The sequence below is a fragment of the Dreissena polymorpha genome, chromosome 9, assembly GCF_020536995.1.
Source record: "Dreissena polymorpha isolate Duluth1 chromosome 9, UMN_Dpol_1.0, whole genome shotgun sequence".
NCBI lineage: Eukaryota > Metazoa > Mollusca > Bivalvia > Myida > Dreissenidae > Dreissena > Dreissena polymorpha.
In genome coordinates, this window is record NC_068363.1 from 56514967 (window position 1) to 56659145 (window position 144179).

At 34.7% G+C, this 144179-nt stretch overlaps 4 protein-coding genes, 1 long non-coding RNA gene and 1 other non-coding gene across 8 annotated transcripts; 3 read left to right on the forward strand and 3 right to left on the reverse strand.

The window, feature by feature from the left end:
• Positions 1-1653: 1653 nt before the first annotated feature.
• LOC127846066 (uncharacterized) lies at positions 1654-10158 on the forward strand. Its single transcript, XM_052377244.1, has 7 exons — positions 1654-1663; positions 4849-4960; positions 5053-5236; positions 7457-7553; positions 8827-9113; positions 9241-9432; positions 9748-10158. The coding sequence occupies exons 1-7, from the start codon at positions 1654-1656 to the stop codon at positions 10156-10158; spliced, it is 1293 nt and encodes a 430-aa protein (XP_052233204.1).
• Positions 10159-13562: 3404 nt separating this feature from the next.
• Trnag-ucc (transfer RNA glycine (anticodon UCC)) lies at positions 13563-13634 on the reverse strand. The gene has a single exon. It is a non-coding gene; the product is annotated as a tRNA-Gly (tRNA).
• Positions 13635-13707: 73 nt separating this feature from the next.
• On the forward strand, positions 13708-22310 carry LOC127845301 (ADP-ribosylation factor-like protein 2-binding protein). Of its 2 annotated transcripts, none has more exons than XM_052376128.1 (7): positions 13708-13888; positions 15313-15373; positions 16733-16794; positions 17805-17911; positions 19856-19941; positions 20192-20288; positions 20559-22310. In XM_052376128.1, the coding sequence occupies exons 1-7, from the start codon at positions 13843-13845 to the stop codon at positions 20682-20684; spliced, it is 585 nt and encodes a 194-aa protein (XP_052232088.1). In that variant the 5' UTR covers positions 13708-13842; the 3' UTR covers positions 20685-22310. The 2 variants fall into 2 exon arrangements, with proteins under 2 accessions (XP_052232088.1, XP_052232089.1); XM_052376129.1 differs by lacking the exon at positions 13708-13888 and adding an exon at positions 14119-14383.
• Positions 22311-25222: 2912 nt separating this feature from the next.
• LOC127844672 (RNA cytosine-C(5)-methyltransferase NSUN2-like) lies at positions 25223-77913 on the forward strand. Its single transcript, XM_052375084.1, has 22 exons — positions 25223-25304; positions 29016-29099; positions 29426-29562; positions 33756-33860; positions 34590-34695; positions 35424-35495; positions 36126-36207; positions 38242-38372; positions 39262-39317; positions 40033-40107; positions 42728-42858; positions 43521-43594; positions 56596-56717; positions 57954-58045; positions 60846-61068; positions 62704-62799; positions 65499-65631; positions 67896-67973; positions 68948-69089; positions 69443-69485; positions 74914-75041; positions 77037-77913. Exons 1-22 carry the CDS (start codon positions 25281-25283, stop codon positions 77069-77071), a joined length of 2169 nt encoding a protein of 722 aa, XP_052231044.1. The 5' UTR covers positions 25223-25280; the 3' UTR covers positions 77072-77913.
• An 11426-nt stretch (positions 77914-89339) lies between these two features.
• On the reverse strand, positions 89340-108765 carry LOC127845303 (B-box type zinc finger protein ncl-1-like). 2 transcript variants are annotated; one of them, XM_052376133.1, is made up of 4 exons: positions 108689-108765; positions 96476-97417; positions 95319-95628; positions 89340-92515 (listed from the first exon to the last, which is right to left on the reverse strand). In XM_052376133.1, the coding sequence occupies exons 2-4, from the start codon at positions 97382-97384 to the stop codon at positions 92190-92192; spliced, it is 1545 nt and encodes a 514-aa protein (XP_052232093.1). In that variant the 5' UTR covers positions 97385-97417; positions 108689-108765; the 3' UTR covers positions 89340-92189. The 2 variants fall into 2 exon arrangements, with proteins under 2 accessions (XP_052232093.1, XP_052232092.1); XM_052376132.1 differs by lacking the exon at positions 108689-108765 and adding an exon at positions 107593-107943.
• A 23001-nt stretch (positions 108766-131766) lies between these two features.
• Positions 131767-135409, reverse strand: LOC127844652 (uncharacterized). Its single transcript, XR_008032854.1, has 3 exons — positions 135290-135409; positions 133959-134078; positions 131767-131965 (listed from the first exon to the last, which is right to left on the reverse strand). It is a non-coding gene; the product is annotated as an uncharacterized LOC127844652 (long non-coding RNA).
• Between the last annotated feature and the right edge of the window lie 8770 nt (positions 135410-144179).

The window sequence follows — 144179 nt, forward strand, 5'->3', positions numbered from 1 at the left end:
TACAGGACAGCCTGCCGTCAGACGTTTTTGCTGAAATAGGTCATCCTAAGTTTAAAGTGAACTTTTTATTATACGGCAAATACTTCAATCATTAAAGCAGATCAATGTACGAGTCTTCGTTAAATTTATATCCTTAAAACAAGATTTCGCGTACGTATTCAAGAGATGGGTATTTACTACAATTCACAATATCCGGTCGAAGTTAAAATGGTTTATATCTTGTTGCTCGAAAACATTTTCAAAATGAATTTATAACATTGAGCTCTGACATTTACGGACAGCATGCGGGTGTAGTTTTTTTCCTGCTGAATGTGCATATGAAAGTAAGCGAATATTTTTATTTTATTTTTTAACACAATCTGATAGGAAAAAAGATAATACATGTTCGTCCAAATATTTGATAAAAAGAATGCAAGTGAAATTAGACGACTGCATGCTTGTCAGTCGTTAAAGTTGTCATGCATTTGAACACTGGCTTGTACCGAATGTAATTATACAGGGGTCACATCACTTAGACGAAAACTCTGAAATCAAGCGAAATCAATCTAGTCTAACTCTGGAAAAACTGGGCTGGATATATGTGCGTTAAGTTTCGTCCCAGATTAGCTTGTGCAGTCCGCACATGCTAATCAGGAACGACACTTTATGCTTTATTGAATTTTTTCGTTTAAATACCGGTAAGTTCTATTTTTATCGATAATCCAATTGGGCGGTGGAAACATGAAATGTTTGTGACGATTTGTACATATGTGAAAAAAAGGGCCTGCGAAGATGGATAACTTGAAGAAACTTGATCGAGTCCCGTTTGGGAATATATGAAAATTCAGCATTCATCCGATCATGTGGGTTAACGACGAGATAAACGTGTCAATCTGTCATAAAATCAATTAGTTCACAAGCACGATAGTGAGCAGCAAAGAAACGAAACTGTTCAAGTTCAAAGATGATAAAGAATTAACTGATTTTCACTGAAAGTTGGTATTTTAAAATGCCATGTCTTACTTAATTTTAGAGCGATATTATTCATTTATTGATAATTCACTGAATAAGGGATCAATTGGAACAACATGTCTAGGTCTACTGTTAGTATTCTATATAATCAAATTTAACTCATACCTGGTATATGTATTTTATCGGACGACACCAAAATGAAACTTGTTATTTACCACAACAACAACGTGCTTGTGATACACATTTTTTACGTGAAACCACGCCTCAGAACGCCAACCTTACGCTAAAAATCAAAAGTGTTCAATCGTTTATTTAAGGGCAATTTCAAATATTAATTGATCATAATGATTTATTTTTTTAAATATGGTTAAACTTTTGCTTGTTCCTTTTGCTTGTTGAAGCACAAATAAATGAAGGACTCGAATATCTATCTTAACTTCCAAAACAATTACCGTTAGCACATCAAAAGGGTATTTATTTTGCATTGAATACAAGTCACTTACGTGCGTTCGATTATTGTTAAAGCGTTAATTTGCGTTTAAAATGAAGATGCTCGTTTGCAAGAGAAATTAAGTCATCACTTAAAGGGTCAAACATTCACGAACGTTGGCAGTGATACGTTACCTGCGTATTAGTAAATAAAGTAACGTTATCCGACGTCGTTATGTAACAAGCTCCATGACGGTCAAGCGTTTAACTAAAATGGCAAAAAGTACATATTAAAATAAATTGAAAGTTAACGGTTACTATATTTTAACGCACGCCAGCCAATTTTTGTAGCTTCAATCTTGGACAGTTACGGAAATCCCCACAGCTGTTTATTTCATTTTGTATGAAACCTTCTCAATAATAATTATTTTATTGCAATATAAAATTTAATTGCCCACTTAATAGCGGCACTTTCGTTAAAATATTGACAGGCGCGTTTCGCTTGCCGTAGGGTCATCCCAACGATTCGAAAACTACTCAAAGCGCATGCGTACAACAGTATGTATAAAATTGAGACCGCGCCCGGAAAATCAGTGAGGAGACCGGCGATCATACAACAACAGGTAACTGAGTTTGTTCGTATTCATGTTATTGACTGTTGACGCTCATCTGACATCAGGGGCCTTTGTTTTAAAAAACTGGTCGCTAGTTTGTTTGTTTGTTTGGTTTTCAATGCTGCGGTAACACTAATATTTACTTGTTATGATGACTTCATAATTCATTTTCGTAATAAGTGACGATGGTTTCAAAATCCTTATAAAGTCAGAAAAGTTTGGACAACTTAATTATCTCTTTAGCTATTAAGATTTATATACGGTCAATGTATGATTCTGAAGTAAAAACTGAAAACGTTTGTTGTATGTGTATTTACAATATATTTTTTAACTCGTTTATCAATGTTTATAGTGTAAAATAAACCCTCGACGAATAAAAAAGAGGGAGTATAATCATTTTCTTTTTGATTGTTCAACTTACTTCAAATGTGATATTTTACTTCTCTGAAAGAAAGGATCGTGGAAGTTTGGTTCAGATACAATAAAACAACATTTAGTGTCACGCGTGCGGCAATAATATTTTATTTTGAATATCGGAAAAAAGTTAGTGGCATGGAGTCAAAAACTAATGATTAAATCTACATTATAGTTAAACAAGCGAACTAAAACTTGTAACTATAACACATATTTAAATGTTGTTTTGGGATAATCAACGCTCGAAATACATAATATGCATCGTGTTCTGAGAAAACTGGGCTAAATGCATGTGCGTAAAGTGTCATCCCAGATCAGCTTGTGCAGTCCGCACAGGCTAATCAGGGACGACACTTTCCGCGAAAATTGGAATTTTGCTCAGAAGAGACTTCATAATCTGGGACGACACTTTACGCACATGCATTATGCCCAGTTTTCTCAGAACGCGACTCATATATATATATATTAATATAATAAATTGTTAATTCCTCAGCTTGAATGGGCTGTGGTAGCGCGTAACATTTTGCTTCTAAAGGCCTCGGGTCCGAATCCCAATGAAACCATATGTTTTTCAAACAGTTCTTGTATTTATCTTAGATTATTCAAGACGTTACAGTTTTTTGTAGTAATACATTTTATCTTTTTTTTCGATTCCGTAATCAGTGAACAATCTCATTGAAATACCACAATTTGTCATCATTGACATTAGTTGCAATATTACGTTTGTCAATCGTATTTAAAGCGCTGACTTTATTTTATTTTATTCTACTTTGGGGTTCTTTTAAATGATATGTTAACAAATCACGTTAATGTTATTAGCGGATGGTTCTATATGCGACAAGTATGCGTTCCCATAATAATTTGATTGTTTCTTTATTTTGTATTCCGGGTTGATTGTTCGATCATCTCGAGGAATCATATTCATAAACATTAATGCTAGCATACCAAAATAATGCTGCATAGAAATTCGGAAGAGTCCTGCCATGAATTAGATTATTAACGTGGGAGATGGATAAAAGTTGGACAAAAAGTATGGCTGACCTACCAACCATATTTTAGAGATATTAGTAGAAAATCAACAACTTTTTGCACAGGTGTCCGCGAAATTGATGTCGATTTACAATGTGCGTTTTTTTTTTTGTTAACGAACAAATTGTTTTAATTTCTCGCGTTTGATTTAAACCTAGAGGTTGTTATTCAGAGGCGCTTGACGGAAATCACATAATTTATTTATTGATTTGAGTAAATAGTTTTCAATTTAGGGTCATTTATCGGTCAATAAACAACAAGTAAGAAATATGACGGGGAAAATGTAAAGACAGTTTTTCAACGCACTGAAACAACTAAGTTTTTTATTTCCGAAAAAACAAGTTAGTTGAGCCGCGCTCTGTGAAAACCTTCCTTTATGCATGTGCGTTTAGTATCGTCCAGTTTAGCTTGTGCTAATCAAAGACGACATTTTCCGCTTTTAAGGAATGATTCGTTTCAAGGTAGTCTCTTCTAATCGGAAACCCAGTTTAGGCGGAAAGTGTCGCTCTTTATCAGCCTGCGCTGACTGTCTAGGCTAATCTTGGACGATACTAAACGCACATGCATTGAGGAAGAGTAACCCAGAGACACGGCATTTCGATTCCATTGTGACTAGGTTATATAACTTTATTGTGCTTTTTGTGGCCATGTCTTATGAAAAAATACACGACAACTTGAAAATACGATCTCAAAACAATCGACATTTATATTATACGTTTTTCCCTAAAATGAAAGGCATGCACATAATTGGCCGTAAACGATTATAAATTCTTAATTTTCTAGTCATAGATGTATGTCATAGAAAGTCTACGTCTTCATATTAAATTGTTAATTAAATTTGTCGTTTGCTGTTGAAGAAAAGGGATCCCATGTTCGGGACTGCAGTTTTTGAGTCAGAGTAGTTTAACAACAGTAATTGTTTTCATTTTTATTCTAACATATTAGCGAGTATCATATTAGATAGCATAAATGGCATACAGTATCTTAAAAGTTTTTAGGATATGTGGCCGTATTTCCTAAATAAGTTTCAAAGCCAACGATATGAATTTAAAAGTTGTGATTACAAACGATTGTAACATATTGATTAGTCTTTTCCTGCACAGCTATGCTAAGCTCTGGTCATATATATTATTATTTAACTTTTATTTAGCGTAATGTTTAACCCATTATGCCTAGTGGACTCTCCCATCCTTTTAAATTGGATCAATTTATTTCCAAAATTAGGTATGTCTAGTATATTTATTTTTATATTTAGAATATTTCTTACAGAACTTGCTTCAAGCAAACAGCGTAGACCCGGATGAGACGCCGCATCATGCAGCGTCTCATCTCTGGGTCTACGCTGTTGCAAAGGCCTTTTTTTCTAGACGCTAGGCATAATTGGGTTAAAATTATGTTCACGTGTTTCCAGCGATGAAGACACTAGTGCTTTCCCTTCTCTGCCTCGCTCTGGTGAGCGTGACCGTTAGGGGAACCGGTTACGGTTCCGGCCTTGGATTCGGCAGCACGGGAGGTTTCGGATTGTATGGTTCCGGTCTTGAGTTCGGGGGCGGTTCCGGTCTTGGTTACGGCGGCTTGGAAGCTATGGATCTTTCGGTTCCGGTCTTGGGTTCAGCGGCTTTGGAGGCTTTGGATCGTACGGTTCCGGTCTTGGTTACGGCGGCTTGGGAGGCTTTGGGTCGTATGGTTCCGGTCTTGGCTTCGGTGGCGGTTCCGGTCTTGGATTTGGCGGCGGTTATGGATCGTTTGGCGGCGGAAAGGGCTACGGCAAGGGAATCGGCAAAATTCCTTTCCTACCGGTAAATACACAATAACAATGAGGTATTATGAGCCGCGCCGTGCGAACATGAGGTTTATGCGGCCAACTTAACTCCAGACCAGCGTGAACTGGGCTTAATGCATTTACGTAAAGTGTCGTCCCAGATTAGCCTGTGCAGTCCGCACAAGCTAATCAGGGACGACACTTTCCGCTTTTATGGTATTTTTGGTTTCAAGGAAGTCCCTCCTTACCGAAATCAAGTTTAGGCGGAAAGTGTCGTCCCTGATTAGCCTGTGCGGGCTGCACAGGCTAATCTGGGACGACACTTTACGCACATGCATTAAGCCCAGTTTTATCAGAACGCGACTCATATGTGTCTATTTTATATACGAAGAGTTTAATATATTCAATATGTATTATTTTAGGGAGCAGTGTTTGCAGATTATAATATGTGCATTACATAGTGTTCCGTTCATTAATGATTTCAAAAGGACAATGCTATGTGCAAGATTGATTCCTTGTGTATGCATGAACTAACTAATGTTATCGTAAAACAGACGAAATCAACGCCAGTTGTGTTTCTGTTTCATTATTATTTTGCACATGGATGGATTTTTTTCCCTCAAATATTGCTGTCATTAAAAGTCACATCCGGTTAGTCAAATCCGCTCAAGACGCGCTTACATTGACCAGTAGATGACAACTGAAATGTACATGCATGGCCATAGGGCGTTTGCCATTGGCTCATCCTTACGAAGTCCTGAAGCTATACAAGTTCTGACATTTGTGGCTGACGGTGAACTTTGAACACCGGAAATGGACGTTTTCTTCACAGAGTTTATACATTTTAGTTAATTAATCATGCCGTTTTGTGAATTAAATTATTAACAAAACGCCCACTATGACTATGACACTAAATTGGACTTTTGCTAAGAAGAGACTTCATTTAAACGAAATGTCTTAAACGCGGAAAGCGTCGTCCCTGATTGGCATGTACGGATTGCACAGGCTAATCTGGGACGACACTTTACGCACATGCATTTAGCCCAGTTTTATCAGAACACAACTAATGTGTGATCTATTTGAGCCTCGAACTGGTAAAACGGGGCTTTATGCATGTGCGTAGAGTGTCGTCCCAGATTAGACTGTGTATCCATCACAGGCTAACCAGGAACGATACTTTCCGCTTGTGTGGTATTTTTCGTTTTAAGAAAAATCTCTTCTTAACGAAAGTTGACTTAAAGCGGAAAGTTAGCGAACACTTTACGCACAAGCTCCGTTTTCCCAGAGACATGCTAATAGTATTCGCCCTTTAACGTCATCACCATGTTTGATATTGGCCCATAAACATAACATGTCGTGTGAAAAGGCATTAATAAACAGATTCGTTTGTTCACATTTGTTTCACAACTTGTGACATGATTACGGTTTCGTGGAGAATGACGCCGGCGGTGATGTGATCAAGGTCAATCCTGTTAAATCTCTGCTGGTAGGAGGTTACACGACGACATGCTGTGCGAATCAATCTCTCGCAAACCGGATACGTTCGTTTTACGGTATTCTCTGTCTGAAGGTTTCTTGGAAATAGTACTAACTTTATGGCATCGTCACCTGATCATAACCTTCAAACGCATCGCACAATACCTTCCAGACTGTCCAAATGGCACATGGTTTTTACATTAGTCACAAACAAATGCCATCTACGTTTAAGAACATGAAAATAGTATAAAAGGAATCAAAATTATTCTGTTAACCGATAATTAATGATAATTAACAAAACAAACTTTTTTGTTTGAAGTCCTTAAAAAAGACCATTTAAATGTGGTTTTTACCGATTTACCTTATGTACAACAGTCCGGGCCTGCAGTCCTCGTCCACTGCATATGTGTTCGGTGCGAGCAACTCTGCTACATTTTTAGTTACTATGCTTTTAGGTCACAATTTACTAAACATTTTCCTTATATAATTCAATGTAAAAGCGACCACTTTCAGCAAAAATAAATGCAGCATTTTGCACATTGAAACCCCCATGATGATGCCTTTTCTTAAAGGGCATTCAAAACAGAATCGGTGCCAGCAATGCAAAGTTATGACATGCACAACGATAGGAAAACCGCGACACTAATCAAAATGGTTGTTTTAGCACCTTGTTTTTTCGGCAGTTTTCTAGAGGAATGTACCCGTTTTCTAGTGGGGTGTAACCTGTTTCATTGCGCTGTTCGGTACAATGTAACCTTAATATCTCGACTCTACGTTCCAGGTACCGCGATACCCGATCCCCATTCCCGTGGTCCCGGTCGTTAAAGTGCCTAGGCCGATTCCCGTGGAAATCCTGACAGTTGCCAAGGTTCCAGTTGGTACGTAACCACGGTAACAGTTAAAGTAACGACTTGATTTATGGAAGCAAAGAGCGAGGAAATTTGTTTTACTGAGCTTCAACTGTGGCGCCCCAGGAAACCCGATACCTTGCGGGTCGTGTAATACCATAGGGGACAGTGCTGTGCATTTTGGCATGAACTTACATAGGGTAAGTAAATGGGAAAAATTAAATTTTCAAAGTCCAATTTGAAACAACTGTGTATTAACATTGATAACAAAGGTATTGGCCTACATGTAGAAAAAATTCTGACAAATTTTCTTAAAAAATGGTATTACACGACCCGCAAGGTATCGGGTTTCCTGGGGTGATTGTGGGAGCAGCTTTTTATTACAATACGTTTACGTGTTCTTTTAACAAAATATTATATTTGTAATTATAAACAATATTTGGGCCGCACTCTTGGAAAACTGGGCTTCAAGGGACCTTTTTACAGATTTTGGCATGTATTGTAGTCTGTCATAATTGCTTTAAAATTTATATTGATTAATATTAACATTTAAACTAAAGAGCTTAAGGAAAAAAGAATACATTCAAAGAAAAAAGAGAGAAATTCTCAATTTGGCTTAAACCACTGATCCTTTGGAGTAAAGGCATTCGTGATCATACAGGGTTATGCGTATTTTATACTTTATATAAGCAGTCATTGTAGTGGCGCAAAATATAATGATCACAACAGAACTTTCAAAATTATTCAATCTTACAATTTATCATTTTCAGGTTTTTAAATCGTCAAAAGGTGCATATAAAGGATATTTTGAGCATGGTAAATGTTCAGTAGTATTGTTTCCTCGCAAGTACAATACCTGCAACGACATTTGTGAATCTGAAACACTTTATTCTATTTTGTCAATTTCCCAAAACGTGAAAAGTTGCACGTTCGTAACACGTAGTCTCAGATTAGCCTGTGCAGTAAGCAGGGATGATTGTGAACGTTTAAGTAAGTCTGTTCTGGACGAAAATTTAGTCAAGGCGCAAATTGTCGTCCCTGATTAGACTGTGAGCGCTGAACAGGCTAATCAGGGACAATACTGTACGCACATGCATGAATCCCAGTTTTCCCAGAGACTTGCTCATTTGTAATACATGTATATGTTTTGCTCATAAACAATATTTCGATTATGTGTTTTGTTTAGCTCTCGTTTTATAAGCGTGAATACTTAACTGAAACGATAGTAAAGTTAAGCTTGCCTTCATCGTTAAACAAAAGGTTTTGACTCGATTTTACCAACTGAATACATCGTATTTTCCAGCAAAAGGAAAGGGTGGATACGGAAAGGGCCTGTCGGGTGGATTTGGAAGTGGATTTGGTAGTGGATTTGGTAGTGGATTTGGTAGTGGATTTGGTAGTGGATTAGGTGGTGGATTTGGTGGATATGGAAGCGGCCTGTTAGGTGGAATCGGTAGTGGATATGGAGGTGGATTTGGCGGATATGGAAGCGGCCTGTCAGGTGTATTCGGTAGTGGATTTGGCGGATATGAAGCGGTCTATCAGGAGGAGTCGGTGGTGGATTTGGTGGATATGGAAGCGGCCTTTCAGGTGGGTTAAGCAGTGGAGTTGGCGGATATGGAAGCGGCCTGTCCAGTGGAATCGGTAGTGGATGGGTGAGTGGAGTTGGCGGTGGATTGGGTGGATACGGAAGCGGCTTGTCAAGTGGATTTGACAGCGGGTTGTGGGTGGATTTGACGGATTTGGAAGCGGCCTGACTGGTGCATTTGACGGATACGGTAGCGGATTGTCGGGTGGATTTGGCGGATTTGGTAGCGTTTTGTCAGGCGGATATGGTGGATTCAGTAGCGGGCTCGACGGTCTGGGTGGTAATATCGGTGGATACGGTCTTGGGCCTGTTGGATTGGGCGTCGGTGGTTTGGGTAACGGTATCTGGGCCGGAGGACTGACAGGTACATGATATTAAGTATTGATCAGCGTTGATAAAATTAATTAAGAATACGTTGATGCAATCTATATAAATACAAACGAGTACTGATGTCAACACTTGTGTTATTAACATCATAAGTCGTCTGTAGAATCTGTTGGAATTCAATAAACATGTATGGCTATAATACTTTTTTTTCTCACCACCGTTCTCGTCAATATGTTTCAATCATATTCAAAACACTCGCCAACGGTGCCAATTCCAAAACACGTTTTTCACGTTCAACATATAAATAAGCAGGCGGCTGGGGAGGTAGCAACGTTGGCGCAGGATGGGGGACCGGAAACCTCGGATCCAGTGGCTGGGGAAACGGAAATCTCGGATCCAGTAGTTGGGGAACCGGAACCGGCTGGGGGACCGGAAACCTCGGATCCAGTGGCTGGGGAAACGGAAACCTCGGATCCAGTAGTTGGGGAACCGGAACCGGCTGGGGGACCGGAAACGTCGGATCCAACGGCTGGGGAACCGGAACCAGCGGCTTTGGAACTGGAACTGGCTGGGGGACCGGCTGGGGGAACGGAAACATCGGAACCAGTGGCTGGGGGACCGGAACCGGATCGGGGATCGGTAACATCGGAACCAGTGGATGGACGGCCGGAAACATCGGATCCGCCTCTTGGGGGCAAAGGTGAGCATGCCAATGGTTAACAACAATTTTGACAATTTAACCAAGTCGTTTATGAAGCATTGATGCATAGCTGAATAAAATAAAACCGGATATTTTTAAATCATTATAAAATCATTAGGCTATTCAATTATAATTTTTATAATATACGAAGTAACAAAATTCCTAACATTTGCTGAGACTTAAATAAATTTCAATGTAGCATACAATGAAACTCCCAAAAGCAAATAACCTTTCATCTGCATATGCGGCCTTGCATTATAAAACTGTATTGTAAACCCATTTATTCCTAGTGGACTCTCCCATCCTTCAAAATAGGATCAATTTATTTCCAAAATTAGGTATGTGTAGTATATTTATTTCTATATTTAGAATATTTCTTACAGCAATTCCTTTAAGCAAACAGCGTAGACCCAGATGAGACGCCGCATCATGCGGCGTCTCATCTGGGTCTACGCTGTTTTGCCAATGCCTTTTTTTCTAGACGCTAGGCATAAATGGGTTAAATGCATTTTACATTATACAGTGGTGTAACCGGAAGATTCCCAACTATACATTTAACAAAAAGGTAAGATAGACGATAGCTTTTGAATACGAAATGGTCAAGTTACAATTGTGATGATGCTGTCGAAGACGACGACGATAATGATGGTGGTGGTTGTGGTGATGATAGTGATTGATGATGAAGATTATGATGGCGGTTGTGGTGGTGATGATGATGATTATGATGATGATGATGATGATGATGATGATGATGATGATGATGATGATGATGATGATGATGATGATGATAATGATGATGATGATGATGATTATGATAAAAATAATAGTTATAATTTAAGGATTAATAATTGTGAGGATTGCTATGGTTATTATGATGACGAGATAAAGAATGACGTTGGTTTGTATTGTTAATGGTAGTTGTTCATAGTAACAGTGATGATAATGATTGTTGCTGCTGCTGATTGTGATGAGGGCGGGGGGACTAAGAATATACATGTAATGAATTGAAAAGTTTTAAAGTAATCATTGAAAAAATTACTGTTTTAGAGTGGTTATTTATATAAATTATTATTATATTGTTATTATTTGACTACGTGTGATGATAGATGTTAGTAATCAGTATTTCTCACTACAGGCCTCACTTAACCCAGTTATGCCTAGTGGACTCTCCCATCCTTCTAAATTGGATCAATTTATTTCCAAAATAAGGGATGTCTAGTATATTTATTTCTATATTTAGAATATTTCTGACAAATAATTTCTTTAAGCAAACAGCGCAGACCCAGATGAGACGCCGCATCATGCGGGCGTCTCATCTGGGTCTACTCTGTTGCAAAGGCATTTTTTTCAAGACGCTAGGCATAAATGGGTTAAATTAATTAATTTCAGATGAATCCTAGTGGATGTTGGGCCTTGTTACGCCGCGATGCTGCTGTGCTGTACATTCCTGTAGATATCATCCTCATTGCTGTACCACAACTACCCTTTTAGTGAACACCTTTTTGTTTCCTCTATGATATGAACATATTTCTGGTCGCTGTTGAAGTGTATTTTCATGATTAAACGATTGTTAAAAAACGTGTTGCGTAAATGGTACTTTATGATACAATATCATTTTGTAGCGAAGGAGTAAAAAGCATAAACATAAGTCTCGCAATAAACGACCATACAGTATACAAGACTGTCATGTACAATAAGATGAATGCAGTCGTTTCAGTTCAATATTTAAAGGGGCCATTTCACGTTTGGAAGATTTACACATTAAAGAAAAGTTGTTTCCTAAGGAAAAGGAAACAGCCGTCTGCCAGTGTTACTGGATAGTTACATATCGAAAAAGTAGGAAATATTTGAACAAAATAATTGTTATAACAGCTACTGTTTGTGTTATTCCTTTTTTTAAACTGTGCATTAAATTACCTGTAATATGATTACAAATAAGGGTGTTTAAAAAGGGCATATTGACGTTATTTGCCCCTATATGTGTAAGCTTGAAAAACAGTGTAAGTTTCTTCTTTTCAAGCAGATATTTATATATTAACAATGTTATGAAGATAAAATCATTTATAAAACGTATACACGGGTGCGTGTCTTAATTCGTCATCTGTTTTGGATGGGAATTCAACTAAAAATCCAAACTATAACTGAATTGTCTTTTTTATTAAAGACAATGACAAGCCTTTGATCGGAACATAACATTGACCTAAAAGAATTGGCTTTATGAAGCCATTAGATTAGGAAGTAAGTAACAAAAATACGTGACGCACCCATAGGACCCCTAAAAATCGTGGGGCACATAGGCAGTTGCCTACTGTGTCTAATGGGAAATCCGGTACTGGAAGTCGCCCGCAGATACATTTCTTTTAGACTTTTCCTTCATTGAGTACAGTTTACCCTCGTCTCGACTGTTTTCCCACGCTGTGTTCATGGACCAAGAAGATTTTATGCACGTCACTATATGTTCGAAGCTAGCCCTGCGGATATACTATCGGCGGAAGATGGTCGGGAGGAGCGTGTGGTTCAGAAGTGCTGGCGTGCCAATGCGGGCCATGCAGCAATGCAGACAGGGGCATTAAAGGGTGGCCATGTGAATGTCATGAATGTATTCTCGGACGCCAGTCCTAATTTCGCTCTTCATAACTGTACGAACTATCCGAAGTCGGGGGGGGGGGGGGAGCAGCATAGGCTGGGCAGCGCGCATAGAGCGGGAAGATATAAGGTTTTCTTCATAATTATCATTCGCAGAAGGAGCCCATCACTATGCCAGGCTTCCTTTTCGTGCGCATTATTGGTCTACCTGTCTCATAGGTCAACGTGCACTGATTTATTTGAATCTACTATAACTTAAGTTAAATCTCGGAAAACCGGAATACATTTGATATATTTTTCGCTCACAATAAATCTTTATCATCTCTCATGTCACTGGAATCACATCAATTAGCAGCCTCATGATCAGGTGAAGAAAGATCGTAAACAGCGGAACACTACGTCCACCACTGTGTATAGGCTTAAAGTCTGGTCAGGGTAGACCTTAGTTACACAAAATAAGTAATAACATAGCATGTTTTAACAATATTGGCAATGTAATGATATAATCTGATGTTACTTTGAACCAGTTGCTTATTATTTTAAGCAGATTAAAAATCCATAATCTCTGCCCAAGCCTGCGCGCATTGTTACTCTATTCCTCATGGATACAGATCTAGTTTTTATCGTCATACAATTGTTTGTGCTTTCTGTTTGTATTCTAAGGGGCGAAATTTGAAATCGTATGTGATACTTTAAGTGTTTGTGCTTTCTGTTTGTATTCTAAGGGGCGAAATTTTGAAATCGTATGTGATACTTTAAGTGTTTGTTTGACTTAAATGAAAACGTAACAAAGACATGCGGGTGGAATAGAAATAAACATAGTCAGTAATAAAAGACATGCGTCGGCCGGGAATCGAACCCGGATCGACTGCTTGGAAGGCAACCATGCTAACCTTTACACCACCGACGCCGCCATTTATGTGGAGGATTATTTAATATTTATATACACATATGATTTCTTTGCAAACAGTTCTGAATTTCAATATACTCGTCGACATTATTACAACCACTATTTCACATATCCTAAAGCTAGTGATATTTTGCGTGGTTTCATTTTTTTAATACAGTGTTTATTTTCGTTTTACGATGTAACTGAGGAAAGCACTTCCTGTTTAAATATGGCGTCGAATGTCGGCGAAGGCGATTCGAACGCGAACAAAAACGGTGAGTTGCAAATAATTATTCCCATTTATATTAATTGTTTAAGCCGTATCAAAAGATTTTTTCGTATGACACCAAGAAAGAAAATAATAAAACATTTTTACATTGTAAAACTGGCTCGTTAATCTATTTTATGAATTTCGGATGTAAACAATCCAGTTACCTCCCTTGCCGAATTCAATTCTTGATGCCGTTTTAGTAACTGATTAAGGATATCAAAATTAATGATTGAAATAGTGTGTATATTTTAAGACTGTGAACACATATCATCTCGTTTTGATTGCAGTTTCCTTTATTATTGTTTAACACAATAGAATGTATATTACACCTTTCATTTGGATTATGTCGGTCTGTATCTATCATGAACGACAACTCTGTTCTATGGACTTGTTGCAACTTGAGTGTGCATATTTATACTTGAGCTTCAAAGTCAATTCCATCTACTTGTGTAGTTGTTAAAATTGGAAGTTAAAGACATGGCTGCAGTTTGTTTTCAATGTAAGTAACGTTTTTTTTACTTTAAAAATATAAATAATTTATTGTTAAAAAATCATGACATAAGTAATAGATTTGTCAACAGTTTAAAACACATTGATGATTTAGTCTGTCATTACTATTGAATTAAAGAATTTGAAATTTTATTTGAATCAGATGGAATTTAAAATAAAGCTGCTACATGTAATGATGTGTAAAGGACTTTCTCACAGATACTCAATTTTTATTAACACAGTTTCAAAATAATAAAGAACACTGTATAAATTATGGAACAAATATCACAGATAATGTAAAATCATTCTTATGTACTAGAACAGATTTGTTTATGAATTATATAATTCAAAATTGATAATTATTAAGTGTTATCAGTGTGTGTAACTGTTTTTTTCATACAAACTCGGGGCCAGTTTTTGGCTCCATTCCTAATGCCAATGGAAAAAAGTATTTATGTTTCCTAAATGGGACCTAAGAATTCCCAATTGAAGGTTTAAACAAATAAATTTAGATCTCAACCTTTAGTTCATCTCCCATCCAGCTCTACAAGTTACACCTTAGAATAGTAAATAATATTTATAATAGTAAAAAAAACAACACTAAATTTGTAATTTCCCAATTTTGGTCAAAATGCCGTGATTTTTCCCAATCCCAAGGGACCTGACCCCAAAATGGTGAAAAACCCCCACTAGTTAAATACTTTAAACAATTGAATTATATGGACTTATTCTGTTGTTTTTGTTAAATTGTGTTGCGTGTCAATCAACCATATTAAGTAAAATGACTCTAAATATAAACCAGATCGGATGGCCAAGTGGCATTGACACTTAGCCTTTTGATGAGGATCTCAGAACGACTTTCCAACACTCCACTAACTGAGCTAGCCTGACTCGATGTCACTTAAAAATTGGTTTTCAAAATTATAATATTTTTTGTAGATGCTATGGACACAGAGGACCTTGGACTATTTGGGGATGAGGAAGACCTTGCCATGTCAAAGTAAGAATTGTTAAAGAGTTATGTTACTAGTTCTACCCTGGAATCAAAACCAATAACTTTTCAATAACTTTTCAATACAAATAAGGCTTTCGATTCAATTGTGATAAAATAAAAAAGTATTAAGCTAAGGGCTGTGTCAGAATTTTTTCTACCATGGTTGTCATCTAAACTGATACAATTATCATTTAAAACATAATTTTGTGATGCACAAATTGATTTTGAAAGAGTTAGGTTTGAGTGGACCCTTGAATACAATATGTCGTATGCAATAAGTATGCAACCTTTTTGCTTTCTTTAAGGTCTATAAAATGTCACAGTAGACACTAAGTCTGTGCTTATTCTTGATATGGATAATATTGAATGTAGATGTTCACAAACAAGCAGATCTTACATCATACATGTTCATGATGTGAATTAAAATCGTGCAAACATTGTCATTTAGGACAGGCAGTGATTTTTTTGCTTTAATTTGTTACAGCCTGTGCCATTTGAATTGGGAAAATTAGCGCGATAAACCGTGAAATTGGGAAAAATAGCGCGATAAACCATGAAATTGGGAAATATTAAGCATTATAAATAGGATTATAAGTAACAGAAGTGATATTGTTTTAAGTGCATGTTGAGGGAGTTTTCTAGAAAAGGAGTCTGGTCAAATCGGTGTTTTTTTTTAATCAATAAAAGTGGCAAGTTTGGGAATGATTTATGGACAAAAATGACTAAATTCAAGTTATATATTATGTAAGATGTTTAAAAAATAAAGTTGAGACCTAGATTTAAGAAATCATAATTAAGTTATATGAGACTTTTTTTTTTTTTTTGAAGTTGGGCTTTTTTTGGGAAATTTTGGTCAGAATTTTGGGAAAAAACGTGCATTTTTGCGATTGGGAAGCAGCCGAAATTCGGCTGTAAATTAGAGCAAAAAAAATCACTACCAGGCTAAATTGTATTTCTGTGTCATTACATTACACAAGGTCATCCTTGCCTTATGGACACAGGTCTACTTTTAAATAGTTTAGAAATTTTTCAAGCACAAAGAGCTCTCTCCAAATCACTTAGATTATTTGATATTGAGTTATTAATTTGCTTACAAGCTGTGATTGGTAAAATTTCTCTAAAGAAAATTATCAGCTTAATACTATAAATAAGGATTCATTTTAGGAATAACATCAACACAAAAATTGTACATTTTCAGATTTTTTTTATTTTAACCAAATACGTCAAATGTGTAGCCTGCACCGACAGCTTTGATCATTGTTGCTTGATGTAAGCAGTGCTTGACATTTGTTAGGGATATTGTAATGCACATTTTAATTCAACAATAAATGTTATTGTTACATAATGTCTGTTTGTTTATTTCAGTTCTAGCATCACAGATACCAAATTTGACTTAGTAATAGGCAACATTGAGGATATTGTTATGGGTAAGTACAATTTTAAGTATCCATACGCACAATTAACAGAATTTAACACAGTGTTAAGCATTTGTCAATTTTATTTTTTTTGCGCTAAATGTTACGTTAGTGTAAATAAAAGAGCACACAACTACAATAATACAAAATCTTAAGGCAACTTTAACTCCATAATTGCACAATTTCTTTCAATTGCATTATCTCTGGGTGCATAATTTATAAATAGCAATAAATAAAGTCAATACTGGTAGCTGTTCAATATTGAACCATAATCTTTTCATTGTAATGACCTGTGTTTGCCCTTTCCCACTCTGAATCAAAGTGGGAATAACTATATGCATTCAGCATACAAGCAGAGCAGCCTGCAAGGTATTCAGGTTTTAATGCTGTTTGCTGCTCATCAGTATCTTAGGGCTGCAAATGCAGCCGCTAAATCTTAAATTTATGAAGAAAGTTCTTTAATTAAATTTGATTTTCTCAGGGACTTCAAATGGGTCAAAATGCTTATGTGAGCAGTAAAGAGTTAACTACCAAGATTAAGATTCATAATCCTATTCAAAGAGTTTTAATACTAATCTCTATGACCTAAAAATACAGTACCAAATGAATATATCCTGAACTGAACTTATCTTGAAATATAATTAAGGCAATTATGACTTTTACACCATCACAATTGTACACTTGCACAATCATTTTGGCAATTTTAGCATTGTGTATGTAAAGGCTCAAGAAATGCTAAAAAAATCAAATGTTAACATGGTCACCATGCTTAAGAATTTAGAGCCATTTTTGTAACATTTGTTTATATTATGTTAATAATCAATTCAAGTTGTTTTCACTATATGTAATATGTTTTTTGGAAGTTTGTATTTGTACACATTTCTGGTAGATAAAGTAATGATACCTCATTTAATTTATAATGTGCATAATTCAGCATATACATGTACTGTTAGTTTAGGAAATTTGTAAACATTAATTTATAGTTAAATATTCAGTTCTCAATGTTTTTTTTTGTTTTTCAGAAGAAGAATTTCAAACAATGCAGCACAATTTCTTAGAAAAATATTATAATGAATTTGATGACACAGAAGAAAATAAATTTATATACACAGATATTCATAGAGAATATGTAAGTAATCCTGTTGACATATTTATAAACAGATTTCTAGACTTTACAATAATCTGAGATTAAAAGTGATAAGGAATTATCCAATTGTTATTAGTAATTGTTTATGATTCTTTACAATTTATTTAATGCTATCTTCTACCCATTGAATTTCACAATAAAAAGGGGAATGTTGCCGTTTAAAGTAATATTATATATTTTGGTAGCCAAAGTAAATAAAACTAACTTTATAAGGAATGTTGTACGGCTATGTGAAATAATAGTTTTAAGTCATACATGTTGTGTTTTAAAGTATTTGCATTTATATTAGCACTTAACATCATACAATTTTGTTTACTGCATTATAAAGGTAAAGTTTACACTTAGAAAAAGAAATTGCAATTATTTTCAATTGGTAGGTGTTCACATGGAAATAAAGCCTACCAATATTTTTACTTTGCCGTAAACAAATATGAAAACATTAAAACTGAATAACTGGTTCTAAACTGATACTTTTTTATCTCATTATATTTTAATTGGACTTTTCTGTTAGTAGTGCATCAAACCCTTTCCTACCCTTTCAAATAGAACTAAAAATAAAAGGTTTACCTTTTTATGCCCCCCTTCGAAGAAGAGGGGGTATATTGCTTTGCTCATGTCGGTCGGTCGGTCGGTCCGTCCACCAGGTGGTTGTCGTATGATAACTCAAGAACGCTTGGGGCTAGGATCATGAAACTTCATAGGTACATTGATCATGACTCGCAGATGACCCCTATTGATTTTGAGGTTACTAGGTCAAAGGTCAAGGTCACGGTGACCCGAAATAGTAAAATGGTTTCCGGATGATAACTCAAGAACGCATACGCTTAGGATCATGAAACTTCATGGGTAGATTGATCATGACTCGCAGATGACCCCTATTGATTTTGAGGTCACTAGGTCAAAGGTCAAGGTCACGGTGACCCGAAATAGTAAAATGGTTTCCGGATGATAACTCAAGAACGCATACGCCTAGGATCATGAAACTTCATGGGTAGATTGATCATGACTCGCAGATGACCCCTATCAATTTTGAGGTCACTAGGTCAAAGGTCAAGGTCACGGTGACCCGAAATAGTAAAATGGTTTCCGGATGATAACTCAAGAACGCATACGCCTACTAGCATCATGAAACTTCATGGGTAGATTGATCATGACTTGCAGATGACCCCTATTGTTTTTGAGGTCACTAGGTCAAAGGTCAAGGTCACGGTGACCTGAAATAGTAAAATGGTTTTCGGATGATAACGCAAGAACGCATACGCCTAGGATCATGAAACTTCATAGGTAGATTGATCATGACTCGCAGATGACCCCTATTGATTTTGAGGTCACAAGGTCAAAGGTCAAGGTCACAGTGACCCGAAAAAGTAAAATGATTTTCGGATGATAACTCAAGAACGCTTTTGCCTAGGATCATGACACTTCATAGGTACATTGATCGTGACTCGCAGATGACCCCTATTGATTTTCAGGTCACTAGGTCAAAGGTCAAGGTCACAGTGACAAAAATCGTACTCACACAATGGCTGCCACTACAATGGACAGCCCATATGGGGGGCATGCATGTTTTACAAACAGCCCTTGTTATTAAATCGTTTTTTATTAAAACCAACTCAACAGCCTTGGTTTTATTTCTAAATCTAGGGATATCGACCCTGAAGTTAAGGGTTTTAGTGTAAGCTTAAGGAAGTTAAGCCCCATAAGTTTTTATGCTCAAACCTTTAAATTTGGGGTTTATTGTAAGCTCAAACTCCAAAATGAGTGGCTTTTGAGAAAGCTAAGTCCACACATTTAGAGTATTTAGTGTTACTACAAGCTCAAACCCATAAATGAGTTTTTTTTTAGTGTAACCTCAATCCTGAAATAAGGTTCTTTATTACTGTAAGCTTGTTATTTATATTGATGAGGGAAATGATTCGATTTCAGGTGAGTTTAATAGAGCATTACTTAGAAGAGGAATTGAGTCAGCGGCTCCCAGGCTTCAGTATGGCTGAGTTCATCCAAGAGGTCATGTAAGTATGCGCTACCTATCCAAATGAATTATGCTCTGGGCAAACCGGTCTTAATGTATGTGTGTTAAATATCTTCTCAGATTAGAGTGTGCAGTGTCAGTTTTTGTTTACAGTCGAGACATGCTTCTGGTTTCTGTCAGGCGCACTTCTTCAAGTAAAACATGTATTATGGATTTAGGATGATAAGTGTAAAATATAATATATTAAAATATTTGCAGTAAATAACAATTGGTTGTTTTGTTTGTTTTAGGGGGAGAAAGGATGAGTTAGAGGGCGAGATTTTTGAAATGCTTCATACCTTCAACGATTTTATGTCTTTCAAAGAAATGTTCCTAGATTTCAAAGCAGTAAGTATGGCAACTATATGCTGTGGTCACTTTAAGGTTTATTGACTAAAGAGAATGTTTATTTGTTGGGATATTTTATTCATTTATATTCCCTTTGTCAAGACCTAAAAATAAGTGAAACATAAAATGTTTATTTTAAAATCAAAACAAGCTTTTTTTAAATTATATCCAATATAACATTGTTTAAATTAAAAGGGAGTCATTGCTTACATTGTAATGATGAGCCAGAGCCTGTTCAATGTAATAATTATCTCCCCATGTCTGTTTCAGGAGAAAGAAGGCAGAGTTGTGGATCTTAGTGTAGGTATCACTGTGACCCACTTGGGTTCAGACTTTTGCCTGGATGGGTCAGCGTTTTCATTGTCTGGACACTCTTATGGACCGAGTAAGCATTGACCACTGACCAAGCATTGACCATTGACCCCAGCCTTGACCTCTCACCAGAGCCACTCTGGATATTATTGACGTTCTAATGTTGTGCTTCAGACCTTCACTCTGTTTGGAGGCTGTTGAAATATTTATTCTTATGTATTCTTACTTGAATTGAAAAGTTGTGAATGTGTATTCAATAGTTTATTAATACATTGATATAACATAATATAATTCATCTTTGCAAATGGTTTCATGTGAAGGGAATAAATGTAATTAATATCTTAATGTGACTTTATAATTTTATAAAATATCTTATATTCACAGACTAGCAAATCTGAAGAGATGTTATTTGTTAAGCTTGAATATGTTTCAGGCACATTACTTTGTAAAGTGACTATGTTAAAATGTTGAAAACCTGTTATAGTTAAGTCTATTTCCATCAATGTTTATAATTGATGTTAAATTATCTCATGAAAATAACACTCTTTTTCTATTAAAATATGAGTTGTCAGATAAATAGAAAGCATATTGTTTAAGTTTTAAATATGTGCAAGTTCCATTAATGCATAGTAAAGTATTACAATATAAACATATTTTGCACCTGTTATTAAATATATAGCCAGTGAATGTTATTTACAAATACTCTTATACCTCATATCCGTCCCAAAACAGAGGTCTCTTAGTTTTAAAATAATTAACCTTCAGTTTTATTTTAATTATAATTAAATATGCATATTGTAACTATATATTCATTTTTCCAACCACTGCTAGTTGCATTGTATAGTGCTGTAGGATAGAGTGAAGACTTACGATTATTTTCCGAATATTATGTGTTCACGTCTATATTTATTTTAAGTGTATAAAAACCTCATTTACATTTTCAATATTTTTAGCTTGACTATTATATATGAAATATATGTAGTGGAGCTATCCAACTCACCCCGGTGTCGGCGTTGGTGTTTGGGTTAGGGTTAGCGTGCAAATGTTAAAGTTTTCGTACTACCCCAAATATTGTCCCTTGACATATTGCTTTCATATTTTGCATACTTGTTTACCAACATGACCCCAACCTATAAACAAGAGCAGACAACTCTATCAAGCATTTTGTCATAATTATGGCCACTTTTCCACTTAGAATATGCAGCAAATGTTAAAGTTTTCGTACTACCCCATTTATTTTTATTGTCCCTTGACATATTGCTTTCATATTTTGCATACTTGTTTACCAACATCACCCCAACCTATAAACAAGAGCAGACAACTCTATCAAGCATTTTGTCATAATTATTGCCCCTTTTATACTTAGAATATGCATATTATTGATAAATCTATGTTAAAGTTTGCGTTCTACCCCAAATATTTCCTATATCCTTTGACATATTGCTTTTATATGTTGCATACTTTTTTACCAACATGACCCCTACCTATAAACAAGAGCAGACCACTGTATGAAGCATTTTGACATTATTATGGCCCCTTTTACACGTAGATAATTGAACATTTTGCTTAAATTGCCATACCTTCTTTATTTATAATCACATTTTATTATTAGTTTGACAAAACAACACTTACCTGAATACCACAATGGATTCCACCCAAACAATACCCCATGCCCCTACCCAGAATCCCCCTCAAACCCCCCCCCCCCCCCCCATTTTTTTTTAAACATCATCTAATAAATTACACACCCCACATTATAACCCCCTCTCCCCCCCCAGCCCCCTCCCCCCCCATTTTTTTTAAACATTATCTTATAAATTACCACACCCCACATTATACCCCCATCTCACCCCCCTTACCCCCCCCCCCCAATTTTTTATTTTTTTTCTATTTTTTTATTTTTGAAAGATCATCTAATAAATGACCACACCCCATATTATACCCCTCTCACCCCCCCCTCCCCCCAATTATCTGAAAATAATTGTCTTTTGTAAAGAAAAACATGTGAGTGTAAGGAAATGTTTCACATTAGATTAGTTTTCCCAACAACCTGGGTATATTTATTTTACGTTTTTACATGATCTTTGGCTGTATTAAGTAAAAGTATATCATGGTTGTTAAAAAGACTATATGTGGTTTTTATTTGAATTCTGTAACGTCCTTCTTTAAAACATTCCGAAATATCAAGCTGTTATTTATCTTGTTGACGTTTTCATGTTCATTGTGTACGATCTTTTGCATGTTATGTTCCTGCCATGGCAGAGAAAAGACAATAAAATCTTGATGAAAACTTTAATGCGTACGGTTTATGGTATGTTAAGAACATCATCATTTGTGATTCAACACTGATGTTAATTATGGATTATTTTTTAACAACGAATTTACTGCACAAGACATGTATTTAAATTGTCAAGAAACAAATCTGACGACGCAGGACTTCGTCTGAGAAGGAAATCCAGCAATATGTGGGAACATAAATTGCAACCAACTTAATAAAGTGTACAAATAATAAGGATTCATCAGATATATTAATCAACTGAAATAAAATTTATCCTTTGTTTGAATATAGATATCATTTTTTTACATCTTCCGAACTTGACTGAATTAGCTTTTCATGTGGTCTCCATTTTTAGCTCGGCTGTTTTCCGAGAAAACCTGAGGTATTGTCATAGCCAGCTCGTTGTCCGCTGTCTGCCATGCTAAATCCTTAACATTGGCTCTAAAATCAAAGTGCTTCCACTGACAACATTGAAACTTCACATGTAGATGCACCATGATGAGTTCTACACGCCACACCCATTTTTGGGTCGCTAGGTCAAAGGTCAAGGTCACTGTGACCTCTAAAAAAATTCTTTAAAGCTTTCATTTATTCAAAACTGCTACCCCAGCCGAGCGTTGGCAACCGTTATGTGACCTCTTGTCTGATTATACAAACGGTAAGAACACAACTGCAAGATGAAGCTCATTGCTTGCACCGAAGAAATAGCAGACGACTTAGGATCAATATCAACAAAAGTGATTAAGGTGTTCTATCAGATCAACCTTCACAAACTCGCACAATAACTCACTTATTTGAGTGCATAGAAACATAACTACTTTGAAACAGTTACAGAAAATAGTGTCTCCACCAGCATGTTTGCTCTCAATGCTTGTAGTATCAAGCATCCCCATGCATCGGCCCAAAAGTCGAAGTTCGTTCCAGGGTATTACATCATAAGAAATATGACTGGGTTCTGTAGTATACTTAGTATGTAGCATCCCCATCGATCGGTCCTTAGTCCATTCCTCATCTTTATAGCAATGCACTGTCTGGATGTGTCAAGAGTCATATTCATCTGTTTGCAGACGACACTTCTCTAACTAACATAAAACTCGATCAGACGACACTTATCTTCCTCACATAAAACTCGATCAGATGACACTTCTCTACCTCACATAAAACTCGATCAGACGACACTTCTCTACCTCACATAAAACTCGATCAGACGACACTTCTCTACCTCACATAAAACTCGATCAGACGACACTTCTCTACCTCACATAAAACTCGATCAGACGACACTTCTCTACCTCACATAAAACTCGATCAGACGACACTTCTCTACCTCACATAAAACTCGATCAGACGACACTTCTCTACCTCACATAAAACTCGATCAGACGACACTTCTCTACCTCACATAAAACTCGATCAGACGACACTTCTCTACCTCACATAAAACTCGATCAGACGACACTTCTCTACCTCACATAAAACTCGATCAGACGACACTTCTCTACCTCACATAAAACTCAATCAGATGACACTTCTCTACCTCACATAAAACTCGATCAGACGACACTTCTCTACCTCACATAAAACTCGATCAGACGACACTTCTCTACCTCACATAAAACTCGATCAGACGACACTTCTCTACCTCACATAAAACTCGATCAGACGACACTTCTCTACCTCACATAAAACTCGATCAGACGACACTTCTCTACCTCACATAAAACTCGATCAGACGACACTTCTCTACCTCACATAAAACTCGATCAGACGACACTTCTCTACCTCACATAAAACTCGATCAGACGACACTTCTCTACCTCACATAAAACTCGATCAGACGACACTTCTCTACCTCACATAAAACTCGATCAGACGACACTTCTCTACCTCACATAAAACTCGATCAGACTTTTCATAATTCAGTATGCATTTACCGATTTTGATAAACTTTGGATATTGTAAGGTTCTTAAATATATCGCTTCCATTTTAGGAATGTTTGGTAATGATCAATTACACTCAGGCTGAAAACTCCACTCATAAATATAAGTTTGGATAGATATTTCGTTCGGCATTTTTTTAATGTATGAAGCGTACTTGAAGACCTTGATTGGTGTTCCTTTTGGTCAGATATCTATCTATCTCTGTTTACTGCAACCGCTATTTCGAGTGTTATAGGCAGGATTATGGTCAAAGTGGTTAAAAAGAAAAGAAACACACAAAACATGGTTTTTAAGGAAAGATACATATTAAGTAAATCACATAAAAAAAAACGATGTGGGGCCGTTGTGGTCCGGGCCGTCATTAAGTACGACCGTCTTGTTTTCGACCGCTCTGATCCGACTCCAGCCGGTTCGGACAACAACAACAACAACACACCTTTTGTTTCGAAAACTTCGCAATCATGCCTCTTAAACCTAAACGAAAGGTAAATTAACAGGTCGTATTTTTAACTTGAAGTGCAAATTTGAAGTTTTGAATGCTGCAATAAGGCCTCATCATCTTTTTGGTGAAAGGAACTAGTACATTGTTAAACATCTATAGATAGTAGTTATCGGACGGTCTTATATCCGGAAGTTTTAATAATCGTTTTAATAATGTTTTGAATAGCCCCTTAACACCAAATACCACTGTATTAAAAAAGTGAGTAACGTAATTGTCGAACAAATGAAAACAATAAACAAAAAAGATCTGCCTTCAAATAATGATTTAATTCCAGAGAAATCCATGTAAAATTTGTTTCTTTACATGTTTAACTTAAACCACTTAAAGCTGATATTTCCATACACACTGAAAAAGCATTCACAACTTGCATGTTTGACCTATTTCCGGTGGAGGTACACCAAAAGGAAAGTATTCCACTTCATTTATAATTAGTATAAATACACTTTCTAGGTTCAAAACCAAAATATGACCAATATTGGCGCTAATGTGTTTGCGAACTTTATAAACACAAACGTCCGTTGTGTTCTATAAAATGTATAATAAATGGACATGATGAAATATACTGGCAATGAAATGTAATTATTACCACTTAAAATGTTCAACGGATATTATTTTCTCAATTTTCTCGCCATAAGTAATTAATTGCTCACCATTTGCATTTAACTTCTCATAAGAAACAACTGTTTACAGGAATTGTTGACAGTAAAGAAGTGTGATTATGATGCCCCATACCATCTTCAATGAACTGTTTAATTACTGTTGGATATAATGTCATTTTTAAAACTGTTATTTATTGTGACTCAATCTTCGATAAACGCGTACCTCATGACTGACTTAAAAAAGATAAATAATGGTTGCCAGAGAACCCTTCCCTCATACGCATTCTCGTTACACATTGGATGTGAACATCACAGCTTGGCTACTGGAGAGTTACCTGAGAATTTCTCAGTGTGCATCTGTGTCAGCATACATGGCTGTGTAATAAGACTTAATTATTTGATACTCTGATATCTCTTGTAATTGGATGATCTTTTATTATGTGGCTTTTATGGCAATTACAGTTAGGCCAGAATTTTTTAATAAAATGATTTTCGGACCCGCCGACTCCAATTTTTGACGAAACAAAAAAAAAAATTTTTAAATCTTTTTTTTTCGGATGCCAAAAGGTGGATTTTAAACATGAAACGCTTGCCGGGTTTTAGAAAAAGTTCAAATGAGTTATAAATCATCATAATAAACCCAGTTTTAATTACCCACATTAATACACGAACCTTCTTCATTGTGTACATGTGCTGGAATTTACCAACAGCTACGCCATCATTGTTTGTGCAAGAAGTTGATGAACGCTACAACGCTTTCATCAGCAAAGTCTGCTAATTTCCCAATAATTATGCAACCGTCAAATAAAATCCTGAATGGAATCGATTTGTAAGTAAATATTTTATTATTTCTTTACAATTTTATAAAATTGATAGTATTAAAATGACTAAAAAATATTATGAAAGCAATAAGAAAAGAACGATTTTAATTTAACAGGTGCTCGAAATGCGAAACCCATTTACGCCTATCAACTTTAAACATTCCATATTTTACGCACAAATACGGTCATATTTTAGAGAATAAAATTTTATGTGTTGTTTAATGTAGTTGTAGTGACGAATTTGTGCATATAATATGTGTTTTTTCGTTATTTTCAATGGGTACGAAACTTTGGTTTTGTTCCGAACTGGTTCGTACCAAAAGTTCAAAATTCGCAAAATCAACAGTTTCTAAAACGATTTCAAACCATGAATGTCAAAATAAAATAGTCAAGTTTATGGGGGTTATTATCGGATTAACAGCTCCTTTATGACATTGAACTATCAATTCTGTTATCCTGGGATAAACTGTCACGAAGATCAATAATTATAATGATTATTAGGGACGCTATTTCTTTAATCAATACCATGACAAAAACACATGTTAACTTGTTTCAACAGGCATTTGTGTTTAATAGTTCCATTATTAAAATGTTCTGGGAACGATTTATTTTAATTAAGATACCAACTATTTCTGAAATCAAAATTAGGTCCTTCACTCAATGTACTATATTTCGGATATGTTAAAATCCGGACATATATAAAGATAGACATTTATGTGTTGATTTGTTGTATATAGTTTGTACAAATATGTTTTGTGTTATTTCAGACAACAAGAATGGATGGTGGCAATTATCCTGGGTCTTTCTGTCAAGAAAAAGATGTGAAAAAATATTCATTTAATTGAACCTGGAAATCAACCACCACAACTAACAGAAAACCTTTTAACAAAAGGTGTTGTTTTAGAATTTGTGAAATTTGATAATAAACAGAAGTTGATGTATATCATGTCCAAATGACCAAATGTATAAACTGTTTAACAATTTTAATTGAGATGCTTTATTTTCTGATGTTTGATTTATTTTTCCTTTCAGATGATATATATTTGTGTGATTCTAGGTTTTAATAAATAATTCTGAAACATTTATGCAGCATACTGTTACATTATTGTTAACGTTATTATATTATGTTGGTTATCTGGTTTATCAAGTGGATGTTAGTTATGTAAAAATAAAGCTTTTAATATTAAGACTTATGAAGGTACTTATTGTTATTTATGTATTAACATACTTCTCAGAGTAATAAAAATATAGTAAATGCCATTATTCATTAATGTAGTAAGGTTCCTTAAATGATTTTCCTTATTGATTAAGTTTGAATTACGGGCGGTTTTCACACCATGATAAAGTGGCGACAACTTTTTTTGGGCCAGTGAAAACCCTGAAAAGCGTTATGCTATTTGTATTTGTCTGCGGTATTGATTTTTACTGGACAATAAACTATAAATGTTTCTTTTAAACCTCAATAGCTTATTGGTTGTTTGTGGAGATAAAGTATTTTTAATGCAACATATGGATTCCTTGTGAAAAAAACCATCAAAAATCAAAAAGTTTATTATAGACAAGTGAAAAGATTGCATAACTTTTGAACTTATATATATATATATATATAGTTAAGATATTTTTAAAATTCAAACTAATTTAAAAACTGCACATCAAGACCTACAGTCTGATAATGATCATTTTGCACATCAACATGTTTGAAAAAAATCACTGTGGTTGCTTAGTAAAAAAAAACTTCATACCATAACATTTTTAAAATGAGTGCATATTTGGTCACCCATCTTTTTTTTTTCCGTCCTTCTACCCGACATTTTTAGAAAAAAAATCTGAAAATCATTTTAATAAAAAATGTTGGCCTTAATGCCTAAATGGAGTGAATTACTGTTTGCGATTAGTATGTCCCAAGTATTAGAAAACAGTATACATGCTGATTATTTGACATCCTAGTGACTTCCACCATTTGTAAAACGGACGTTCAACTGCTAATTTTGGGCGTTATTTACGCCTAGATGTCCATTAACGGAGGCGCTGTTTGTGCATATTTTTTGTGCACCTGTGACGCCACTTTAGACCCATGCCAAAAGCCCCATTTTCCCAGAATGAGGTTCATTAAGAATATTCCAATAGGTCTTATATTTGAATTGTACACTATCATTTCCTGAGATTCAGAATTCTTGTATGGTGCAGCTAGGTCTTCTATAACCCCGTTGTTTCAATGGACTGACACTGCAAGTCTAATGTTTAGATCTATGAGACAGTTGTTGTGTTTTCCAGCCTTTTTCGCCCAGAAAAAGCGATGTCGATGTGAATCCACAAAACATAGAAACACACCTTTCCCAGTTCATTAAATTTTACAAGGTAAGACATATTGACACATTTATAAATCTTGAATAACTTGAATAAGTTTAACTCATATTTCAGCTGACAGGTACTTAAGGTAAATTGAGTTTTTTTCATAAATAATTTTGTGAAAATAATAATATATCATTACATATTATAATAAATTAATATTGTGATATTGTGTAAAATTGTCAGCTGGTATTTTAGTGGTAGCACCTCTACATGAAACTGACAAAGATTCTGAATCTGTTAAAACGTTCAAATAGCATATTGAGTGAATGAGTTATTATATGGATGCCAGTGTATCACTGAAACCTGTGTACTTAAAGCATTCCATGTTCCAGGGAATTAATCTTGTGTCTGAAGAGGAATGGCCACACTTTATTGAATCTCTGCTGAATGAATTGCCAGTGACATTCTCTATCAGTCAAAGGCACAGAAGATGCAATGAGATTAATGATGGCAAGGGTGGATCGCTGTCGTAAGTTACCTTACATTCTTTTACTTTGTGATTTTATTTGTGTTTGTTAACTTTAAATGATTAAAATACTTAGTAATAATGGTATCTTTAGCTGAATGTTTAAAGGAAAAATCTGAGGATATTTCTATGTTTATATCTCAGACAGGTATTAATAATCCACAAGTTGGTTTATTTACATCACAGCTAGGTGTTTATAAAGGCTAGTGGGTTTATTTCTATCCAAGATAGTAATGGAAGATCGACTGTTCTCGTAATGCAAGTTACTTGAGAAAAAATCATGAGCCAGAGTTCGACACTAAGGCACGTCCGACAGACATTGTCTAGTAAGATCGGTGGTCGGGCTGGTAAAACTGCGGGTTAGCCTGTCCGACTGGTCGTACATAAAAAATCTATACTGATTCATATAACTAACTGCTGTGAAAAACTTTTCTTAATGTGTAAATTTACTCTCATATCCGTTATTTACATCGGAACAAAACTATCGTAAATAAATTAACGCGGAGCATTCACATAAATCTTGCTATTTTTAGACACGCATGAGAGCTTCCCGCAGGAATTGCTTGTTATACCCCCACAAACGAAGTTCAGGGTGGTATATAAGAGTGAATTTGTCTGTCTGTCGGTCTGTCTGTCGGTCCGTATTAAGTGTCCGCTCTCTAATTCAAGTAGTTTTCATCCGATTTTCACCAAACTTGGTCAGAAGTTGTATGTACATGATGTCAAGGCCAAGTTTGAACATGGGCCTTGCCGGGTCAAAAACTAGGTCACAGGGTCACTTAGTGCGTTTTAAACATTCAGCATGTTGTCCGCTCTCTATTTCAAGTAGTTTTCATCCGATCTTCACCAAACTTGGTCAGAAGTTGTATCTACATGATGTCTAGGCCAAGTTCGAACATGGGCCTTGCCGGGTAAAAAACTAGGTCATTGGGTCACTAAGTGGGTTTTAAACATTCAGCATGTTGTCCGCTCTCAAATTCAAGTAGTTTTCATCCGATCTTCACCAAACTTGGTCAGAAGTTGTATCTAGATGATCTTAAGGCCAAGTTCTAACATGGGCCTTGCCGGGTCAAAAACTAGGTCACAGGGTCACTTAGTGCTTTTTTTAAAATTCAGCATGGTGTCCTCTCTCTTATTATACCCTCTCAAACAAAGTTTAGGGGGGTATATAGGAGTGGACTTGTCTGTCGGTCGATCGGTCCGTTGGTCGGTCAGTCTGTCTGTCTGTTGGTCCGTATTAAGTGTCCGCTCTCTAATTCAAGTAGTTTTCATCAGATCTTTACCAAACTTGGTCAGAAGTTGTATCTACTTGATGTTTAGGCCAGGTTCGAACATGGGCATTGCCAGGTCAAAAACTAGGTCACGGGGTCACTTAGTGCGTTTTAAACATTCAGCATGTTGTCCGCTCTCTAATTCAAGTTGTTTTCATCCGATCTTCACCAAACTTGGTCAGAAGTTGTATGTAGATGATGTCTAGGCCAAGTAAGAACATAGGCCTTGCTGGGTCAAAAACTAGGTCATGGGGTCACTTAGTGAGTTTTAAACATTCAGCATGTTGTCCGCTCTCTTATTCAAGTAGTTTTCATCCAATCTTCACCAAACTTGGTCAGAAGTTGTATCTACATGATGTCTAGGCCAAGTTCGAACATGGGTTGGGTAAAAAACTAGGTCACGGGGTCACTTAGTGCGTTTTAATCATTCAGCATGTTATCGCTCTCTAATTCAAGTAGTTTTCATCCGATCTTCACCAATCTTGGTCAGAAATTGTATCTAGATGATATTAAGGCCAAGTTCAAACATGGGCCTTGCCGGGTCAAAAACTAGGTCACGGGGTCACATAGTGCGTTTTTTAACATTCAGCATGGTGTCCTCTCTCTTATTCAAGTAGTTTTCATCCGATCTTCACCAAATTTGGTCATAAGTTTAATCTAGATTATCTGAAGGCAGAGTTAGAACATGGGCCATGCCAGATCAAAATCTAGGTCACATTGTACATTTTACACATTGAGCATGGTGTCCGCTCTCTATTTCAAGTAGTTTAAATCTGATCTTCACCACACTTGGTCAGAAGTTGTAACTAGATGATGTGTAGGTCAAGTTCGAACATGGGCCATGCCGGGTCAAAAACAGGGTCACGAGGTCATTAAGTGTGTTTTAAACCTCACGATGTCCGCTCTCTATTTCAAGTAGTTTTTATCCAATCTTCACCAAAATTGGTCAGAAGTTCTATCTTGATAATGACTAGGGCAAGTTTGAATATGGGTCATGCCGGGTCAAAAACAAGGTCAGGGGGTCACTTAGTGCGTTTTAAACATAACAATGTTGTCCGCTCTCTAATTCAAGTAGTTTTCATCCAATCTTCACCAAACTTGGTCAGAAGTTGTATCTAGATGATGTCTAGGTCAAGTTTGAATATGGGTCATGCCGTGTCAAAAACTAGGTCACAGGGTATCTTCGTGCGTTTTAAACCTCACCATGTTGTCCGCTCTCTAATGCAAGTAGTTTTAATCCAATCCTCACCAAACTTGGTCACAAGTTTTATTTACATGTAAATAATCTCTAGGACAAGTGTGAACATTGGCCATTTTGGGCCTAAAACTAGGTCACGGGTTCACTTAGTGCGTTTTTTAACATTCATCATGGTGTCCGCTCTCTAATTCAAGTAGTTTACATCCGATCTTCACCAAACTTGGTCAGAAGTTTTATGGAGATGATCTTAAGGCCAAGTTAGAACATGGGCCTTTCTGGGTCAAAAACAAGGTCAAGGGGTCACTAAGTGCGTTTTAAAAATTGAGCATGGTGTTTGCTGTTTTTTGTGAAGACGACGTGCACAATATTATGTGTCAATGCGGCATGTGGGGGTATTTGTCACAGGACAAAGCTCTAGTTTCCATTGGTCAAGTTGTTACCAATAATAATGATTTTCTGCAGTGTCGTAAAACCTAACAGCATGTTTTTACGACTTCTAGCGAAAAATCGGTATCATTGATGTTAACATTTTTGCGTAGCAGACAAGATAATGTAATTTAAATAATTGCTTTGTCCAAGTTCGGATTTTCGTCTGACAAATCAGCTTATAAAGAAGAATCCGACGGTAAAACTGAAAACATAAATATGAAGAAAACAAAAATGTCAATTTTATCCAATGGAAAATCGAGTCAGTTCCCATGGCTTGAATTTGACAATGAAAAGCAAAAAAATAGTTTTATTTTATTGTTTTACTGTATGCATCAAAATTACTTTCTGGTGTTCACTGATTACCGGTATTTACTGATAAATCCTGATTGAACAGTTACATGAAACAATTGTGTTTATTTGCTATGTCATTTATGGTTTAGTAAACATCAGATTCGAGCTAGTACATTTTAAGAGCAGCTGGTCAGATGGTCTTGCTGTAAAAAAAGTTAATGTCGAACCCTGTAAGCTAATGTTCTTGTGATAAAGTGTCATCAATTAAAGTTTAGTTAATGGCACTGTTAAAGTGCTGACCATATTTCCAAATTTAAAACATTGAGCCATTATTAAAGATTGACAGAATTGTTCACAGGGATTGAGAAAGACAATGATGAACATCACCGAATTCATCCCAATCAATACTTCAAAAAAGTTTTTCAAAAATAAATCATGTTGTAAAGATCAATTACTAGCAAGTGTTAATTCCTATATCTCACTCTGTTTATTCCTATATCTCACTCTGTTTATTCCTATATCTCACTCTGTTTTCACAGGGTTTGTCACCCTGTAACCATCTGATTGTCCAACATCAGTCAATCGAATTTTCCTCCCCTCAGACTTCTTCTCAATGATACCCCTGTATTTGTATTTCTTTTTGACTTGCAGTCAAAAATAACCCATGAAAATGCAAGCACTTATTTCCAATGGGGTCCTTTGGTTTTGCTGAAGAGACAGCAAGTAGAAGAGACAGTATTGAGAGACAAGGAATCTGGGTGCGATACCCTAGCCCTTGGTTCTTTTACGTGCTCAGTGTATAGCACGGATACATGCGAGAGAATTACCTGGGTTTCATACCGGTACATCTCTAGGTGGGTGGGAAGCACTTGAAGCATTTCTGAAATTTTCAGTGCCCTGGCTAGGACTTGAACCGAGGACCTCTGGAATGGTAGACCAGTGTGTTACCACTCGAACGCCACACCACCAAATGTAATTACCCTCGTGTTGATTTATGTCAATTCCAGTGAGAGTGATGTGCTAAGTCAGTTCTTGAAGAATCAGGTCCTACCAAAGTTGAAGGGAGTAGAACTGGAAGATGGCAGCTCTGTACAGATGTCTGCTATTCCCTGGTGGGTACTCTCAACTTACTGTTCATACTCTGTACCAACTGTTCATACTATGTTGTAACTGTTCATACTCTGTACCAACTGTTCATACTCTGTACCAACTGTTCATTCTATGTTCTAACTGTTCATACTCTGTACCAACTGTTCATTCTATGTTCTAACTGTTCATACTATGTTCTAACTGGTCATACTCTGTACCAACTGTTCATACTCTGTACCAAATGTTCATACTCTGTACCATGTGTTCATACTCTTAACCATAATTTCAAAAGGCATTGGTTGAAATCCATCCTTGTTGTTGATAATTACAATAAACACTTTCAAAATGCCATATAGTTTACGAAGACATCAAATCAAAAGAAAGTTAAACACACATGACCGTTGACTAGAAAATAACTATAATTGTTTTTTAACAGTTACCAACTTAATCATATTTCCAGTGATTTTGGCCAACATATTGTTGATGAAATACATGTAAGAAAATTTCTGCCATATTTATAAATCTTATGTATTTCAGGGCTTGTATATCCATTTTATAATAATTATCAAGCATAAGTGTATCATATTCATCTAAATTTGAATATAAAAAGGTAGGAAAATCTGCTATCATAACATAAGATTCAATTTTCTCAGATACCCAAAGGAGAAGAAAAACTTTAAAAATAGGTTATTATTCACTTTGTAAACCTAAGAATTGTTGCTCAGCAGGTCTGATCTTACTTTACTTTCCAGGTACCCGAAGCATCTGGCATGGAAGACCAACATCCCATTACAGGCCCTCATGTCCAACGAGAAACTGAGACCTCTGAAGAGCTTTATTCTTGGAGAGAAGAGATATGTGAGATTTTGGGCTAGCATACTCTATAGTGTTCTCTATAACAATTTGAGAAGTCAGTTATATTTTCCAAGTAGCCGGCAACTAAGCAATAAAACAGTTGTATTTGCACCATTTCAATTGATATTGTGGGGAAAGTAGCCGGCATCTAGATTTAATGTAACCGGGGAAATGGACGACTGCCGCTGCTTCCAGAGAACACTGCGGCACACTCTGAAACTTGTTTTATGCGTTAGACACTAATTTTCATGGATAATCTTTGGTTTACTCAACCACAAAATCAAATGTTAAACAAATGCTTTCAGGTTTTTCCACTCCAACTATTTTCAAACAGTTATTGCCATTTGATTAATTACATGCATAGTTATATGAACTTAGTGTTTCTATGTCAGATCACAGAAACTAACTAAATGATTTTTTTTTATACTATATATGCAGTAACCATTCAGGTTAGAGATTGGTATATGGTCATGACATTCTGATTCAGTTAGTTTTCGCAGTGTTATTACCTCTTATCAATCAATAATCAATCTAAATGAAATTACCCAATATATCTACAAAGTGTATCCTAGGGGCAATCACTCTGTATTACTGATATTGTTGTTGGTATAATGCGGACATTTCTTCCAAGTCTGAAGGAATGCAGTCTTCTAAAGGCTACAACTGTATGATTCTCATGGTTGTTAATCTCACATTGCTAATACCATTGATTGCAATGGTGCCAATTTCAGGCGTTCCTCTTCCGCCAAGAGATAGTGAACATGATTCCACCTCTGTTGGTTGACATACAGCCACATCACAAGGTATTTGCAGTGGGATTCTACATGGAGGAATTATAATGCTAGATTGCTGGAAACAGGGAAATAATTCAAAAATCAAATGGAACAAATGCAACAAAAGTGAAAATATTAAAATATTTTGTTGTTTGAATCCATATATACTTTAACTTAAAGCACTCTGTCCATTACTTTTTAGGTAAAACATTTTATTTTTTATAAATTTAATTACCGGTATATTTTAAACTTTGTTCATACCTTCATTTGCATGGTTTAATTTTTTTAAGATAAAAAAATAAATCTTATTAAAAATCCAGTTTTGCTGTTAACTCCATAGAAATGATGCATTTATACATGCAAATTTCTATTTTATTTATAATTTGTAAAAACAAACAAACAGGCAAAATTGCATGTAATAAATTGTTGACAAAACATAGTTTATTCCAAGATTTATTTCTTATTAAAACTTCACTTAATGGTGTAATCAAAATTAACAATCATAATAATTAATAAATACTAGTATAATACTAGTATTACTAGTAATACTTCTAATACCATTTATAATATATAAAAACAACAACTTATGTTTTCTTGCAAACATCAATCACAACTTGTTGATGTCTTATAACCAGATTCTTTTCTACTTATCTTGTTCAGATCCTGGAGCTGCGTGCTGGGGCAGGCTATCATTCCTCTCAGATACTGGAGCAGATCTACTCCAATCCAAAGAAAATGCCAGGTAAAGTGTTTTCACAGTTTTAAGGTCAAATAAATTGGCAAGCTTTTTCTACGTGCCTTAGCATGGCATCAGTTACATTGTTATCCTCTAGTTTAGGTTAGTTATACCCCCACAAAAAAAGTTTAGGGGGGCTTATATGAGTTAACTTGTCTGTCGGTTTGTCTGTCAGTCTGTTGGTCGATCGGTCCGTATTGAGTGTTAGCTCTCTAATTCAAGTTGTTTTCATCTGATCTCCACCAAACTTGGTCAGAAGTTGTATCTAGATGATGTCTAAGTCAAGTTTGGAGATGGGTCATGCTGGGTCAAAAACTAGGTCACTGGTTTACTAAGTGCGTTTTACACATTCAGCATGTTGTCTGCTCTCTTATTCAAGTAGTTATCATCTGATCTTCACCAAACCTGGAAAGAAGTTTTATCTAGATGATCTTAAGGCCAAGTTCAAACATGGGCCTTGTGGGGTCAAAAACTAGGTCATGGGGTCACTTAGTGCATTTGAAAAATTGAGCATGGTGTCTGCTCTCTAATTGAAGTAATTTACTTCTGATCTTCACCAAACTTGGTCAGAAGTTTTATATAGATGATCTCTAGGCCATGTTCGAACATGGGCCATGCCGGGGCCCAAAACTAGGTCACGGGGTCACTTAATGTGTTTAACACATTCAGTATGGTGTCTGCTCTCTATTCAAGTACTTATCATCCTCTCTTAAAACATTCAGCATGTTGTCTGCTCTCTAATTCAAGTAGTTTTCATTCCATCTTCACCAAACTTGGTCAGAAGTTTTATCTAGATGATCTCTATACCATGATCAAACATGGGACATGCCAGGCCAAAAACACATTCAGCATGGTGTTCCCTATTTCAAGTACTTTTCATCCACTCTTCATGTATTGGTCACGTCTGTGACAGAGCTCTGATTTTTTTGTAGGCTTATTTGTCTGGAATTTTTGGAGTCAATTCATTCAAACATAAACTACATTACAGTTAACACAGTCTTAAATTTGTCAAAGTGGTCTTTCAACACCAATAAAATATGCATATATAACCTATTTGGACTCAAGCTTTTGTGTTCCAACTTCTCTTTAACTACTGGGTTGATCAGCTTTATTACCTAAATTTGAAGATGATCGTAACAAAAAGAATATTCGACAAATACAAGTACTGGCAAAATTACGACCATAGGTCTATATTGTTCATTTTGGAAATTAATCCAATTTTTTTGTTTCAACTTCTCTTGAACACCTTGGTGTATCTTGCTGAAACTTTGGAAGCTGCATGACCTTAATGCATAGATGATTGCAAGGAAGGAACACTTATTAGTCACAAAAATTTTGGAAGACACCCCTTGCCGTGTCATATGGTGAAAATTTGCGCATGTTGTCTCAAACCTGAATTGGCTGACAGGGAGTTAACAAGTTTAAGCTTTGCATGTACATTTAACTAAGGCCCTTTAAAGTTGAAAGTGTTGAAAATTTTTATTAGCTCGGCTGTTTTCGTAGAAAACCCGAGGTATTGTCATAGCCAGCTTGTCCGCCTTTGTCGTGCTAAAACCTTAACATTGGCTCTAAAATCAAAGTGCTTCCACCTACAACTTCATATGTAGATGCACCTTGATGCGTTCTACACGCCACACCCATTTTGGGGTCACTAGGTCAAAGGTTAAGGTCACTGTGACCTCTAAAAAAAATAATATTATGACAAGCTTTCATTTATTGAAAACTGCACCCGCAGTGGAGTGTTGGCAGCCGTTATGCGCAGCTCTTGTCAAAATAAGTATCATTTAAGATGCTAAATCTGTAAAATAATAGCCTTGTTTTGTAAATAAATGCATACTTTTCATAAGTTAAAAAATGTCTATTGATTGAAGTCATCTTAAAACTAAAAAGTTTTTATTCTATAAATCTAGCCTGTTAAAATGTCTGTTTCTGTTAACATCTCACTTTTACTCCGATTGCTGTCAATAAATGCTGGCAATAAATGCTGGCGCCTGGCTTAGGAGCTTTCATTTCATGATCTAAATATGCTTGCTTTCCCAGAGGGGTTCCTGGTGGCCAATGTGCATGAGAAGAGCTACACAAAGACCCACTACCGTTGGAACACGGGCACCAACGTGCTGTTCACCCACCACTCAGAGGAGTCCTTCCCTGATCTGTACCTCTCACAAGAGGTAGGAAAAGTGTTACCATAGAAACAGTCACTATTATTATTCCCCTTGTCTCCCATTACTGCGGACTCCTCAGGCCTTTAATTCTCACAAGAGGTTGGTACCATATAACCATGGGAACAGTCACTTTTGTTGTTTCCCCCATCCTTCCATGGGGACTCATGAGATGTTAACTAAGTAGGTAGGTGGGTAAAATGTTACCATGTCTCCAGTGACTTTTATGCTCACTCACTTACATCACAGAGGACTCCTTACCTGATCTGTACTTCTCCCAGGAGGAAGGTTCCTTGTAACCATAGCAACAGTCAGTCTTATTATGTTTCATCCTCTCCCCCATCACAGAGGACTCCATCCCTCTCAGGAGGAAGGTACAATACAATCATAACAAAGGCCACTTCATTTTTGCCCCACTCCCACCCCCACACTTCTGTATTTACCATTATTGGTTTTAATCTCTGAATCACACAATATTCAGACCTATAATTTACCAATAAGATTGTTTAGGCAACACTTGACTATTTGTGCAGATCATGCAAGTCTTAATCTGCCAGTTCAGAAAATAGCAATTGCTTAAAATAAGATAATTAAGCTGAATAAATTTCTTTTCAGACAAAACTTTTCTTCAGAAAACTCAAAATTATATAAATATACAAAAGGAGAATTCTTACTTAACATATTAAGGTAATTGTGACAAAACAAATGTGAGCAACTTCTTATCACATGCAGGGATATCACTTAATATTGATGATTTTTAAAAGTAAAGTCTGATTTTGTGACATTTCTTGTCTTTTTATTTTTTTAGATTAATTTTTATTTGGTATACTGATGAAAAAACAACAAAAATGTCACAAATGTCTTATTACAAGATTATATTATTGACCTGTGCTTACAGCGTGATGCGGACTGCAAGGTTCTCTATGACAGAGTGTTCCTGGATGGTGTCTCGAGGTGGGTACAAGTTGATTGTCATGGGCAGTCAGTAATATCATAGCTGTATTATTCCCTTATCAGGGAAACATTTGGATGTTTCCTACGTGGTGCTTGTGGTAGCCATGTCGGCATGAACACCAACTTGATGAGCCTTGCTCTGGGAAAACAGGGCTTAATGCATGTGCATAAAGTGTTACCCCAGATTAGCCTGCGCAGACAACACTTCCTGTCTGAAATAGGTTTTTGTAAGACAAGACTTCCTTTAGACGAAAAATACCATAAAAGCGGAAAGTGTCGTTCCTGATCATCAGTTGCAGGTCACTTAGGCTAATGTGGGATGACACTTGAAACACATGCATTAAACCCTGTTTTCCCATTGCAAGGCTCAAATTTGTATGACAGTCACTTTTCTTTGAATGTAAAGGAATTGTTATAAGGCACGAAAAGAGTTTTGTTTTAAAATTTAGGCTAACTGCTTATACAGTGAAACCTCTCTAAACCAAACAGTGGCAGATCAGGGTGATCAGTGTGGGTTATCAAGGTTTTAAGTATGTGCCATTTCAATATACATTATGAGTGTAAAATAAGACAACATAATCTTATATTTACAATTGTATTATTGTTTAGAGTCTTTTAAATATAATAATTATAATAATTATTGTGTGTGTTTAAAAAAATGTGTATGTGGTTCATAAAACAACAAAAACAACATAACATGTTTGTGTGCTTTCAGCAATGATGGTACAATGAGGACCAATCTAAAAATGAGGACAAACTGGAGTATTGTACAGGCCCAGAAAAACCATGCGTAAGTTGCTCGAAATTAACTGCTGAATCACTAGATTTGTGCAGAGGTTTTATAAGTATAATTTAACCACTCCCCCAAATGTTGAAATGTATGTCACTTTAATTACTTACGAATATTACCATTTGTTAGGTACACTGTATTTCTTCCTTCCATGTACATAATTAATAGTTTCTTCAATGTCCATGTGAACACTCTGTTGACCATATTCAATGAAATCTCAGCTGAGTTAGAAACTGGGTAACATGGGGTGAAAATCTTGGTCACAAGGTTAAATTAAATAAAAAGCTTGTTTACACCAGATGTCATATTTTTCATGAAAATGGCTCAGAACATTTGTATTTATGAAATCTTGACCAAGTTAATAATTATTTAAGTTGCATTGTAAAACATAGCTGCTAATGGTCGGGGCGGTCTGCACAGGCTAATCTGGGACGGCAAATGCAGTAAACCTCCTATATAGAAAGCTTGAATGGATGTATTTGGGGCTTGTTGGGTCAGGGTCAATATGATTGTTTATAAAACCTTTATCTGCTCTATAAATTAATTTGTATAGAGGTATTGCATTTACATGGTAGCTTACATGAAGATATAGCTTGGTAGTGCATATGAGGGCACTGTTACTAAAATGTTACAACTTCTCACGCTATATGACTTTATGGTTGAAGGAGGTTTTACACAGAAATGGTGTTTGTAGGTAGCTAACCTGCACTCCTAGATTGTATTATGATGAGGGGCCAGTCAGAAATATTGTTCAAGGCGTAAATTATAAACTTATCACTTCCATTATTTTCATAAACTGTTACATGTATGATATTTTAATTTTGTTAAAACTACCATTGTATAATTGGCTTTAAAATGAATTTATCTATCAGTAATTAGCTTATAAGAGGTGATGTAAGTTCTAATATTCACCGAACAGTAAATATTAATTTTTTGGTTGTTGTATGTAAAATACTAGTAATTATAGTTTACATTTCAAATGGACGTAAGTTGCATAAATAATAATTTGTTCAAACCTTTGTTGCATTTTACTTGCCTTAAAATACCCGTTGTGTTGTTGGCACATTTAATGCAACAACATATTCCAGTGCTTGCCCTGAATTCTTTTTTTTGTCTTTTTGGCAAAATGTCTTCATCTGTAGTCTGAAGAAGCAGAAGAAATCGTAATTTAAACTGGACTAATAGACTGCTGGTTAAGAAATTTAATAATTTACCTCATAGAATAATATACCATGAACCAGTACACAGGTCAAAGCAGTTGCCTTCCCTGTTATAGGGAATTCCATGGCAGAAAGGAAATGTGTTGCATAATATATTTTTTTTTCCTGTATAATTTATATGCACACTTATTACTATTAATGCATAATTTTATAATTATGTCCCCCATCACTTGTTTTTGCCCTGTCTGTTGGATTGTTATCCCCACGCTTTTTGAAAAAAATATTGGGATATTGTGGTTATCTCCTCCGTCTGTCCGTCCTGGCCACTATCTCCTCCTTAACTATAAGCTCTAGAACTTTGAAACTTATACACATGGTAGCTATGAGCATATGTGCGACCCTGCACTATTTGGAATTTTGATCTGACCCCTGGGTCAAAAGTTATGGGGGTTGGGATGAGGCCGGGTCAGAGATTTTCACTCATTGTTTGTTATTTTACAATAACTTCTTCATTTCTACACCGATATACTTCAAATTGATACTGAACATCTCTTATAACAATACGGTCAATCTAACGTATGCATGGCCCCATTACCAACCCTGGGGCGCCCCCCGCATAGACCACGCCCACCCAAAATTGCCTTTTACTATACCTTCTTCATTTCTACACTGATTTACTTCAAATTGATACTGAACATCTCTTATGAAAAAATGGTCATCTCAACTATGCATGGCCCCATTACCAACCCATGGGCGCACCCGCCCACATAGACCACACCCACCCAAAATTGCCTTTTACTATAACTTCTTCATTTCTTCACCGATTTACTTCAACTTGATACTGAACATCTCTTATTGCAATATGGTCAATCTCAACTATGCATGTCCCCATTACCAACCCTGGGGCGCCCACTGGGTCAAACATGCGGCCTGGGGATACCGTCGGCCTCTGCAGCGCCATTTCTAGTTTGTTTGTGTGTTTATTTGCGTCAAATTTTAACATTTGCCATAACCTTTGCAATATTGAATATAGCAACTTGATATTTGGCATGCATGTGTATCTCATGGAGCGGCACATTTTGAGTGGTGAAAGGTCAAGGTCATCCTTTAAGGTCAAAGGTCAAATATTTAGCTTCAAAGCGGCGCAGTAGGGGACATAGTGTTTCTGACAAACACATTTCTTGTTTTAATTTTGTATTTATGCCAATGTGCCCCCATTAGAATGCTTGCTTGCATTGTCTGTAAAATTAGAGTTTCAATTATTGCCTTGGAGAAGTTAATAGCAGCTTTTAGGTTATTGTGTGCTAGAACAATCTAGGACAAAATTGTCAACTTGTAATGGCTTCATTTACTACACTTTTCATGCTGAATACAGAGAGCTGAAGAAATTATAAATATGGTAAGCAACATGTACATTCTCAGTATACTTTATTGACCCACCCTATAAACTGATATTCCAGAGAGCTGAAGAAGCAGCTGCGTCGAGGTCTGGAGCTGTTGGAGCTCAATGGACAGCTGGTTTACTTTACCCGCTCCATGAACCCTCTAGAGAACGAAGCAGTGGTTGCAGCACTGATAGATGAGGCACCAGGTATGTAGTACAGAGCAATGTAGTCTATATGGAGCTCAATGGACAGCTGGTCTACTTGACCCAGTCCATGAACCCTCTATAGAACGAGGCAGTGGTTGCAGCACTGATAGATGAGGCACCAGGTATGTAGTACAGGGTAATATAGTCTATATGGAGCTCAATGGACAGCTGGTCTACTTTACCCGCTCCATGAACCCTCTAGAGAACGAGGCAGTGGTTGCAGCACTGAAAGATGAGGCACCAGGTATGTAGTACAGGGCAATATAGTCTATATGGAGCTCAATGGACAGCTGGTCTACTTTACCCGCTCCATAAACCCTTTCGAGAACGAGGCAGCCATAGCAGCACTGATATATGAATTCTTAGGTAAAAAACCATGGTTGAATTATTCCCACTGAATCATCTGAAATTGGGCTTTTTGGCAGTTTTTTTTCAAACAGATTTTATCTCAGCGTCACCAAAATGAATGAAATTATTTGCCATCATGATATCAAGTACTTTAATCAATCAAATTGCCCAGAATTTGCAGAGAATTGGCCTGATATACAGTTATTTCATTTTAGCATATTCCTATCCTTTTGAATAACAGTTTTCCATAGAAAATTGATACTATATTGTCTCAAGACCACTTCTTATGTTTAGCACACTATCATGTGTTATAGGTTCCCTACAGTTGCTGGATGTGAAGAGCCGCCTGCCAAGTTTCCATGTGCGGGCTGGTATGACATCTTGGAAGGTCTGTACCAAACAGTTTTAGTAGATTACTGTGGCCAAAACTGACCACCTTTATTAAAAAAATTAAACACAAAACAAGGATCTTCACAATGTTTGTTCAAAAGCTTGGGAGTATTGATTTTTCTCATGTTTATCTATTGTAATCATTTTATATCCGTGGGTCATGTGTTGTGGGTTGTACCTCGTTAACTTAAGTTCATTGTAGCACTAGAGGCCACACTTTTCATCCATTCTGAAGAAACTTGCTCAGAATGTTTATATTGAAAATATTAAGGCTTGGTTTTATTTAAAGCCACATTTATGACTCAAGCTTGATGAAACTTGGACTTTGAATCTTGACCATTTGCATCCAAAAACTAGGTAAAAGGTAAAACTTTGTAACCACTTAAAAGACCACATGTATGTCTTAATATCAATGAAACTTTGTCAGAATGTTAATATCCATAATATCTAAACCGAGTTTGATACTGGGTGATGTGCGTTTGTTAAGACCAAATCTTAAAAAAAATTTGTGACCACTCTTGAAGTCAAGTTATCACTAATCCCTGTTAGAATGTTTATTTTTACAATATCTAGGTTGAGTTAGAATCTGGGTCACATGCCTTCACAAACTTGGTCGCCTTATCAAACCTAAGAAAAACCTTGTCAAAATTTGGAGGCTACATTTATTACTCACTCATGTTGAAAGTTTGTCAGCATATTATTTTGGATTATTTTTAGGCCGTCATGTGTGTTCTTAAACAAGGTCACCAGGTCAAGTTTCAACAATTGATTTACATTGAACTTAGATGAGCGCTTCCGTGCCATCATGGCCCTCTTGTTACATTTCTGGAGTGTTATTGTTGTTGCAGGTCCTACCATTGAGTGATCTTTGGTTCAAAAGGATTAGCTATACAGAAGAAACATCTTCAGTCAACATTATTAGTCATTTTTATATACACAGCAATACTGTGTTTCACTTGACTTCCTAGACTTCATCGCGCCTGTCCCCCCCCCCCCCCCCCCCCACAATGATGAGTTTCTGTTTGTTGTATCAGATGATGTGTTTTTCACAAGGACCTGTCCTTGTATTCAACGTCAAGGTTACTCTACACACTACACAATCAGTTTCAGAAGTCATATAGTGTTTAGAATAGAACTTTTGTATGGAGAATTGATTAAAATGGGAGGAACATACAAATCAATGTTATATTCACTGGTTACACATCGCTTGCTGTTTTCTTAACCCACAATGATGGGAACATACAGAAGTGGTGGTCATGTATTTATGGCCAAAATGTCTCTTTCCACTAAAGTCATACAAGAATGTGTCATGTTCCTTTTTGGACATTTACTTTATGAAAAATTTGTTACAGAGCTATATAAGACATTTGAAAGTGTGTATTCTATTTCTGTGTCCTGGTGTAGAATCATAATAAAAAAAACTACAGGCTACTGTTCCATCTTAGAAGAAATACTGGTACTACGTGTAGCAGTTAAGATGCTACATTGGGGTACAGCTGTTACTTGTCTTGTACTGTTTTGGTAAAGTTACAGACAGCTACCACTAGCTTAGATTGCTTACACTGATCTGAGATTTAGAATTGGAAATGTTGTAAACTGTCACAGCTGTCTTTGAAAACTGGCATTGTCACTGCAAATCTTGACAACTGGCATTGTCACTGCTGTCATTGAAAACTGGCATTGTCACTGCTGTCCTTGAAAACTGGCATTGTCACTGCTGTCATAGAAAACTGGCGTTGTCACTGCTGTAGTTGAAGACTGGCATTGTCACAGCTGTCATTGAAAACTGGCATTGTCACTGCTGTCATTGAAAACTGGCATTGTCACTGCTGTCATTGAAAACTGGCATTGTCACAGCTGTCATTGAAAACTGGCATTGTCACAGCTGTCATTGAAAACTGGCATTGTCACAGCTGTCATTGAAAACTGGCATTGTCACAGCTGTCATTGAAAACTGGCATTGTCACTGCTGTCATTGAAAACTGGCATTGCAACAGCTGTCTTTGAAAACTGGCAATGTCACTGCTGTCATTGAAAACTGGCATTGTCACTGCTGTCATTGAAGACTGGCATTGTCACAGCTGTCATTGAAAACTGGCATTGTCACTGCTGTCTTTGAAAACTGGCATTGTCACTGCTGTCATTGAAAACTGGCATTGCCACAGCTGTCATTGAAAACTGGCATTTCCACAGCTGTCCTTGAAAACTGGCAATGTCACTGCTGTCATTGAAACTGGCATTGTCACTGCTGTCGTTGAAAACTGGCATTGTCACTGCTGTCATTAAAAACTGACATTTCCACAGCTGTCATTGAAAAATGGCATTGTCACAGCTGTCCTTGAAAACTGGCATTGTCACTGCTGTCATTGAAAACTGGCATTGTCACTGCTGTCATTGAAAACTGGCATTATCACAGCTGTCATTGAAAACTGGCATTGCCACAGCTGTCCTTGAAAACCGGCATTGTCACTGCTGTCATTGAAAACTGGCATTGTCACTGCTGTCATTGAAAACTGGCATTGCCACAGCTGTCCTTGAAAACTGGCATTGTCCCTGTTGTCATTGAAAACTTGCATTGTCACAGCTGTCAATGAAAACTGGCATTGTAACTGCTGTCATTGAAAACTGACATTTCCACAGCTGTCATTGAAAAATGGCATTGTAACTGCTGTCATTGAAAACTGGCATTTTCACTGCTGTCATTGAAAACTAGCATTGTCACTGCTGTCATTGAAAACTGGCATTGTCACTGCTGTCATTAAAAACTGGCATTGTCACTGCTGTCATTGAAAACTGGCATTGTCACTGCTGTCATTGAAAACATGCATTTTCACAGCTGTCCTTGAAAACTTGCATTGTCACTGCGCTGTCCTTGAAAACTGACATTTTCACTGCTGTCATTGAACACATGCATTTTTAGCTGAGCTTTTGTTATTGCCTTTTGTCCGTCGTCCGTCATCAACATTGTGAACACTCCAGAAGCCACATTTATTGTCTGATCTTCATGAAACTTGGACAGAACATTTGTCCCATTGATACCTCGACTGAGTTCGAAACTAGGTCATGCTGGGTCAGAAATAAGATCACTAGGTCAAAAAAATGAAAAACCTTGTGAACACTGTAGAAGTCACATTTGATGCCCAATCTTCATGTAACTTTGTCAAAATGTTTGTCTAAATGATATGTTGATTGAGTTAAAATGGTTCGGGTCCCTTGAAAAACATGGCAGCCAGGGGGCGGGGCAGTATTCCTTATATGGCTATAGAGAAACCTTGTGAACACTCTAGAAGTCACATTTTTTGCCCAATCATCATGAAACTTGGTCAAAACATTGGTATCATGATATCTCGGACGAGTTTGAAATGGGTTCAGATCGGTGCAGAAACATGGCAGCCAGGGAGCGGGGCAGTTTTCTCTATATGTATATAGTGAAAATGTGTGAACACTCTAGAAGTCACATTTTTGGTCCAATCCTCATGAAATTTGATCAGAACATGTCTCTGGATATGACGGTTGAGTTCGAAAATGGTTCGGATCAGTAAAAAAGCATGGGGGGGGGGTCATTTTTTTCATATTTATATAGTAAAAAAAGCTTGTGAATACTCTAGGAGACACATTTTTTGCATAATCATCATAATTTTTTTTCTAAACATGAATTTTATCGATATCTTGGACGAGTTCGAAAATGGTCATGATTGGTGGAAAAACATAGCTGCCAGGGGGTGGGGCAGTTTTCTCTATATGCATATAGTGAAAACATTATAACAGTCTAGTTTTGATAAGCCATAATGTTAAAGAAAGATAACCTGTACATACTTTCTAATAGTTAACTCCCTTGTATAAACCCAGCTTCCTGAAAAGTCCCAAAAAGTGCCTGTCAACCGGACAGGCTGATTTAAAAGTTTGCCTGTCCGGACAAAAATTCACCTGACCGAACAGCGTGAGTTTATAATTGAAGAATTAAATAAAGTTTAACTCATATTTATTGCAATGTGCAGCCTGTGTACCAGTACACTCGATAAAATAAAACAAAACGTTTGCGTGTTCTTGTGATTAGAGTGTATGATAGACAACAGCTTTAAATTACAGTCAGACTCAAAACAAAATAACATAACATGACTACGCATATTAGTAGACTTGCACCGTTTTGTATCGTTTCAACATATGTCACAAAACATATTGATTGTGACTCGTCATAATGCAGCCAACTTCCGTCAGACTTCCACTACTTTAAAAGTTGTTTTTACTTGTTTTGCTTCATATTCTTTCGATTTTTTTTCCTCATCGCTTAGCTTCCTTTTCTGGCCTTGTCTAGCGCCATTAAAACTTTAGCAACAACATTTTTTCATGTGTAGTTTTTGTTGTAATTGGATAGGTGGTAATATGTCGGACCAATAAAATTGACGTTTTCGAAACAAACAACAAAGGAAGAGCACTCTTATAAACTAGTGACGCGTTAGTGTTCTTAATGACAAAAAGGCTCGAAATTCACAAAAAGAGGGATTCTAATGGGGTGTTTTCGTTCTTTTGGCAAGTATTAGACTTTTCGATATTTAGTCACAATTTTTTTGGCCTGTCACAAGGACTAGCGATATTAGAAATTTCCCCGGACCGTAAAGAATTTTGCCGGACAAGACCGGCCGTCCGGCCTTTTCAGGAAGCCTGTAAACCTGGGACTTCTTTCATAAAATGTGGTGTACATAAAGACAGTAGTTTGCATGCAATTTAATAAACCTATTGTTTCTATGTCATAAAATAACTTTACATGTACTAATGCACTGTAGAGCCTTATCTTTAATCTTTACTGATAAGCCAAGTTAACCTACTGTGTTTTGGTTGAACATCTTCTAAGATCAATTGAATTGGGAAAATCAATAATCTCAGCAGACTACTGTTCTATGAAACTGTTTCCATGGCAACCGTTTTATTTGGCATTTTCGAAATTAGAAAGACTCTTTTGATTGAAATAACTTTTGTAAATTCTTCTTAATTTTTACATTTGAGTCACTGGAGTTTTCCACTCTCCATTAATTGTGTTCTTTAGATTAAGTTAGACTTATTTTATAAACTAAATTTTTGAAGCAACTTCTAGACAAACAGTAACTAATATTTATATCAGTTATTTTGACAGATTGTGAACTTCTTTTTACATTCATTAAGGTATTTGCTGTATTTGTTCATTTTTAACTATGCATAGATTCTTTAGACTAAAGTTAGTTATTTTCATTAAAGCTGCGTTGGTTTTCACTTATTAATTAATTCTTTGAGTGTATTCAGGCGTATCTGACTGGACACCTTTAGTTAATTGAATAACAACCAGTCAATGATGTCATCCGTACCGGAAATAAGCTTTCTTTAATTAGACTCGATAAATATTTCCGTATTACATAAGTGCTCACAAAGTTACATAACTCGTAACCGTCCCGTGACCGGTTCACTTGCGTAAGCGAAGGAGACCGCACTACCACAGTTGTTTATAGTGAAACATTGTGAATATTGCTGATCTTCACACATGGTGACAATCTTTATGAGCATAATACTTTTTGCTCATGGTGAACTTTTGTGATCACCTTTTGTCAATTGTCTGTCTTCCGTTGTGCGTCATGAATATTTGCCTTGTTAACACTGTAGAGGCCACATTTATTGTTGGATCTTCATGAAACTTTGTCAGAAGATTTGTCCCAATAATATCTTGGACGAGTGAAAAAATGGTTCCAGTCTGTTGAAAAACATTTCCTCCATGGGGCCATTTGTTGTTCATTCTTCATGAAACTTGGGTAGAACATTTGTTCTATTGATATCTTGGGCTACAAAGAACAGGTCATTTCTTTTTATCTCAGGTGAGCGACTTAGGGCCTTTCAGGCCCTCTTGTTAATGAAAGCTGGTCTTATCAATTTTGTTATTGAGGATTGGCATTGTCATTCATTTAATTTAAAACTTCTGAAAGAAAGTCATTGTCACTGCTGTATGTGAAAACTGGCAAAGCTGTTACTGTAAACTGGGGTTTCCACCACTATTATTAAATAAGTGTTCCGCGATCAGAGACATATGCCCCTCAAAACCAGGCTTTGAACTAGTAGCCCTTATTTCAATAGGGGTCATCTACTGTCCTAGGCCAATTGACATGTGAAGTATCAAGCCAATTTGTCAGTTCGTTGATGAGTTATTGATCGGAAACTACTTTCGCACTTATTGTGACTGTGACCTTGACCTTTGACCTAGTGACCCCAATTTTGATAGGGATCAATTACTGTCCAATGCCAATGCCCATGGGAAGTATCAAGCCAATCGGTCATTTCCTTGAGTTATTGATCAGAAACGCTTTGAACACTTATTGTGCCAGTGACCATGACCTTTGACCAAGTGACCCTAATTTTAATAGGGGTCATCTACTGTCCAAGGTTAATGCACATGAGAAGTACCAAACCAATCAGTGAATCAGTTGACTAGTTATTGATCGGAAACGATTTTGTAATTAGTGTGTAACAGTGGCCTTGACCTTTGACCTAGTGATCCCAATTTCAATAGGAATCATCTACTGTCCAAGGCCTATGCACATGGGAAGTATCAAGCCCATGGGTATATCAGTTGACGAGTTATTGACGGGGAACGATTTTACACTTAGTGTAGTGACCTTGACCTTTGACCTAGTGACCCCAATTTCAATAGAAGTCATCTAATGTCCAAGGCCAATGCACATGGGAAGTATCAAACCAATCGGTGAGTCAGTTGATGAGTTATTCATTTGAAATGATTGTACTATTAATGTGTATCAGTGACTTTGACCTTTTACCTAGTAACCCCAATTTAAACAGGGGTAATCTACTGCTTAAGGCTTATACACATGTGAAGTATCAAGTCATAAGGGCAATTGATTGATAAGTTTTTTATCGGAAATTATTTTCACACTTACCGTAAAAATGCAGTCATAAGTCGAGATTTTTTTCCTCCAAAAATTGATTAAAATTATCGTCTCGACTTATGAGATCGTTCATGAAAAAAAAATATAAAAAAATCGAGGTAGATCGATCCCCGCGTCGTCGCGGTAATGGTTGTTAAAGTTGTTGTTGTCACGATAACTCGTTGATTTACAGCGCAAAAAGACTAATTTTAACTGACGCGAATTAATTAAATCATATTTGTCAACTTAACTTCTGCTTTATTTTGATAATTTAATCCAACGTTTAATGTTAGCAAGTGTTTTTTTTACTGGAATTGTAAACAAAGAGTTAGGAAAATTTGCACTCTGTGTGAATTGACAGTTTGACGTCATCAAAGGAAAGCCGCCTCCTGTCCAAAGCCATAAAGCGCCAAATTTCTCGCCGACAAAATTGGCTTCCTTTGTCTAGCAATCAATATGCTGAACCAATCGTATGTTTTTTCATTAATGGCAATCGTCCAATTAAATAATAGCACGTGCATAGCTCGCCTTTCGAATCATTTGCAGAGAACGGAGGTGGAGTTTAGCGGTAATTGAGCAAGTGTTTTACGCAAGTTGAGTTCCGATTTGCCGTAATTACTCGGCCTAAGCATTAAAACGACGAATACATTTATTTATGATTTTCCGAGAAATACCGGCAAGTTCCGATTTACAAACTAAATGTACAATTCCTTACAATGGCCGACGCTTGTGTTTACAAAATTCCTAAACACATATATCGTAAATAATGACGCAGTGTGCTGTTGGATTGTTACTAATTATCAAATTGCAAGGTAAAAGTATTTTTAACTACTATAATATCGGGTTTGTTTAATATAATAAACATGTTAATCAATATAGTTGCGTCACAAAACCGGAAATAAATTTGATATGGTCGCAATTTTATTTACGCTGATTTTCCAATTGTCTGTATTTTTTACCCGACTTATGAAGCGAACATACTCAAAATGTCACATTTTCGAACCATTTTTATAACCCCGACTTATGAAGGGGTAGACCTATGACTGCATTTTTACGGTAGTGTGATATTGACCTTGACTTAATGACCCCAATTTCAATAGGGGTCATCTACTGTCCAAGGCCAATGCACATGTGAAGTATCAAGCCAATTAGTTACAACTGCAGGTATTCAATTGAAACTTCACTTTGTATCTGAAATCATCATTTGAGGTCACAGGTACCTTAAACTCTTACTTGCAATTAAGCAGAATTATGTCCTTTACTTCATGTAAATGTTTGCATGCAAAACCTCCTAATACCAGATGACATGTACCTAGCTTCAATTGCATAAGTCAGTTTGTTTAAGTTTAGGTTCACTGTTGTTAAATAAATTTTGAAATTTTGCATTCAGTATTGTCAGTTAGGATGGAGATATTGTGATGACATTTTATGTGTAGATAGGTTACATGCTGATTTAATGAGGGATGACATTTTGGGCCTATGGGGTAAAGGTCACTGTAGCTAAAAGTATAGAAATAGTTTCTGCTGAATGACTGAAATATTGATGGAGGTTTTTGTCTGTAATTGTGTGTGTTGGTTTCTTACATGCAGAATTATGTTGGTAATGCATGTAGAGCCAATATGAGTAAGATCACTTAAAGGGGCCTTTTCACAGATTTTGGCATTTTTTAACTTATTCATTAAATGCTTTATATTGATAAATGTAAACATTTGATCGTAAAAGCTCCAGTAAAAAAATCAAGAAAAAAATTAAAAAAAAGGAAAAGAACATTGCCCGGAGCAGGTTTCGAACCAGTGACCCCTGGAGTCCTGCCAGAGTCCTGAAGTAAAAACGCTCTAGCCTACTGAGCTATTCCGCCGAGTACACATTCTTGACGTATTTTATACATTATATAAGCAATCTTCGTAGTTTCACAAAATTTAACGACAAAAACAGAACTCTCCAAATTATTCAATCGTTTCGCGTTGCAACGCTTTATAATTTTTAGGTTTTAAAATCGTCAAAAGATGCATATAATGGATATATTAGAGCATGGTAAATGTTCAGTATTACTGTTTCCTCACAAATATCATAACTAAAACGAAAAATTACGAATCTGAAACAACTTTTTTCAATTTTGTCAATTTACCAAAGCGTGAAAAGATCCCTTTAAGATCGCTACTAAAAAATAGAAATACAATTTTGATTTAATAACTCGAGCTTGGATGGATGTATTGTTCTGTAATTTTGTAAGTAGATAGCTTTTATGCAGACCTTGGTTGGGATTACATTTAGGGCCAGTTGAGTCAAGGTCACTGTTATTAAGAAATAGAAAGATGGTTTCATCTAGATAACTTAAGTTTAGATTGAGGTATTGTGTGGTAATATCTGTGTCAAAAGCTTATATGAAGACCTTGCTATTAAAGTCAACAAATTTAGTAAAATTCAGCTAAATTGAATTGATAATTTTGAATCATACTGTTTCTTTACACACAGCACCTTTTGCTTCCTCTTCAATAGAATATATTCTATGCACACCAAGCTCTTTTAAACATAAACCTAAATAAAGACACAAAATAATGACATTTGAGTAGATTAAGATAGTCACATAGTTATCATCATTTATAGGGTGTCGGCCATCTTGGATGCCATCTTGAAAAAAAAAGTTATAGTATACTAAATAACCGTTCCATTTAGGGCAGTACTCTCTAAAAAAATATCATAGTTGACAGGAAGGCATGTTTTACACTTTTTACTATTATTCGGGTGTTATCTTTCGGAGATAATGGTAGGGCATGAATAGGTGTTCACTATTAAATCCCTGAAATATGATAAACTTGAAGACTATAATAAACCATTGCACTGAAAAAGGTTACATTCCACTAAGAAACGGCCGAAAAAAAAGTTGCAAAAAGAGTTGTTTTTAATTTGTGTCAAGTTCTTTTGCATTGTACATGACATATCTTTTTTAATGCATAAATCGATTCTGCTTAGAATGGCCTTTAAGAAAAGGTATGGTTATGGGGGTCTCTATGTGCAAAATGTTGCATTTATTTTGGCTTAAAATTGTCGCTTTTACATTGAATTATATAGGGAAACTATTAAGTATATTCTGACCAAAACACCATCTGATGGAATGATTTTGGTAAACTTTTGATGGGTTTTAAAGGAAATTTTACCCCAGTGCTTTTAAACATTAACCTAAGTAAAGGCATTTTTGTATAATTTAAATACTTTTAAGTGAAATTTACTTCATTTTCGTTTATTCAAACTGAAGTAATTGTAAAATGCATTTAATGATTTTTGGTGGACTGAGGTTTCAAGTTATTAAGGTTTGTTTAGTGGTTTAAGTATACTTCTAAATATTCAGTTTTTATAATCATTTTCTTGTTAATAGGTTGGTGTGCTTTGATGAACTTATACAAGTTAATGTTTGAACTTTAGGCAAATGTAATGCTGTATTTGCAAATTTATTTTTGTTTTTCTAGCCTCCTCGCCTTGTGTGACTAGAGATACCAGTGTAAAGCAGGTACTGGCAGTGGGCAGGTGGCAAGAAGTTCCTCTGTAACTTAACCAATGTTTTAAATGATTTAAATTAAAATAATCTTAAAATGATACATTATGACATATTATCATGTTTTAAATATATGATTTATTTTTTTTATGACAAATATGGTGCATCCATGGATTACAGCTTTGCATATGTGTTGAAGAGGCTGGTTTTTAATGCACATTTTTGGTTACCCCATAAGAGATATGAAGATGGGAATGTGCATCTCTCTGTTCTCTCTGATGTAATCTTCTCAACAGTGTAACTCCTTGGCCAAAGTGACTCTGTGGCCAGTGTGACTCCGTGGCCAGTTTGAGTCATTTGCCAGTGTGACTCCAAAGCCAGTGCGACTTCCAGGCCAGTGTTATTCCTTGGCCAGTGTGACATATTGGCCAGTGCTATTCCTTGGCCAGTGCTATTCTTGGCCAGTGTTACTACTTGGCCTGTGTGACCTTGGCCAGTGTTATTCCTTGGTTAGTGCGACTCTGTGACTCAGGTTACATTTTTAAGCGAAAGTTTGTCAGTTGAGCTTTTGTCCCTGGTTATATTGGTAACCTGCATTTCATATTGGTTACATGTAATTTAAGTCAGGGCTTTTCCTTTTCTTTGTAGGAGTCGTTGGAAAGTGTCATTGCCTCTGAAATATTCCTTTAAATCTTGCAGATTACACCAGAATTTCTCTTACCTCTCGATTTTTTTGCCCTTGTATGATTATTTTTCCTTCAATCCAAAAAATAACGCTTTGTTACATTCACATGCGTCATTGTATGCAACCATGTAGAAAATAGAACAGAGTGGCTAACACCAGAATCTTTGTGGTGAATATGGGACTTCCCTGGTGTGGCATCCACAAACCAACCGCCATGATGGTAACCTATAGCACCACCGTTACAACTTTATTACAGAATGACCATTGTGTTGATATGTCTTCCATTGTCTTAATGTGAAATAAATGCGTTTGTGTGCCTAAACCAAAGGAGTTGCAGTTACTTTGTGCTTCCAGTAATATATTGTGGAAATGTGGAAACACATACAGTAAATAAAACATGTTCTGCCAAAGAGCACTTTGTTACTGTATGTATGCATTTAAAAACTGAAAGGATATGTGAATGTTTTTCCATAATGTTTTATCAACATGTAAATTGGAAACCATGTTGATAACCTTGTGCAGTTTACATTTCACTTTGTTATGTATGTGTCAGTACAACTTATGTTACTGTTTATCTCCATGATGATTATGATCACCAGATTCAGGACAGCTAGATTGTCTGGACAGCTATAAAGGTCTGGACATCAAGAATGGTCTGAACTGCTAGAAAAGACTGGACATCAGTTATGGTCCAGATATCTAGAATGTATGGTTTCGGATTCTTATCAGTATATCCCCACATGGCTGTGTTTATGATGATTAGAACAGAACAGAGTCAAACTGCTACAGGACAAGAGTTTCGATATAACTGAAATCACATACAGAATTTAGCTGCATGGGGTTTTCTGTGTTTGAAGTCATACATTGTTTTTCACTGCCTTTTTCTTGTGGCTCATATTGTTTATTTTTGCTTTGGATTTGTGTTTTGACACACATAGTTTGAACTCTTACACAGGTATTGTTATTCACTTCCATTCACCCAGAATCAAAAAAATTGCCAAGGGTGTTTTGGATATTCCCATTTAACAAAATGCTTGTGCTCTTTTTATCAAATTGTTTTATTTATATGCTTGATTTAATATAATTGTGTTTACAAATCTCACTTAATGGATTGACACTTCGTGTTTTAAAACTGTAAAGGCTTGTATGTTTAATATAAAAATGTTATGTACATAGTATGTTCATTGTTTCGCAGTTAACTGTGCTTTGCCGATAAAACACAAAGAAAAGTCTCACTCTGAGAAAACAGGGATTAATGCTTGTGCATGCAGTGTTACCCTAGATCAGCCTGTGTAGTCAGCACAGGCTAACCAGTGATGACACTTTTTGGCTTAACTTGATTTTCGCAGAGACTTCTTTTAAACAAACATACCATAAAAGCGAAATGTCCTCCCTGATTAATGTGCAATTTGCACAGGCTAATCTGCTATGAAGCTAAATGCACAGGCTTGAAGCCCCATTTTCTCTGAGCAAGGCTCAAATCTGTCAATAACAGACTGCTGTGTGGTCAGTGCCAGACTATTTATTCTTTATACACAAAACCACGGGAGTATCATTTTTGAAGGATTTCTATTTATCAAGAATTAGTAATAATATTATTTTGCTACTTGTTGTAAATATTTTGAAGATACATTCACACATTTACCATTTGTTCACACTCCTTACCTGCCCCCATGTGTGCACTTACTAACTGCCACATATTTTTTCAGTACTGACTGTTCCATATTTTTTAACTAACTTCCCCAATTTACTTACCACTGCCTCTACTAACTGCCCCATGTTGCCCCATACACCCCATACAGATTGAACCACTTTGTCACTTCTGTCCCCTGTGTGCCCTGTACACACTCCCTATGTCTTTCCATACTACTTATTCCCCACTGTTGGCTCCTACTGACCGCCCCATGGTGTTGCCTAGGTGATGAGCCAGGGCCTGGTGTTCTACGACACGTATGACAGCGCCCCCGCCTGGTTCCAGAAGGAGAATGAGAAGTCCCTCTTTGCGCCGACCAATGCCAGCATGTACAACTTGGACAGATGGTATATCACATAAAATGTGTAACAACCTTGATGAACCATGATAACCTACTTTAGTTTAGTTTATACCTATTGACTTAAGCTCATTTGCATCAAAATCCTTAGGCTTATTGAAGTGCTCTTGAGTCTGTTTCCTGAGTAGAAAAGTACTTGGCATCTTTTGGGAGAACTAAAGAAAGCTCTCACAGTAGGAATAAAACCCATGACCTCCCGGTTGCTAGGCGGACACCATATCCACAATGCTGCAGCGACTTGAACGTATGTTAGAAACAGATTCAGGGTTTTGAATTGAGTGTGAAATGATTGTAAAACTGACTTTCCTTCAATGTACACATATAGTTATTATGCCCCCCTTCGAAGAAGAGGGGGTATATTGTTTTGCACATGTTGGTCGGTCCATCCATCAGTCCGTCCACCAGATGATTTCTGGATGATAAGTCAAGAACACTTAGGCCTAGGATCATGAAACTTCATAGGTACATTGGTCATGACTGGCAGATGACCCCTATTGATTTTCAGGTCACTAGGTCACAGGTCAAGGTCACAAAGGCTTGATATAGTAAAATGGTTTCTGGATGATAACTCAAGAATGCTTAGGATCATGAAACTTCATAGGAAAATTGATTATGACTGGCAGATGACCCCTATTGATTTTCAGGTCACTAGGTCAAAGGTCAAGGTCACAGTGACTCAAAGCAGTAAAATGTTTTCAGGATGATAACTCAAGAATGCTTACGCCTAGGATCATGAAACTTCATAGGTACATTGATAATGACTGGCAGATGACCCCTATTGATTTTCTGGTCACTAGGTCAAAGGTCAAGGTCACAGTGACTCGAAATAGTAAAATAGTTTCCGGATGATAACTCAAGAATGCTTAGGCCTAGGATCATGAAGCTTCATAGGTACATTGATCATGACTGGAAGATGACTCCTATTAATTTCAGTTCACTAGGTCATAGGCCAAGGCCACAGTGACTCAAAACAGTAAAATGGTTTCAGGATGATAACTCAAGAATACTTACACCTAGGATCATGAAACTTCATAGGTAAATTGATCATGACTGGCAGATGACCGCTATTTATTTTTAGGTCACTAGGTTAAAGGTCAAGGTCACAGTGACAAAAAACGTATTCATACAATGGCTGCCGCTACAACTGACAGCCCATATGGGGAGCATGCATGTTTTACAAACAGCCCTTGTTAAATATTTATGTTTATTGTTTCTGTGAAATCAGTGTTCGTATCCTTCCCCATGACAATGACACTGGTGCCCTGTTTGTGGCTGTCATCTCCAAGTTTGGTTCTCTTCCCTGGCAGAAAGCAGAAGGTGAGTGAGCTATACAACAGTTATTGGTAAACATTTTTATTGAACTCTGATATACATGTAGATTTCTATGATTAACACTTCAAAGCAGAACCTGATTTGGGATATACCAAGATTACTCAGCTGGGTTTGGTCCTCAATGTGGCTTCTGGAGAAACAAGTATAATAATTATTAAATGATCCATATACTTTAATTAAAAAAAAAGTTAACATTAATTAAAAAAATTGAATTAAAGTAAAGATGAATTTTGTACCAGTAAAAAAAACAAAGAAAGAGAAAAGAGAAAGAGTAGAGTGCAAAGAACTAAAATTTTATAGGAGACAACTTCATCTTATACACAAGACATGTGTATACTGTTGTGATATAAGCATAAGTATGTTTATACCACAGAAAGACACATTTTATGCCCCCGGTAGGGTGGCATATTGCAGTTGAACTGTCAGTCAGTATGTCAGGATGTGTGTATGTCAGTCTGTCCGTCCGTCCGAAAAAAACACTTAACGTTGGCCATAATTTTTTCATTATTGAAGATAGAAACTTGATATTTGGCATGCATGTGTATCTCATGAAGCTGCATATTTTGAGTGGTGGAAGTTCAAGGTCAAGGTCATCCTTCAAGGTCAAAGATAAAAAAAAATTAAAATTCAAAGCGGCGTTCTCATGAAGCTGCACATTTTGAGTGGTGGAAGTTCCAGGTCATGTTCATCCTTAGAGGTAAGAGGTCAATTTTTATTTTTTTTTCAAAGCGGCGCAATAAGGGGCATTGTGTTTCTGACGAACACATCTAACATGTTATTCCTGTTACAAATTCGAGTAAATGTGACCTGATCTGCTAGAACTTTGTTGTTATAAATTTAATTGAAGTATCTGTCTGTTGAAAAAACTTTTAAGGGCTATATCTCAGAAACTTTATAAGATATCAACATGAAACTTCACAGATGTATCGGTATCAATTAGGTGAAGTGCCATGCACAAGATATCATAACCATCTATATTTCCATAAAAAAGAGTTGTTGCCCTTTAATTTTTGTATGATGTAACTTTTCACGGCTATATTTCAGATACCATACAAGATTGCAACATGAAATGTCATGGGTGTATTGATATTAATGAGGAGAAGTGCCATGCTCAAGAACCATAACCCTTCACAATCTTAAATAAGAGTTATTGCCCTTTGTTGTTTTTGTATGATGGAACTTATCAGGGCAATATTTTAGATATGATGCAACATTTTGACATTAATCTTCATGGGTGTGTTGAAATCCATTGGAAGAAAAGCCATGCACAAGAACCATGTCCCTACACTTTCTTAACTAAGACTTCTTGCCCTTTGTTGTTTTTGTATGGTGTAATTTTTCATGGCTATATCTTGGATACGCTACAAGATGACAACATTAAATTTTGTGGCTGCATTGATATCAATGAGGAAAATTCAAATGCATAAAAACAATTACCCTACACTTAATTATTTTTTTATGAATATACCATATATTGAGGGATTGGCACCCATCCATAAACAAAATGCATTAGGCGGGGGATATCAGTTCAACGACGTTGCCGGTTATTATTGTATTTCCTTTTGCTCGGAGACTTTATGCTTATGGTGTTAGTATTGTATTAAAGTTGGCTAAGAGACTTTGTATGTCTATGGTATTTTTTTTTGTAATTTTGGCTTCAATACTTTGTTATGGCCTTCGTATTAGTATTGTATTAACTTTGGCTTAAATACTTATTGTCTATTGTATAAGTATTGTGTTTACTTTTGATTGGAGACTTGATGTTAGTATTCTTTTAACTTTGGCTTAGAGACTTTGTATATAGATGGTATTAGTATTGTTTTAACTTTGGCTAAGACACTTTATGTCTTAGGTATTTGAATTGTATTACGTATGGATTAGCGTCTTAATGTCTATGGTTTTAGTATTGTATTTACTTTGGTTTAGAGGTCTTTTAACGTCTATGCTATTTGTGTTGTATTTATTTTGTGTTAGAGACATTTTTTTTATGGTATTAGTATAATATTTACTTGGGCTTAGATTTATATTATGTCCTTTGTATCAGTATTATATTAACTTTTCTTAGAGTATTTTTATGTCCATGGTATTAGTATTGAATTAAATTTGGCCTAGATACTCTTTGTATATGGAATAAGTATTTTTTAGCTTTGACTTAGAGACTTTATTTCTATGGTTTTAGTATTGTATTAACTTAAGCTTAGATACCATGTCTATTGTATAAGTTTACTGTGAACTTTGGCTTAGAATTTGTTTTTGTCCCCCAGTCTATACTGGGGGATATATTGTTTTCGCCCTGTCTGTTTGTTGGTTTGTTTGCATCAAACTTTAACATTGGCCATAACTTTTGCAATATTGAAGATAGCAACTTGATATTTGGCATGCATGTGTTTCTCATGGAGCTGCATATTTTGAGTGGTGAAAGGTCAAGGTCATCCTTCATTGTCAAATGTCAAATATATGGGAGATGTCAAATATATGGGAGAGGGGGACAAAGTGTTTCACAAACACATCATGTTTTCTATGGAATAAGTATTGTAATTCATTTTGGCTTCAAGATTTCAAGAAGTCTATGGTAGAAGTTATAAATGGTTAAAATATTATGTATTTCTAAGGTTTAAGTATTGTATTACATTTTGCTTAGGGACTTTTATGTATATGCTATTAGTATTAAATGAACTTTGTCTTAGAGATTTTTTCTGTATACGGTTTAAGTATTGTATTGCATTTGGCTTTGAGACATTTGATGACTATAGTTTTAGTATTGTATTAACTTATGTCCTTCAAGATGGAGCAGGAGAGGTGAAAATGGAGACTGAAGACAAAGCAGAAGAGAAACAGACAGAGGAAGAGAAGAAGAAGCAGAAATACAACCATCCGATACGATGTGACGTGAATGTGTGTGTGGCCGAGATAGAGTGGACCACAGAGATCACAGATGAGAAACTGAACAGCACTGAGACAGTCAACTGCTCTACCTATGACCTTGCTCCCATGAAGGTCTCCAAGTCGTAAGTATGCCCTCCATGTTGGCCACCTCCTCAACTTAGGAACAGGTCTCCATATTGTCAGTGTGCCATGTATGATGGTCACCTCCTATATTTAGATGGAGGAGTGATGGTGTAATCATACTGTCGCTTGGTTTGTTTGTTTGCAGAATCTCTACCTTTAAAAAATTGAATTAAAATTTATAATTGTCCACAACATGTACAAGTTTTATTTCCCATCCCAGTGATACATAAGTTTCTTAGTTATTTGCCTTTGAATGTATTTGGTGGAAAAAGAATGGAGGTGATTATCTTTCTCATCCTTCTGTTGAAGACAGGTTAAGTAGATATTTCATCTTGCATCTACACTGATTGTTGAATTGCTTTATATTTCAACCAGTTGTTGCATATGTTTGCTCCCTAATGGATCTACTAACTTTGACCTTTTGTATAAAATGCATGCCATTCAGTATCAAAACAGATCATTCGTGTTTGTCAGATACGGTTGCCTTCACTTGTGTTTGCATAAAAGAGACAATATTTCAATCATGTAAATTGGTTTCTTTGATCAATTTTAAAGATTAAATTATTCTAATTTCCAGTAAAATGATCTTTGGATGTCTTGGCCTTGGATGATTTGATCTTAATTTTAAAATGTCAATCTTTATGAGAAAGCTTTTCTATATGAATGAACAGGTCGTTGCTAACAAGTGCGCCCGATTAATCGATTGCTGATTGGTGGATCAATTCTAGTGGGCGGAGCGATCATAGATAAGGCGTCATGTCAATTGATAATCGCTACACAGCAGCGGAGCAAAATGCAGTTAGCTATTGTTCAGTCAACTGAGACAAAAGATTACAGATGTAGATAAGATATGTTATGGTAGATCAGAACACTGAGTGGAAAGTCTCCAGAAGGGGCTAGGCATTCCTTTATCTAGGCCTTTCAGAATTATGAGATCAATGTTGACATTTTGCTTGGCTAGGCAAAAATGTGATCATAAATTGAGGGATTTAAAATTATTGGCACTCATTTTCTTCATAGAAATGGTTTGTTGAAAGCTTGTAGCGAGACAAGACAGAACAGGGATCGAAACTAATTTTGTTTTGATGGTCGCCCTCAGTGGTTGTTTTAATACATTCTCAAGACATATGAGCTTTCTCATAAAGTCTAGATGCCCATCGGAAATAGGCTAGTGGATACTGCTAATTTCCAACCCCTTTAAAATGAAGTTCATTCCTCCGAGCATGGGCTCATTCCATAGTGAGCGATACACAAATTAGTCTTTGCTTGTTAGCTTGGGCAAGGAGATGATTGCCCAAGAAACACCATTCAAACAAAAAGCATGAGACAATTTACTGCAATTAAACATTGAATAAAAATTAGTGACTCTTTATAAATGATCAATTTAATAATATAGTTTTTTTAGATTTTGGACATTATTTAAATTAGGAAAATGATGAATTAAAATTGTGTCATGTCAGCAATATTGTTGTTCAATTACCTATTATTTTATGTAAAGAAAGTATTCGATACACATTATACAATATGAACTTCCTGGGCTCGTTACTTTTCAGCTGGGCAACCAAAATGCTTTAGATAGGTGCCCATGTGGGAAAACAATTGTCAAAAGCTAGTTTTTACCGCTGTTCTTCCAGGTGTTGGACTCCAACAATGAAGCAGATGATGACGCAGGAGAAGGAACCAGGCTTCACAGAGATCACTGATTCCAACCCAGACTGGCAGGCAGTGAAGTAAGTGGCATGATATAGCTTAATAAAAGTGGATACACAATAGAGAACATTCATATAAGGTTTTTTTCATAGACATAAAATAAAATTTGAAGATTCTAACCATGCTTACAGTGTAGGGAATATTTATCCCACACCTCAATTTAATTTCAAGGGAACAAAATGTTTTCCTAAAGTTTGATAATGCCTCTTATTATACCCCCACAAACGAAGTTTAGGGGGTATATAGGAGTGAACTTGTCCATCTGTCTGTCTGTCAGTCAGTCGGTCAGTATTAAGTGTCTGCTCTCTAATTCAAGTTGTTTTCATCCGATCTTCACCAAACTTGGTCAGAAAATTTATCTAGATGTTTTTTAGGCCAAGTTTGAAAATGGGCCATGCCGGGCCAAAAACTAGGTCACAGGATCACTTAGTGCGTTTTTTTAACATTCAGCATGTTGACCGCTCTCTAATTTATCCAATCTTCACTAAACTTGGTCAGAAGTTTTATCTTGATGATCTTTAGGCCAAGTTAGAACATGGGCCTTGCCGGGTCAAAAACTAGGTCATGGGGTCACTTAGTGCGTTTTAAACATTAAGCATTGTGTTCGCTCTATAATTCAAGTAGTTTGCTTCCAATCTTCATCAACCTTGGTCAGAAGTTTTATATAAATGATCTCTAGGGCAGGAGGGCACATAGTGATTGGACCGTCCGTCTGTCCTTCCGTCACACTTTGCATTTAGGTTTCGCATTTAGGTTTCAAAAAATGCTCATAACTTCTATGTCCCTTCACATAGCAACTTGATATTTGGCATGCATGTATATCTCAATAAGTCATGGAGCAGCACATTTTGAGTGGTGAAAGGTCAAGGTCATCCTTCAAGGTCAAAGGTAAAGCAACATGTATCAAAGCGGCGCAGTAGGGGGCATGGTGCTTCTGACAAACACATCTCTTGTTTTTTTAAGGAACTAGTGTACCAGAACGTTTAATCCTACACCGTTATTCTTCTATTCTAAGAAATAGTATGATATTAGGAAGTTTGATACAACACTAGTTTTTTTTCCAGGAAACCCTATATCAGGAAGTTTGATCCTACACTATAACTTTTTCTCCAGGAAACATAATGATATCAGGATGTTTGGTCCTACACCGAAACTTTTTTCCAGGAAACAGTATATCAGAAAGTCAGATGTTACATCGTAACTTTTTAGCTCACCTGATTTCTCAGGTGAGCTTTTGTGACCTGTCTTTGTCCGTCTTCTGTCCACATTTGGTTTGTAAACACTCTAGAGGCCACATTTCATGTGCGATCTTCATGAAACTTGGTCATAAGATTTGTCTCAATGATATCTCGATCAAGTTGAAACTGGGTCATGCTGGGTCAAAAACTAGGTCAAAAAAAATGGGTGGGGCAGTTTTCCTTATTTGGCTATAGAAAAACCTTGTAAACACTCTAGAAGTCACAATTTTTGCCCAATCATCATGAAAGTTAGTCAAAACATTGGTTTTATTGATATCACGGACGAGTTTGAAAATGGTCCAGATCGGTGAAAAAACATGGCCGCCAGTGGGCGGGGCATTTTTCTCTATATGTATATAGTGAAAACATGTGAACACTCTAGAAGTCACATTTTTTGCCCAATTTTCATAAAATTTGGTCAGAACATTTGTTTCCTTGATATGAGAGTTGAGTTTGAAAATGGTTCCGGTCAGTTGAATAACATGGCTGCCAGAGGGGTGGGGCAGTTTTCCTTATTTGGCTATAGAGAAACCTTGTAAACACTCAAGAAGTCACAATTTTTGCCCAATCATCATGAAAGTTGGTCAAAACATTGGTTTTATTGATATCTCTATATGTATAAAGTGAAAACATGTGAACACTCTAGAAGTCACATTTTTGGCCCAATTTTCATGAAATTTGGTCAGAACATTTGTTTCCTTGATATGAGAGTTGAGTTCGAAAATGGTTCCGGTCAATTGAATAACATGGCAGCGGGGGGGGGGGGGGGGCAGTTTTCTTATATTAAAATATAAATAAATATAAGTATATATATTTTCTTATAAAAAAAGCTTGTGAACACTCTAGAAGTCACAATTATTGCCCAATCATCATGAAACTTGGTACAAAGATTGGTTTTATATATATATCACATAATTAATGCCATAATTATTGCCCTTAGATTGTCCAAATTTTCATTATATTATACAAAATCCTTCTAAACACTCTAGAGGTCACAATTTTGTTTCAGATTTTATGAATCTTGGTCATAATATTTATTTTTTTAAGCAAAGTTTGATGTTTGGTAAGGGGGGTCAACTCAAAATATAGGTCACCAGGTAAAATCTTACAAAAACAAAAACACTCCATATGCCTGAGTTTTGGTTCAATAATGATGAAACTTGACCAGGATGTTTGTCTGGACAATATCTGGGTCAAGTTTGACGTTTGGTAAAGATTAAATGAACCGACTCCTCTCAGGTGAGCGAACTAGGGTCATCTTGGCCCTCTTGTTCAAGGAAACTGTATGATGTCAGAAAGTTTGATCCTACTCCATAACTTTATTCCAGGAAACAGTATTTCAGGAAGTTTGATCCCACACCTTAGCTTTTTTTCCAGGAAACAATATGATTCCAGGAAGTTTTATCCCACTCTGTAACTTTTTTTCTGGTAAGCAATATGATACCAGGAAGTTTGATCCTACCATGTAGCTTTTTTTCCAGGAAACAGTATGATATCAGGAAGTTTGATCCCACACCGTACCTGCTGAAGTTTGTAGAGGAAGAGAAGAGCACTCTGTACTACTTCTTCAGCCAGAATGTCAAGAATCTTCTCCTTCATAACCCAAAGATTTTTGTGAGTCACAGCAAGAGCCATGCATTGCATTTGAGCCTTGTTTTGGGAAAACTGTACTAAATGCATGTGTAAAGTGTCATCCCAGATTAGCCTGTGCAGTTCACACAGGCTACTCAGGAACAACACTACCTAAACTGGATTTTCATTTATTTTTCATTTTCATTTCAGAGACTTCTTGTGAACAAAAAATTACATAGAAGCGAAAATTGTTGTCTTTTTTGAGCCTTTTTAAACTGCACACGCTAACAAGGGATGACTCTTGATACACATGCCAGTGTTTTTTTATAGCCATTTTGGGAATGGGGCCGGGTCCCTTTGGATTGGGAAAATTTGCGCCGCTTTAAATAAAATTGGGAAATTAGTGTTGTTGTTGTTTTGCTAAAAATTGCGTCAAAATTGAGACTAAAAGTGATTTCAGTATTATATTTACTTAAGTTGAACTTATAAAGCTGGATGGGAGAAGAACAAAATGTTGAGATAAAAAAAACACCTTTTTTTTGGAAACCTTCAATTTGAAATTTTAGGTCCCATGTGGGTAAAATATATACTTTTTTTTTCCTTTGGGAATGGGGCAAAATACTGGACCTGATTTTTAATCCCCAAAAACACTGCATGCATTGAGTCCAGTTTTCCAGAACAAGGGTCATTTTATTATATTTAAACCTTTTTAGCTCACCTGAGCACAATGTGCTAATGGTGAGCTTTTGTGATCGCCGTTTGTCCATTGTGCAACATGCCACATCAACATTTGCCTCGTTAACATCATTTCTGTCCAATCTTCATGAAACTTTGTCAGAAGATTTGTCCCAATTATATCTTGGACAAGTTCAAAAATGGTTCCGGTTGGTTGAAAAACATGGCTGCCAGGGGGCTGGGCATTTGCCCTTATATGGCTATAGTAAATCTTGTTAACACTCTAGAGGCCACATTTATCCTCTGATCTTAATGAAACTGAGTTAGAACATTTGTCCTAATGATAACTTGGATGAGTGCGAAAATGGTTCCAGTAGCTTAAAAAACATGACCACCAGGTGGCGGGGCATTTTCCATGTATGGCTATAGTAAAATATTGTTAATACTCTTGATGCCACATTTATTATCCGATCTTTATGAAACTCCGTCAGAAAATTTGTCCCAATGATATCTTGGACAAGTTCGGAAATGGTTCCGGTTGGTTGAAAAAATTGCCACCAGGGGGCAGATAATTTGTTCTTATATAGCTAGAGTAAAATATTGTTTACATTTTAGAGGCCACATTGATTGTCTGATCTTCATGAAATTTGGTCAGAATATTTTCTCAATGATATCTAGCATGTGTTCAAAAATGGTTCCAGTTTGTTGAAAAACATGATGACTATAGGGGGTAGGGTATATTTCCTTATATGGCTTTAGTAAAACCTTGTTAGCACTCTAAAAGTCACATTTATAGTCCAGTATTTATTATGCTCAAAATTTATTTTGGAGGGAGCATATAGTCGCTGCTTCGTCTGTCCGTCCGTGTGTCCGTCCGTCCATGCACAATTTTTGTCCGGGCTATTTCTCAGCAACTAATGACCGGAATTCAATGAAACTTTATGGGAAGCTTCACTACCAAGAGGAGCTGTGCATATTATCAGCAGGTTCTGGCCGGATGATTTTTGGCCTTTTGAGATTTTCTATAAAAAATTCTTGTCCCCCCAACTACTGTGCCCTCAAGACGTTTCCTTTCACTGAATATATAGTGCAATATTGTGACCAAAAAAAAACTTTGGGGAGCATCACCCGTCTCTGACGGTTTCTTGTTGAACTTGTTCTGAACATTTTTTGTGATGACATCTTGGATTTGTTTGAAAATGGTTCTGGTCTGTTGAAAAGCATGGCTGCCAGGGGGCGGGGCATTTTGCCTTAAATTGCAATAGTAAGACCTTGGTTACACTCTAAAGTCACATAAATAGGTCAATCTTTATGAAACTTGGTCAGACCATTTGTTCTAATGATATCTTGGGCTGCACATGAACAGGTCACTTCCTTTGTATCTCCAATGAGCAAATTTGGGCCTTGTTTGTGATAAATTTTTAACTAAAATATTTCTATGTATTTTTATATATTAAATTGTTCCATATGTTATTAATATATAACATTGTTCCATATGTAATTGATATATTACATTCTTCCATCTGTAGTTTACATATTACCTGTTGATATAAAAGATAAAAAATACCGAAACTTTAAAGAACTTAATGAAGCTTCTGTTACATATTCATGGCTTGCTTGATCATTTTCAGAAATCCTCAGGAAAGTTTGCTGGTGGAATGCTGTTTATCAAGTCCACACCTGCAAGTAGACCAGAGCTGGTTCTCTGGGTAAGTCCGCACTGTTTTAGTATGCATCTGGTTATTTAACGTTGGTAAGAACATATGTTGTTATGATATAATGGACGAGTCCACATATTTATATGCCCCCTTTCAAGAAAAGGGGGTATATAGTTTTTGCACTGTCTGTTTGTCACACTTTTCGTGCTAATTCAAATAGTTTTCATCCGATGTTTACCAAACTTGGTCAGAAGTTGTATCTAGACAATATCTAAGTCAAGGTCGAATATGGGTCATGCCGGGTCCAAAACTTTAGATTTTGAAAAATGCTCATAACTTCTATGTCGCTTCAGATAGCAATTTCATTTTTGGCATGCATGTGTATATGGACAAGGCCTTTCCATACGCACACAAATTTTGAACCCTGTGACCTTGACCTCGAACTTTGCGTTTAGGTTTCGAAATCTGCGTTTAGGTTTCGAAAAAAGCTCACATCTTCTACCAAGCGTTTATAGGGTGCATAAGTCATCCTATGGTGACAGATCTTGTTTCGGATCTTCATGAAACTTGGTCAGAAGATTTGTTCCAATGATATCTTGGACGAGATCAAAAATGGTTCTGGTTGGATGAAAAACATTGCGGCCAGAGGGCGGGGCATTTTTCCATATATGGCTATGGTCCAACAATCTTGAAACTTGGTCAGAACATTTGTTTTAATGATATCTTAGATGAGTTTGAAAATAGTTCCGGTCTGTTGAAAAACATAGCCACCATATGGCTATATTAAAACCTTGTAAGCTCTCTAAAAGTTGCATTTAAAGTTCACTTTATGAACCTTGGTTGAAACATTTGTTCTAATAATATCTTGGGCAGCACAAAACAGGACAGTTCCTTTGTATCTCATGTAAGCTACTGTGGGCCTTTCAGGCGCTCTTGTACTGTTTAATGCTGTATGCCTCTGCCATTTGTGTATAGAGCTATTGATATAACGCCATTAATACCTTATTTCTTCCCCATGTTTGCAGGGGGCTACTGCCATCTTGCCATTCATTAACAAGTGGCTGATCCCCGTGCCCAAGGCAGACCTCGTGTTGCTGCTACAGGACAAAGAGCTGCCCTTCAGCAAACTCTCAGACAAAACAAGGAAGGCCCTCGAAGCCCTGGGAGGTAGTGCAAGGCTTCTTTAACTTTGAAACGTTTTTGGATTGGGGATTTTATTATTGTCTCAGCAATCTTATTTTTGTGGAGATTATTAATTATGTCTTAATAAACATAACACAAGATAATGGAAACACAGTGAAACTATCCCAGCTATTTGTATTTTGCACTTATCCCTGTTACACAACTTTAATGTATTCACAGGGTGATAACATTATCAAATGAAAAAATCATTCTCCCAATTAAAATGTACTTCACACAAAAATATGTAATTCTACTGTGCACTTTGAATTCTTGATCATGCATTGGTTAAGGACAGTTTTGATGATGTTCCAATGTATGTCTTGATCATGCTTTTTCAGCCCAAGATGGGACGGTGTATTTCCACTGTGAGGCCAAGAGCAAGTAAGTTTTGTAAACAGGTTGAATCGGCATTGTTCTGGGAAAATGGGGCTTAATGCATGTGCGTAAAATGTCGTCCCAGATTAGCCTCTGCAGTCTGCAGGGACATTCAGGGACAACACTTTCTGCAGAAAGTGGATTTTAGGTAAAATGAGACTGCCTTGAAAGAATTAAATCTTAAGATGTTGTTCCTAATAAGCTTGCGTGGTCTGCACAGGCTTATCTTGAATGACACTGAATGCACATGAATAAAGCCCAGTTTTCCAAGAACAAGGATAATTTAATGAAAGAGCACACTGGAAATTGATTGGAATATTATGGAAGGTCTTATAGAAATTTAATCTTCTTTATTTTCTTAATTTTATTTGTGGGATTTAGTATGACTTTTATATAAAGGTGACACATTCTCAACATGTAGTTAACAAAAAACAATTACTTGTCTTACTTAAAGACTATAAAATGTGCTCACAAAAGATTTTAGCTTATCTGTGCCCAACATGCTCATGGTGATCCTTTTTGATCAAAGTTAAGACTTCCTTTTTGATCAATTTTTGTTCTATTTGCATCATCACTATTAACCTTGTGAACACTCTAGAGACCACATTTATACAACTTTGTCAGACTATTTGTACAAATGACATCTTGACCTAGTTTAGAACTGGGTCATTTGGAGTCTAAAACTCGGTCACATGGTCAACATAAACAAAGAGCTTGTGAATACTTAAGAAGGCACAGATATACTGCTCAATCATCATGGAACTTACTCATTACAAATATCCTTACCATTTTCTTGTTGAGTTTGAAAATGAGTGCACCCCTTTTTTTTTAGCTCACCTGAGCACAACGTGCTCATGGTGAGCTTTTGTGATCGCTTTTTGTCCGTTGTGCGTCGTCCGTCGTGCGTTATCAACATTTTGCCTTGTTACCACTCTAGGGGCCACATTTATTGTCTGATCTTTATGAAGCTTGGTTAGAACATTTGTCGACTGAGTTCGAAACTGGGTAATGCTGGGTCAAAAACTAGGTCACTAGGTCAAAAAAAAGAAAAACCTTGTGAACACTGTTGAAGTCACATTTGATGCCCAATCTTCATGTAACTTTGTCAAAATGTTTGTCTAAATGATATGTTGGTTGAGTTAAAAAATGGTTCCGGTCTGTTGAAAAACATGGCTGCCAGGTGGCAGGGCAGTAATACTTATATGGCTATAGAGAAACCTTGTGGACACTCTAGAAGTCACAATTTTGGCCCAATCATCATGAAACTTGGTCAAAACATTGGTTTCATTGATATCTCGGACGAGTTCGTAAATGGTCCAGATCGGTGAAAAAACATGGCTGCTAGGGGGCGGGGCAGTTTTCTCTATATGTATATAGTGAAAACACTGGAACACTCTAGAAGTCACATTTTTGGTCCAATGTTCATGAAATTTGGTCAGAACATGTGTTTTTTGGATATGACAGTTGAGTTCAAAAATGGTTCGGATCGGTAAAAAAGCATGGCCGCTGGGGGGGTCATTTTCCTTATATTTATATAGTAATAACAGCTTTTGAACACTATATAGTTTATCATGTCAAGGGAAGTAACTGCAAATGAAAAATTATGTTGAATTGACAGAGTTGTCTCCCTTTTTAAAATATTTGTTTTAAGCACAAGAAGATTAAGTGGAATTAATTATAAATGATAGTTTTACATTCTGGAAGATAGCCAACTTTTGAATATTTTTTTTTATTGTTTGAGGATTCTGTACAATATGGCATTCTTTGTCAAACAATTAAAGCAAGACTATACGATTTTTATATGTGTTAAATTGTAATATATGGATAAATACATGTTACAATAACACAAAATAGGCAAGATATTGAAGACGAATTTCATAATATGCAGCAAAGACAAATTAGCGCCCCCGAGCCGATGGTGATGAAGATATTTCATACATATTTTCCTACATTCACCGAAGAATTTGCCTTTTTATTAGGATTGGAGTTAGTGTTCGTGTGTCGTATGAATAGACATCGCTGCAGGAATTTAAAAACAACCATTAAACTAAATTACGATTCACATCGTACATGCATGATATACATTCTTGGGAATTCGACTGTACATACATTTTCGATTTCAGAATTAAATATCTCGCTTATTTCGCATTTTTCGACACATGTTCTTCTTAAGTTTTATTTTACATTATATTGAAATGTATGACCTTGTTAACACTCTAGAGATCCCATTTATTTTCCGATCATCATGAAACTTGGTCTGAAGATTTGTCCCAATGATATCTTGAATGAGTTCGAAAATGGTTTTTGTTGCTTTAAAAACATGACCACCAGGGGCGGGGAATTTTTCCTTATATGGCTATAAATGGCTTTAGTAAAACCTTGTTAACACTCTAGAGGCCACATTTATTGTCTTCATGAAATTTGGTCAGAAGATTGGTCTTAATGATATCTTGGACGAGTTCGAAAATAATAATGTTTGCTTGAAAAACATGGCTCCTACGGCTATAGTAAAATCTTGTTAACACTCTAGTTTTATTTAATTCAGTTGCCCAATCTTCATGAATTTTGGTCAGAACATTTGTGTCCTGTGTAGTAAAGTTTGGTTTTATTATGTCAGTATTATGTACCATAAACTGTTTTATTTATTTTTTTATAACACAGAATTTTCATTATTAACAACTGTTTTAGTCATTATTACTTATGGTAAGCCTATCAACTAAGAGAAAGCTGAAATGAAGACAACATGTACACAATTTTGCAGTATCTATCTACATTGTTTAACCTGCTGAGTCATATTTCCCAATTTATTTGTAGTTTTGCTCTAGAATTTTTTAGACCCCGATATTGATCATTGCAGTGTGTAACTATTTACCACTCAGCTTACAGACCCTCTCACTGTGCTGTATGCCAGATGTTAATATCAGCGGTCAGTAATAAAAGCTGGTTGAACTGTTTTATATATTTTATTTCACAGTGGGAGTATTTAATGCATGTTTTTAACAATTAACAAAAAAATATGTAATTTAAATGGGAACTTCATATCACAACAAGATTCCATAATGATTCACTCTATATAATCATATTAAAGATATGTTAGCAAATATCAAATGGATATTCTATGAAAACAATAAGGAAATAATTTCAATTATAAGTTTCTGGAGATAAAAAACAAATTCAGAATAATCTTCAAAATCAAGATTTACCTTTCTTATTTGTGGAGTTCATTTATCAAGATAAATCATTTTCAGGCTTAATGTATTTAAACGATGTCAGAAAATAGAAAATAAAACGGTAATGAATGATACACAATATTAATGAAATGAAATATAAAATTGATACATTTTCATATTTCTAAATTGTTTAGTGTAAAACAGCCTACTGTTGAATAATATGTTTATAAAATGATTAAAGTCAACGGCAATACCTTTACTTAATTGAATTACAACCAGTCAGCGGTGTCATCCTGACCGGAAATAAGCGATTGTGGAATAAATATTTCCGCATTACATAAGTGCTCACAAAGTTACATAACTCATAACCATCCCGTGACCAGTTCAAGTGCGTAAGTAAACGAGACCGCACTTACACGCCTGGATACGACATTTGAGTTTAAAAATGGTTTGGATCTATAAAAAAAACATGACCGCCAGGGGGGGGGTCTTTTTCCTTATATTTATATAGTAAAAAAGCGTGTGAACACTCTAGAAGTCTCACTTTTTACTTAATCATCATAAAATTTTGTCAAAACATTAGTTATGTGAATGTCTCAGACGAGTGTGAAAATGGTCGTTATAAGTGGAAAAACATGGGCACCAGGCAATGGGGCAGTTTTCTTTATATGTATAAAGTGAAAACATGTGAACTGTCTAGAAGACATTATCTTCATGAAATTTGGACGAAGAAGAGTTCAAAAATGGTTCAGCTGAGACTGTTAAAAAAAACATGGCCGCCAGAGGGCCATTTGTTGTTCATTCTTCATGAAACTTGGTTAGAACATTTGTTTCATTGATATATTGGGCTGCAAAGAACAGGACATTTCTTTTTATCTCAGGTGAGCGACTTTGGGCCGTTCAGGCCCTCTTGTTTAAACATGCCCATCAGCTCATCAGCTGAAAGGGCAGGTTTTCTTATCTTGCTATAGTTAAGCCTTGTAACATTCAAGAAGTCACCTGTCCTGTTTAAAACATGGCTGCAAGGTCATGGTAGCATGTGATGTTTGAATGTCACATGTTTCACACACACTGAACTTTTTATGTCCCCCAGTCTATACTGAGGGACATATTGTTTTTGCCCTGTTTCTTTATTTGTTGGTTTGTTTGTGTCAAACTTTAACATTGGCCATTACTTTTGCAATATTGAAGATAGCAACTGATATTCAGCATGCATGTGTATCTCATGGAGCTGAATATTTTGAGTGGTGAAAGGTCATGGTCATCCTTAAAGGTCAAATATATCGGGAGGGGGGGGGGGGGGGGGGGACATAGTGTTTTACAAACATATCTTGTTTTAGATATTTCTTTCATATTTAACATTTAAAATTAAGTTACATGCAAATGAACAAAGCCATTTGTTTGGCAGATGTATACCACGTTCAATGTTTGTTTAGCAAACCATTTCTCAAGCAATTGAATTAAAACTTGAGATTAAAAGGAAATGTAGATGTGCAAGACACCTTATTTATGCCCAGTGATCCTCACATTACCAAGTACTGTGCCCTTGAAATTAGCAATTTTTATTAAAGAACCAATAAATGTTCTGAGTTTTTGGATTGAAATACTTATACATTTCTCAATCAAGTTTTTATGCCCCCGGTAGGATGGCATATAGCAGTTGAACTGTCCGTCTGTCAGTCCGTCAGTCTGTGCGTCCGTCTGAAAACTAACATTGGCCATAACTTTTGCAATATTGAAGATAGCAACTTGATATTTGGCATGCATGTGTATCTCATGAAGCTGCACATTTCGAGTGATGAAAGGTCAAGGTCATCCTTCAAGGTCAAAAGTCAAACAATTTAATCCAAGGGAAGTAATAAGGTTTAAAAGGGAGATAATTTCTAAACCTGCCAAATGATATATTGAAATTTTATTTCAAAGCAGCGCAATAGGGGGCATTGTGTTTCTGACAAACACATCTCTTGTTTAAATCTTGAAATATGTTGTCACCATGAAGTGTAGTGTCCAGCCTTGCTTATTTTACAGTCTTTATATGAATTCCATATTCAACAAATGAAATGAAATTATGTCTTCTGTCTTTATAAATACAAGATAAAGGGAACACTATGAAACAATCATCATGGGTCCAGAATGTATATTTTTTATTCATTTAAAATTTAGTTCAAGTAGAGGTGACACTTATTGATTTTTTCCAAAAAGGTTTGTCTAGTTTGAGTGTGATTTACACCTAATTGTTGACATGTGTATTCATTATATTTAAGAAATGCTGACCCGCCATGCAGCATTCTGTTGCAACGTGAGAAGTTCTCACTGTTTGTGAAGCCTTCATTTGGATTCTACATAGACTCTGTTGAGAATCACCTGCTAAGACTGTGTGGAATCACTCCAGGTACAATAATTTTCTACTAATGTGAGCCTCATTTTAGGAAAACTGGGCTAGGTGCATCTGCGTAAAGTGTCATTCCAGATTAGCTTGTGCAGTCAGCACAGGCTAATCAGGGACAACACTTTCCCCCTAAACTGGTTTTACGCAAAGTTAAGACTTCCTTTAATTGAAAATTATCATAAAAGCGGAAGTGTCGTCCCTGATAACCCTTGTCTGACTTCACAGGCTAATCTGGTATGACACTTAACCTTACATACATTAAGCCCAGTTTTCCCAAAATAAGGCTTGTATGATTTTTCCTCTGATTATTAAGATAATTGGGTTAGTGTTGAATGCAGATAAAATTATTTAGTGAGACTTAGAAAATTTTATTGATTTTATGATAACTTTAGAAACTCACCTTTATTCAAAACTAAACCTTTTCACATTTAAATATTTTATCTAAATTGAACAAAATAGAGATATTGTTTCATTCAGAAATACTTGTTTACAAACATTCACTGGACAAAATTCACAATTAATTCAGGCAAAAATGTTTTTTATGGCATATGCCCCTGTCTGTGCATTCTGGTCAGGAGCTACGCTATAGGCTTTAAAGTCATGCAAGGTTTTGTGGTCTTGTTATCAGAGAATGTAGCTACCCAAGCCTTATATGACATTAGACCCATTTTCACATAATGTGGGTCAAATAATTATTTTTAACTTGACTATTAACATTTATGAAATATTTATTTTTTCTTAAAAGACATGTTGGGCATGTCTATGGATATTGTTCTGATGGCAAAAATAATTAAGAAATTATAGAGAATATCAGGTAATAATATTTTATCATTAATTTATCATAAAAAACTGTGCATCTTATTAAGATGATTATTAGTGTCATTCCAGATATATATCACGTTGGTCTCGGATCATACAATTATATATTGATGCTTCTGAAAATACCATAAATCCCAATCATTTATAAGGTCACCTCAGCCTAGCCCTTAAAGTAAGTTATTGCGGTCAGTCTATGTGCTACGTCATGCGGAGATTGTCATAAACTTGTAGCTAATTACCACATAAGATGCCGCATTGTTTACTCATTCATTTTTTACAGTAAATACGCCAAGTTCAAATCTGAGTTTAGTACTTAAAAAACATTGAAACCAATCAAGAAAAAATGTTAATGACTCAATTTTGATGAAACATTTTCTGAATTGTTATCTATCCTTGCAATATGTGGACCAGGTTTGCATTTGGGTCAAGTTGGTTCAAACCAAAGGTCAACAGTTAAAATCTTAGATCTTCACATCAAATTCCTAGAATCATCTTTTTGTTATTCTTCAAGAAGCCACATTTTCTGGCTCATTCTTGGTGAATCTTGGTCAGAATGTTTACCATGACAATAGTGGGCCAGAATTGATTGCGGGTCAAGTGAGATAAAAATTATGTTACATGTATCATGTAAAACCTTACACAAACCTTAAATACACATTGAATGGTCCATTCTATGATATAATTTTGGTATGACAAAACCTGGATCAGAGATGGTTGTTGGAACTATATCAAGACAAAGTTTAAAACCGGGTCATTTGAAATTGAAAACTTGGTCACAAGGATAAATCTTAATATTATTTTACCACTAGAACTTATTTTGAGCACTTTAGAGCCATTACGACCCAGTTGTCAATATCAATAAACAAATATGAACATGGGGCATGACATGATGATCGGATAAAATATGCATCTTCTGAGAAAACTTGGGTTAATGCATGTGCCTAAAGTTATGTCCCAGTTTAGCGTGTGCAGTCTGCACAGGCTAATCTGGTGTAACACTTTCCCCTAAACTGGATTTTTGGTAATTACAGACTACCTTTAAATGAAAAATACCATAAAAGCAGAAAGTGTCGTCCCTGATTAAACTGTGCAGTCCGAACAGGCTTATCTGGGACGACACATTACGCATTAAGCTCAGTTTTCCCAGACCAAGACTCAAATCTGCTGGCCCTGTTTCAGATGAGGACAGTGAGGATGAGATGGACATTGTGTAGATGTCTCCGGTATCCCTACACATCACACACAACAATCCTTACCATTGCAGTATGGTTTTGTAATCGGAGATTCAAACACTGTGGCTTTTCGACAGCATTCATAACCATGAACACTTAATTTGGACTGAATAATGATTCATAGTGCATTTACTAGGATAGATTTTGTAGGAAAAAAAGAAGACCTTGCTAAAATTTCAGTTGAAATTTTGTTGATTTTTATCTTGTACTTATAATAATGTTCTTTTGGATTATATATTTTTGTTAACCCAAACATTTACTGATGCAGGTAAGCATATAGCTATTGACATGTAGGTTCATCCATTCATGCCACGTGTTATATTTAATAATGACATGTTTTGTATAACATCAATAATATCACCTTCAAAGCTTTGATACTTGCATAGATGTTGTCTTGGAACACTGTCAACACACACTCAGCACCTGACTTGTCTTAAATCACTAATGCCCTCTACAAAATCTTTGATACACAACACACAAACATCATCTGACCTCATTTTGACATTAAAATTGACCTACTTTTGGATTCAGACTTATTCAAAAAGTCAAAATTATTGGTCAATTGTTCGTTCAACATCAACACTACCTACCAAAAAGCTTTGTACTTCCAAAGAACACTCAGTACTCTCACATCACCTGATCTCATTTTGACCTGGACATTATCTACTTTTGGACCTAGACTTATTCAAATAGACCAAGGAATCATTCATGGACAAGGCTTTACCGGGCAGCATCTGCGTTTATTGAACTAAACCTCCTGTTTGTGTAAAACGACGTCTTTATGTGCTCATTTGATTTCTGTCAATAAACAGCATGGCAATGTCTTTTCTATTCTTGTTAATTTTTGTGCGTTGCACCTCATTATACATTAAACAACAAAGTAAATGGTATATATTGGAATCCTGTTCGAGTCTGTATGTTTAACCGCAGATCCAAACTTGTCGCACATAGTACCCAATCACATGTCAACTTACAGCTTTCAAGCTTGCGTGTTTGGTCCTTTATGATAATTAAGCCAATGGTCCACAATGATAATTGAGCTGCGTTCTGGAAAAAACTTGGCATGTGCGAAAAGTGTCATCCCAGATTAGGGATACTTTCTGCGTTAATGAAATTTTAATTTAAAGGAAGTCTTCAGGAAACGAAAATCAAGTTTAGGTGGAAAATGCCGTCTCTGATAAGCCTGTGCGGACTGCATATTCTGGGAAGATACTTTACGCACATGTATTAAACCCAGTTTTCCCAGAACAAGGCTTATATGTAGTTGCTCAAATCACAGCGTACAACTGAACGTTACTGAATAAAGTTATTTTACGTCAACAGATCCATTTTAAGAATTGACTGCAATAATACACTGCTTGCATGTAAACGTTCATCACGGGTCATGAAATGTATAGGAAATAACGTGGTGACATGACGCTAATGTCAGGTCACGCGTTTAAATGTAACTGACTTTTTAACAGCACTTTCAATGTTTCACTTGAATGATAAAATATACTTGAGTTTGCTACTTATTGGGTGCTTAAGACAAAACTAAAATTTAATGGAATTGACGAAACTGACAGCAATATTTAAAATATATTCACATATGCATCACATTACTATAAATTTCACCTCTACAATCTTCGTTTTGTGAAAATCAGTAATTTTACGAAATTCCATCGAATAAATGTTTGCCCTGATATTGGCTATGTGCAACACAAACTCCCTGTTGATTACCACAGTGCGGCAACGGGCGGGTACTTAAAATTAAAATACCTTATCGGCATATTGGAAAGAAAATATAAGACATACATTTTTTGATACATAGTGTTAAATTTTAATTTTAACAATACTTGTATTTATACTACCGGTATACTAAATTTAAAAGATTTGTATGTCCCCCACCACTATAGTGGTGGACATATTGTTTTTGCCCTGTCTGTTGGTTTGTTTGTTTGATTGTTCGCCCCAACTTTAACATTTGAAATAACTTTTGCAATATTCAAGATAGCAACTTGATATTTGGCATGCATGTGTATCTCATGGAGCTGCACATTTTGAGGGGTGAAAGGTCAAGTTGAAGGTCATCCTTCAAGGTCAAAGGTCAAATATATGGGTCAAAATCGCTCATTTAATGAATACTTTTGCAATATTGAAGATAGCAACTTGGTATTTGGCATGCATGCGTATCTCATGGAGCTGCACATTTTGAGTGGTGAAAGGTCAAGGTCATCCTTCAAGGTCAAAGGTCAAATATATAGATTTAAAGCGGAGCAAAAGGGGACATAGTGTTTCTGACAAACACATATCTTGTTTTATTATTAAATCTAACAAGTGCTTGTCACAGTAGTTTCAAATCCCCGCCGAAATGTGTTTGCTTGTATGACAACATTTGTTTTAGAGAGTAGAATAATATTTGTAAAACAAATAAAGGGAGATATTTCAAAAACTTTGGCTAAAAGAGTTATGGTTCCTGTTCCCTGCAATTCTCCTAGTTGCCATCTGTTTATATTTCTAGTTTCAAGTAAATCCCTTCAGTAGATTTAGAGTTATGTTCCGGACAAAAATTTACTTTGTAATTAAAAAAAGGGAGATAATTCAAAAACAAAGGTAGATAGTGTTATGGTTCTTAGTCACTGCCCTTCTCCTACTTGCCATCTGTTTATGTTTAAAGTTTTAAGTAAATCCCTTTTGTAGATTTAGAGTTATGCTCAAGACAAAAAAATACTAATTAAATAAAGGGAGATAATTCAAACACTAAGGTAGATAGAGTCATAGTTCTTAGTCACTGCCCTTCTCCTACTTGTCATCTGTTTATATTTCAAGTTTCAAGTAAATCCCTTAAGTAGATTTTGAGTTATGCTCTGGACAAAAAAATACTTTGAAATTAAATAAAGGGAGATAATTCAAACACTAAGGTAGATAGAGTGATGGTTCTTAGTCACTGCAGTTCTCCTACTTGTCATCTGTTCATATTTCAAGTTTCAAGTAAATCCCTTTAGTAGATTTTGAGTTATGCTCCGGACAAAAAATTTACTTTGAAATTATATAAAAGGGGAGATAATTAAAAAAAACTAAGGTAGATAGAGTTATGGCTCTTAGTCACTGCACTTTTCCTACTTGCCATCTGTTTATATTTTGAGTTTCAAGTAAATCCCTTCTGTAGATTTAGAGTTATGCTCCGGACAAAAATTTACTTTAAAATTATATAAAAGGGGAGATAATTAAAAAACTAAGGTAGATAGAGTTATGGTTCTTGGTCATTGCACTTCTCCTAGTTGCCATCTGTTTATATTCTAAGTTTAAAGTAAATGCATAGAATAGATTTGGAGTTATGCTCCGGACAAAGTTTCGGACGGACAGGCGGACAAACGGACGGGACCAATTACAATATCCCCTCCGAATTTTTTTCGGCGGGGATTATTAATTGCACAACGAAAATGCGGAAGATAATAGCTTAATATATAAATATAAAGTAGCTTCACTCTTGAGAAAACGGCGTTTAATTCATGTGGAAGGCCCAGATTATCCAGCGCAGTCCGCAATGATAGTGTACTTTATGATTCAATGCTTTGCAAATATATGGTTGGTATTCCTGTTGTGGAATATAAGTGTGCGGTAAAGTTTGCAAATACAATGTAATACAAGGGACAAAATTGTCACAAAACCAGGTTTTCATTAAAAAGAAAGTCTGATAAATGGAGACAACTGCAACTCAAAATGTGCATTGCTACTGATTGTTCATCACAATTACCCCCCTTGTTTCAAAATCAATCTGTTTTTCGACCCCGTGACCTAGTTTTTTACCTGGCATGACCCATATTCGAACGTGACCTAGATATTGTCTTGATACAACTTCTGATCAAGTTTGGTAAAGATCAGATGAAAACTACTTCAATTAGAGAGCGGACACCATGCTAAATCATTGAAATGCACTAAGTGACCCCGTGACCTAGTTTTTGACGCGACATTACCCATATTCGACCTTGACCTAGATATTGTCTTGATACAACTTCTGACCAAGTTTCGTAAAGATCGGATAAAAACTATTTGAATTAGAGAGCGGACAAGCTTGTTCCGCCCGCCCGCCAGCCCGCCCGCATTCGCCAATCTAATAACCAGTTTTTTCCTTCGGAAAACCTGGTTTACAACAAGACTATTGCCAAGCAATAAACGTCCCCTACCGGTGAAACTCCACCATTTTCAGCATTATTTACAGTCTATTTGTTGCCATAGCAAACAGAAGTCTTTACGTAGGATCAACATGAAATGACGTGCATAATCTCCATATTGCCATCTATCCATGTTTCAAGTTTCATGAAAAAATATGAAGAACTTTTAAAATTATCGCAGGATCCACAATTTTTCAGCAATGTTTCTAGTCTTATTTGTTGCCATAGCAACCAGAATTATTGACGTAGGAACACAATTAGATGACGTGCATAATCTCCATATTGCCATCTGTCCATGGGTCAAGTTTCATGAAAAAATATGAAGAACTTTTAAAGTTATCGCAGGATCCAGGAAAGTGTGACAGACTGAAAAACTGAGAGACAAAGCAGAAACCATAAGTCCCCTCCGGTTTCAACGGTAGGGACAAAAAGTCACTTAATTGATTTATTTTCACTTAACTGATGTATTTGTGCCTGTTTACTCTATTGTTTCTTACTGCAAAGCTAATAGAACCAGTTCATATCAACCATCGCTCTCAAGGTAATTTACTAATTACTATAATTATGGAATTCTCCATGTCTTTTGTGTTTCTCACTTTAATCAAAGAAACGTTTATATATAAGGTGCGCTATAATGCAATTAAAAAAGTCACGGCCGTTAATCACGGACTCCACCTCTTTTTGCGATGCATTAATGAATGAGCCAATGCTACTTCCGAGGTGGCTCTAAGGGCCGGATGTTTTGAACTTTCACGAAGAATTTTTCAGGGCGAGTGTGTTGGTTTCTCGTCACACATGCAAAAAACATCGATCTTCCGTTTAAAATCTCCATGCCAGAACCTATAAAGGTAATCACGTTTCCAAATGGGTTGTTATTAGAGCTGCAACGATTCGATCCGATTCATCGAAAATCGATTCGAAATGCTTCGATTCGATTACGATACCAAACCTACCAAATTCGATTCGATTCTTTAACATATATACATATATATATATATATACATAGATACGTAAAGCGCGCTGTATTCTGACTATTGATACAGGAAGGTGTAGGTTTTATCTTTACCTGTAATTACGACGCGCGCGATTGGTTGCTTATTACTTTAGTCATCCAATCAATAAGCCCGTTACGGTCTACTTTCGGAAAAAGCGTCAAAATGTCGGAACAAGTTGTTGCCGACAAATTGAAATTATCAGATGCGCCTAAGAAGCTAAAATCAAAAGTATGGCAGTATTTTGGGTTTCGGGATGGTAGCCCTACCAATAAAGCAAAGTGTAAACTGTGCTTCACGGATGTGGCGTACACTAAGTCCGGCTCAACCACTAATCTAATTTAATGCAATATGTCAAACGCAAACATAACGTTGATTTAGCAAGACAAAGAGGACGCACAAGTGCAACTACTCAAGTCGCCAGCCAGAAAAGTAGTTCTATTTCTGTTGGAGTTTTGTTAAGTTTATTAGAGAATGTGATTTGTCCTACAGGTAACAGGTGATGCTGTCATGGCACAGTGGTAGACATGCTTATAGCGGTTTTGGGTAAAGATGTAATAGTGATAGTACTACCATTCAACTGATTCCAGATACGTTCTTATGATTATTTACTTATTTTTTATATTATTGTGTAATCAACACAATCTTCTAGTCAGAAGTTTGTATATTAAAATTGAGTCCTAATTTGCTATTATTTTTTTATGTGTTTTATTGAAATCACATTTGAACAGAAATGTTAATTTTGAGGCATAAGAGTGAATATATGATAAAAATAGGTTTGAAGATGAATCGAATCGAAAAAATCGGTATCGGAGTGTCTGAAATCGAAATCGAATCGAATCGAGCTGTCGGTGAATCGTTGCAGCTCTAGTTGTTATTATTATATGTTTCTGTACACGTGTTGATGAATAAATATTCGCTGTATCGCACTACATTTCCCGATTTTTAAAATAATGCGAATTATGTTGAGAAACAAGAATATAAGTGAAACTGATGGATGCTCCCCGATGATGCGCTTTGTTAATCTATGTGTTAATAACCACCTAAAAATCTTTTATTAGCCTCGGTGACCTTGACCCTAGTGACCTCAAACCTCATCAAAAGGTAGAGGCCCATGCAAGGAACATACATGCAAAATATGAAAGAGATCGGTAACGTTTGAAGGTGCTATGAGGAACTGTTACAAAAGCGTGACGGAAAAAATATTAATAGCCTCTGTGACCTTGAGCCCAGTGATCTCAAACCTCAGCAAAAGGTTGAGGTCCATGCAAGGTACCTACATGGCAAATATGTAAGAGATCGGTAAAGTATTGAAGGCCCTATGAGAAACTGTAACAAAAGTGTGACGGAAAAAATATTATTAGCCTCGGTGACCTTGACTTTGACCTCAGTGCCCTCAAACCTCATCAAAAGGTAGAGGTCCATGCAAGGTACCTACATGCCAAATATGAAATAGATCGGTAAAGTATTGAAGATGCTATGAGAAACTGTATCAAAAGTGTGACGGAAGGAAGTAAGGAAGGAAGGACAAACTGGCAACTTTATGCTCCTTGAACATTTTCGGGGAGCATAAAAAACCTACTCACTCTGTAGAATTATCCGTGACATTTAAAAACAGTCGGTCCTTAGCGCCACCTCGGAAGTAGGATTGGCTCGTTTATCAATGCACCGCAAAACAGAGGTGGCGCCCGTGATAAACGGTCGTCAGAAAGTATCATCACAAGTGGTATTGGAGGTTATGTTATGTAGGTGTCACACAGGTGTAGAAACATGAAATTTTAATCCCAAGAAATGGTTTGAAACATATTGATTAACGCGAATAAAAATAACTTTTGTAAAAAAATGTTAACAGAAATGATCTTGATGTTACTTAAGACAAATAAACGTAACGTAAACAAAAGTACAATGTCAAGCAGAACAAGAAAACATATCTAACAAAAACTGAGCCCGCAAAATTAAGCAAAGCATTTTCGCATGAAAAGGCCGGCTAATCCGGACTAGATGCAAGTACTGCTCATAGAAAATGTGATACGAAAAATGTTAACAATAAAACGACAAGACCGCAACACCGACCGCTTTCAATGTTGACACTTATTTTGTAACAGACGCATTAATTACAACCCAGGAACGCCAAATTTAAGTTATCAGTTCCGGATCTCTTCCTCGCCGTTCAACTAATTTTGAGGCGTCAGTCAATCAAATCAAAACAACACGAATTTCCACCCTGGGCCGCGGGATTGATATAAGATATCAAAAGCATCGAGCAACACGTTTCAGACATTGTCAGCTTGAAAACTCTGATGGGATAAAAACAAAATCTTACTTTCCAATTGATTACCAAAAAAAGCACAGTCAACACTTGACAGTATAATCAACAAGGTTTTAAACTCTGGTTAAAACATTATATTTCATGTTTATTGGTTATGCTAAATGTAATGACAGTGTAAATTGAAAAAGTTAATTACCGAACCAATACACTCTAAAATGGTTTCCGCATTCAAAGACATGCATTCATCAGTGAAATCAACCGTCAGGTTAAACGATCAAACATCTGAATATACAAATTTATCATCTGGTGTAAAACAAAGCGACTCTTGCTTATGAATCCTGTTCTTGATTTTGATTAATGCTATTATTGAGGCACTTAATATTATTGGTGGAATCATTACGATCAACGATATAAAGTTCTTATTGTTATTCCGATGATCAAGTCCTATTGTAAACTTCTCCCACATCAGCACAAATCATGTTAGCTGACATCGAAAAATATTTTAAATATAAAAACTGAAAATAAATATTTGCAAAACAAAAAGTTCTTATTTTCGAAAAAAGTTATCGACAAACAAATTTAAAACTTTACTTCATATGATGAACCGATGTTATTCGGCATATTTGGGTGTAACTTTATTTGATAAAAGGAAAACTGGTATTAAACAGTAAAATCTATTTCCGAACACTGTAAAAACGCTTCATCGACTTGTATCTATTGTAAACCAATATGAATTTCAAATTAAAGAACTATAAACTCATTGTGATAAATTTATTACCCCCGTTCTTCACTACTCTGCTGAAATCTGGTGACAAGATTCAGGAACAGAATGAGAGATTATTCATAAAAATAATATGACAAATTCTACATGACAATAAAGCAACAAATCAATAAGCACTGTATGGCGAAAAGGACGATACCCATTATATGTGACACGTAAATTACACATGTTTAAATATTGGTTTAAAATAATATTATGTTCAAATTATATTCTCATAAAAATAACATGCATTTCTGCTAAGTGATGCAGAACAAAACATAACGTACACAAGAAGAAATTGGGCTTATCAAATCAAATCAATTCTCGAGCAGTAAGGTTCAACTTATGTTTAGTCTGAACATTGAACCATTAAAGAAAACTCTATGTATTGGATCTCCAGAGGGAGGAAATTATTAAAACTTCATACATTTACTCTTTTATTAAATATTTCGGCCAAAGGCCTTCTTCAGTAAACGATTATTACGACAACTTTACATAGCGTTTTCTTCTGTCGATCACAACGGAAGTAAATACAAAAATATAAATAAATGACGTAACGTTACCCGACGTGAACGTGACGTTACGCGCCAATACTCGGAAGTCGCTACATATTATGAATTATACGCTGTGTATATATTATTATATAGATATTATACACATATACCCACATATACGCATATACACATATATATACATATATACACATACATATACATACATACACACATACATAGATATATATACATATATATACATAAACACATATATACATATACACACATACACATACACACATACATATATACATATACACATATACATGTTCACAATATACATAAGATATATAATGTTTATAAAATAAACATAAATATTATTATTTATTATAAGCATTATATGCTGTCAATTAATGTTGCCGACTGGAACACACTGTCTTTTACATTACATCCGAACGGTTTCATAGTTTTTAGTCTCTTTATCCACAACGCTTCTCTAATTACACGCTCTTGGCGTCCAGCGATATTTAGCGTCTCCAGGACCGTGAAGTACATATTGTCATCGCAGTGGCTCGAATCGAAGTGGGTAGTGATGGGCTTTTCTTTATGCAGGCGGACGTCTCGCAAGTGTTCACTCATGCGCTCTCGGATTTGCCTCTCCGTCTCCCAAACATAAACAACACACTCGCACTTGTTGCATCCTATACCGTATATCACGTTTCTCGTGCGACAAGTAACATTTTTGCACGTGCTGTAAGTAATTTTGCCGTCTGTGTCTTGAATGTCACTTGTTGTCAGTTTGTTACAGCACGTGCAGTTTGTCTCACATATGTGTGTGATAAAGGTAGCCTTGCTTGTCTTCTTGTGTACCAGGGTATCACAGAGGTTTTTGTCCCTACGGTATGCCACTACTGATGATATGATTGACGTAATCACGACAGTTCTGGAAAACAACAATTTCAGTCTAAATGAAAACAACTACGTACAGACAGATGGAGTGGCGATCGGCTCAAAACTGGGAAATTTTTTTGCGTGTAGCTATATGCGGAAGTGGGACGAAAAACTTATGGCAGCTTATAAAGTACCGGCATTTTATAAGAGGTTTATAGATGATGGCTTTGGAATATGGATAGGTACCGCGCCTGAACTTAAGGCTTTTACCGTACATGCCAATTCAATACACGAAAATATTCATGTAGACCTTCGGTATGGTCCGCATACTATCGTTTTTCTAGATACAACCGTACGTGTGCGAAATGGTCATATCTACACAGATCTATATGTAAAGCCCACGGACAAACAGCTCTACATACGCAAAGACTCATGCCACCCCCCTAGCAGTAAAAGATCTTAAGCGTATGGACTTGGCTTGCGGATACGAAGAATATGTGAGCAGAAAGGTGATTACAATAAACATAGAAATGACATAAAACTGCAATTAAGAAGACGCGGGTACAGCGGGAAATTCGTAGAAGGCCAGTTACAGAAGGTAGATGCACTGTCGCGCACAGAGTTACTGGAAAAATAAAAAAAAACAAACGCAAAACGACAGAGTTCCTCTTGTAGTCACGTTTTCCAGTCTTCTTCCCAACGTACACAGCATTGTACACAAACATTTAAACGTGCTATATAGATCAGACAGGATGCGCGAAGTCTTCAGTAAACCGCCTTTAGTGGCATACCGTAGGGACAAAAACCTCTGTGATACCCTGGTACACAAGAAGACAAGCAAGGCTACCTTTATCACACACATATGTGAGACAAACTGCACGTGCTGTAACAAACTGACAACAAGTGACATTCAAGACACAGACGGCAAAATTACTTACAGCACGTGCAAAAATGTTACTTGTCGCACGAGAAACGTGATATACGGTATAGGATGCAACAAGTGCGAGTGTGTTGTTTATGTTGGGGAGACGGAGAGGCAAATCCGAGAGCGCATGAGTGAACACTTGCGAGACGTCCGCCTGAATAAAGAAAAGCCCATCACTACCCACTTCGATTCGAGCCACTGCGATGACAATATGTACTTCTCGGTCCTGGAGACGCTAAATATCGCTGGACGCCAAGAGCGTGTAATTAGAGAAGCGTTGTGGATAAAGAGACTAAAAACTATGAAACGTTCGGATGTAATGTAAAAGACAGTGTGTTCCAGTCGGCAACATTAATAGACAGCATATAATGCTTATAATAAATAATAATATTTATGTTTATTTTATAAACATTATATATCTTATGTATATTGTGAACATGTATATGTGTATATGTATATATGTATGTATGCGTGTGTATGTGTGTATATGTATATATGTGTTTATGTATATATGTATATATGTATATATATATATATATATATATATATATATATATATATATATATATATATATAGATATATATATATATATATATATATATATATATATATATATATATATATATATATATCTATGTATGTGTGTATGTATGTATATGTATGTGTATATATGTATATATATATATGTGTATATGCGTTTATGTGGGTATATGTGTATAATATCTATATAATGATATATACACAGCGTATAATTCATAATATGTAGCGACTTCCGAGTATTGGCGCGTAACGTCACGTTCACGTCGGGTAACGTTACGTCATTTATTTATATTTTTGTATTTACTTCCGTTATGATCGACAGAAGAAAACGCTATGTAAAGTTGTCGTAATAATCGTTTACTGAAGAAGACCTTTGGCCGAAATATTTAATAAAAGAGTAAATGTATGAAGCATTAAAGAAAAATTTGCACAAACTTACACTTACAATCAAATCACACACGATTATTAAATCACTACAAACAAAACTGGTACAGTGAGATCTATCATACATCAAGACTTAAAACATATTGCCGCATAAACAATACGTTTAATTTAGAACAATAACCGAATATCATTATAACAAAACAATTTAAAATAGCACTTACTCAATTCAGCCTATCATTACATATGTTAGAAATAGAACGAGGTCAACCACCATATTGATCGACATAACAGAGTGTGTATTTTTTATATAAATTTATATGAAATAGAAAGTAAGTAACAATTCTTATTAATATAAACTATATTAGAAAAACATATTAAGTCATATTATCAAAGATGACCGACGTTAAATATTTTTTTTTTATTTGTTGATGACAGCACAAAATATAAAAGAAATCATTCATCTTTCAAAAATAAATAAATACATAATTATGTATAATATAAATTGTTTACGGAATAATGTAGAAACACAATAATTCATTTATGTATACTATGTTTTCTTAGAATTTGATGAGTAATAATAAATATCAATGTTTAAGTGATACTAGTTATGTTTTTTATTACAGGTTCACACTTTACCGTATTTAAAGTTCTCTATTCTTATATTAAGGCTTAATACTAAAAGCTAAATAATGGTGCTTATTTTAACTTTATTTTAAATTATTTTGTTAACATAATATTGTACGTTCTGTACGACTCGGGTGACTTGAATTAATTAGTGAATTCCTTATTTATTTTTTAATATGTAGCGTTTTTATAACCATCAATAAGCGAACAAAACTGTTTAACTTATTAATTTCAACATATTTAATCGGTATAATCTTCCTGCTAAAAAGCGTTTGTATCGTATGTGTGTTTCCACTTAATTCATTCAATTCAATTCCATTTATTCTACAATTATACATCCTGCACATAAGCATACAACAGCTTCATATATATATTAAACATACTTTACTAAGACTTGAGGATAATTGCAACGTTTTATCAACTTTTCCATAAGATGCTTTTTAGCTCACCTGAGCACAACGTGCTTTTGGTGAGCTTTTGTGATCGCTTTATGTCGGTCGTCCGTTCTGCGGCGTCAACATTTGCCATGTTAACTCTCTAGAGGCCACATTTATTGTCCAATCTTCATGAAATTTGGTCAGAAGATTGTTTTCAATGATATCTTAGATGAGTTCGAAAATGGTTACGTTTGCTCGAAAAACATTGCTGCAAAGGGGTGGGGCATTTTTCCTAATATGGCTATTGTAAAATCTTGTTAACACTCTAGGCCACATTTATTGTCTGATCTTCATAAAACTTGGTCAGAAGATTCATCCCAATAATATATTGGACGAGTAAGAAAATGATGCCGGTTGGTGGAAAAATTTGGCCGCCAGGGGGCGGAGCATTTTTCCTTATATGGCTATAGTAAAACCTTGTTAACACTCTAGAGGCCACATTTATTTTCCGATCTTCATGAAACTTGCTCAGAAGATTTATTCCACTAATATCTTTGATGAGTTCAAAAATAGTAACTTTTGCTTGAAAAACATGGCTGCCAAGGAGTGGGACATTTTTCCTTATATGGCTATATATAGCTATAGTAAAATCTTGTTAACACTCTAGAGGCCACATTTATTGTCCAATCTTCATGACACTTGGTCAGAAGATTCATCCCAATAATATCTTGGACGAGTTCGAAAATGATGCCGGTTGGTTGAAAAACATGGCCGCCAAGGGGCGGGGCATTTTTCCTTATATGGCTTTTGTAAAACCTTTTTAACACTCTAGAGGCCACATTTATTGTCCAATCTTGATGAAATATGGTAAGAAGATTTGTCTTAAAGATATCTTGGATGAGTTCGAAAATGGTTACGTTTGCTTGAACAACATGGCCGCCAAAAGGCGGGGCATTTTTCCTTATATGGCTATATAAGGCTATAGTAAAATCTTGTTAACACTCTAGAGGCCTCAATTATAGTCCGATCTTCATGAAACTCGGTCAGAAGATTCATCCCAATAATATCTTGGACGAGTTCAAAAATGATGCCGGTTGGTTGAAAAACATGGCCACCACGGGGGCGGGGCTATTTTCCTTATATGGCTATAGTAAAACCTTGTTAACACTCTAGAGGTCACATTTATTTTCCGATCATCATGAAACTTGGTCAGAAGATTTGTCCCAATGATATCTTGGATGAGTTCGAAAATGGTTTTGGTTGCTCTTAAAACATGGCCACCAGGGGCGGGGCATGTTTCCTTATATTGCTATATATGGCTATAGTAAAACCTTGTTAACACTCTAGAGGCCACATTTATTGTCCAATCTACATGAAATTTGGTCAGAAGATTGGTCTCAATGATGTCTTGGTTGAGTTCGAAAATAAGTATGGTTGCTTGAAAAAAATGGCTTCCAAGGGGCGGGGCATTGTTCCTTATATGGTTATAGTAAAATCTTGTTAACACTCTAGAGGCCATATTTACTGTCCGATCTTTATGATACTTGGTCAGAAGATTTATCCCGATAATATCTTGGACGAGTTCAAAAATGATGCCGGTTGGTTGAAAAACATGGCTGCCAGGGGGCGGGGCATTTCTCCTTATATCGCTATAGTAAAACATTGTTAACACTCTAGAGGCAACATTTATTTTCCGATCTTCATGAAATTTGGTCAGAAGATTTGTCCGAATAATATCTTGTTATGTCAGGTGAGCGACTTTGGGCCTTTCAGGCCCTCTTGTTTAATTGGAAACTGTTTGATATCTTTCTGCATTTTAGAAATGTAATAAGAGAATAATCGTATTTATGTCGGATTTCATCATTTGAATACACTTTTGTGATATGATAACACTTATTAGAAATAATCTTATTTGCCCCGAAAAATCATTTTACCTATCATCTTATTCCTTTGAACTTTATTTAATGCATACCGTCCAAACATAAATTGCAACCTTAATTAACTTTTTAAAGAAATGTTTGCTTGTTATGCACGCGGGTTTCAATGATTAACATAATTTAAAATGTAGATTTCTACAACCCTAACAGAAAAGCATGTTATGACATTTAAAACAATAAAGAAACACGAAAGCTTGATCCATATAAGCATGAAAAACAAATACATATGTGTTGCTTTATAACTACTATATCAGTCATCGAACACGTGTCTTATAATAAAATAAAAATCACAACAATCGTATGGCATTATGATTTTACAGAGGACTCATTAAGTTGTGTATAATACACTGAATAGTTACCATGTCATATAGCTTAAATTTTGGTAACAAAGGTTGTCAACGAAAGTGAAGTTACTATGCATAATAACTGTTTTGTCATATAAGGTGTTAAGAAACTTGGAGCATTTAACAACAATACAATTGAGGTGCTTTGAATAAAGAGTGCACATAATTATCAAACCCTATTATACTATTCGATTTATGGTGTTGCTGTCTACAAACCTCTACCATGTATACAACTGTCGGTATTACGGTTGGTAGGTTCGTCAAATGTTGCTCTATTTAATAGTATGTATCGACTGTCATTTGAGGGACAGTTCAACAGTGTAGATCTTTTCAGAGCTGCGTAGTTAGTTTATGCCGGCTTTTCGGTCAGAGTCACTGATGCGTAGCCAGGCTTTGTCTGGTTTTTGGTCAGTCACTTTCGTCACATTTCTTCAATTTAGGTCTGCCTTGAACAGATACAATTTTGTGATAATATACATTATCAACCAGCAAAAGCTCCGGGCCTTTAAATTCAATAGACGTTGCCGAAATCTTCCTTTGCAGATACAGAAATCCACTACTGAGGTCTCTTATACACCATATAGTTCCATGCTTCTCTAATTTATACTTTCCATTTGATAGGGTTTTATTATTTGCGTTTGGATGATGTTCTTCTGTAGACTGGTAATCATATTCTGGAATCTTGCTAGTACTCTCGATTGTTTCCAAACACGCTGACTTCTCATTTGTAGAACCTTCACCAAAATAAAACAATTAGATAATTATTCAATGTTAAGTCAGCCAAAATTAACATAAAACACTGATAATTTCTAACACTGTGTAATAATGTGGGTTGATACCAATGACAACCACATTAATACAAAACTTGTCCAAAAGTGTTAATTTTGTATTCATTTTGGTACATATGTTTGTATTGAAGTGTAAACTTTGACCTTATTTTATATAAATTGGCATCAAAGCTAACAAAAACAGGTATAGGCATTTGTCATGTGTACGTGTTTGAATCTTGAATGTACACATCTTGAACTTGAACATTGGCCACACCACTCACTGATAGTGTTACTGCTTAACCCGCGTTTTTATTAGACTGTTTCGATTTGCATATCAGTATATCAGAGTCCGTTAAAAAACATATACATGGACGGCTGTGCAAGAAAACGGGCTGATTATTTGCTAATAAAAATGCGGATACGAATGCGCACTCATGAAACTATACCTTTATATATATCAATTAATTATATTGACCACACAGCATAGAAATCAGATAAATGCTGCTATCATATGTGACTATGTCATTTATTTTATGATTTTATATGTATGTGCTTAGCTGATATAATTTGTTCGTGTTTAATTTTGACACATAGTACACATGTGACACTTCGAATTGCGAGACAAAACTGTGGCCGGTCTTCGTATACAACTACAATAAGATGCAAACGATTTACAAAAAAATTGTTCTCGTAATAACAACGTGCTTCTAAACACAACTGACTTGCTTCCGTCATAGCGCTTTAGTTTATATATCGATGGGAAACTATTAATCTTATTGTTTAAGGAAATTTTGTTTCCTAACGTTTCATCAATGATTTCACAATGCAGCCGAGTTAGACGCATAGCAAGTGTGTATGAACCATTGGAAAATATGTGGACACAAAAATTCTTTGCGCTTCGAGCTGCAACCCAGTTGTTAAATTTCTAGATGACATTTCATGAAAATGAGATGGTTGGTATAAAAATGTGTTCACTCGATACTGAATTTGTAACAAAAACAACGTGTCTACACGTATGACTTTGTACTTCAGCTATCCAAACTGACAACTGTTATATGTGGACCATGAACCCAAAGTCCATTTGCTATTAATTAAATGATAACGCGTTGGTACACGAACCTGTAACATTTACCTTCGATTGCTTGATCTCAAATGTTATTGTGGTCTTCCTTCGCTTCAGAATTTCCAGAACACTAATTCGTATGCACTTAATACAATAAAGTACCCCACCCACGCACCCTGTAAAAACTTACTTAGAAGAAATTTGTTCTTATGAACATTTAACCATCTAATCGATCACCTTAAAACAACGAAATTTGTGGAATAAAACCTTTTTTACTTGCAAGATCTTTTTTACAATGATCTCTTATTAGTTGATTTCATACTCGATTTTCTTCTTTTCTTTCCTTCCAAGTAAAGAAACATTTAGATTATCAAAGCTCATGGCGTTCTATCGATATTTCGTCGAAAAAGAAACGCGTTTAAATTTAATAAGACTATGTGAACTTGTTCACCTCAACATGTATAGGCTTCTTAATTTAGTACACATCTAACCAATTTAGACGATTGTAGACAAAAGCTTCTATATAAGATGATATTATCGTTTTATGTAAAAGCCCCTTCGTGACGTTTACTTGATTACATTAAATCAACAAGAATCATGGTGATTGTGTATCTATTTTCGTGACATTTAACATGTACTTATGTGTAATGAATATAAAGTAAACAGAGCATGTATCGGAAGATTCAAACCGAATATCCGAATAGTAGTACTTACCAAAAACATATACATTATTTGATAAACCTTAGGACATGTGTCAAGTTACAGGCAAGTGATAGATAGCAAGATGTATTAGTGGTTTATGAAGATCTAGGGCCCGTATTCACCAACTGATTCTTAGACTTAAGAATAAAGAATAGACTTAGAAACAAGAAAAATGTGTTCAGTGTTTGAATATATACAGGACTTCACTGTTGATTATGTCATTAACAAAAATTTTTATATGATGAATAATATACATAGAGATGTTTATTGCAGAGTTTTACTCAAAATTACAGAAATTCTTGAATATTCTAATTTAAAGAATTTTCTTTATTCTTAGACTTAAGTCTAAGAATTGTTTGGTGAATACGGGCCCAGAACTGATATATTCAAACTTAATGCACTGGCCATTTAATTGGCGGAACTGGATTTTGTTATTTGCACATGGATTTTATGAGTATAACATTTCAGCCAAGGTTTATTAAAATTATTGAAATTGTTAGTAAACATCATAGAGCAGACACAAATATATGACAAACATTTATAGGCTTAACACATTAACATTCAAGATTGACATTGTTCATGAGTTGGTATAAAAACCACCTATGTTCTGCAGGCGCAGTAAACAATTTACATTTGGTTTATTTAAGTGTTTATTTTTAATCATTGACTCTGAAGTTAAGGGCATTGACACACTGTGCAGAAGGCACAAGTCAGTCACACCGGCTGAATGTCAATTTTCAAAATTGAGGTAAAATGTATGATATTCCATTTATGCGTCCGCTCATGATGTCCTTTACGTCTTACAGATATTACATTCAGGAGAAAAAGGCTTGACGAAATTGAAATACGTTTAAAGCCCCATACATTTTATTATTTATTTGCATTGACATGCGGATATTATGTTTTGATAAAGAACCAATAAAAAGTATAAATAAAAGTGTAGGCGTCTTTATATGTACCGAAACAGTTTGTCTAGATCCCGATTTCCCGAAGGTTTCATACCTGTTGATATTCTGGAAAGCGACTGCGCTTGATCTTGATTAAATGTAACGTCACCATGAAATGATGTCTGCCTTATTGGTCTAGGCGGTGGTCTAGGGGAGTTTTCTGGTGGATGTTGTCTAACTGAAGCAGCACCTTGACTAACAATATCAGCTGACTTAAATTGCATTGGTGGTATTGTTGAAGAACAAGACCGATCTGCTTTAATGCTTAACGCATTTACTCGTATAATTCCAGAGACTACTTGTTTACCACCTTTTGGCATATCATCTAAAGAACAAGGATCTGCAGTTGTTCTAAGGGTCGAAACCTGCAAATAATAATATAAACATTAAATGTGTGTGACTTGAGAATAAAATATTTCACATTTATATGTGACCTTGATCTTACGCTACAAAAATTGAAGCATGCTTACCGCACACCAATCACCTTAAAATATGAAACAAGTTCAAATAGTATTGTAGATATCGAGCAGACAGGATAATTTTGACCTTCAAATGTGTCATTGACATTTGAGTTACTAAGAATAAATAGACGCGCAGACTAATCAAATGACAACGGGCATTCCTAAATCACATAATGTTGATTCAGTTCACCATGTGTATAGTGTATACTATTACATTTCGCAATAGATGTGTTCATTCTTATTAGTGATAAAAATGCTTATCGTACCTTAAATCAATAAATCAACAAAAATGTTGAACTTTGAACTAACTGAATTTAAATCAATGTGTAAGACTGAAAAACATCTGTTTTTCTATACAACATTTTACGAAAAAAGTTCAATCTCCAACAGCCGGCCGTCATTTTAGGAATCATTATTACTTATAAGGTTTGGTACAGGGTTACACAAGTCACATTTATGTTTAATTATTGTATAATTGTAATGTATAATTAATTGATTCTTTTCTGAAATTTTCGGAATTTAATAAAGCCACCTAAGGGAAATCGTCTCCCCTGGTTGCGTTTTGTTTTGTTTTAAATAACTAAATGTGTTTGTTATAATATATAAATATATATTATAACAAACAGATTTAGTTATTTAAAACAAATGCATCCATTTATGCAAAATGTCTTTTCAAGTTTTTTTTTTCTTACAGAGTATTCCTTAAAATAGGTTATTGATAACGACAACCCTTATACAATAAAGACAGTACCGTAAGCGACGATGAGTCATCCAATAACTCGTCACTTCCGCTACACCACTCCTCTAGGCCACCGATTTCAAACGTATGGGAATTCAAAAATTCTTCTATACAATTGCTGCGCTTGAAGATGTAACTATTAAAGGTGCTTGCGCTGTTGAGCCAATTTATCTTCAATTTTACCTCCTCAATTTCCTTTTTTACTTCATTTAATAATATGTACAATTTTTTTACGTGTTTTTTCGTAATTAAAATATCCGCGAACTCTTGGCGTTTTTGAATACGCTCTATGTGTTCTTGGCAACATATTTGAGCTTGTGTTAACCGCTCGGCATTTGTCTCAAACGTATCAATGCACTGTTTTTCGCATTTTGATTGAAGACGATCAAACCAATTGATAAACTCGGTTCGTAAGCGTTGAAGATTCGTACCAAATTCTTGTTTACATGCGTTGTTTTCCAACTTGTTTTTTTCAATTTTGTTTTCGGTAGACTTTAAATTTTCGACCAAGTTTTGAAGATGCGACTTGCAAGTATGTACTTCTTCGTCGTCAACATTAACCTCAAATAAATCAACCACTTTGCATGGTTTGTGGCTTGAAAAAACACATCGGCCACATAGTGTTTCTGTATGTTCTGTACAGAAGAATATCAAATTTTCTGTTTTATGTGTCGCACATTTGTGAGTATTAATATCACCGAAACTCTCTGTAGAAACCGCAAGTGTATTATCGCCCGCTATACTCTCATCTATTATCGTTTTAGTTTGGTCAATTAAAAACGCCACGTGATTCTGAAATAATTTGGTCGACTTTCTGTGCAGTTGAAAACATGTTTCACAAATTTTAAAATTACAGTTTTCACAGAAAGCGACAACTGACTCCGAGGCGCAAACACCGCATTCATTTAAGGAGCAATCCATTTGTGTGAATCTGGAACTGATCGTGTCGATTTTCTAAAATGTATAAAACATAATTCTATTACATCTAACATCACACACACTCAGCTCCAGGGAAATTAAATTCATATAGGTAAAGTGAAACTCTTTAAACATTATCGGAAGATAAGTTTTGTCTGCTAGTCTTTCTTTACTTTACAAATGACTAACTGTCATTTCAATTCAAGAAGTATAAAAGCATAATTAAGGCTAGGCGACCATCGCCATGATATCAAACGTTCGCCTTTTTTGTTTTGTGATAATATGTACTTTGTGTTAAATAACATCTTTATATAATTTCTTTTGAACTTTCGGACACAAATGTACAGATGTACATATACAACACTATACAACATATATACAAGTAAACGAGATATAAACGTGAGACCTAATTTAGAGAAAGACAATTTTGATATCATGTGCAACCAAAAGTTTATACTGTGGTAAAGGTGCCATAGTTCTGTAAGACTACACGGTGCTTTATTTAGCAATATATACGCCTAACAGTTTAATTCATTTATTTATTTCATGTTTAAAAAAATTTGTAAACCATGGTACATAAAGCATATATTACACATAAAATAAGTTGTATATGCTTATGGCATAATAAATAGCAAACATATAATTTAAAATAGCATCACAGTTGATAAATCAATCATGCTCAGATACAGATTTATAAAATTCAATAAATTATATAACTGAATATAAAAATTTGAGATAGTAAAATAATAATACTATTATTGGAAAATAAATATTAAATAAATAAATAAATAAATGAATAAATCAATATATATAGGTGTGTGTGTATTAAAAAATTAAACCATGTCACAGACATTAAAATACAAGGATTGCACAAGAAAGAAAGTAAATCCTTAACCCAATGTGGTCCATAAAGGGACCTTTTCACGTTTGGGTAAATTGACAAAATTAAAAAAAGTTGTTTCAGATTCGCAAATTTTCGTTTAAGTTATGATATGTGTGAGGGAACAGTAATACTGAACATTTACCATGCTCTAAAATAACCATTATATGCATCTTGTGACGATTTAAAAACCCGAAAATTATAAAGCGTTGCAACGCGAAACGAACTAATAATTTGGAGAGTTCTGTTGTTGTCGTTATATTTTAAGAAACTACGAGGATTGCTTATATAGAGTATAAAATACCTCTGGCATTGTATTCGGAAGAATGGCTGAGTGGTCTAAGTGATGGACTTTTTACTCCAGGACTCCGGGGGCAAGTGCTTCGCGCCATGCTGAGGGTTACCTTTTTTTTCTTCTTTTTTTAATTTCATTCTTGATTTTTTTACTGGAGCTTTTTGTATCCAATGTTTACATTTATCAATATCAAGCATCTAATGACAAACTTCAAAAAAAGCCAAAATCTTTGAAAAGGCCCCTTTAAAGGTGCATGGAATATACTTAAGTCAGATGTGTTATGACAAAGAATACAACTATTATTCGGACGTCAACAAGTTCGGACATTAAGTTCTAGGGTTTATAAATCAACTATTCGAATATATTCGATGAATAGCGAATACAATACCATTTTCTGATTTTTTTCTTTCTTTTGAAACGATAAATTCACTCTTATCTTGATGGAGACGTGCCTTTAGATAGGTATAACGAACTAAGAAATCGTTGTACACCAAGTTAGAAGGGGAGCAAAATTTTACATTCTCAATATTGCATGAAAATAAACTTTTTTTGTTTGTTACCATCATGACCAGGGACCTATACAAATATTAAATGATGTAATCGGGCTATGTGGAAGTAAACTAAAAAAACATTGAAGAAAGAAGTATAGTCCCTGCACTCCTGACATACACACAATGTTATATGTAAATTAATGAGCATAACATATCTTAGATTGCCATTAAATTATAGAACAGCCAAGAATTTTTTTAAAAGGCAATAACTTAAAAATTGGAGAAAGAGGCATGGTACTTATCCATTTATGCATATATTAATTTGCATTTGAATTCGTTAAATAATTATCAATATATAATTTACATTTGAAGTTATAGTATGTTATTATGTTCTGCGCAAAAATAACCAAAGGGCAATAACTCCAAAAATGCTCAAGTACCTATACCCAGCAAATTGTGATAATGCCCTTCATCAATGCACCAATTTTATTGCAATCCCTTCCATACGTATGCATTTATGCACAAAACAATTAACAAAGGACATTTACTATGTAAATACAATAGAAAGAGTTACGATTCTGTTAATCAGCATTTCTGTCTTAAAACCATTTATCATTATATGAAGTTTCATGCGAAAACATGTGTACTAATTTAGTTATGCGCCACACAAGAAACTAACTATACACAAAATAAATAAAGAGCAATACTGTAATATAGAAATACTGAGAAAAGTGTAGTGATTAGTATACCCTGCATTTCCTCTTAATGAAGTAGTTTTAATTTAAAGAACTTTTATACTAAGGGAGTTATGCTCCGTACAAGATAATGAGCTAAAGAGAAAAAAATATGTATGCTGAAAATAGTGGTATGGTTTCGTGTACTCTGCATTTTTCTTAACATCCTTTAGCAAAAAAAAAAAATATACCTGTTCAGCATGATGATTTTTCCCTCTCTTCTGTAAATTAGATAATGTTTCGGAAAGTCAAGTAATTTAGTGACTGTGTTTCCTCCTGAACATTTTTGTTATGATCGCTTATTACTATTAAATTAATAAAAACAATATTATTGTATATTAAGTTATCTATACTGACTATACAGAACGTAGACCAGTGAATCCAACTAGAAAGACAGTATATTACAAATTGCGCCCAACGTGGTTTATTTCTAGTCAGTATTAGAGAACAGAATACTAAATTAGAACATCGTAACATTTTTTAGATCAGTCTGTTTTATTTTTTACATTTATGTCATATAAACATGCATCTTTTACACGTTTGAGTCATCTATGAACGCTAGAAGACCGTTAATCAATTGCTTTGGCTTGCTTTGACGAAGGTGGAGGGGGAACCGAATTTCGTGTACCAACCGCATTTCCTTCTACTCCACTGCCTTTTACACTTTCAAACTTGAAAAATAGGGTAAATGAATAGTGATATTATTCGATTAAGTACTTGCAGTATACAGAGCATAACTCCAACAGTAATCACTGAAGAATAAAGGGCTGATATAAATGCCCTGCATTACATAACATAATATCTCATGTAGGTGTATTGACAAACCAAGGCACTATCGATCATTCCTAAATCAACTGAAACTTGATCTCTTGTTTAGTCGTGAGTCTTAAGCCTTAAAGCATGTGTTATGACTGGACATTATAGAGGAGGAATAAGTAAGGAAAACTTAGTCTGCATTGAAATTGAATTGGTTAGTGCTGCAACTTACTGTATACAGAACATTTCAATATTATTGCATATAATAATGGTATTGAGTGGAAGTTAAATACTTTATGAGTTAGACAATAAATTATATTATAAATAAGTTAATTTAGCTGTTGTTGTTGCACTTAGGATTGTTGTTATATATAGCTAATTTGTTGTACATTGACATACAGTAATTTAGATTCGACTAGTTTAATAATTTTATTTAATATTTTTTGTTCAGATTGTATTGATACTGCAATATAAATATAATTTAATTGTAGTTTTATCAGACAATTAATGTGATAAATAGAACTTAAAGGGGCCTTTTAACGTTTTGGTAAATTGACAAAATTAAAACAAAAGTTGTTTCAGATTTGCAAATTTTCGTGTTAGTTATTATACTTATGTGAAAACAGTAATACTGAACATTTACCAAGCTTAAAAATAGCCAATATATGCATCTTTTAACGATTTACAAACCTGAAAATTATAAAGCGTTGCAACACGAAATATTGAATAATTTGGCGAGTTCTGTGGTTGTCGTTATATTTTGTGAAACTACTCGGATAGCTTATATGAAGTATAAAATTATATATAAATTGCATGAGCGCGGATGGCCGAGTGGACTAAATGGTTTATACTTATACTTCAGTACTCCGGGTGTCAGTGGTTCGAACCCAGTTGCGGGATACTTTTTTAATTTGTTTAAATTTTATTCTCGATTTTTTACTGGAGCTTTTTATTTCCAATGTTTACAAATGTCAATATAAAGCATTTAATTGCAAACTTCAAAACATGCAAAAATCTGTGAAAAGGCCCCTTTAAATAGACGCTTACATTAGTAATAGGACTTCATTTATTATATGATAGTAGCTAAATACTTTTTGTAGTTTTATGCGGTCAGGTTCGAAATTTCCCAACTTTTTCTTTTGATTTTTTTCTCAATACAACTTTATTTATTCACTTTATTTTAGGTTATCATCTGATTGATATATCTTTATTTTTTAAATTAGTTCTATTGAATCAGTTAATACCTTTGGTTAACATTGATTGTTTTGTGCATTTATTAAACATTTGCATAAATTGTAGTAGATACTCATTAACTACAGTAGGCATAAAAGTTTAGTGTAGTGAAACTTTGTGACAGAAAAGTGAAACTGAGTGTATTGCCGGTAGTTAATGGAAACTTCGCGAATTAGTTAAGTGAAATTTAGTACATTAGTTAAGTTAAACTAAGTGCATTAGTTAAATAACACTCTGTGCATGTCCAGAGAACGTTAAGTAGTGAAATATTTCACGAGATAATAATAAGATTTATTCGGATTTATGTTTGAACTCTCATTTGAAGTCTAAACTTTACTCTATTTTTTTATATGTAATCTATTTCAGTGAATGCGCTGATAGCGTCTTCAAACGTTACCATACTATCCAAATGGAGACAGAACCACCTAGATTGCCAGCACCACAGAAATATGCGAGGATAGAGTCTTAACTTAGATCTCCGAAGATTATAAATATGCATATAGGTAATATGCCAGAAACACGGCGGGTGGGGTCATGGGCGAAACACAAAGAGTGGTATCATCGTGTCACTATCCAAACTAAGTTATCATACTTTGTTTTGAAGAGGAAGGAAAAGGCGACATCAGCGACAGAGGGCGATCTCAGATGAAGTGTTCAAAGAGGAACAAATACTACTTTATATTAGAAGATCACTGAAGGCGACAGAAAATGACATTGTGGGAAGACTTTGCATAGGTATAACAGTGAGAGATATACTGAAGAACTTAGATAGTACATATTGCGCAATTGAAAGCCAAGATAGTATAATGACGTTTAATTCATGTACACAAGTGAACATACATGCTGCTTATCTTTAAGGGCTGCACGCTCAGGCAGTAGAATTGTACAAATTACGTAGTATTCTATACCATCTTATACCAAGGCTTTACAACAGCGCAAAAGCATATAGCGCAGTACAAGTATGAAACCATACAGGATTATGACCGGTTTAAAATGGATCTACAAAAAATGAAGAAGCAAGTAACAAAGACTTGTCACTTCACACAGAAGGCTGCTTATAAAGATGACACAACTCAGCTCAAACACACAGTGAAACATCTGCAAGATAAAATTGAACAGCTTTTAAAGAAGAAAAGTACAGGCGCAACACAAAAACAATACTACTATACTCAACAAGGGTGCAGAAGCATTTGTTTACAACTTTATAGCTCAGTATGGAATTCTTTCCGTCTCCATTCCTATCAAGGTGCAAATTTTGAGAGTGAACTGATTAAACAGTTGTGTTAACTGACCAACATGAAGAAAATTGCCACTAGCATATATCAACCGCAAGGCAATGCAGGACCAAAAAGGCTGAATTGTACACTTCTTGACATGCGGGGAACACTGGAGAAAACGCAAAAGGCGGAGTGGAAGAAATATGTGTGTTAGTAGTTGAATACAATAGCATTCCAAATGATACAACAAGAATATCCTTATACGAGCTGAAAACCAAATTAACAATTGGCTGTATGATTGAGAATGCCAGAAATGAACACGTAACCACCAATAAAATCAGCTGGCAATATATTAAATATAAAGCAGTCAAACTCCAGCTGCTGGAGCAGTATTGAATTCTCATTATATACAATTAGTTGGTCCTTTATTTAAGGCAAGTGACCAAGAATTGAAGGAAAATATGCAAAACTAGTCAGATTGTAAAACAGCATTTTTTTAAAAGCAAAACAGAAAACAGAAGAAATATTATGATCAGATGGTGATAGGTGCAAAAATTGAAGTTGGTGACCAAGTGCTTGTGAAGATTTTAGCGAGAACGGAAGGTTAACAGAAAATAGCAGATACATTCGAAGAAGAGATTTACACTGTCACAGAGCTATCTAGGAGTGAACAATCTGTTTTCTTTGTTGAGGGAAAAGAAACAAACAAAACCAATACATTACACGGTAATCATATAGTATCAGGGAATATCAGGGCGGATATTGATCCAGCACAGGATACTGAAGAGCCGATTGTACAAGAAACCGAAGAAGAGTGTTCAGTAGCAAAACTGAGTGGACAGATGAGCGATGTCACTAGTAGTGAAGTAGATTAAGTCGAAGACGAAGATGATGTTATTGTTGTACCAACAATCATACACAGGAACACCTGTTGATCTACTATGGATCCTAGAATAATAACAAGAGAGATCGCAGATAATAGAAGAATGGATATTTCTACAGAAGAAGTATCAGGGACTCCATGGATTCGAGATCATAAAATGATTGATATTATCACTGAAGTTGCAAATGATGGTGAAGACTACACTTGACCAGAAATATCATTCCACGAAGAACCTGCAGGATTACAGCAAAAAGCTTCAGAAGAAGAGATTGATTTAAATCAAAGAGAGAAAGAGACAAGTGTTAATACTTAGGATGAGACAGGCGAAAATCATAACATATTAACAGTCTAAGATAATACAGACGTTCGAAAGAACCTTCTGCCAGATCCACCCAGAAGAGTTATAAGAGCTAAGAAAGCTCCATAAAATTTAGTGACTATTTCATGTATAGCTTACAACTTATAGTTTTTGAATCAAGATTACAGGCTTAAGAAACCATAATGTACTAAGGTAAATAATACAAAATTGACATTGAAGTTGCACGGAACAATGGAAATTCTATCATGATTTAGCCACTTTTAAACTCAGTTTGACTAATAATATGTTTTTGTTATCAGTACAAATGCGCAAACGCATTTTGTCTACAGGTAAATAGTATAAACATGATTTTTATTTTTTTCAGGAACACACGATTAAAGTTTAATTACTTTTCTGTACAGGTTTCTGCAAAGTTTTAAATACGTGCTTTACATGATCTGTTGCAGATTAGAAATATTACCGTTTACATTGACGGCGTTGGTTGAGCATTTGTATTACAATACATAAGAATATGATGTAGTTTAGTATTGTATTAAGTAATTGAAGTTCTCCCAAAATACAACCGGTAGTGAAAAGTGTGTATTTATATATTTTTGCAAATAAGTTAAATAAGTAGTTCTTTTATAAATTATGTTAATGTACTTTGACTATTTATATATTTTGTAAAAGTGTAAATTAGTAGTTCTTTTTTAAATAATAGTTTATGTACATTGACTTATTTTTAATAATTGCATGACAACGACGGGACGTCATTTAATAAAATGTTGAAGTGGGCAACCAGATGGAATTTCCAATAATTTTATCAGAGTAGAATGACTACCAATATATACTTTAGACCACTGTGACAAACTGTCATAGTTGACTGAATTTTAAAATCAAATCAGTCAGGTGACTATTGTGACCAATTGTCACAGTTGATTGATTTAAAAACCAGTTTAGGCAGTCCAGCATTTCTTCCCGTTTGCTACTTAGATATACATTGTGTTCTGGACAGGGAAACTTACAACAGTCAGTTTTTGATTTGTTGCAAATTATTAGCTCATTTTTTTTGGAAAACAAAAATGAGCTATTGCCATTTACTGAGCGTCGGCGTCTGCGTCGGCGTCAGGTTAAGTGTTTAGGTCCGCTTTTCTCATCAAGTATCAAAGCTATTGCATTCAAACATGGCACACTTACTTACTATCATGAGGGGACTGGACAGGCAAAGTAAGATAACTCCAACTGGCATTTTGACAGAATTATGTGCCCTTTATTACTTAGAAAATAAAACATTTAGTTTAGTTTTGTGTTTAGGTCCACTTTATTCATAAAATAATAAAGGTATTGCTTTCATAGTTGCAACACTAGCTAACTATCATAAGGGGACTGTGCAGGCAAAGTAATGTAACTCTGACTGGCATTTTGACATAATTATGGCCCCTTTTATACATAGAAAATTGAAAATTTGGTTAAGTTTTGTGTTTAGGTCAATTTTATTCATAAAGTATCAAAGCTATTACTTTCATAATATCAACACTTACTATCATAAGCGGACTGTGCAGGCAAGTTATGTTACTCTGACTGGCATTCTGACAAAATTATGGCCCTTTTTGACTTAGTAACTTTGAATATTTGGTTAAATTTTGTGTTTAGATCCACTTTTCTTCCTATAAATCAAGGCTATTGCTTTCAAAATTCAAATAATTTCTTTCTATTATGAAAGTACTGTACCTAGCAGGTTGAATTTGACCTTGACCTTTGAATGACCATGACTCTCAATGTCAAGTATTAAATTTAGCTAAAAATGCTATTACTTCTTAATTTGTGATCAGATTTGACAAAACATCACTTTCCTAACATACCACAATGGACTCCTGCCAAACCACCCCCATGCCACCCCAGAATCCCCCCCATTTTTGACAGTTTTTCTTATTTTTGAAAGATCATCTTATAAATGACCATAACCCACACTATAACCCCTCTCATTCCTCCCCCCCATTTTTTAAACGTGGTTAAAATACACACATATTTATTTTTATTATTTTATTTCTGAAAGACTGTCCAACCATCACCCCCAAGAATCCCCCATTTCATTTTCGAAAGATAATGTAATAAATGACCACACCGCCACACTATACACCCCTATTCACCCCACCCTTCCCCCCTTTTTGATTGAAGTATTGAGATAGGTCCCTTAACCTTTTAAAAAAAAAATAGATGAGCGGTCTGCACCCGCTAGGCGGTGCTCTTGTTAATTCTACATTTGAATTACTTCTCACCAGGTTAGAACTAAGTGTATTAAATATGCAATACATTTTTGTATTTAATCTATAATTAAATTGAATGCACATGGAAAATGCCCTGCAGTTATTTTGTATCGAGGTTTATTGTTTATAAACCTGTATTTGGGAGAGTGCTGTACTTTTTCATTAATAAGGCCTATAACAATAATCACGTTCGTTCTTATGTGATGTCTGATGTAAATGCCCAAATCACATTTGGTGTGTTGAGACGTATTGTATGTGTGTGTGTGTGTGTGTCTGTGTGTGAAAGAGAAAAACGTTTTCGTATAATATAAATAATATGTGATGTTAACAGTTTTCTAAGCACTGTTATACAAAATATATTGCGTAAATAATATTTATGCACATGAACAGTATTATTTTATTGAGTCACTAGAATACATTCTATATGATAATATATGTGTATGCTATTGTTTATTTTTATGGCTTAAAGCCAACCCTACACTGATTGAGTGACTATCCTGGACATTTTATTATGAACGCTTATTAAATCATTGAAAACAAATTTATTATAAGAAAGGGTGTTAAGTTATTCATACGGACTATAAAGAAATTCGACAAGTGAATCCAGCCAGAAAGACAGTGTATCACAAAAAGTCACTTGAATCCCGTCAATATTCCTCAGTTCTCTTCCGCAGAAGTAGGGTGAATTGACGATCTGATTACGATTTGCCTCCATTTGGGAGCGTATATACGTGTCATTTAAACGTGTCACTTTGGATCAGCAGACGATTTATTGCATAAATCTGCCTATCTTGTAAACAGAGGGATCCGGAAATAGCCGATGTATCACGTATGTGATACGTGTATGTAGAATATCGTAAACATCGAAATAAAAAAAGAAATCGACCACTGCCATGTTAGCTTTTATGATTTGTGTTGGTACTAAATACTTTACATTATTTTTCATTAATCGCACATGCCTCAATATAGACGCTAGTTAACTCATAACGATAGGGGTTGAACCTAATAACTGACACAAATGAAGTATATGGAAAACGAAACTATAAAATTAAACGTGATTTTCATTATACGTTACAATTGTTTACGTACAAATTGGACAAGTAAAATCATAAAGTATATACATATTATACAACAATGGCGTGGTAAATAAAATTTACCTATTTATATGATTTCACTGCAACACCCTCGTCAACGTTATCTTTAGCAATCCTATCGGCAATCTCTTGCGCGACGGTTACATTACATTCACCTCTGTGTTGGGCTCAGAACGGACTATTGTTATGAAAGCGTCTCATTTATGTCATGATCATTCCAAGCGTTCATCATTGAGGTTACAGAATACTAAACAATCTCTTGCACGACGGTTACATTGCATTCACTGCATTAAAGAAAACCATCTCATACCATGATATCTTATATCAGTCTTAATTCATTATTATAAAATTGATATGTTTTTTTTTATGTTAAGAAACCAACATACATACACACGCCGAAGCAATTCCTAACGTCACTCAAAAAATATGTTCAATTGTTTACATTTGTGAAGTGCGTGGAATGATTCCATCTGCGTAAATGGGCAATAAATAAGTTCCAAAGAGTTGCATTAAAACTCGCAAGTTTTTGCACGATTTATCGTACATTTAAAAGTCATATTTCTTAATTTAATGCATGCGATCTTAAATATCCAATCAAATATAAATTGAATGCGTTTATTCGGTTTTACCTATTTTATAGACAAAATGGCAGGCTGAGCATTTCACAGATTGGTATGTAAGAGCAAGGAACGACAACTTTGCGTGGAGATTGTCCTATCGGTAGGCAATGTTTCCATAAAAGAACACGCAATCTTGACAACGGTCGGAACATATCGGGTTTAATGATAGTAAGAATAGGTATTTAAAGCCTGGTATGCGGGTCGATAGTTTACCTGTCACTAACTACAATTTAAAATAACAGGTTTATTTGCATTAAGGCATCTAACAAAAACCGGGGTTCTTCATCAGATTAAACAGCCTTGTATAAACTTATATTATTTAAATGCTTTAACACGCGATGGGCGTCTGGTTAATGGCTTGATTTATTCAATATACATTATACAAAGAGTCCAAGAGTATACCTGTTTAAAACATAGTAACAAATATAAAGGCATGAACTGTGCTCAGAATATAATTTCATAAGTTATTAAATACAGTATCAAAACAAGAAAAATCAATTTGTAAATAATACAACAATGGTATGGGAAATAACATTAACCTATTTATATGATTTCACTGCAACGCTTTCGTCAACGTTATCTTTAGCAATCCTATCGGTAGGCAATGTTATCATAATAAGAGAACACGCAGGACAACGGTCGGAAATATCGGGTTTAAAGTTGATAAGAAAAGGTAGTTAACGGTATGCTTGGTACCCGGGTCGTACTACGATAGTACACCTCAATCTCCACGCAGAGTTGTCGTTCCTTGCTCTCACATACACCATGTTGAACTGGTACATTTTTATACATTGATAGAGGATGTTAAGATAAATGCAGAGTACAAGAACCCATATCAATATTTTCCGTATGAATGTGATGTAACCGTCGTGAAAGAGATTGTAGTACACCTGTCACTAAATACGAAACTATTGGAAACAAAGGTTAATTTGTAGTATGGCATATACAAAACTGGGGTTCTTCAACAAATTAAACAACTTTATTAAAACAAATATTGTTTAAAGGCTAAATAACGCGATGGGCGTCTGGTTAATGGTTTGATGTTTTCAAGATATAATAGACATACAGTCCAAGAGTATACATGTTCAAAACATAGTAACATATATAACGGCATGAAATGTGATCAGCATGTAATTTAATAAGGTATTAAATAAAGTATCAATACATGAAAAAGTCTAGGACAATCGGATTACAGCGTTAATAATTTATTTAAATATGTTATAACGATAACATAAAAACCACATTAAAACATAGACGAATGTACAAGGAAATGAGAAGTCAAGTTTGAGAAATACATTTTGCACACTTAATCATAATACAATTTGTACAGGTTTCCTAATGATTTAAGATTAATAAAATGACTTATGTACAAACATGGCTAAGTTTAGTTTGGTTTTGGTACTTATTTTTTCAGATTGCATTAATTCAATAAACTGTAACATGTTTTGTTTTTTGCAGTTAAATTTATTGATATACAATTTTCTAATATCATCATATAAGGGATAGTATAATCAAAAACGAAATGCATCCGCAAGAACATTGCACTGTTGACATTTTCCCTCTTGAAAATGTATAGATTCAGGCTTATGCCATCTGCCTAATTCAGTTTATATGATATGAGATGAAACCCTTAATCTTCAAATTCAAATCTAAACTTATTTATACTAATAATTTTTAGTACGGGATGTAATTCTAATTTACAGTACAGAGTGTAATTCTTGCTATTGATTAATTATTAGGTTATGAAATCCAATTTTCTATTAATCTATCATTTAATCTAGACTTAACCAAGGATAAAAAACACGTTTCATCACGTCCACCTTAGTTGAACCATGCATAATGTACTCCTAAGTCCTGTTACAGTTAACACATAGATTTTGTCCAATAATTTGTATTTGGTTAATTTATTAAATTCTCACACATGTGGCTATACATGCACTTAACATACTGATATTCTAACTGAAACTGAATAATGTTCAACCAATCCTTTGAGACATTACTGGCTCTCCAATTCATAATTTAGTAAAACAAGCTGATGAAGAAATCTGATTTGATGTTTTAAATTGTTGGAAAATGTACCGAATATGAGGCTTAATTTCCAAGTGTTTCAAAAGTACTTGCAAACGATCCTTCTGCAATAAATACAATTTGTAAGTATGTAAATGCTTTTAACAATTTCTAACGCTTAGTCTTTGTCTAATCTTTTGCTTGTGTTAACACGTAATTTCTACCTATGAAAATATTCCGCCAACTAAGTCAAACATGTAATTAGGCCTTCCTCTGCTTCTGTCATAATTGCATATGCATATAAAAACACAAATTGTTTTAGCATACCAATTATTAATTGGGAAGCGGACAACGAGAACGAGAGAGGCCTGGTATAGGGGATAACCCTGGTTATGGAACTCCTTTTAAACACGTTTACATGTAATGTTCTTTAAATAAATAGAAAATAGGAATGGTGACCATGAAAAACCTTCATTACTTATTGCGATACCTAGTTTTAATATTGATTTCACATTCGTTTACATAGATTTTATGATATCGAGCATTTTTCCTCTTACGCCTAGCTGTAACAGTATATACCAAATGATATCCCTCATCAAATAATCGACCGCTTTGGTAAAATCAACAAATATGGCTTGAAATGTTTTGTTCGCTTAATAAGTAATTAATTAAACCATGTAATACAAAAATATTATTAAATTTACGTTTTACAGATTTCACGTTTTGGTAAATTGATAAAAATAAAAATGTTTTGTTTCAGATTCGCAAATTTTCGTTTTAGTTATGATATTTTTTAGGAAATAGTAATACTGACCATTCACCATGCTCTTAATTACCTTTTATATGCATCTTTTGACGATCTGAAAACCTGAAAATTATAAAGCGTCGTGCAACGCGAAACGATTGAATAAATTGGCAAATTCTGTTGTTATCCTTATATTTTGGGAAACTACGAGGATTGCTTACATAGGTAAAAAATACATCCGATCTAAGCATTAGCATGGATTGTCGAGTGGTCTAGGCTGGATACTTTTTACTTCAGGACTCCAGGGGTCAGTGGTTCGAGCCCTGTTGAGGGTTACTTTTTGCTCCTTTTTTAAATTGTATTCTTGTTTTTTTACTTAAGATTTTTAGGTCAAATCTTTAAAATTTATCAATGTAAAGCATTTAATGACAAGTTTCAGTACATGCCAAAATCTGTCAAACGGCCCCTTTAACAGTTCCCATGTTTTGCCGGAATTCTGCCTATGATTTTATGTAGACAGGATAGTTTTCAGCCCTATTTGTAAGCATTTTGTTAATGACCTTAATAATTTCCCAAAAGCACTTAATAATTTCCCAAAAGTACTCAATAATTTTATCTTTCTGTTATTATTGGCATCCTGCTTATCCCCTGTGTATATATAGGAACAATAAAACCCTCACACGACCCTTCAAGAAAATGTCAATATGCAAACAATTTATTAAAAAAAGTTTGAACAACCTTAAAACAACTTGTAGTACTTATTCAAAATTAAAAACAACAACTCATTCAACAGATATTCATTGCCACCTGATTTACCATTATGTATTTGCTTAAATCGAGGACACCGCATGTGAACTGCATTCCGGACGTGATAATCCGATTTGTATTCTGTGTTAATGTTTTATTATTATTTGTTATCAATACTGTTTTGCAGAACGTTGACAGACAGTGATAGTTGAAAACATGTTATGAATGTTATATTTTTCAGTAAATATGACAAATGCAACATGTATGCTTATGTTTGTTACCCTTAATTAGTTTATATAAGCAGCTGAACTTTGTATATTAGAACATTATATACTTATAATAAAGTTAACAAACATACTTTTGTTCTGTTATAATGTATTTTAATCCAAAATTGCTTGAACAGACATAAACTTAGATGGCTGTGCGTACACATCTACGGATTTCTTTTTATAGTTTAAAGATTTATGTACAGTATGCATAAAAGATCAATCGCCCAAGTCGAAACATTTTAGTTCATGTAATATGATAACAAAATTAATATATGTATAATTATAATAAGCTTTATAATTATGATTAAGGGAGGTTACACAAATTTATAGGTAATACATACATAAATAATACAAATAACTAATTAATGGTAGTTAATACATGCTTACAATACTAATATCACAGAGACGTAGTCATATATATCAATACACGATGCTTTAATTAAGCCACGAATTTACTCGTCACAGTAAACCTAGGAGGTGAAAACAATTTTAAAAAACCACTAAATACTTGCTTTGCAGAAACGTTGAGTAATACAATTCCCATACTACATCGAAGTTCTATGAGCATTAACAATGAAATGAACGATAAAAGATGAACTCGTAAGAGATCTTATTACGTGGACGTATGCGTTTATTTCACGGAAACGAAATAGTAGGTTTTATAAGTCTAGGCATAAGTCACATGAGAGTTAAACAATTAAAGCTTAAAAAACTGTACACCTATTTATATTAATGTCTTACATTATTAAACGATAAGATGTGTTATAAATTATTCCGCTCTAGATTAAGCCTGTATTGTATGACACTCGCTTTATCAGTTCTTACGGGTATACAAAATATATGGAAGTGAAGCAGTGATGTTCGCAACGAAAAGATATGTTAGATGGCATACATGGAATAATAATATTTATAATGACTTTATGAATATATATAACTTAAGGTCCGTCAGCAACCATTTTACTAAAAGTAAATTGAATTGTATATAAAGTACTTCAGCACATAGATTAGAGTTTGTGCAACTGTATCCAAAATCGTACTGAACATGTTGTTTGCTTATTTCCATTCATACTGCAATGCACTATTAATTGAAACGTAATTTTATTTTAATTTGAAGCGTACATTTTCATTATGCATTTCAGTATACGATAGACACTGGCGTGTGGTCAGTTCAGTTATTGTTTGGTTCTTGCAAATCTTAAAATAAAATATCAAGTATTTAATTCAATATGATAATATGGACATAATGAACGGGCATAAAAAACTACTTTGTTTGCCTCATAACAAAAAAAAGAATTATAAGATAATTCGCCATAAATAATTATAGCATAACATATTTCGATGACATGCTTTTTCAGTAGTAATCTGCATACATTTTTTATTTGAATGAACAATGTATTCATTTAAATGCATCGTCTGTAAGTTTTTAAATGTGTATACAATTTAAAAGTATAGTTAATTATCTAATTAGGCCATATACACAAACAAGATCAACAACAATGACACAAATATAACGGAGACCTACCAATACCATTGATGAGGCGATACATTATGAGGCGATGTGCTAGTGGGTCAAATCGTTACATCAGCGTCAACATTCAAGATTCTCACAATATGTCATAGATCAGCACAAACTTACATCATTCATTGAATAATATATACGTACGTTACTCAAATTAAATATGATATGGCAATGAACGGTCGTTTTATAAGCTTGTACTAAGTTTATTTATACACAAATGTAATAACATCGGCTAAGACCCTCAATCACAGGCAGATGTTGTTGGGCGGATATTCTTCTCTGCCGGACCCATCCACATATTTGTCTTGTTCTGTGAAAATTGGGCAAAATGAGCGTAATGTGTCGTCCCAGATTAGCATGTGCAGTCCGCACAGGCTAATCAGGGACGACACTTTCCGCTTTAAGTGTATTTTTCGGTAAAAGATAGTCCCTTTTTACCAAAAGTCTATTTTAAGCGGAAAGTGTCGTCCCTGATAAGCCTGTGCGGACTGCACAGGCTTATCTGGGACGACACTTCACGCACATGCATCATGCCAAGTTTTCTCAGAACAAGACACATATTGTCTGGACAGGTTATACAGACCACGTCGGTTTAAACTTGAATATAAACAATTATTAGCAGCGTTTGTAAATTGCAACAGTTGATATCGACGTATTGCTGTAAATAATAATGTATAATAACACTTGCAATAAATGTACATCATAGAACAAAAAAGAACAAAATAAATATTTAGAATTAGAGATAGTGAGTGCCTCGTCTTTGCTGCAAAACAATAAAATGCAAAACATATCGTTTGATAACAGGTTACTGACATAAATTTGTGAATTAATATTAAATAACACACACACACACATTTATATGCAAACAACATTGCATTTTATAATAAAAAATATGCCTTACTTTAAACGGACATCGATACCTTCATAGTGCGCATCAACAAAATATATATTCTAATGTGCTCCCTGAATGTTTAATATTAAAATTAAAATCAAATACATGTAATCCGTAAAACTACGCTACTTTTTTCAAAATTAAAATAAAGCCCAACCTACTTATGATCCGTGTGAATATCTCGCATTCGCACTTGTAACCTTCAGAATGACAACCGATGTTTACTTGTTATCCTTTCTTTAACGTGAAATCAACGCTATAGTATTTTCCATCTTGTATATGTTTTTGTGCCATATTTTACAAAATGTTTTGATTATGTCGTAATTAACAATAAGAGTTGATGTTTTTTTCTTGTCAATTGATTTAAATTGTCATGGCCAATACATGTCAGTTTCGTATTGAACATTTTTGTCAGTAAATTTGTGCGCTTATCAAGATAATTCAGTTTCTCTAAGCTATCAAAAGCTTTAGGGAATGTTACGACAATGACGCAAATAGAAGAGATTTGTTGGTGTCGGTAGATCAGCGACTTTAATTGTATAATGAAATTAACTTTATCTGTAAATGATAACGTGTACGTAAATCATCGATGATTTTTCTTTGTTATTTGTCGAACTGAAACAGGGAATCAAACATTAAATCAAGCTGCGCACATGGATAAGTTTCACAGCAACGTAGCCTTTTTAAACATTCAAATAGAGAACATTGCAGCAAAATTAAGAATGGAATGGGCTAATACATGTATATTACAATACAGGGATAACGGGTAAAAGATCAAGAGGAATGCAATGCAAAATAGCTACAGCTTGACATAAGTGATACGAAACAAAAAAAATGATTAGGTTTTTAATACGATTTTGATGTGCTCCGTTTTGGCATGTGAGCCGTATCAAAATATGTTTGGTATTGTATAAGACAACATCTGTCATGTTATGAGATGATATGTTCTTTCATCTCTCTTGAAAACAACACTTGTGATGTCTACCGGAGGCGTCCACTTGAAACTATCTTAATCCGTTGTTCATTTGTATCTTGTCCGCAAGTGGATTTGTTACAACTTACGTGAAGGTGCGGACTCGCAGGGGTTCTACTGCGGCTGATAGGAGGAAGATACATTGAGCCTCGTACTTTGAAAACTGGGTTTAATGTGGATGAGTAAAGTGTCGTTCCTGATTAGCGTTTGCCGTCCTCAAGGCTTTTTAGGGACGACAATATTCGTTTTTATGGCATTTTACGTTTAAAGACGGTCTATTTTAAACGAATATCCAGTTTAGGCGGACAGTGTTATCTCTAAGTAACCTATGCGGACTGCACAGGCTAATCTGGGGCAATGTACTCATTAGTATTAAACCCAGTTGTCTCAGAACGAGGCTCCATTTCTCTGAAGTTTGAGTGACGGGCGCTAATTTTCCTGTTCACCAGTACATCAATGGCCGCCACGTGATGTGACGGATTGTTCGTCAAAGTTCTTTGTATACAGTTCGTTTCATAATATAACATATCTAGAATGATAACGTATCTTTCTGAGCTCAAAATAGATTCAAAAAAGATTTCAGCATCTGTTGACTTACGTACCCAAACGTGTTATCGTGCTTTTTTATGAGTTGAAATTATTTAAACATCTTTAATAAATCAAGCCACCACATCAGTTTTCCGGTCGGTTTTCCATTATAATTTTATTTTCAACTCGGCGCTGTTCTGTATTGAGACGTGTCAAATGATAAATACCTAGTGCCTCTTCGAAGTCAGTACGTCTGGCATTTAAAATATACCTTAATTGAGAGACTGTGCATTCACAATTCCAGCAACTCATGTGTCTCAATTCTGACCTTCGTCATCATGAGTAAATTTTCCGTTGCAAATGCATGCATCTGCCAATGACGAAAAACGTCTTGTTGATTTTTTTGAATATATTTGTATAGATACAATACTAAATGAAATATAAAAGCACAACAATTCAAATTCATAATCAACGAAAACAAAGACAGTTTGCATACTTTCCCTTGTAAGTTCATAGGTTCTGACATCAAACTGATTCTGAAAAAAGTACTATGTGCGAAGTTTAGAAAACGGATGTCATTGCGATTCACATCTCCCTTAACAGTGCGTTGACACCCTTTGACTAAATTGCCTAAGATGTTTGTGAAAAGCGTGTTACATCCTTTCGCTTCATTCTGCACACAATCTAGAACACATATCAGTATTGTTATACACTTAAAAAGTAATGACACATACATAGCTATCCAAAAATTAACGGTTTCGCTTATTCTGCTGATAGTCTTTTCTGTAACAAGAGAGGCAGATCTGAATTCAAGTTCATGCACATGCACTAAAAATAGTTCAATAAAGCGAGCAAAATATTAGACGGTAAAATGTGCTTTATTCGTCCATTTGTCCCTTTCTCAATATGTCCATGTTTGATTAAATTGACTGTATTCGAATAGTATGGCATTACAATCAATTTTAATTTTGTGTTCAATTTTTTCATGCGTTGTCTGAGATGACTTTTTTTCTCAATGAATAGTCGTTGATTACAATCGAATTGACCGTATTTCCTGTATCGAGTTCTTCCATTTCATGGTTTTACGATGCCAGAACAAATGGTTACCAAACGCCTTTGACATATAATTATACCAGATTGTTTCCTGAAAAAATAGGTAGTATTTTTTACCAAGGCATTCAATAGAGTAGCCACTATTAAAAATCCTGTGCGACAGGACGGGAAGTAAAGATTATTATTTCACAGCAGTTATGCTGTCACCATGCGAATCCATTTCCGGATCTTTTCGAAACAGTAGGAACTTGGCGTGAAATTACTTTCTATGCGTGTTATCAAATATAAAATCTGGCAACATGTCGTTGGCAATTAATGAACTGCATTCTCAACGTGTCCATATTTCGTTAGGGAGAGTTGTTAGGAAACGTTAATATATTTTCTGTTCTGATCATTCGAGAAACACATAGGTGATTGTTATTTTTCAAATTGTCATTTTTGTTAAACACTAGGAAGACGAAATAACATGTGTACGAATATCGTACAAACAATGCTTTCTTTTGGGTTTCAGGCAATCATTTTTGTGTTGGTTACCCTTTACACATTGGGAACATCTAACATGGCCGTACATACTGCTACTAAACGCTCCAATTTGGTAAGTACATTTGTCATCAAACGGTTAATATATACACATTGTACAAAGTACATAATTTAGCGTATATCAATCAAAAAATCATTTCATTGATTATTTGCTTATAACATAAATTGCTGTATCCAATAAAAATTTAGTTGGATGACGCATTGTTGGTAAATTTGAATTTCATAAATGAAGACAATATCAATATATGTACTTAAACCGAAATATAAGGCCTTAGTTCGATGAAACATACTGAACATACTGAACATAAATAAGTGAATGTATTTTACTCGATGTTTTTAAATATTTTTACCTGATTGGACAATTACAAACCATATAATTAAAGCGTTGAACATATTAAAACAATTTCAAAATTTAGTAGCACTTTCTATAAATAAATTGTGTTTGTGTGTTCGATTCGTGCGTCATGGTTTGGCATTTTTGTTTAACATGTTCTGTCTCTATGGAATGTTCTTGTCATGCGATCGGTTTGGGATTATTTTCGGGTAAGAGTGGGATTGGGTTGGCGCTCGGGACGGATGCTTTGCGTTAATCGTAAATGGGCTGTTATCGCATTTTAATCATCTTACGCTTGTGGTATGTGTTCTGATATAAAAGGAGTGGATAAGAACATTAATTTCTCTCCTGAAATATATTCAGGAGTTTTACCGTTTGCAACATTTTATTTAAACAAAGATATTATAGTTTTAAGGCAAACCAGCGAATGTCACGAACGCTAATAAGATTATTCACGAATAACTAATCTAAATTTTATTGTGTCATATATGTCACTTCTCTAGGACAATATGATCACACCGTTGCGAATCCAATGGGAGGTCACAAAACGTGACACCACCCTCTGTGTCGCGGAATGTTCCAACGACCCTCCCTGAGTGTAACAGCGTGTTCTACAACAAGGTCACCAAGAAATGTCAAGGTCATTCCGTGACATTTGGTCTCCTTGACAACCACATGACTGGCCAGTCTGATACAATATACTACGTTCCATTTAGAGGTAGAATCATACTATATTTATATTGATTGTATGAACAAACAATACAAACGGCATTAACATATGATATTTATCAACAAACAAACATATAAAATATGTATTGAATTTCATGTAAACCTTTAAGGTAACATTTTTCCCTAACATATTTAAATTCTCATATAAGCATGCCAGCGTGCGTATTTCATACACTACTTCGTTCTTGTTGTTGCCTTCAAAATCATGTATACAGTATACACGTAGATAACAATGATATTAATATGATGTAGTGCTAATATTACAGTTTCATTAAAACATATGAGGAGCTTTCGCAGTAACACGATCTTAATGCCGACACGTAAATAAGCGTTTCGTAATTGCTATGGTAGACTGTTTCGGATCGATACAGTTTGTGTATGCATTTTGCAACGACACTCCTCAATTAGAGTCTACGCAATCACACGGGAAAACCATTATTATACAAAAGTCGAACCCAAATATGTAACAAGCATGCACACAAGACAAGCCTTGATTATGATAATCGCATAAACACACCACACGCCTAAATAATGCAATACGCATACACATAAGACGCCATAGCTATGAAAACGCTTTCAGTACCAAAAGAAAACCCTTCAGATATGTTAAACATTTGCACACAGCACACCTCTCAATTATGAAATACAAATACACATTAAACGTCTCAATTATTTATTCCTCATTCACAAATGACAAGCCTTATGTAAGCGAGACTGATACACATATGATTAATCAACGCCACAGTTGTGTTAAACGCGCGCAGAGATGGAACACGGCCGAATAAAGAACTACGGATTAGCAAAGGATATGCCTCAAGGATGCAAGGGACACCTTCTTAATTCAATTTGGCAACACAAAGGAAATGTCTCAGTTAAGAAATACACATACACATAGCATAACCGAAATAATGCAATACACCCAGGGACAGTCGCAATTTCACACTACTAATAACCACAGGGCTCAATAATACGATACACTGACACATACTGCAGCCGCAATAATGCAATACGCATGCACGCATCAACATAGGACAAGCCACAATAATACAATATGGCTTCACATGTGACACACCTCAATAATTCAATACGCATATTCATGGAGCATGCTTTAGGCAATACGCCTTGACTTCTCAATAAGGAAATACGCATTGACTTCTCAATAATGCAATGTGCCTAAAACAGGTATCACACGCCTCAGTAAGCCAATACCTGTCCACATAGCACACGCCTTATAATGCAGTACCCGAACAAATAGAACGCGCCTCAATAATGAACTACGCCTATAAAAGTTACACACCTGTAAAAAGCATACACACAGAAATGCAATAATTCAATCCGCGTATACACATATGTAGCATACGCCTCAGTTATGCAGTACGCATACACATACACGCCTAAATAAAAACAATATGGATACAAACAGGACACGGTTACATCTTGGACGCGTGCACGGCTGACGCGGACTGCACAATTCCCAACTCTACGTGCTGGGATTCGCGCCAGTGTATGTGCAAACCCGGGTACAGTTTCTCGCCTTCCAGTCGCCAGTGCGTCTACCTTACGTATTGCTTTATTGTCTGGTAGAGTTAAATTTCTACATACTTTTCGCTTAAACTGAGTTTAGTGCAATGCTCCGTCGAATAACATGTATCAGTGAATATATGCTATGTGTGTTAAATACAGCCATGTGGTAGAGCTGAAAAGGGGATGGGTATTTTATTATGAAGCTATAGCAAGATCTTTGACAAAGTTCTTCAAGCACCACAGATTTAAATAAAGTTTTTCACTGAAAAACTAAATTGTCAACCGTACGTAGAATATTTTGTGGTTTGTTCAAACAAAATATATTCATGATTTTGGTGATTTACTTAAGAAACAGTGCAATACCGGCATGGCAGATAAGTTCAATTTTGGCGATTTTAATAATTATTGATTCTTATATCAACAACAAAATCGTCTTAATTATCAGGCCATAATTATGAGCAAAACTAGACCTATTTATTACCTAATTATCATCGTCGTCAGCAGTTAATAAATATTAAACGTACACATAATTAAGAGGGGACGTCATACTTACGATGTACAACGTCTAAGAATACGTTAAAAAACTTGTTAAGAAGCATTTATTAGAAGAAATGGAAATAGTTGAGAAACTTGAGTATCTGTATTATTAGCTTGTTATCATTTTTTAGATCTGTAAACCATATTGTAATACATTTTTAAACTGTGTTTGTGCTATCCTGTCAATTTAATCATCATATGACGTGTTTTCTCATTTAACAATAAGAATTATTTTATTAATACTATAATATGACATTTTAAGGCCGTTGTCACTTTATTTCATCATAAATTACGAATTTATCGCATACGTTTGCGTCAATCAGATCTACATATGACGGCTTTGGACCCCGTTGGAATTAAGTTGTGTAAGATTTGTCGCCAAAACTATACGGGTAACACAGTGCACTTATATTTCTATAATTAAATAAAATGTAAAAATGACCAATATGTGTGATATATTATGATAGAGTATGAACCATTTATATATGTTATTATGATCTCTGATGGAAACTCTCTGGGATATATCTAAATTGTTAATAACTGGAACTGCTGATTGTATTGATATGGTATGTGCACAAATAAAACATTATTATTATTTTTTATTAATGCAAGTTGATTTATTAATACATACAGTTACTCGTGGTATAAAACCAAAATTAGGCGAAAACAAGAAAGTACATGTACTGAAAATGCCGTAGACGCTGGACGATACAAATTCCGTGGTGCATTGTATTTTTGTAAAATTAACAATGATATTAACTACCATAGATGAAATTTATAATGGACGTGGTAGATTCTAATGGCAGAAATACGTGTGTATTTCCCTTTAATATAAATACAAATAACTAGACCTACATAGTATTAATTTAGCGCTCAAAATATTAACATATTCTCTTGCGCTTACACTAACCAATAATGCATTAAGACGAAAACTTATAAGCAATATTCATTTCTGTTCAAAAACTTATAAATAATCAATATAACTAAATCAGGTCATACAAATAATATCATAAACGTGCATTGTCTGTCGCTTCTGTAATCATTGTTGCCTACTGGCCATTTCAGCGTGTTCACAGTTTGGTCCCCTGTTTATGACGTACGCAGATAGCTTCGTGCACGCCAACAACTTGGAGACGATCAACAACATTCCCCTGAAGGACTGCTACAACCGCTGCCGCAACAAGATCTCCTTCACGTGTCGCGCCGTGGAATACATGGGCAACAACTGTATCCTGAGCACCGTGACCGCGAATGACAACGGGGCGACTTAGGGAGTACAATGTGTCATATTACCAGAGGGACTGCGCGTGAATGGTGAGGCATAGAGGAGTTCTTTATGTATGGATTGGTTATTCAAACGTGTATTGTAAGCGACGTGTTTCAAACTTTACTTGGAGACAGAATCACACACATATATGAAATATATTTAACCTTGCGTTTTAGAATAAAAAAAATCAAATTAACGACAAAATAAAAATGTGTTTTTTTCAGTTGTTGACGATGCTGCGAAGCAGCTCGTCTAAGTTATCATACCATGAAGAAATTCTTCACAATGGCGACCTATGTAAAAGACCAAGCCAGTCCGATTGAGATAGCTCGATTTTTCTTATCGGCATACCTCGCTGATTATTATTGATAAAGGTATAGGAAGCTCAGCTATAAACAAGACAGCATATTCAGGGAAAACAGTTTAATAATAGTTTTAAAACGTTAAATTTAAATCAGTTGTATTCAATATAGTATATGTTTATAGATCAATGAAACAACTATACACTTTCTGTATTGTATTTGACATCTGTCGTGATTCAGTAAATAAATTGCGATTTAAAACGTGTATAATTAACTTTCAACGCGATCATGAGTGTAAAGAAAACGAATGATTTTGAACCTGCCATTTGTAAACGTTGTAGCGACTATGGTATATAAACAGCATAATAGTCGTATCACATCTGTGAAACTCGCTCTTATGCGTGTTTGTCATTTTGCATATTTAATACACGTTTCAAACAGAAATTACAGAGCCACATCAGTACACAAACTATGTTTGATAATTCATTCGTTTGTTGGATATTGTTTGCTGTTTTAAACACAAATTGGGTTATATCGCGGAGATTTAGTTAACCTTACCATGTGTTCATGGGCAAACTCACGTATTCAAGTGCTCTTACGACTATGTGCTCAAACATACTTTCGGAAATCATAATGAAATTATACTTAACGAACAAACATGCCTAAGCTTATTGAATTAGAGGAAAAAAATAATCAAAAGAGAACAATTATATGTTCATGCACATGGGCATGTGAAATCACATCCGTACACATAGCATAATTAACCTAGGAAAGGAAACAACAAAATATGAAGTTTGGTATGATATACATGTGAAATTAAAGAGCATGGTGTAATTAAAGAGCATGCCAAGTTTCCAATTCATATGCTGAAACGTTATGTTATAACCAACAAACGGTTTACTGTAACAGAACGTTTTTTTAAAAAGATAAATGATACTGAAAATACACGTCGAATATCTTTCTCAAGATATTTCTTGTTATATTTGATCGAGAATGTAACCCGCCTCCCAGTTTCGCTTAATGGATCAAGTTCCCGACGGGTACTACTTCCCCGTACCCCCAATTTTTTTTCGTACCCTACATTTTTCGTACCCAATTTTTTTCGTACCCAAATTTTTGCTCGTACCCAAATTTATTTTCGTACCCAATTTTATTTCCTACCCATTTTTTTCATAACCAGATGTTTTGTCGTCGGTACACGCTTCGTGATTATTACTGAAATTATGTGTCAACTACACAACACTATTCATATTTAAAGCACTGCTGAAAACAAATCCGTTCTTTGTTTAAATAAGATGAATCAGTATTGAAATCGATTTAAAGTAAACTCGAACCTCACACGTTGCCAAAAAAGATAAAACATATGTTCGCAATATCAAAGGAATTTTTATTTATTTAAATATTATTATGGATGTATAATACAATGCCATTGAACGATTATTTATAGTGAAATTAAATATGTTGACGAAACATACCTTTAAACAATGTCATAGTGGTGTAGTGGATGAGGTGTCCGCCAAGCGATCGGGAGTTCGTGGGTTCGCTACCTACTCGGGGAGCGTTCTCATTTTCTCCCCCATAGACACCAAGTACTGGTTCTTCCACAGGAAAAGGACTCGACAGTGTCCATATCTGCCTCTAATAGGCTTTCCTGTAATAGTCAGCAATCGACCGTAGGAAGTACGAAGTAGAAGAAGTAGAAGAGTGGATAGTGTACATTTATTTATCTGAAATACGTTTGTTATACGCAATTACGTTTTTACTGTTCAATTACATGCTATACGTGTAGTAAATAATTTTTAGTTTTACCAAAACGTGTCCGTGGATTTGCTTCGTTTTCAAGATAATCTGTCGTAATACGACAGTCCGTAAACCTACTCGCACTTTACTAGGTAAGCTGACTTTTGAGTACTTAGTTCATACTATGATGCCAGTAACTGACCACTGTACTACTAGAGTCAGAGGAAGGGTAAGAGTGGGCCGTATAAAACTAAAACCTGTTAGTACGACCTCGGCATAGTAGGTAGCTGCAAGGGAATTTGTACATCACACACCGACTTAGACAAATATATATCCGTCAATGTTCAGTCATGTTATGAAGTTGACAAGCAATATTTTGACAACTATATCCTGTATGTTGAAGGCAAATATCTCAGACGTATATAAACAACAATGAAAAGTTTCTTGCTTATGCACACTTTATGGTGATAGCGTATTCAAGTTTCAAATCAACCAGAATAAAGCGCTGGAAAAAAAAGTTCGCACATAAATGTATAATATATATATATATATATATATATATATATATATATATATATATATATATATATATATATATATATATATATATATATATATATATATATATATATATATATATATATATATATATATTTGTTTATATAAATGTACTATCTCTAAAAGCTCACGACGAACGACCTGACCATATACAAATGTTCACCATATGAGGACATAGCATACACAGTTTTATCAAACATTACATGAATATTTCGAATTCTGTTTATATACATGACTATATTGACATCAATTTAAATGTCACTAATTGATTTTGAATCCATAAACATGTCAGTGTTAATAAAATGTGTATTGCATAATCACGTAATATACTGCATGATGAATTTTAACACAGTAAAAACTAATCTTAGTAATGAAAATCTGTTCAAAACATACACATGCTTGGCACAAACATGTTCACTGCCTTACATGTGTCTGTATTTTTTTTTGCTTTAACATTATTTGGATATTTTTTATTTTATTTTTATTAATATCAAAAATAATTTATATTTATACGTATGCGTCTATTAAATTCAGGTTTTGCATACGGCGATGGAATTTTATATGTTGAAGTAGCAAGTGGCACAAACGTATGTTTGAGATGATTTGAATTGAGACATAAATGTTTGAGACATTGTATTAGATGTCGTCTGATGCATATCCTTGTCAATATCTGAATTGCGCAATTTGAATCCAGTTCGCCGTATTTTTCAAATTGTATGCTGGTAAGACCCCGCGGTTTGTACCTTTTGAAATTTCAGGACCCTTAACTTCACATAGATAATCAATATTATGTTATACAACTCGCGTTATGTACAAACAAAAAAGGTACTAGCTAGACTTGCGAGCTCGTGTTTGTTGCAAAATATATACTAACACATAGTGCCAGTTACGCGGTCTCGGTAGTTTTCAGACTATAGTTAAGTGGTCATTATTAAAAACGGGGTCAGTATACAACCCCGCGTTCTAGGCAACTTTAATTACTATGAGGGGGGTGTAGGGGAGGTAATGCAATCAAATGTCACAACAAGGTCTTATATCGAAAAACCACAATCACGTCTGAAATTGACATTTTGTATACCTCGCAATTAATGTTGCTATATATTTCCTTGTATAAGACATTAAATAAATAACGTATATATATATATAAATTTAATACTATATAAGGCAACTCTTAATACCTTAATGCGTGTTAATATCAGATAAAAAAGATAGTGGAGATACATGTATTTAAAGTGGGGACCTATTTCTAAATCAGAGACCCCGTAATTGGCGATATGTGTGAATATATATATATATATATATATATATATATATATATATATATATATATATATATATATATATATATATATATATATATATAAACAAAAACGCTGTATTATTTTTTGCCGAAGCTTTCGACCTCACGGTCTTAATCAGTGGCCATTTTTTATTTTCAGATCTGAGAATATGGCGTTTCAATATGCATCTGTCTTCGTCTACAAGTAAAAACGCTACTCTTGAGTCATATATTTATATTACCAAACGAATAAACATTGATTTTGCAGTATTTACAAAGAAACTCTGTTTACCCCTACCCTTGGCCGCGGGATTGATATAAGATCAAAGGCCTCAAACAACAAGTATCAGACATTTTTAAGGTTACCAAAACAGAAAGAGCACAGTCGACTCTATCTCTACACTTAATTCGCGGAATTTTATAAGTATACTTCGAGCGAAATAACACCGTATCTTTGTGTACTGTTAAACAAAATTCTCGATTCAAGTAATTTTCCAGAATCGTGGGGAACCAGCATTATATGTCCTATCTTTAAATCGGGAACAACTAATGACCCTGGAAATTACAGGGGCATTTCCGTTACTAATACTATGTACAAAGTATTTTCTGATATAATTAATACACGTTTATACTCTTGGGCCGAGAACAATAATAAAATCGACGAATCGCAAGCTGGCTTCCGACATGGGTACTCCACGGTTGATAACATTTTTTGCCTCCAAGCTATGATACAAAAGTACCTATCTAAAAAGAAAGGCAGATTCTATTGTCTTAACGTTGATTTTAAGAAAGCTTTTGACTCTATCAACCATTTTAAAGTGTTTAAATGTCTTGAAAGGAAAGGCTTACATGGGAAATTTATGAATATTCTAAAAGCTATGTATACAAACTTAAAATCATGTGTAAAATTGCAAAGGAAATCTATATGCTCAAACGATAAAAACACACAATCAGTTGAGCACGCTATTACCGATAGGTTCTCTTGTAACATCGGCACCAGACAAGGAGACAAAACAAGTTCGACAATATTTACCCTCTTTATTGACGAGTTATCTTCCTTTCTGCGTGAAAACTGTGGATCGGGTATTTTTGTTACAAATCAAATCCCCGACATTATTTGTTTAATGTTCGCTGATGATATCGCAAGTTGCGCGGAAACAAAACAAAAATTACAAGAGCAAATCAATTTAATAGAAATTTTCTGTCAAAACTCAGGGATGGAAGTTAATCTAAATAAAACTGAGATAACTGTATTTCGTAACGGTGGAGTATTAAAAGACACCGAACGTTGGTATTTTCGAGGTAAAGAAATAAACACAACGCCAGTATACAAGTATATGGGTCTAATTTTTACCCCTTCATTATCATGGAAACTGGCACTTGATAAGCTAGCTGCCCAAGCACAAAAGGCTATATTTTCAATAAATAACTTTCAAAAACCATTTGGCTACTTCCAACCTTTCGAAATGTTTAAAATCTTTGATTCCATGATCAAACCTATTCTTTGTTATGGATCTCAAGTATGGGGATATGAATACGTACAAGCAATCGAAACAGTTCACACCACTTTTTGTAAAAAATTCCTTAAGCTAAATAAAAACACAAATAATTGTATTGTATTAGGAGAATGTGGTAGACATCCATTGTGTGTAAATTATTTTACTAACTGCATTAGTTATGGGTGCAACCTTCTACAAATGCCCACGCATCGTTATCCGAGAAATTGTTATTTATTGTTAAAATCACTAGATGACGCTGGACGAATCTGCTGGGCATCGAAAATAAGAAATTTATTGTTTACATACGGATTTGGTTATGCTTGGATAAGTCAAGACGTTGGTGATAAAAACATATTTATATCATCATTTAAACAACGCGTTATCGATTGCTGCACTCAAAAATGGCATGACGACGTTTCAAACTCGAGTCGTTGTCACCATTATAAACATTACAAAAGCCTACTTAACACAGAAAAATACTTATCAATAGACTTAACACAAAAATATATAATTGCTCTTTCGAAATTTCGTGTCTCAAACCACAGATTACAAATCGAACTGGGGAGACACACCAATATACAAAAAGAGAACAGAATATGTACTACTTGTTCTATAAACGAAGTTCAGTATCTAGATTGCGAATACCATGCTTTCTTCAAGTGTAACAAATACAACGAAATACGATTAAATCATCTTTATAGCTGGTATTCTTCAGGCGATTCACTGCTAGATTTTTATACCTTAATGAGCTCTAATGATGAAGCTGTTTTAAAAAAGTTATGTATGTATGTATATCACCTACTGAAAAATATCAATAACTAATCAAATACTTTCAATATATTAACACCGTATCTATTCTGTTTGTGTTGTTGTTTTTGTTGTTGTTTTTTTTTATGTGTGTGCTTGAATTTAGAAATTGTCTTATCACAACAATGTAAACATCTTAAAATATGAATAACTTAACCACGTGCTTTATACAATTACACAATCCATATACATATTTATAAACATGTTCTAGACACGACTCTGTTAGGATTTTATAGCCAATTATAATGTATCACTATGTATTTTGGGCCAGAGGCCTTTGTTTACAAAATAAAATTGACTTGACTTGACTTGACTTAAAAGTAAAATCAACACGGTTTTATTCTCTAATTAAAAATTATATTGCATTTTTATTGGTTAAGCTTAAAGGGGCCTTTTCACAGATTTTGGCATTTTTTTAACTTATTCATTAAATGCTTTATATTGATAAATGTAAACATTGGATCGTAAAAGCTCCAGTAAAAAATCAAGAAAAAAAATAAAAAAAGGAAAAGAACATTGCCCGGAGCAGGTTTCGAACCAGTGACCCCTGGAGTCCTGCCAGAGTCCTGAAGTAAAAACGCTTTAGCCTACTGAGCTATTCCGCCGAGTACACATTCTTGTCGTATTTTATACCTTATATAAGCAATCTTCGTAGTTTCACAAAATTTAACGACAAAAACAGAACTCTCCAAATTATTCAATCGTTTCGCGTTGCAACGCTTTATAATTTTTAGGTTTTAAAATCGTCAAAAGATGCATATAATGGCTATATTAGAGCATGGTTAATGTTCAGTATTACTGTTTCCTCACAAATATCATAACTAAAACGAAAACTTACGAATCTGAAACAACTTTTTTCAATTTTGTCAATTTACCAAAGCGTGAAAAGATCCCTTTAATGTAATGACAGTATACATCGGAGAAGTTAATTACAGAACCAATACACTAAAAAATTGTTTCCGCATTCAAAGCCATTCATTCATCAGTGAAATCAGCCGTCAGACTAGTTAAACAATCAAACATCCGAATACATCAATTCATCCTCTTGTGTAAAAACATTTGACCCTTGCTAATGCATCGTGTTGATGAATTTTGTTAATGACATTACTGAGACTATTTACTCTAATATTATTGGTGGAATTATAACGATCAACGACATAAAATTCTTATTATTATCTAATGCCGATGATCAAGTCCTATTTTCAACTTCGCCCACGTCAACACAATTTATGTTAAATGACATCGAAAAGTCTTCTTTACATTGTTAATTTAAAAAAAGCGATGATATTTCATTAATATTTTGGCATTGGCTATTATTTTACAAACACACTACAATAATGAATCCATTAGATTATCACTTCAAAATATAATCAGATAAAATAAGTGCGAATGGATAGGTTTAAATACCTTATTTTGTGGAACAACTGAATTGTTTGGGAAATTCTATAGAAAATAGACGAAAACTAACATTTTACAAAGTGTGATTCTTTTAATATACGTATTAAAATTGTAAATGATGAAACATTTCGGGTAAATGCTATATGATTTCATACTTTTTATATTGGTGTCCCCCATAAGGAACAGGGCGATATTTACAAGTATAACATTCATTGTGTGCAAATGACGTAAACTTCGACTGAAAGCGTGTAAATATATTGTTATCATCGATTAAAATCAAAAATTATTTAAATTAACAGTCTGCCTATGGCTACTTTATAAATAGACAGCGACCTGTGCTCTATTTGTCTGTTTATTCATATTCACAATTATGATAAACAAGGCCGTTGACGTAAAGTAGGTAGCACGCGTTCTCCAAAAAAAAAATAATCTCATCCGACTGAATACATAGTGTTGCTGTGTCACCTCGTTAATTTGCAGTTTCTTACTCTTGTGCATAACCAGTTTTGCTTTGAAAATATTTTTACCAATGTCATATTCATTAGGAAAAAGTATTAAATGTTACGTCAATATGTTACCGTCGTATTATACGTAAAACTGAGCGTGATCAAGCTTAAAATATAAAATAACGACATCATTATTGCCACAAAGTATTATTAGCAATTAAAATATCGATATAATGTGGTAAATAGACATTGTGAAAACTATTCTGATTACTTAATATAGCAGTTGGCTTGTGGGAAGGGGAGATAATCTCCCCGATCTTGTTTTCTCTTTTCGTAGAAGATCTAGAGATGTATTTGCAAAATAGAAATAGCCACAAAAGAAATATATAAATACCGGATAATATTTTTTATGTATTTTATTTTTTTGTAATTCGCAGATGACATGGTTGTTATTGGTGAAACCCCAGAAGATTCACAATTATTAATAGATTATTTGCAAAACTACTGTTAAACATGGGGATTAGAAGTGAACACTGTGAAGACAAAAGGTGTAGAATTTCGCAAACGAGGTGGTTTAAAACGTAATGAAAAATGGATATATGCTGATGAATACTTGGATGTTGTAAATGACTTTAACTATTTAGGTGTTAAATTGAACTACACTGGTAATTTTAATCTTAATTATCAGACCGTATATGGAACAGGTTTAAAAGCATTGACTAATTTATTGTCAAATCTGAAAATAAATGTAAACCAAAAGTAGCACTGCAGCTATTTGATGCTTTTGTTTCTCCTATTATAACGCATGGTTGTGAAATATGGGGGTTTACAAATCATCACGGTTAGAAAAGCTGCATCTGAAATTTTGCAAAGCTACGCTTGGTGTTAGACAATCTACAGCTAATGTAGCTGTATACGGTGAACTGGGTCGATACCCATTGTATATAAACCGATACGTACGTATTATAAAATATTGGTTAAAGTTAAAGGATAGTGATAACATTATTACCAAGTCAGTTGTAGAAGATGCTATGTTTGATGATAGTAGTAATAAAACAAATTGGTTAAGTAAAGTTAGGAACCTTCTTACACGATATGGTTTTTACTATGTTTGGTGCAGTGACATAATTATAAATGCCAACCAGTTTATTTGTACATTTCGGCAAAGGCTTATTGATGAATATTTGCAACAATGGCACGAAAATGTTACAGATAGTGGAGTTTTTACTTTGTATAAAACACTTAACCTGTCACATGTATTTGAATCTTATCTAGTTCTCATTGTGTCGAGAGATCTCAGAGTTATATTTACGAAATTACGTACATGTTCCCATAACTTGAGAATACACACTGGTAGATACGAACAATTAGATAGGCAATTACGTATTTGTCAAATCTGTTCTACCAATGAGATCAAGGACGAATTTCATTTAAACGTACAGCATATGCACATTTAAGACCAATTTATATAAAACGTTATTATAGAAATAGACCTAGTATGTTCAAGTTGATATAACTGTTTAATACAAATAACACATCTGAATTGTTTATGTGAAGTTAAAATATATCTGAAGCTTTTAAAATTCGCAACGTAGCATTGATGAATTTATAACACCGGTAATTGTATACAAGACAACAGGCTAGGCATTGATAGAATACATTATAATAATGTATTTATTTGATTATAAGTTTTTTTGATATAGCATTAGATTATTAGATCAGATCTAATAATCTTATATTTTGATATAAGAAAAGATTTTATAAGATAATATTTTTATTTGATTAATATATATTTTGTTCCAACAATACACATTATTATCATATGAAATAAATCAAAGTACCAAATAAGGAAGAATATAGATTGTATATAAGTTCATCCTGTTTAATAGATGTGATAACTAATGACCAATACTTTATTGTATAATCCTGTTACATTGATTAGTATATGTATGCATTTATATAACACAAAAAACTGTAAAGTTTACGCGAATAAAATATGTTCTGTTCTGGTAAACACAAACACTTTATTAGCCGTTTGTCTTCAAAACAATCACACATCTTATTGTTCTTTATCGTCGATCTTTGTTTCCCTTGCGGCTGAGGCTCCCCACTTCACTTTATATCTAAAATAAGACATTTGTGTAAGCCAATGTAAAGGAGCGTCACATACTAACAGTTCTCTTCCTATATACGAGAAGTCATCACAAACATCGGGTCAAAAATGCATATTCAACAGCAAACGTATTATTGCCACGGACCTATTTTTCTAATTCCAATATTCAATTATCATTTAATTTGAATTCAAAGTGAACACTTAATAAGAGTTTAGAACAGTTGGTAAACATAACAATTAATTTAACATTCATATGGTTAAAGGTCAAACTTTACGCCGTACTTGTAACTGACACTCAAAAATGTCAACCTAAAACATGTTAATTCAGTAAGTTATTTTACGTTTTGATTTCCGTAATATTATCGAAAGTTTATATTGAAAAACTAGTGAAGAAAAAAATAATCAAAAGTAATCTTGGTGTGGTATCGATGTAATAATGCTCATTAACGGCAATTAATATGACAATTCAAGTTTTATAAATTAATGTAAAATAAAGTACGAATAAAATCCAATTTCCATTAACTCTATAAAAACGGCTTCGAATGCTTATTTTGATTTGATACATTTTGAGCCACCACATAACTTTGGTTTTGGATACGTGGAGGTTATGGGGATCGAGGCCTGTTAAATGTGTCCTAGGTTGCTACAAAACGTTAAAATGCATTGTGACAGTCGAAATGCGAGTTTCAGTAATTGCATTCAGGTATGAATCTATCAACATCTTCGTAAACCTTCTTCTTGTAAGTGCTCGGTGCTCCTCAAAATATACCTAATAAAATTAATTTGAAAAGAAAAGATTATACTGGTGCTTATTGACATAAGCAAGAAGATATGAGTGGTGTGTCCCAGTCGGCATATACGAACACAAAAGTAAGGAACTGTACTATCCGCATTTACTTTGTCAAGTGTTTTTTTATTGTAAAACATTATATTGTTGCATTAACTATGTTCTTTCAAGTGTTATGTAATGAGCGTATAATTCATCATTGCATATCTTCTATGATAAATAAATGTTTTGCACATGCGTCTACACATTTTAATGTAATATAGATTTGAACATGTTATTTGACCAGTACCGTAGAGCGGAGGACATTTGAATTAATTCAAATTTTTAGACCCTTCTGTATAACTGATATTCGAACACACATTAGAACTCCAAATCGTTAATTTGATTTCTTGAACTCACTCGCATCTATGTTAATAGTAAAATCATTTTAAGTATTAATGAAGAAACAATATAATTTAAATTAATATGGTTTTAGGGTCTAAATTTTACGCCGTACTTGTAACTAACACTTGAAAATGTCGGCCTTAGACCCGTTAACTCAGTTAGTTATTTAACGTTATGATTGTCTTAATATTGTCGAAATGTTACATTGATTTTTTTTTAACTTATCACAAGTACTGAAGGTGTGTAATCGATGCTTAAAAGCTTATTAATGGCGATTCAATATTCAAATTTCATTAACTTCCATTAAAAAACAGTTTTGAAAACTTGTTTTTGTTTTATATATGATGGGCCAACACGTAGCTATGGTTTTGGACACAAGTACTTTATGGGAATCGAGGCCTGTTAAACGTATCAAAGGTTGCTACATAATGTTGAAATGGATTGTGATAGTCAAATGGCGAGTTTCATTAATTTCTTTAAGGTACCATTGTATGTAGCATCATAAAATTAGTGTATTTTTCACCCTTCTGTGAAACTGATCTCATGATGTATTAGTAAATTAATTGATATTTTAAAGCCTAATCCATACCTTAACCATTTAGTAATTTCCAAATGACGTGATTTTTACAGTAAAACTTTTTAAGTGCAGTTTTAGATGTTACGAATGTATGAAAATTGCATAACATTATGACATTTTTATTTGATGGCACGAGTTATTCACCAAATATACTATTAACAAATGTGTATTTTTGTTTAATTATGCCGCTTAATTTTTTTTAACAACAAAAACATGAATAGTAGCAGACTTTAATATTATATAGCTATTACTGACCGTATAAACAGCCTTTCAGCGTACAGAGAGCGTTTCCTTGCACGCATGTACAGTGGTTACAATCGTCCTTGAATCTTTCACCATCTTCGTAAACCTTCCCCTTGTAATTGCACGGTGTTCCTTTTAATATACCAAATTAAAATTATTAAGTTAGAAAATAAGATTGTATAGGTGCATATGGACATAAACAATAACATTTTAGTAGTGTGTCCCGGTCGGCGAATACGAAAAAACTAAAGTAAGGAACTGTACTGACCGCATGTACTTTTTCAAGTGTTTTTGTATTTTTTTTGTATCGGTTATTGCATGAACATATTTATATGGCTTTGGGGGGCAGCATACAACAGCAGGTGTAATTTGACCAGTAAAGTAGAGCGGAGTACATTTTAATAAATTTAAATTTCTAGACACTTCTATTTCACCAATAAGACAAATTAGAAATCCAAAACGTTAAATTGATATCTTAAACTCACTCGAATTTGTGTTAATAATTTAATCTTTTAATTCCCTTATAAGACGACAAACTATTATTTGCATTCAAATGGTTTTAGGGTTACAATTTTACCCCGTACGTGTGACTTACGATTGCTAATGTCGACCTTTAACCCGTTATCTAAGCTCGTTATTTCACGTTATGATTGCCTTAATATTGTTCAAATATTACATTGAAAAAAAGTATTAAAAAATCTTCAATGTAATCTATGTGTGTTATCAATGTAATAACGCTCATTAACGGCTATTAATATAGCAATTAACATTTATTCATTTATTAATTTAAGATTAGAATAACATCCAATTTCCATCAACTTCCATTACAAAACGGTTTCGAAAACTTTTTTTAGTTTGATATTTGATGAACCAACACGTAACTATGGTTTTGGACACTAGTACTTTTTGAGAAGCGAGGCAGTTTACATGTAAATACATCAACGGTTGCTTCATATCATTCAAATGTATTGTAAAAGTTAAAATGCGAGTTTCAGTAATTTCATAAAGGTACCATTTTATGTAGCATCATAAAATTAGTACATGTTTGGACCCTTCTATTGAATTGATCTCATTATGAATAAGTAATAATTGCATTTTAAATTATAAATCCATACCTTTGCCATTAAAGAATTCCAAAATCAGGTGATATACAGTAAAACTAAAAATTTGCATTTTAGATGTTCTGAATTAATTCAAATGGCATAAAAGTATGACATTTTATTTGATAGCACAAATGAACTATTAACAAATGTGCGTTTTTATTCAAAGTGTTGCTTTTAAAATAGTTAAACAACAATAACTTGAAAAGCCGTGAACTTTTATATTATATAGCTATTACTTACTGTCACCACAGGCTTTCCCGGTACAGCCAACGTTTCCATGCATGCATTTACAGGTGTTACAATCGTCCATGAAGCTTACACCATCTTCGTAAACCGTCCCATTGTAAGTGCACGGTGATTCTTTTAATAGACATAATATAAATTATTTAGTAAGAAAATAAGATTATACTGGTGCTCATTGAAATAAACAAGAACATTTTAGTCGTGTCCCAGTCGGCGTATATGAAAACAAACGTAAGGAACTGAACTATCCGCAATTACTTTGTCAAGTGTTTTAAAAGCAAACATTCGATTTTTGCACAAACTATGTTCTTCAAGTGTAATTGTGTGAGTGTATACATTAGCAATGATCACTATAATTTGCATTCATGTGTTTTACGCTTGGTAATGTCGAACTTTAACCCATTATCTGAGCTCGTAATTTAACGCTATGATTGCCTTAATATTGTCATAATGTTATATTGACAAAAACTATAAAAAAAATTCAAGGTCATCAAGATGTGTTATAGATGTAAAAACGCTCATAAAAAAGATTAATATAGCAATTATCGCTTCATTTATAATGTTAGGTAAAACTAGCAACATGTTTGCATTCATTCCCATTACAAAACGGTTTCGAAAACTTGTTTCAGTTTTATATATGATGAGCCAATACGTAACTATGGTTTTGGACACTAGTACTTTGGAAACTGGATGTTTTATATATATCAAAGGTTGCCTTATATCTTTCAATTGTATTGTGATAGTCGAAGTTTGAGCTTCAGTAATTTAATTAAGGTACTAGTGTATGTAGCATCATACAATTAGTACATTTTTAGACCCTTCTATTGAACTTATCTCTGGATGTTTTTGTAATGATTGCTTTTTTACAGTTTTAATCCATACCTTTGCCAATGAAGAATTTCCAAATCACGTGATATATACAGTGCAGCTTAATACGTGCAGTTTTAGATGTTCTGAATGTATGAACGTGGCATAACATTATGACATTGTATTTGATTGCACGTGTTATTTACAAAATGAACTATTAACAATTTTTTATATATTTATAGTGCCGCTTTTAAAATAGTTAAACAATAATTACATTAATAGTAGTCGACGGTTATATTATATTGTTATTACTTACTTTTAACACAGGCCATCTTGGTACAGGTAGCGTTTCCTTTTATGCATACACAGTGGTTACAATCGTCCATGAAGATTTCACCATCTTCGTAAACATTCCAATTGTAAGTGCAGGGTGTCCCTTTTAATAAAAATACTACAGTTATTTAATAAGAAAATAAGATCATACTTGTACTTATTGACATAAAAAAGAACATTTAAGTAGTGTGTCCCAGTCGGCGTGTACTCAAACAAACGGAAGGAACTGTACTATCCGCAATTACTTTGTCAAGTGTTTTTTAAGCAAAACATTCTATTATTGTACAAACTTTGATCTTTCAAATGAAATGTTATGAGTTTGTAAATCAGCATTGAACATGTTCTAAGGTAAATGAATGTGCCACACATGTGTGTACGAATATAAATTTAATATATACCTGAACATACTTATGGAGCATTGGGGTCGGCATGAATCTGCATGTGTAATTTGACCAGTAGTGTAGAGAGGATGACTTTTTAATAAATTCAAAGTTTTAGAACCTTCTATTAAACTAATATTCCAAGACACATTAGAAGTCCAAAACGTAAAATTGATTTTTTTAATTCATTTGCATGTATGTTAAATTGTTAAGCATATAATCATTTGAATTTCCTTATAAAAAGACACGATATAATTTACATGAATGTGGTTTTACCGTGTAAATTTTACGGCGTTTTTGTAACTAACACTCGAACATGTCGGCCTTAAATCCTTAACTCAGCTAAATATTTTACTTTATAATTGCCTTTATATTGTCGAAATGTAACATTGAAAAGGGTATTTAACAAAACTTATCAAAAGAAAGGTATGTGTTTTATCGATGTTATAACGCTCAAGAACGGCGATTAATATACCAATTATAATTGTTACATGTATTACGGTAAGGTAAGAATAACATCCAATACCAATTAAATTCCATTTCAAAACGGTTTTGAAAACTTGTTTTAGTTTGATATATGATGAGCGAACACGTAGGTATGGTTTTGGACACTAGTTCTTTATGGGAAGCGAGATATGTTAAATGTGTCATAGGTTGCTTCATATCGTTCAAATGTATTGTGATAGTAAAAATGCGAGTTTAAGTAATTTCATGAAGGTACCGTTGCATGTAACATCATAAAATTAGTGCATTTTAAGACCCTTCTATTAAACTGATCTCTGGATGTATAAGTTATTATTGCTTTTTTAAAGTCTTAATCCATACCTTTGCAATTTAGGGATTTCCAAATCACGTGATATATACAGTAAAACTTAATAAGTGCAGTTTTAGATGTTATGAATATATGTACATGGCATAACACTATGACATTAAATTTGTAGGCACGTGTTATGTACAAAATGAACCATTAACACATGTGTTTGTTTATTTTAAGGGCTGCTTTGGAAATAGTTTAACAACTAGTAGTCGTCCATTATAATATATGGCTATTACTTACTGTCAACACAGGCCATCTTGGTACAGCCAACGTTTCTATGCCTGCATTTACAGTGGTTGCAATCCTCCATGAAGCTTTCACCATCTTCGTAAACCGTCCCATTGTAGGTGCATGGTGTTCCTTTGAATATACCTTATACAATTATTTAGTAAAGAAATAAGATAATACTGGTGCGTTTTGAAATAAACAAGAACATTTTAGTAGTGTGTCCCAGTCGGCGAATACGAGCCCAAACGTAAGGAACTGTACTATCCGCAATAAATTGTTCAAGTGTTTTACAAAGCAAAACATTCGATTATCGCACCAACTATGTTCTTTCAAGTGTTATGTTACGAGTGTATAAATCAGCATTTAACTTTTTCTAGGGTAAATGAATGTTTCATACATTCGTGTCAAAGACACGTTAGAACTCCAAAACGTTAAATTGATTTCTTTAACTCACTCGCATTATGTTAATAATAATATAATTTAGATTCCCTGATAAAAAGAAGAAATATAATAAATTTAAATCGTAACTTTATTTAACACTCGAAAATATCGCCCTTCAACCCGTTAACTTAGATAGTTATGTAACTTTGTGATTGCCTTAATATTGTCGAAATGTTACATTGAAAAAAAAGTATTTAAAAAACTCATCAAAAGTAATGTAGGTGTGTTATCGATGTTATCACGCTCGTTAACGGCGACCAATATAGAAATTCACATTGTTGCAATTATTTCTTTAAGGTAAGAATAACATCCTATGCCAATAATTACCATTACAAAACCATTTGCTATATAATGAGCCAACACGAAACTTCGGTTTTTGACATTAGTACTTTTGGGAAAGCGAGGCCTGTCAAATATATCTTAAGTTGCTCCATATCGTTCGAATGTATTGTCAAAGTCAAAATGCGAGTTTCATGAATTTCATTAAGGTACCATTGTATGTAGCATCATAAAAGTAGTACATGTTTAGATCATTCTGTTAAACTGATATTTTGATGTATTAGTAATAACTGGTTTTTTAGTCGTAATCCATACCTCATCCAATAAGAAATTCCCAAATCACGTGATATATACAGTAAAACTTAGTAAGTGCAGTTCTAGAGGTTATGAATGTTTGAATGTATGAAATGGCATGACATTATGACATTTTATTTGATGGCACTTGTTATTTACCAAATTGACTATTAACAAACATTTATTTTTTATTTATAGTGCTGCTTTTAAAATAGTTTAACAAGTGGTGGTCGACTGGTATATTATATAGCTATTACTTACTGTCAATACAGGCTTTCCTGGTACAGCCAACGTTTTGTTGCACGCATCTACAGCGGTTACAATCGTCCATGAAACGTTCACCATCTTCGTAAACCTTCCCCTTGTAATTGCATTGTGTTCCTCTAAATATAACAAATTAAGTTATTTAGTATTTTTTTTAATTAAGATTGCTTATTGACATAAGCAAGAACATTTTAGTAGTGTGTCCCAGTCGGGGTATACAAAAAAAAAACTAAAGAAAGGAACTGTACTAACCGAATTCAATTTTTGATTGTTTTTTTTTAAAGAGAAATATTCGATTTTTGAATTAACTATGGTCTTTTAAGAGGTATGTTATGAGTGTATAAATCAGCTGTAATATTGTATATCGTAAATGAATGTGTCACACATGCGAGTACAAACGTAAATTTGATATGGAACTGAACAACATGCACCAGCAGGTGTTATTTGACCACTACCGTAGAGCGGAGGACATCCCGCCCCGCATTGCTTACGAAGTAGGAAATCTTTGGCTCCGGGAAAACACCGTCCCAAAGAACGCTACGAATAGCAGTGTCATAACGCATGTTAACATTGTGTTATCTACAATTAAAAAACAACAACATGGTACAAAGTTTGAAACATGTACAATCCCACGTTTGAAACGTCGGGGTTCTTAAAGCGTATTCTTTAGACAGCACGAAACGCTTGAAATGTGGATTTCCTAAAAGACACAAAGTATGATCAAGAAGACATGTAAGATCCTACAACCTCAAAGAATTTCCCGATAAACCAAACTGTATTGTCTGTCAACATATTAATGCGTTCTGAAAAATCACAAACTAGTACTATTCGATTGCACAAAATCGTTTTAGATGAAAAACTACGTAGATAATATTGACAATATTAAAATACGATTGCGAACATCTTAATTCCTCCATACACAATAAATATTTTGTACCGTAATTTAATCCCAAACATGAACTGCTTTATTTTTTATAAACAAGTCAAGTTTCGAAATACATTCTAAGTCTTTCTTTTATTTTTCTTATAAAATACTTTATAACACCAATGCTAATTATACATGTATAAATCTAAATAGTTCATTCAGATGTAGTGCAGAGTGCCGTTTCTACACAAAACATCTCATTTTATATTGACATATAGATTAACAAAAATTATAAAACTTCTTACTGGTTATTTGTGTACAATATTCTCCTGTAAATCTGATTTAGATCCGCTACAAATTGTTATATTTTATGCATTGAATAAATGTATTATATATGTTGTATAACACACGTATTGGATGAGACTTTTTTTTGAACTATTTTATTGGTCAAAGAGGTCTTCCCGAATATTTGTTTATTGCTGATTGGCTGACCGCTAATGTATTGCTCCAATGACACTCCCCGGAAATGATGTGACTAAATTATCCTTACTTTAACCCATTTACCGGATGTTTATGATGGAGAACCCTGATTAGACTCCCGTGACCATTCCGTGGATGTTATTGATTTCTTACCCAGATTTTACTTCTGGTGATAACAAGATAATATTCTAATCATCATATTCGCGCAGTTCAACGGATGTTTTAGATGATTTAACAAGATTATAATTCCCGCGGCAGTATTTTTGACCATAATTACACATTTTATCTGCTTAGACATCTTGTTTAGTATACAGCTTTGAATAAAATTATTCATTCGTCCAGAGTATCTCATCTTTGACCTTTCAAATTATTGGTCTAGACTACTTTAACAATGAATGTACAGGTACGTCTGGTTTTTGCGAGAAATCTTAATCAACATTATTTTATTTTATGTATACTTTTATATTATTTATTGTTAAACAAATACTACACATTTTCTAATTCTATAATTATGGCTAATACATCAAAAAATTTATTATTAAATTTCCAAACTTCACTAAAGTTATTTTAGTTTCCTACGTTTAAATATTTTCTTGACAGAATCACGATTATTATGATATAAGATTATCATTATTATAGTTTCCAACATTAAAATATTTTATTTATAGAATCACAATTATTGTGACATAAGATGTATCAATAATTTATAAAGTTTCGTTATCTATAAATATAAATGTAAATAGACTTCTATTATTGTGTTACATTATTAAAACGTATATTGATAATTTCTGAAATGCAATTATTATAATTAATTTATTTATATCGAACAATGTTACTAAATTCCTTTCATATTATTAATATTATATATTTGTGTAAGATGGATAAATAAATTTCTTTTATTTGAGTCGCGTTCTGAGAAAACTGGGCAAAATTCATGTGCGTAAAGTATCGTCCCAGATTAGCCTGTGCAGTCCGCACAAACTAATCAGGGACGACACTTTCCGCCTTACCTCGATTTTCGTGTAGAAGAGACTTCGATTAAACGAAAAATACCATAAAAGCGGAAAGTGTCGTCCCTGATTAGCCTGTACATGCATTACACTGATTCCGTGTTAACACACACGCTCTAATTTTAAAGTTGTTTAACCCATTCATGCCTAGTGGACTCTCCCATCCTTCTAAATTGGATCAATATATTTCCAAAATTAGGGATGTCTAGTATATTTATTTCTATATTTAGAATATTTATTACATAAATTTCTTTAAGCAAAAAGCGCAGACCCTGATGAGACGTTGTTTGCAAAGGCCTTTTTTTTGTATACGCTAGGCATAAATGGGTTAAAGGTATTTGATCACACTTTGAAACTTAAAGGTGATTTTTTTTTTGCAAATAATCATATATTCACAAACGAATGTTTGAATTATATTCGAACAAGCATAATAACAGCCATGAAATGTGTTACGGTTAGTGGCTCTATTATGTAAATTCATCAATTGAATTCGACACAATAATAAAGCGTTTGTTAGACTTTGTATCAATAATATGAAAATAAGTGTCTCATTAATTTAGTGATAGTGTCTGATTAGTTTCGTGTTAATTTCTCGGTCTGTGTAGCGGAAGCGCCTCGGTAATGTTGAATAAATGATGCGGTAGGTATTTTTTTATAACTGCTCGCAAACCCCCATACGATAATATTGCAACACTCTTAGCATCTTTTTATACAATAAAAACACTTATATAAAAAAATTATTCGAAAGTTAATGCCGGCACTTACAAAAAATGCGAACTAGTAGTGTAATTTTCTAATTGTATATCATACATATTGTGGGAAGTACTATAAAAATTAACATATAGCGCCACATAAAAATTATTACAAAAGTATTGCAATTCTATTATTTAAGTGCTTATTTATTCATCAATCTACAACAACAACAACAAATAACTTACTTGCTTATTATTATGATAACTGTAAACTGTCTCTTTTCCCTTCCTTAGCGCCTGGTTAACTTCTTGGCTTCTGACGAAATTACCAAACTAACTTTTTAGCAAATACAAAAGTAGACTTATGTTATAAACCCCCCTCGGAAGCAGGACCCTTCCCTAAAAACGGCTTAGCGGAAGAAACCCCCTTTCACAATTTGCATATACGGAAGAAACACCCTTCAAGTTTTCAGACAAAAGGAATAAGCCCCCTTCCTAACTGTTATCCAAAATCCATAATTAAATGAAGGTGCAAAAATCTGATTAAAGAAGTGTACCGACCGTTTGTTCTCAAGAAGTGTACCGACCGTTTGTTCTCAAGAAGTGTACCGACCGTTTGTTCTCAAGAAGTGTACCGACCGTTTGTTCTCAAGAAGTGTACCGGCCGTTTGTTCTCAAGAAGTGTACCGGCCGTTTGTTCTCAAGAAGTGTACCGACCGTTTGTTCTCAAGAAGTGTATCGACCGTTTGTTCTCAAGTTCTTTATTATGAGATGAACGCTTCCTTTTATTATGCGGCTCGTGTGAATTTGTCTTGCGCTCGTTAAAGTTAGATTAGACGATTTTATATGTGTTAAATTGTACTATATTGATAAAAATATGTTACAATAACACAAAATAGGCAAGAAAAGTTATACATTGAAGACGAATTTCATAAAATGCAGCAAAGACAAATTAGCGCCCCGAGCCGATTGTGACGAAGATATTTCGTACATATTTTCCTACAATACGCGAAGCATTCGTCTCTTTATTAGGATCGGAGTAAGTGTTCATGTGTCGTTTGAATATATATCGTTTATTACACATTTTATATAAAATAATAAATATTTGACAAAATCGTGCATACTCTCCTTAAACATTCAAAATTAGTTTCTTATTCTTACTTGCATCCCTAAAACGGTATAGCGGATGAAGCCCCCTTTCACATTTTGCATACACCTAATTTAATTATGGAATGGGGTTTGTTCCGCATATGCAAAACTAGCGAGGGTGTTTATTCCGCGTATGTAAAATGTGAAAATGGGTTTCTTCCGCTATGCAGTTTAAGGGAAGGGTGTTTATTCCGGAGGGTATTTTTTTCCGTACACCCAATAAAGTATTCGGTACACCCAATAAAGTATACTCCTTTTAAACATATCATCAAATCTATATGTCCGGGTTTAAAACAAATTTTGGACGTCACCTATGCACGAAATGCAATGTTTATCCTAAATTCATCAGAAAATGCGTGGGTTCAAGCTCAATTGAGCATTCAGCATGAACAGCTCAAGTGCACATCAATCCAAAAGCAAAAATCGGTTTTACTCTCAGATATGAGAATATATTTTTTAAGTATGTACATTAAAAATGGTTGAAAACGAATTAAATTATCTGTTAACATTCGCTTCCAAACTAATTTGCCATTCCAACGTCGCATGTTCGATTAAGTTGACCCAAGCTTCCTTCCACCACTGATTCTGTACCAACATTTTTTAGGTCCGTGATAGATTTACACCTCTTTTCGCTTAAGTTGTTTTTATGGAAAAACATAAGTTAAACACCACGAAATTATTAAGCGTTTCAATGATTTTTTTAAATTCCAGATTATAACGTCTGACATTAACATGTATCGCTAGCAAATAACGTTATTTGGTTTGAACACATTTTCTTGCAGACAAGCATATTCATCAAAATACCATTTACGACAATATTATTTTTAGCAAATTTAATACGTGTTTGA

Bases quoted from the DNA above. Each gene is read 5' to 3' on its own strand.
- LOC127846066 (XM_052377244.1), top strand. The intron at 7,554-8,826 runs GTACGTAACCAC...CGTATTTTCCAG, and splicing joins AGTTGCCAAGGTTCCAGTTG to CAAAAGGAAAGGGTGGATAC. The intron at 9,433-9,747 runs GTCGGTGGTTTG...CATATAAATAAG, and splicing joins TTGGGCCTGTTGGATTGGGC to CAGGCGGCTGGGGAGGTAGC.
- LOC127845301 (XM_052376128.1), top strand. From the start codon at position 13,843: ATGGCGTCGAATGTCGGCGAAGGCGATTCGAACGCGAACAAAAACG. The intron at 16,795-17,804 runs GTAAGTACAATT...TTTGTTTTTCAG, and splicing joins CATTGAGGATATTGTTATGG to AAGAAGAATTTCAAACAATG. The intron at 19,942-20,191 runs GTAAGTATGCGC...TGTTTGTTTTAG, and splicing joins GAGTTCATCCAAGAGGTCAT to GGGGAGAAAGGATGAGTTAG.
- LOC127845303 (XM_052376133.1), bottom strand. From the start codon at position 97,384: ATGGATTGCTCCTTAAATGAATGCGGTGTTTGCGCCTCGGAGTCAGTT. The intron at 95,629-96,475 runs GTACTGTCTTTA...TATTATTTGCAG, and splicing joins ATGACTCATCGTCGCTTACG to GTTTCGACCCTTAGAACAAC. The intron at 92,516-95,318 runs GTATGAAACCTT...ATTTTGGTGAAG, and splicing joins GCTTTCCAGAATATCAACAG to GTTCTACAAATGAGAAGTCA.
- LOC127844672 (XM_052375084.1), top strand. From the start codon at position 25,281: ATGCCTCTTAAACCTAAACGAAAG. The intron at 34,696-35,423 runs GTGAGATTTTGG...TGCCAATTTCAG, and splicing joins TTCTTGGAGAGAAGAGATAT to GCGTTCCTCTTCCGCCAAGA. The intron at 56,718-57,953 runs GTATATCACATA...CTGTGAAATCAG, and splicing joins ATGTACAACTTGGACAGATG to TGTTCGTATCCTTCCCCATG.